Source organism: Triturus cristatus, chromosome 5_1, assembly GCF_964204655.1.
Source record: "Triturus cristatus chromosome 5_1, aTriCri1.1, whole genome shotgun sequence".
In the NCBI taxonomy this organism is placed as follows: Eukaryota; Metazoa; Chordata; class Amphibia; order Caudata; family Salamandridae; genus Triturus; species Triturus cristatus.
The window spans coordinates 859908708-860052886 of record NC_140587.1 but is presented as its reverse complement, the minus strand read 5'-3'; positions in this window follow the sequence as shown (position 1 = coordinate 860052886).

The following is a 144179-nucleotide window of genomic DNA, read 5'->3' as shown; positions in this document are numbered from 1 at the left end:
CTTCTGAGTAAGAGAAAAAGTCTGTAAAAATGGCAATTTTGGTCACATTGAGGCTTTCAAAAGTAGTTATTCAAAATGAGGCACAATCCAAATGACATTTTGAATCTTTTTTTCTAAAGTCCAAAAAATCAATTTTCTGATGAAAAAAGATGACCCGTGACCTGTCGAACTTTCAAAAAATGATCAGAAATGGTAATTTTTTAATGTTTATTTTTTTTTAAGTAAATGACTATTGCATGTGAATTATCACTTTTGGAACTAAAATAGGTGTGTTTAGAGTCATTTTAATGCCTGAAAATGGTCGAAATAGAAGCTTCTGAGAAGGAGAAATAGTCTGTAAAAATGGCAATTTTGGTCACATTGAGGCTTTCAAAAGTAGTTATTCAAAATGAGGCACAATCCAAATGACATTTTGGATCTTTTTTCTACAGTCCAAAAAATCAGTTTTCTGTGAAAATACGATGACCCGTGACCTGTCGAACTTTCTCAAAATGGTCAGTAATGGTAATTTTTAAATCTTTTTTTTTTTAAAGTAAATGACTATTGCATGTGAAGTATCACTTTTGGAACTAAAATAAGTGTGTTTAGAGCCATTTTAATGCCTGCAAATGGTCGAAATAGAAGCTTCTGAGTAGGAGAAAAAGTCTGTAAAAAGTGCAATTTTGATCACATTGAGGCTTTAAAAAGTAGTTATTCAACATGAGGCACAATCCAAATGACATTTTGAATCTTTTTTTCTAAAGTACAAAAAATAAATTTTCTGATGAAAAACAATGACCCGTGACCTGTCGAACTTTCCAAAAATGATCAGTAATGGTAAAATTGTAATGTTTTTTTTTTCAAAAGTAAATGACTATTGCATGTGAATTATCACTTTTGGAACTAAAATAAGTGTGTTTAGAGTCATTTTAATGCCTGAAAATGGTCGAAATAGAAGCTTCTGAGTAGGAGAAAAAGTCTGTAAAAATGGCAATTTTGGTCACATTGAGGCTTTCAAAAGTAGTTATTCAACATGAGGCACAATCCAAATGACATTTTGAATCTTTTTTTCTATAGTCCAAAAAATCAATTTTCTGATGAAAAACTATGTCCCGTGACCTGTCGAACTTTCTCAAAATGGTCAGAAATGGTAATTTTGTAATCTTTTTTTTTTTTAAAGTAAATGACTATTGCATGTGAATTATCACTTTTGGAACTAAAATAAGTGTATTTAGAGTCATTTTAATGCCTGAAAATTGTCGAAATAGAAGCTAAGGAGAAAAAGTATGTAAAAATGGCAATTTTGGTCACATTGAGGCTTTCAAAAGTAGTTATTCAACATGAGGCACAATCCAAATGACATTTTGAATCTTTTTTTCTACAGTCCAAAAAATCAATTTTCTGATGAAAAACTATGTCCCATGATCTGTCGAACTTTCTCAAAATGGTCAGAAATGGTAATTTTTTAATCTTTTTTTTTTTTAAAGTAAATGACTATTGCATGTGAATTATCACTTTTGGAACTAAAATAAGTGTGTTTAGAGTCATTTTAATGCCTGAAAATGGTCGAAATAGAAGTTTCTGAGTAGGAGAAAAAGTCTGCAAAAATGGCAATTTTGGTCACATTGAGGCTTTCAAAAGTAGTTATTCAACATGAGGCACAATCCAAATGACATTTTGAATCTTTTTTTCTACAGTCCAAAAAATCAATTTTCTGATGAAAAACGATGTCCCGTGATCTGTTGAACTTTCTCAAAATGGTCAGAAATGGTAATTTTTTAATCTTTTTTTTTTTAAAGTAAATGACTATTGCATGTGAATTATCACTTTTGGAACTAAAATAAGTGTGTTTAGAGTCATTTTAATGCCTGAAAATTGTCGAAATTGAAGCTTAGGAGAAAAAGTATGTAAAAATGGCAATTTTGGTCACATTGAGGCTTTCAAAAGTAGTTATTCAACATGAGGCACAATCCAAATTACATTTTGATTTTTTTTTTCTACAGTCCAAACAATCAATTTTCTGATGAAAAACGATGACCCGTGACCTGTCGAACTTTCTCAAAATGGTCAGAAATTTAAATGTTTTAATATTTATATTTTTTTAAGTAAATGACTATTGCATGTGAATTATCACTTTTGGAACTAAAATAGGTGTGTTTAGAGTCATTTTAATGCCTGAAAATGGTCGAAATAGAAGCTTCTGAGAAGGAGAAATAGTCTGTAAAAATGGCAATTTTGGTCACATTGAGACTTTCAAAAGTAGTTATTCAAAATGAGGCACAATCCAAATGACATTTTGAATCTTTTTTCTACAGTCCAAAAAATCAATTTTCTGTGAAAATATGATGACCCGTGACCTGTCGAACTTTCTCAAAATGGTCAGAAATGGTAATTTGTAAATCTTTTTTGTTTTTTAAGTAAATGACTATTGCATGTGAAGTATCACTTTTGGAACTAAAATAAGTGTGTTTAGAGTCATTTTAATGCCTGAAAATGGTCGAAATAGAAGCTTCTGAGTAGGAGAAAAAGTCTGTAAAAATTGCAATTTTGGTCACATTGAGGCTTTAAAAAGTAGTTATTCAACATGAGGCACAATCCAAATGACATTTTGAATCTTTTTTTCTAAAGTCCAAAAAATAAATTTTCTGATGAAAAACAAAGACCCGTTACCTGTCGAACTTTCAAAAAATGATCAGTAATGGTAATATTGTAATGTTTTTTTTTCGAAAGTAAATGACTATTGCATGTGAATTATCACTTTTGGAACTAAAATAAGTGTGTTTAGAGTCGTTTTAATGCCTGAAAATGGTTGAAATAGAAGTTTCTGAGTAGGAGAAAAAGTCTGTAAAAATGGCAATTTTGGTCACATTGAGGCTTTCAAAAGTAGTTATTCAACATGAGGCACAATCCAAATGACATTTTGAATCTTTTTTTCTAAAGTCCAAAAAATCAATTTTCTGATGAAAAAAGATGACCCGTGACCTGTCGAACTTTCTCAAAATGGTCAGAAATGGTAATTTTGTAATCTTTTTTTTTTTTTAAAGTAAATGACTATTGCATGTGAATTATCACTTTTGGAACTAAAATAAGTGTATTTAGAGTCATTTTAATGCCTGAAAATTGTCGAAATAGAAGCTTAGGAGAAAAAGTATGTAAAAATGGCAATTTTGGTCACATTGAGGCTTTCAAAAGTAGTTATTCAACATGAGGCACAATCCAAATGACATTTTGAATCTTTTTTTCTACAGTCCAAAAAATCAATTTTCTGATGAAAAACTATGTCCCGTGATCTGTCAAACTTTCTCAAAATGGTCAGAAATGGTAATTTTTTAATCTTTTTTTTTTTTAAAGTAAATGACTATTGCATGTGAATTATCACTTTTGGAACTAAAATAAGTGTGTTTAGAGTCATTTTAATGCCTGAAAATGGTCGAAATAGAAGCTTCTGAGTAGGAGAAAAAGTCTGCAAAAATGGCAATTTTGGTCACATTGAGGCTTTCAAAAGTAGTTATTCAACATGAGGCACAATCCAAATGACGTTTTGAATCTTTTTTTCTACAGTCCAAAAAATCAATTTTCTGATGAAAAACTATGTCCCGTGATCTGTCGAACTTTCTCAAAATGGTCAGAAATGGTAATTTTTAAATCTTTTTTTTTAAAGTAAATGACTATTGCATGTGAATTATCACTTTTGGATAAAATAAGTGTGTTTAGAGTCATTTTAATGCCTGAAATTGGTCGAAATAGAAGCTTCTGAGTAAGAGAAAAAGTCTGTAAAAATGGCAATTTTGGTCACATTGAGGCTTTAAAAAGTAGTTATTCAACATGAGGCACAATCCAAATTACATTTTGATTTTTTTTTTCTACAGTCCAAAAAATCAATTTTCTGATGAAAAACGATGACCCGTGACCTGTCGAACTTTCTCAAAATGGTCAGAAATTTAAATGTTTTAATATTTATATTTTTTTAAGTAAATGACTATTGCATGTGAATTATCACTTTTGGAACTAAAATAGGTGTGTTTAGAGTCATTTTAATGCCTGAAAATCGTCAAAATAGAAGCTTCTGAGAAGGAGAATTAGTCTGTAAAAATGGCAATTTTGGTCACATTGAGGCTTTCAAAAGTAGTTATTCAAAATGAGGCACAATCCAAATGACATTTTGAATCTTTTTTCTACAGTCCAAAAAATCAATTTTCTGTGAAAATACGATGACCCGTGACCTGTCGAACTTTCTCAAAATGGTCAGAAATGGTAATTTTTAAATCTTTTTTTTTAAAGTAAATGACTATTGCATGTGAAGTATCACTTTTGGAACTAAAATAAGTGTGTTTAGAGTCATTTTAATGCCTGAAAATGGTCGAAATAGAAGCTTCTGAGTAGGAGAAAAAGTCTGTAAAAATTGCAATTTTGGTCACATTGAGGCTTTAAAAAGTAGTTATTCAACATGAGGCACAATCCAAATGACATTTTGAATCTTTTTTTCTAAAGTACAAAAAATAAATTTTCTGATAAAAAACAATGACCCGTGACCTGTCAAACTTTCAAAAAATGATCAGTAATGGTAAAATTGTAATGTTTTTTTTTTCAAAAGTAAATGACTATTGCATGTGAATTATTACTTTTGGAACTAAAATAAGTGTGTTTAGAGCCATTTTAATGACTGAAAATGGTCGAAATGGAAGCTTCTGAGTAGGAGAAAAAGTCTGTAAAAATGGCAATTTTGGTCACATTGAGGCTTTCAAAAGTAGTTATTCAACATGAGGCACAATCCAAATGACATTTTGAATCTTTTTTTCTATAGTCCAAAAAATCAATTTTCTGATGAAAAACTATGTCCCGTGACCTGTCGAACTTTCTCAAAATGGTCAGAAATGGTAATTTTGTAATCTTTTTTTTTTTAAAGTAAATGACTATTGCATGTGAATTATCACTTTTGGAACTAAAATAAGTGTATTTAGAGTCATTTTAATGCCTGAAAATTGTCGAAATAGAAGCTTAGGAGAAAAAGTCTGCAAAAATGGCAATTTTGGTCACATTGAGGCTTTCAAAAGTAGTTATTCAACATGAGGCACAATCCAAATGACATTTTGAATCTTTTTTTCTACAGTCCAAAAAATCAATTTTCCGATGAAAAACTATGTCCCGTGATCTGTCGAACTTTCTCAAAATGGTCAGAAATGGTAATTTCTTAATATTTTTTTTTTTTAAAGTAAATGACTATTGCATGTGAATTATCACTTTTGGAACTAAAATAAGTGTGTTTAGAGTCATTTTAATGCCTGAAATTGGTCGAAATAGAAGCTTCTGAGTAAGAGAAAAAGTCTGTAAAAATGGCAATTTTGGTCACATTGAGGCTTTAAAAAGTAGTTATTCAACATGAGGCACAATCCAAATTACATTTTGATTTTTTTTTTCTACAGTCCAAAAAATCAATTTTCTGATGAAAAACGATGACCCGTGACCTGTCGAACTTTCTCAAAATGGTCAGAAATTTAAATGTTTTAATATTTATATTTTTTTAAGTAAATGACTATTGCATGTGAATTATCACTTTCGGAACTAAAATAGGTGTGTTTAGAGTCATTTTAATGCCTGAAAATGGTCGAAATAGAAGCTTCTGAGAAGGAGAAATAGTCTGTAAAAATGGCAATTTTGGTCACATTGAGGCTTTCAAAAGTAGTTATTCAAAATGAGGCACAATCCAAATGACATTTTGAATCTTTTTTCTACAGTCCAAAAAATCAATTTTCTGTGAAAATACGATGACCCGTGACCTGTCGAACTTTCTCAAAATGGTCAGAAATGGTAATTTTTAAATGTTTTTTTTTTTTAAAGTAAATGACTATTGCATGTGAAGTATCACTTTTGGAACTGAAATAAGTGTGTTTAGAGTCATTTTAATGCCTGAAAATGGTCGAAATAGAAGCTTCTGAGTAGGAGAAAAAGTCTGTAAAAATTGCAATTTTGGTCACATTGAGGCTTTAAAAAGTAGTTATTCAACATGAGGCACAATCCAAATGACATTTTGAATCTTTTTTTCTAAAGTCCAAAAAATAAATTTTCTGATGAAAAACAAAGACCCGTGACCTGTCGAACTTTCAAAAAATGATCAGTAATGGTAATATTGTAATGTTTTTTTTTCGAAAGTAAATGACTATTGCATGTGAATTATCACTTTTGGAACTAAAATAAGTGTGTTTAGAGTCATTTTAATGCCTGAAAATGGTCGAAATAGAAGCTTCTGAGTAGGAGAAAAAGTCTGCAAAAATGGCAATTTTGATCACATTGAGGCTTTCAAAAGTAGTTATTCAACATGAGGCACAATCCAAATGACATTTTGAATCTTTTTTTTTTTACAGTCCAAAAAATCAATTTTCTGATGAAAAACTATGTCCCGTGATCTGTCGAACTTTCTCAAAATGGTCAGAAATGGTAATTTTTTAATCTTTTTTTTTTTAAGTAAATGACTATTGCATGTGAATTATCACTTTTGGAACTAAAATAAGTGTGTTTAGAGTCATTTTAATGCCTGAAATTGGTCGAAATAGAAGCTTCTGAGTAAGAGAAAAAGTCTGTAAAAATGGCAATTTTGGTCACATTGAGGCTTTAAAAAGTAGTTATTCAACATGAGGCACAATCCAAATGACATTTTGAATCTTTTTTCTACAGTCCAAAAAATCAATTTTCTGTGAAAATACGATGACCCGTGACCTTTAGAACTTTCTCAAAATGGTCTGAAATGGTAATTTTTAAATCTTTTTTTTTTTAAAGTAAAGGACTATTGCATGTGAAGTATCACTTTTGGAACTAAAATAAGTGTGTTTAGAGTCATTTTAATGCCTGAAAATGGTCGAAATAGAAGCTTCTGAGTAGGAGAAAAAGTCTGTAAAAATTGCAATTTTGGTCACATTGAGGCTTTAAAAAGTAGTTATTCAACATGAGGCAAAATCCAAATGACATTTTGAATCTTTTTTTCTATAGTCCAAAAAATCAATTTTCTGATGAAAAACTATGTCCCGTGACCTGTCGAACTTTCTCAAAATGGTCAGAAATGGTAATTTTGTAATCTTTTTATTTTTTTTTAAGTAAATGACTATTGCATGTGAATTATCACTTTTGGAACTAAAATAAGTGTATTTAGAGTAATTTTAATGCCTGAAAATTGTCGAAATAGAAGCTTAGGAGAAAAAGTCTGCAAAAATGGCAATTTTGGTCACATTGAGGCTTTCAAAAGTAGTTATTCAACATGAGGCACAATCCAAATGACATTTTGAATCTTTTTTTCTACAGTCCAAAAAATCAATTTTCTGATGAAAAACTATGTCCCGTGATCTGTCGAACTTTCTCAAAATGGTCAGAAATGGTAATTTTTTAATCTTTTTTTTTTAAAGTAAATGACTATTGCATGTGAATTATCACTTTTGGAACTAAAATAAGTGTGTTTAGAGTCATTTTAATGCCTGAAATTGGTCGAAATAGAAGCTTCTGAGTAAGAGAAAAAGTCTGTAAAAATGGCAATTTTGGTCACATTGAGGCTTTAAAAAGTAGTTATTCAACATGAGGCACAATCCAAATTACATTTTGATTTTTTTTTTCTACAGTCCAAAAAATCAATTTTCTGATGAAAAACGATGACCCGTGACCTGTCGAACTTTCTCAAAATGGTCAGAAATTTAAATGTTTTAATATTTATATTTTTTTAAGTAAATGACTATTGCATGTGAATTATCACTTTTGGAACTAAAATAGGTGTGTTTAGAGTCATTTTAATGCCTGAAAATGGTCGAAATAGAAGCTTCTGAGAAGGAGAAATAGTCTGTAAAAATTGCAATTTTGGTCACATTGAGGCTTTCAAAAGTAGTTATTCAAAATGAGGCACAATCCAAATGACATTTTGAATCTTTTTTCTACAGTCCAAAAAATCAATTTTCTGTGAAAATACGATGACCCGTGACCTGTCGAACTTTCTCAAAATGGTCAGAAATGGTAATTTTTAAATCTTTTTTTTTTTAAAGTAAATGACTATTGCATGTGAAGTATCACTTTTGGAACTAAAATAAGTGTGTTTAGAGTCATTTTAATGCCTGAAAATGTTCGAAATAGAAGCTTCTGAGTAGGAGAAAAAGTCTGTAAAAATGGCAATTTTGGTCACATTGAGGCTTGAAAATGTAGTTATTCAACATGAGGCCCAATCCAAATGACATTTTAATCAATTTTTCTACAGTCCAAAAAATCAATTTTCTGATGAAAAACGATGACCCGTGACCTGTTGAACTTTCTGCAGATGGTCAGAAATGGTAATTTTTTAATGTTTAATTTTTTTACTGTAAATGTCTGTTGCATGTGAATTATCCCTTGTGGAACTAAAATAAGTGTGTTTAGAGTCATTTTAATGCCTGAAACTGGTCCAAATAGAAGCTTCTGAGTAAGAGAAAAAGTCTGTAAAAATGGCAATTTTGGTCACATTGAGGCTTTCAAAAGTAGTTATTCAACATGAGGCACAATCCAAATGACATTTTGAATCTTTTTTTCTAAAGTCCAAAAAATCAATTTTCTGATGAAAAAAGATGACCCGTGACCTGTCGAACTTTCAAAAAATGATCAGAAATGGTAATTTTTTAATGTTTATATTTTTTTAAGTAAATGACTATTGCATGTGAATTATCACTTTTCGAACTAAAATAGGTGTGTTTAGAGTCATTTTAATGCCTGAAAATGGTCGAAATAGAAGCTTCTGAGAAGGAGAAATAGTCTGTAAAAATGGCAATTTTGGTCACATTGAGGCTTTCAAAAGTAGTTATTCAAAATGAGGCACAATCCAAATGACATTTTGAATCTTTTTTCTACAGTCCAAAAAATCAATTTTCTGTGAAAATACGATGACCCGTGACCTGTCGAACTTTCTCAAAATGGTCAGAAATGGTAATTTTTAAATCTTTTTTTTAAAGTAAATGACTATTGCATGTGAATTATCACTTTTGGAACTAAAATAAGTGTATTTAGAGTCATTTTAATGCCTGAAAATTGTCGAAATAGAAGCTTAGGAGAAAAAGTCTGTAAAAATGGCAATTTTGGTCACATTGAGGCTTTCAAAAGTAGTTATTCAACATGAGGCACAATCCAAATGACATTTTGAATCTTTTTTTCTACAGTCCAAAAAATCAATTTTCTGATGAAAAACTATGTCCCGTGATCTGTCAAACTTTCTCAAAATGGTCAGAAAAGGTAATTTTTTAATCTTTTTTTTTTTTAAAGTAAATGACTATTGCATGTGAATTATCACTTTTGGAACTAAAATAAGTGTGTTTAGAGTCATTTTAATGCCTGAAAATGGTCGAAATAGAAGCTTCTGAGTAGGAGAAAAAGTCTACAAAAATGGCAATTTTGGTCACATTGAGGCTTTCAAAAGTAGTTATTCAACATGAGGCACAATCCAAATGACATTTTGAATCTTTTTTTCTACAGTCCAAAAAATCAATTTTCTGATGAAAAACTATGTCCCGTGATCTGTCGAACTTTCTCAAAATGGTCAGAAATGGTAATTTTTTAATCTTTTTTTTTTAAAGTAAATGACTATTGCATGTGAATTATCACTTTTGGAACTAAAATAAGTGTGTTTAGAGTCATTTTAATGCCTGAAATTGGTCGAAATAGAAGCTTCTGAGTAAGAGAAAAAGTCTGTAAAAATGGCAATTTTGGTCACATTGAGGCTTTAAAAAGTAGTTATTCAACATGAGGCACAATCCAAATTACATTTTGATTTTTTTTTTCTACAGTCCAAAAAATCAATTTTCTGATGAAAAACGATGACCCGTGACCTGTCGAACTTTCTCAAAATGGTCAGAAATTTAAATGTTTTAATATTTATATTTTTTTAAGTAAATGAATATTGCATGTGAATTATCACTTTTGGAACTAAAATAGGTGTGTTTAGAGTCATTTTAATGCCTGAAAATGGTCGAAATAGAAGCTTCTGAGAAGGAGAAATAGTCTGTAAAAATGGCAATTTTAGTCACATTGAAGCTTTCAAAAGTAGTTATTCAAAATGAGGCACAATCCAAATGACATTTTGAATCTTTTTTCTACAGTCCAAAAAATCAATTTTCTGTGAAAATACGATGACCCGTGACCTGTCGAACTTTCTCAAAATGGTCAGAAATGGTAATTTTTAAATCTTTTTTTTTTTAAAGTAAATGACTATTGCATGTGAAGTATCACTTTTGGAACTAAAATAAGTGTGTTTAGAGTCATTTTAATGCCTGAAAATGGTCGAAATAGAAGCTTCTGAGTAGGAGAAAAAGTCTGTAAAAATTGCAATTTTGGTCACATTGAGGCTTTAAAAAGTAGTTATTCAACATGAGGCACAATCCAAATGACATTTTGAATCTTTTTTTCTAAAGTCCAAAAAATAAATTTTCTGATGAAAAACAAAGACCCGTGACGTGTCGAACTTTCAAAAAATGATCAGTAATGGTAATATTGTAATGTTTTTTTTCGAAAGTAAATGACTATTGCATGTGAATTATCACTTTTGGAACTAAAATAAGTGTGTTTAGAGTCGTTTTAATGCCTGAAAATGGTTGAAATAGAAGTTTCTGAGTAGGAGAAAAAGTCTGTAAAAATGGCAATTCTGGTCACAATGAGGCTTGAAAATGTAGTTATTCAACATGAGGCCCAATCCAAATGACATTTTGAATCAATTTTTCTACAGTCCAAAAAATCAATTTTCTGATGAAAAACGATGACCCGTGACCTGTTGAACTTTCTGCAGATGGTCAGAAATGGGAATTTTTTAATGTTTAATTTTTTTACTGTAAATGTCTGTTGCATGTGAATTATCCCTTGTGGAACTAAAATAAGTGTGTTTAGAGTCATTTTAATGCCTGAAATTGGTCCAAATAGAAGCTTCTGAGTATGAGAAAAAGTCTGTAAAAATGGCAATTTTGGTCACATTGAGGCTTTCAAAAGTAGTTATTCAACATGAGGCACAATCCAAATGACATTTTGAATCTTTTTTTCTAAAGTCCAAAAAATCAATTTTCTGATGAAAAAACATGACCCGTGACCTGTCGAACTTTCAAAAAATGATCAGAAATAGTAATTTTTTAATGTTTATATTTTTTTAAGTAAATGACTATTGCATGTGAATTATCACTTTTGGAACTAAAATAAATGTGTTTAGAGTAATTTTAATGCCTGAAAATGGTCGAAATAGAAGCTTCTCAGTAGGAGAAAAAGTATGTAAAAATGGCAATTTTGGTCACGTTGAGGCTTTCAAAAGTAGTTATTCAACATGAGGCACAATCCAAATGACATTTTGAATCTTTTTTCTACAGTCCAAAAAATAAATTTTCTGATGAAAAACGATGACCCGTGACCTGTCGAACTTTCAAAAAATGATCAGAAATGGTAATTTTTTAATGTTTATTGTTTTTTAAAGTAAATGACTATTGCATGTGAATTATCACTTTTGGAACTAAAATAAGTGTGTTTAGAGTCATTTTAATGCCTGAAAATGGTCGAAATAGAAGTTCTGAGTGGGAGAAAAAGTATGTAGAAATGGCAATTTTGGTCACATTGAGGCTTTCAAAAGTAGTTATTCAACATGAGGCAAAATCCAAATGACATTTTGAATCTTTTAATCTACAGTCCAAAAAATCAATTTTCTGATGAAAAACGATGACCCGTGACCTGTCGAACTTTCAAAAAATGATCAGAAATGGTAATTTTTTAATGTTTATTTTTTTTAAAGTAAATGACTATTGCATGTGAATGATCACTTTTGGAACTGAAATAAGTGTGTTTAGAGTCATTTTAATGCCTGAAATTGGTCGAAAAAAAAGCTTCTGAGTAAGAGAAAAAGTCTGTAAAAATGGCACTTTTGGTCACATTGAGGATTTTAAAAAGTAGTTATTCTACATGAGGCACAATCCAAATGACATTTTGAATCTTTTTTTCTACAGTCCAAAAAATCAATTTTCTGCTGAAAAACGATGACCCGTGACCTGTCGAACTTTCTCAAAATGGTCAGAAATTTAAATTTTTTAATATTTATATATTTTTTAAAGTAAATGACTATTGCATGTGAATTATCACTTTTGGAACTAAAATAAGTGTGTTTAGAGTCATTTTAATGCCTGAAAATGGTCGAAATAGAAGCTTCTGAGTAGGAGAAAAAGTCTGTAAAAATGGCAATTTTGGTCACATTGAGGCTTTAAAAAGTAGTTATTCAACATGAGGCACAATCCAAATGACATTTTGAATCTTTTTTTTCTACAGTCCAAAAAATCAATTTTCTGATGAAATACGATGACCCGTGATATGTTGAACTTTCTACAGATGGTCAGAAATGGTAATTTTTTTATCTTTTTTTTTTTTTTTTAAAGTAAATGACTATTGCATGTGAATTATCACTTTTGGAACTAAAATAAGTGTGTTTAGAGTCATTGTAATGCCTGAAAATGGTTGAAATAGAAGCTTCTGAGTAGGAGAAAAAGTCTGTAAAAATGGCAATTCTGGTCACAATGAGGTTTGAAAATGTAGGTATTCAACATGAGGCATAATCCAAATGACATTTTGAATCAATTTTTCTACAGTCCAAAAAATCAATTTTCTGATGAAAAACGATGACCCGTGATATGTTGAACTTTCTACAGATGGTCAGAAATGGTAATTTTTTAATGTTTAATTTTTTGACTGTAAATGACTATTGCATGTGAATTATCCCTTTTGGAACTAAAATAAGTGTGTTTAGAGTCATTTTAATGCCTGAAATTGGTCGAAATAGAAGCTTCTGAGTAAGAGAAAAAGTCTGTAAAAATGGCAATTTTGGTCACATTGAGGCTTTAAAAAGTAGTTGTTCAACATGAGGCACAATCCAAATTACATTTTGAATCTTTTTTTCTACAGTCTAAAAAAATCAATTTTCTGATGAAAAATGATGACCCGTGACCTGTCGAACTTTCTCAAAATGGTCAGAAATTTAAATTTTTTAATATTTATATTTTTTAAAGTAAATGACTATTGCATGTGAATTATCACTTTTGGAACTAAAATAAGTGTGTTTAGAGTCATTTTAATGCCTGAAAATGGTCGAAATAGAAGCTTCTGAGTAGGAGAAAAAGTCTGTAAAAATGGCAATTTTGGTCACATTGAGGCTTTAAAAAGTAGTTATTCAACATGAGGCCCAATCCCAATGACATTTTGAATCAATTTTTCTACAGTCCAAAAAATCAATTTTCTGATGAAAAACGATGAGCCGTGACCTGTTGAACTTTCTGCAGATGGTCAGAAATGGTAATTTTTTAATGTTTAATTTTTTGAATGTAAATGACTATTGCATGTGAATGATCCCTTTTGGAAATAAAATAAGTGTGTTTAGAGTCATTTTAATGCCTGAAAATCGTCGAAATAGAAGCTTCTGAGTAGGAGAAAAAGTCTGTAAAAATGGCAATTTTGGTCACATTGAGGCTTTAAAAAGTAGTTATTCAACATGAGGCACAATCCAAATGACATTTTGAATCTTTTTTTCTACAGTCCAAAAAATCAATTTTCTGATGAAATACGATGACCCGTGACCTGTCGAACTTTCTCAAAATGGTAAGAAATGGTAATTTTTTAATCTTTTTCTTTTTTTTAAAGTAAATGACTATTGCATGTGAATTATCACTTTTGGAACTAAAATAAGCGTGTTTAGAGTCATTTTAATGCCTGAAATGGTCTAAATAGAAGCATCTGAGTAGGAGAAAAGTCTGTAAAAATGGCAATTTTATTCACATTGAGGCTTTAAAAAGTAGTTATTCAACATGAGGCACAATCCAAATGACATTTTGAATCTTTTTTTCTACAGTCCAAAAAATTAATTTTCTTATGAAAAACGATGACCCGTGACCTATTCGAACTCTCAAAAACTGATCAGAAATGGTAATTTTTTAATGTTTATTGTTTTTTAAAGTAAATGACTATTGCATGTGAATTATCACTTTTGGAACTAAAATAAGTGTGTTTAGAGTAATTTTAATGCCTGAAAATGGTCGAAATAGAAGCTTCAGAGTGGGAGAAAAAGTATGTAAAAATGGCAATTTTGGTCACATTGAGGCTTTCAAAAGTAGTTATTCAACATGAGGCACAATCCAAATGACATTTTGAATCTTTTTTTCTAAAGTCCAAAAAATCAATTTTCTGATGAAATACGATGACCCGTGACCTGTCGAACTTTCTCAAAATGGTCAGAAATGGTAATTTTTTTATCTTTTATTTTTTTTAAAGTAAATGACTATTGCATGTGAATTATCACTTTTGGAACTAAAATAAGTGTGTTTAGAGTCATTTTAATGCCTGAAATTGGTCGAAATAGAAGCTCCTGAGTAAGAGAAAAAGTCTGTAAAAATAGCAATTTTGGTCACATTGAGGCTTTAAAAAGTAGTTATTCAACATGAGGCACAATCCAAATTACATTTTGAATCTTTTTTTCTACAGTCCAAAAAATCAATTTTCTGATGAAAAACGATGACCCGTGACCTGTCGAACTTTCTCAAAATGGTCAGAAATTTAAATTTTTTAACATTTATATTTTTTTTAAAGTAAATGACTATTGCATGTGAATTATCACTTTTGGAACTAAAATAAGTGTGTTTAGAGTCATTTTAATGCCTGAAATTGGTCGAAATAGAAGCTTCTGAGTAGGAGAAAAAGTCTGTAAAAATGGCAATTTTGGTCACATTGAGGCTTTAAAAAGTAGTTATTCAACATGAGGCACAATCCAAATGACATTTTGAATCTTTTTTTCTACAGTCCCAAAAATCAATTTTCTGATGAAAAACAATGACCCGTGACCTGTCAAACTTTCTCAAAATGGTCAGAAATTTAAATTTTTTAATATATATATTTTTTAAAGTAAATGACTATTGCATGTGAATTATCACTTTTGGAACTAAAATAAGTGTGTTTAAAGTCATTTTAATGCCTGAAAATGGTCGAAATAGAAGCTTCTGAGTAGGAGACAAATTATGTAAAAATGGCAATTTTGGTCACATTGAGGCTTTAAAAAGTAGTTATTCAACATGAGGCACAATCCAAATGACATTTTAAATCTTTTTTTCTACAGTCCAAAAAATCAATTTTCTAATGAAATACGATGACCCGTGACCTGTCGAACTTTCTCAAAATGGTAAGAAATGGTAATTTTTTAATCTTTTTCTTTTTTTTAAAGTAAATGACTAATGCAAGTGAATTATCACTTTTGAAACTAAAATAAGTGTGTTTAGAGTCATTTTAATACCTGAAAATGGTCGAAATAGAAGCTTCTGAGTCGGAGAAAAAGTCTGTAAAAATGGCAATTTTAGTCACATTGAGGCTTTAAAAAGTAGTTATTCAACATGAGGCACAATCCAAATGGCATTTTGAATCTTTTTTTCTACAGTCCAAAAAATTTATTTTCTGATGAAAAACACTGACTCGTGACCTGTCGAACTTTCAAAAAATGATCAGAAATGGTAATTTTTTAATGTTTATTTTTTTTAAAGTAAATGACTATTGCATGTGAATTATCACTTTTGGAACTAAAATAAGTGTGTTTAGAGTCATTGTAATGCCTGAAAATGGTTGAAATACTAGCTTCTGAGTAGGAGAAAAAGTCTGTAAAAATGCAAATTCTGGTCACAATGAGGCTTGAAAATGTAGTTATTCAACATGAGGCACAATCCAAATGACATTTTGTAATCAATTCTTCTACAGTCCCAAAAAATCAATTTTCTGATGAAAAACGATGACCCGTGACCTGTCGAACTTTCTCAAAATGGTCAGAAATTAAAAAAATGTAATATTTATATTTTTTAAAGTAAATGACAATTTCATGTGAATTATCACTTTTGGAACTGAAAGAAGTGTGTTTAGAGTCATTTTAATGCCTGAAAATGGTCGAAATAGAAGCTTCTGAGTAGGAGAAAAAGTCTGTAAAAATGGCAATTTTGGTCACATTGAGGCTTTCAAATGTAGTTATTCAACATGAGGCACAATTCAAATGACATTTTGATTCTTTTCTTCTATAGTCCAAAAAATCAATTTTCTGATAAAAAACGAGGACCCGTGACCTGTGAAACTTTCAAAAAATGATCAGAAATGGTAAGTTTTTTAATGTTTATTTTTTTTAAAGTAAATAACTATTGCTTGTGAATTATCTCTTTTGGAACTAAAATAAGTGTGTTTAGAGTCATTTTAATGCCTGAAAATGGTCAAAATAGAAGCTTCTGAGTAGGAGAAAAAGTCTGTAAAAATGGCAATTTTGGTCACATTGAGGCTTTAAAAAGTAGCTATTCAACATGAGGCACAATCCAAATGACATTTTGAATCTTTTTTTCTACAGTCCAAAAAAATCATTTTTCTGATGAAAAACGTTGACCCGTGACCTGTCGAACTTTCAAAAAATGATCAGAAATGGTTATTTTTTATTGTTTAGGTTTTTTTAAAGTAAATGACTATTGCATGTGAATTATCACTTTTGGAACTAAAATAAGTGTGTTTAGAGTAATTTTAATGCCTGAAAGTGGTCGAAATAGAAGCTTCTCAGTAAGAGAAAAAGTATGTAAAAATGGCAATTTTGTTCACATTGAGGCTTTCAAAATTAGTTATGCAACATGAGGCACAATCCAAATGACATTTTGAATCTTTTTTTCTACAGTCCAAAAAATCAATTTTCTGATGAAATACGATGACCTGTCGAACTTTCTCAATATGGTAAGAAATGGTAATTTTTTAATCTTTTTTTTTTAAAGTAAATGACTATTGCATGTGGATTATCCCTTTTGGAACTAAAATAAGTGTGTTTAGAGTCATTTTAATGCCTGAAAATGGTCGAAATAGAAGCTTCTGAGTAGGAGAAAAAGTCTGTAAAAATGGCAATTTTGGTCACATTGAGGCTTTAAAATGTAGTTATTCAACATGAGGCACAATCCAAATGACATTTTGAATCTTTTTTCCTACAGTCCAAAAAATCAATTTTCTGATGAAAAACGATGACCCGTGACCTGTCGAACTTTCTCAAAATGGTCAGAAATTTAAATTTTTTAATATTTATATTTTTTTAAAGTTAATGATTATTGCATGTGAATTATCACTTTTGGAACTAAAATAAGTGTGTTTAGAGTCATTTTAATGCCTGAAATTGGTCGAAATAGAAGCTTCTGAGTAGGAGAAAAAGTCTGTAAAAATGGCAATTTTGGTCTTGAGGCTTTAAAAAGTAGTTATTCAACATGAGGCACAATCCAAATGACATTTTGAATCTTTTTTCTACAGTCCAAAAAATCAATTTTCTGATGAAAAACGATGACCCGTGACCTGTCGAACTTTCAAAAAATGATCAGAAACGGTAATTTTTTTAATGTTTATTGTTTTTTAAAGTAAATGACTATTGCATGTGAATTATCACTTTTGGAACTAAAATAAGTGTGTTTAGAGTCATTTTAATGCCTGAAAATGGTCGAAATAGAAGCTTCTGAGTAGGAGAAAAAGTCTGTAAAAATGGCAATTTTGGTCACATTGAGGCTTTCAAAAGTAGTTATTCAACATGAGGCACAATCCAAATGACATTTTAAATCTTTTTTCTACAGTCCAAAAAATAAATTTTCTGATGAAAAACGATGACCCGTGATCTGTCGAACTTTCAAAAAATGATCAGAAATGGTAATTTTTTAATGTTTATTGTTTTTTAAAGTAAATGACTATTGCATGTGAATTATCACTTTTGGAACTAAAATAAGTGTGTTTAGAGTCATTTTAATGCCTGAAAATGGTCGAAATAGAAGTTCTGAGTGGGAGAAAAAGTATGTAGAAATGGCAATTTTGGTCACATTGAGGCTTTCAAAAGTAGTTATTCAACATGAGGCAAAATCCAAATGACATTTTGAATCTTTTAATCTACAGTCCAAAAAATCAATTTTCTGATGAAAAACGTTGACCCGTGACCTGTCGAACTTTCAAAAAATGATCAGAAATGGTAATTTTTTAATGTTTATTTTTTTTAAAGTAAATGACTATTGCATGTGAATTATCACTTTTGGAACTAAAATAAGTGTGTTTAGAGTCATTGTAATGCCTGAAAATTGTTGAAATAGAAGCTTCTGAGTAGGAGAAAAAGTCTGTAAAAACTGGCAATTCTGGTCACAATGAGGTTTGAAAATGTAGTTATTCAACATGAGGCATAATCCAAATGACATTTTGAATCAATTTTTCTACAGTCCAAAAAAACAATTTTCTGAAGAAAAACGATGACCCGTGATCTGTTGAACTTTCAGCAGATGGTCAGAAATGGTAATTTTTTAATGTTTAATTTTTTGACTGTAAATGACTATTGCATGTGAATTATCCCTTTTGGAACTAAAATAAGTGTGTTTAGAGTCATTTTAATGCCTGAAATTGGTCGAAATAGAAGCTTCTGAGTAAGAGAAAAAGTCTGTAAAAATGGCAATTTTGGTCACATTGAGGCTTTAAAAAGTAGTTGTTCAACATGAGGCACAATCCAAACTACATTTTGAATCTTTTTTTCTACAGTCTAAAAAAATCAATTTTCTGATGAAAAATGATGACCCGTGACCTGTCGAACTTTCTCAAAATGGTCAGAAATTTAAATTTTTTAATATTTATATTTTTTAAAGTAAATGACTATTGCATGTGAATTATCACTTTTGGAACTAAAATAAGTGTGTTTAGAGTCATTTTAATGCCTGAAAATGGTCGAAATAGAAGCTTCTGAGTAGGAGAAAAAGTCTGTAAAAATGGCAATTTTGGTCACATTGAGGCTTTAAAAAGTAGTTATTCAACATGAGGCCCAATCCAAATGACATTTTGAATCAATTTTTCTACAGTCCAAAAAATCAATTTTCTGATGAAAAACGATGACCCGTGACCTGTTGAACTTTCTGCAGATGGTCAGAAATGGTAATTTTTTAATGTTTAATTTTTTGAATGTAAATGACTATTGCATGTGAATTATCCCTTTTGGAAATAAAATAAGTGTGTTTAGAGTCATTTTAATGCCTGAAAATGGTCGAAATAGAAGCTTCTGAGTAGGAGAAAAAGTCTGTAAAAATGGCAATTTTGGTCACATTGAGGCTTTAAAAAGTAGTTATTCAACATGAGGCACAATCCAAATTACATTTTGAATCTTTTCTCCTACAGTCCAAAAAATCAATTTTCTGATGAAAAACGATGACCCGTGACCTGTCGAACTTTCTCAAAATGATCAGAAATGGTAATTTTTTAATGTTTAATTTTTTTAATGTAAATGACTATTGCATGTGAATTATCCCTTTTGGAAATAAAATAAGTGTGTTTAGAGTCATTTTAATGCCTGAAAATCGTCGAAATAGAAGCTTCTGAGTAGGAGAAAAGGTCTGTAAAAATGGCAATTTTGGTCACATTGAGGCTTTAAAAAGTAGTTATTCAACATGAGGCACAATCCAAATGACATTTTGAATCTTTTTTCTACAGTCCAAAAAATCAATTTTCTGATGAAAAACGATGACCCGTGACCTGTCGAACTTTCAAAAAATGATCAGAAACGGTAATTTTTTTAATGTTTATTGTTTTTTAAAGTAAATGACTATTGCATTTGAATTATCACTTTTAAGAACTAAAATAAGTGTGTTTAGAGTCATTTTAATGCCTGAAAATGGTCGAAATAGAAGTTCTGAGTGGGAGAAAAAGTATGTAGAAATGGCAATTTTGGTCACATTGAGGCTTTCAAAAGTAGTTATTCAACATGAGGCAAAATCCAAATGACATTTTGAATCTTTTAATCTACAGTCCAAAAAATCAATTTTCTGATGAAAAACGATGACCCGTGACCTGTCGAACTTTCAAAAAATGATCAGAAATGGTAATTTTTTTATGTTTATTTTTTTTAAAGTAAATGACTATTGCATGTGAATTATCACTTTTGGAACTGAAATAGGTGTGTTTAGAGTCATTTTAATGCCTGAAATTGGTCAAAAAAAAAGCTTCTGAGTAAGAGAAAAAGTCTGTAAAAATGGCACTTTTGGTACATTGAGGCTTTAAAAAGTAGTTATTCAACATGAGGCACAATCCAAATTACATGTTGAATATTTTTTTCTACAGTCCAAAAAATCAATTTTCTGATGAAAAACGATGACCCGTGACCTGTCGAACTTTCAAAAAATGATCAGAAATGGTAATTTTTTAATGTTTATTTTTTTTTAAAGTAAATGACTATTGCATGTGAATTATCACTTTTGGAACTAAAATAAGTGTGTTTAGAGTCATTGTAATGCCTGAAAATGGTTGAAATAGAAGCTTCTGAGTAGGAGAAAAAGTCTGTAAAAATGGCAATTCTGGTCACAATGAGGTTTGAAAATGTAGTTATTCAACATGAGGCATAATCCAAATGACATTTTGAATCAATTTTTCTACAGTCCAAAAAATCAATTTTCTGATGAAAAACGATGACCCGTGTCCTGTTGAACTTTCTGCAGATGGTCAGAAATGGTAATTTTTTAATGTTTAATTTTTTGAATGTAAATGACTATTGCATGTGAATTATCCCTTTTGGAAATAAAATAAGTGTGTTTAGAGACATTTTAATGCCTGAAAATCGTCGAAATAGAAGCTTCTGAGTAGGAGAAAAAGTCTGTAAAAATGGCAATTTTGGTCACATTGAGGCTTTAAAAAGTAGTTATTCAACATGAGGCACAATCCAAATGACATTTTGAATCTTTTTTTCTGCAGTCCAAAAAATTAATTTTCTGATGAAAAACGATGACCCGTGACCTGTCGAACTTTCTCAAAATGGTCAGAAATGGTAATTTTTTAATCTTTTTTTTTAAAGTAAATGACTATTGCATGTGAATTATCACTTTTGGATAAAATAAGTGTGTTTAGAGTCATTTTAATGCCTGAAATTGGTCGAAATAGAAGCTTCTGAGTAAGAGAAAAAGTCTGTAAAAATGGCAATTTTGGTCACATTGAGGCTTTAAAAAGTAGTTATTCAACATGAGGCACAATCCAAATTACATTTTGATTTTTTTTTTCTACAGTCCAAAAAATCAATTTTCTGATGAAAAACGATGACCCGTGACCTGTCGAACTTTCTCAAAATGGTCAGAAATTTAAATGTTTTAATATTTATATTTTTTTAAGTAAATGACTATTGCATGTGAATTATCACTTTTGGAACTAAAATAGGTGTGTTTAGAGTCATTTTAATGCCTGAAAATCGTCGAAATAGAAGCTTCTGAGAAGGAGAATTAGTCTGTAAAAATGGCAATTTTGGTCACATTGAGGCTTTCAAAAGTAGTTATTCAAAATGAGGCACAATCCAAATGACATTTTGAATCTTTTTTCTACAGTCCAAAAAATCAATTTTCTGTGAAAATACGATGACCCGTGACCTGTCGAACTTTCTCAAAATGGTCAGAAATGGTAATTTTTAAATCTTTTTTTTTAAAGTAAATGACTATTGCATGTGAAGTATCACTTTTGGAACTAAAATAAGTGTGTTTAGAGTCATTTTAATGCCTGAAAATGGTCGAAATAGAAGCTTCTGAGTAGGAGAAAAAGTCTGTAAAAATGGCAATTTTGGTCACCTTGAGGCTTTAAAAAGTAGTTATTCAACATGAGGCACAATCCAAATGACATTTTGAATCTTTTTTTCTATAGTCCAAAAAATCAATTTTCTGATGAAAAACTATGTCCCGTGACCTGTCGAACTTTCTCAAAATGGTCAGAAATGGTAATTTTGTAATCTTTTTTTTTTTTAAAGTAAATGACTATTGCATGTGAATTATCACTTTTGGAACTAAAATAAGTGTATTTAGAGTCATTTTAATGCCTGAAAATTGTCGAAATAGAAGCTAATGAGAAAAAGTCTGCAAAAATGGCAATTTTGGTCACATTGAGGCTTTCAAAAGTAGTTATTCAAAATGAGGCACAATCCAAATGACATTTTGAATCTTTTTTTCTACAGTCCAAAAAATCAATTTTCTGATGAAAAACTATGTCCCGTGATCTGTCGAACTTTATCAAAATGGTCAGAAATGGTAATTTCTTAATATTTTTTTTTTTTAAAGTAAATGACTATTGCATGTGAATTATCACTTTTGGAACTAAAATAAGAGTGTTTAGAGTCATTTTAATGCCTGAAATTGGTCGAAATAGAAGCTTCTGAGTAAGAGAAAAAGTCTGTAAAAATGGCAATTTTGGTCACATTGAGGCTTTAAAAAGTAGTTATTCAACATGAGGCACAATCCAAATTACATTTTGATTTTTTTTTTCTACAGTCCAAAAAATAAATTTTCTGATGAAAAACAAAGACCCGTGACCTGTCGAACTTTCAAAAAATGATCAGTAATGGTAATATTGTAATGTTTTTTTTTCGAAAGTAAATGACTATTGCATGTGAATTATCACTTTTGGAGCTAAAATAAGTGTGTTTAGAGTCATTTTAATGCCTGAAAATGGTCGAAATAGAAGCTTCTGAGTAGGAGAAAAAGTCTGCAAAAATGGCAATTTTGGTCACATTGAGGCTTTCAAAAGTAGTTATTCAACATGAGGCACAATCCAAATGACATTTTGAATCTTTTTTTTTTTACAGTCCAAAAAATCAATTTTCTGATGAAAAACTATGTCCCGTGATCTGTCGAACTTTCTCAAAATGGTCAGAAATGGTAATTTTTTAATCATTTTTTTTTAAAGTAAATGACTATTGCATGTGAATTATCACTTTTGGAACTAAAATAAGTGTGTTTAGAGTCATTTTAATGCCTGAAATTGGTCGAAATAGAAGCTTCTGAGTAAGAGAAAAAGTCTGTAAAAATGGCAATTTTGGTCACATTGATGCTTTAAAAAGTAGTTATTCAACATGAGGCACAATCCAAATGACATTTTGAATCTTTTTTCTACAGTCCAAAAAATCAATTTTCTGTGAAAATACGATGACCCATGACCTGTCGAACTTTCTCAAAATGGTCAGAAATGGTAATTTTTAAATCTTTTTTTTTTTAAAGTAAATGACTATTGCATGTGAAGTATCACTTTTGGAACTAAAATAAGTGTGTTTAGAGTCATTTTAATGCCTGAAAATGGTCAAAATAGAAGCTTCTGAGTAGGAGAAAAAGTCTGTAAAAATTGCAATTTTGGTCACATTGAGGCTTTAAAAAGTAGTTATTCAACATGAGGCACAATCCAAATGACATTTTGAATCTTTTTTTCTATAGTCCAAAAAATCAATTTTCTGATGAAAAACTATGTCCCGTGACCTGTCGAACTTTCTCAAAATGGTCAGAAATGGTAATTTTGTAATCTTTTTATTTTTTTTTAAGTAAATGACTATTGCATGTGAATTATCACTTTTGGAACTAAAATAAGTGTATTTAGAGTAATTTTAATGCCTGAAAATTGTCGAAATAGAAGCTTAGGAGAAAAAGTCTGCAAAAATGGCAATTTTGGTCACATTGAGGCTTTCAAAAGTAGTTATTCAACATGAGGCACAATCCAAATGACATTTTGAATCTTTTTTTCTACAGTCCAAAAAATCAATTTTCTGATGAAAAACTATGTCCCGTGATCTGTCGAACTTTCTCAAAATGGTCAGAAATGGTCATTTTTTAATCTTTTTTTTTTAAAGTAAATGACTATTGCATGTGAATTATCACTTTTGGAACTAAAATAAGTGTGTTTAGAGTCATTTTAATGCCTGAAATTGGTCGAAATAGAAGCTTCTGAGTAAGAGAAAAAGTCTGTAAAAATGGCAATTTTGGTCACATTGAGGCTTTAAAAAGTAGTTATTCAACATGAGGCACAATCCAAATTACATTTTGATTTTTTTTTTCTACAGTCCAAAAAATCAATTTTCTGATGAAAAACGATGACCCGTGACCTGTCGAACTTTCTCAAAATGGTCAGAAATTTAAATGTTTTAATATTTATATTTTTTTAAGTAAATGACTATTGCATGTGAATTATCACTTTTGGAACTAAAATAGGTGTGTTTAGAGTCATTTTAATGCCTGAAAATGGTCGAAATAGAAGCTTCTGAGAAGGAGAAATAGTCTATAAAAATGGCAATTTTGGTCACATTGAGGCTTTCAAAAGTAGTTATTCAAAATGAGGCACAATCCAAATGACATTTTGAATCTTTTTTCTACAGTCCAAAAAATCAATTTTCTGTGAAAATACGATGACCCGTGACCTGTCGAACTTTCTCAAAATGGTCAGAAATGGTAATTTTTAAATCTTTTTTTTAAAGTAAATGACTATTGCATGTGAAGTATCACTTTTGGAACTAAAATAAGTGTGTTTAGAGTCATTTTAATGCCTGAAAATGGTCGAAATAGAAGCTTCTGAGTAGGAGAAAAAGTCTGTAAAAATTGCAATTTTGGTCACATTGAGGCTTTAAAAAGTAGTTATTCAACATGAGGCACAATCCAAATGACATTTTGAATCTTTATTTCTAAAGTACAAAAAATAAATTTTCTGATGAAAAACAATGACCCGTGACCTGTCGAACTTTCAAAAAATGATCAGTAATGGTAAAATTGTAATGTTTTTTTTTTCAAAAGTAAATGACTATTGCATGTGAATTATCACTTTTGGAACTAAAATAAGTGTGTTTAGAGTCATTTTAATGCCTGAAAATGGTCGAAATAGAAGCTTCTGAGTAGGAGAAAAAGTCTGTAAAAATGGCAATTTTGGTCACATTGAGGCTTTCAAAAGTAGTTATTCAACATTAGGCACAATCCAAATGACATTTTGAATCTTTTTTTCTATAGTCCAAAAAATCAATTTTCTGATGAAAAACTATGTCCTGTGACCTGTCGAACTTTCTCAAAATGGTCAGAAAGGGTAATTTTGTAATCTTTTTTTTTTTTTAAAGTAAATGACTATTGCATGTGAATTATCACTTTTGGAACTAAAATAAGTGTATTTAGAGTCATTTTAATGCCTGAAAATTGTCGAAATAGCTTAGGAGAAAAAGTATGTAAAAATGGCAATTTTGGTCACATTGAGGCTTTCAAAAGTAGTTATTCAACATGAGGCACAATCCAAATGACATTTTGAATCTTTTTTTCTACAGTCCAAAAAATCAATTTTCTGATGAAAAACTATGTCCCGTGATCTGTCAAACTTTCTCAAAATGGTCAGAAATGGTAATTTTTTAATCTTTTTTTGTTTTTAAAGTAAATGACTATTGCATGTGAATTATCACTTTTGGAACTAAAATAAGTGTGTTTAGAGTCATTTTAATGCCTGAAAATGGTCGAAATAGAAGCTTCTGAGTAGGAGAAAAAGTCTGCAAAAATGGCAATTTTGGTCACATTGAGGCTTTCAAAAGTAGTTATTCAACATGAGGCACAACCCAAATGACATTTTGAATCTTTTTTTCTACAGTCCAAAAAATCAATTTTCTGATGAAAAACTATGTCCCGTGAACTGTCGAACTTTCTCAAAATGGTCAGAAATGGTAATTTTTTAATCTTTTTTTTTTTTAAAGTAAATGACTATTGCATGTGAATTATCACTTTTGGAACTAAAATAAGTGTGTTTAGAGTCATTTTAATGCCTGAAATTGGTCGAAATAGAAGCTTCTGAGTAAGAGAAAAAGTCTGTAAAAATGGCAATTTTGGTCACATTGAGTCTTTAAAAAGTAGTTATTCAACATGAGGCACAATCCAAATTACATTTTGATTTTTTTTTTCTACAGTCCAAAAAATCAATTTTCTGATGAAAAACGATGACCCGTGACCTGTCGAACTTTCTCAAAATGGTCAGAAATGGTAATTTTTAAATCTTTTTTTTTTTAAAGTAAATGACTATTGCATGTGAAGTATCACTTTTGGAACTAAATTAAGTGTGTTTAGAGTCATTTTAATGCCTGAAAATGGTCGAAATAGAAGCTTCTGTGTAGGAGAAAAAGTCTGTAAAAATTGCAATTTTGGTCACATTGAGGCTTTAAAAAGTAGTTATTCAACATGAGGCACAATCCAAATGACATTTTGAATCTTTTTTTCTAAAGTCCAAAAAATAAATTTTCTGATGAAAAACAAAGACCCGTGACCTGTCGAACTTTCAAAAAATGATCAGTAATGGTAATATTGTAATGTTTTTTTTTCGAAAGTAAATGACTATTGCATGTGAATTATCACTTTTGGAACTAAAATAAGTGTGTTTAGAGTCATTTTAATGCCTGAAATTGGTCCAAATAGAAGCTTCTGAGTAAGAGAAAAAGTCTGTAAAAATGGCAATTTTGGTCACATTGAGGCTTTCAAAAGTAGTTATTCAACATGAGGCACAATCCAAATGACATTTTGAATCTTTTTTTCTAAAGTCCAAAAAATCAATTTTCTGATGAAAAAAGATGACCCGTGACCTGTCGAACTTTCAAAAAATGATCAGAAATGGTAATTTTTTAATGTTTATATTTTTTTAAGTAAATGACTATTGCATGTGAATTATCACTTTTGGAACTAAAATAGGTGTGTTTAGAGTCATTTTAATGCCTGAAAATGGTCGAAATAGAAGCTTCTGAGAAGGAGAAATAGTCTGTAAAAATGGCAATTTTGGTCACATTGAGGCTTTCAAAAGTAGTTATTCAAAATGAGGCACAATCCAAATGACATTTTAAATCTTTTTTCTACAGTCCAAAAAATCAATTTTCTGTGAAAATACGATGACCCGTGACCTGTCGAACTTTCTCAAAATGGTCAGAAATGGTAATTTTTAAATCTTTTTTTTTTTTTTAAAGTAAATGACTATTGCATGTGAAGTATCACTTTTGGAACAAAAAATAAGTGTGTTTAGAGTCATTTTAATGCCTGAAAATGGTCGAAATAGAAGCTTCTGAGTAGCAGAAAAGTCTGTAAAAATGGCAATTTTGGTCACATTGAGGCTTTCAAAAGTAGTTATTCAACATGAGGCACAATCCAAATGACATTTTGAATCTTTTTTTCTATAGTCCAAAAAAATCAATTTTCTGATGAAAAACTATGTCCCGTGACCTGTCGAACTTTCTCAAAATGGTCAGAAAGGGTAATTTTGTAATATTTTTTTTTTTTTTTAAAGTAAATGACTATTGCATGTGAATTATCACTTTTGGAACTAAAATAAGTGTGTTCAGAGTCATTTTAATGCCTGAAAATGGTCGAAATAGAAGCTTCTGAGTAGGAGAAAAAGTCTGCAAAAATGGCAATTTTGGTCACATTGAGGCTTTCAAAAGTAGTTATTCAACATGAGGCACAATCCAAATGACATTTTGAATCTTTTTTTCTACAGTCCAAAAAATCAATTTTCTGATGAAAAACTATGTCCCGTGATCTGTCGAACTTTCTCAAAATGGTCAGAAATGGTAATTTTTTAATCTTTTTTTTTTAAAGTAAATGACTATTGCATGTGAATTATCACTTTTGGAACTAAAATAAGTGTGTTTAGAGTCATTTTAATGCCTGAAATTGGTCGAAATAGAAGCTTCTGAGTAAGAGAAAAAGTCTGTAAAAATGGCAATTTTGGTCACATTGAGGCTTTAAAAAGTAGTTATTCAACATGAGGCACAATCCAAATTACATTTTGATTTTTTTTTTCTACAGTCCAAAAAATCAATTTTCTGATGAAAAACGATGACCCGTGACCTGTCGAACTTTCTCAAAATGGTCAGAAATTTAAATGTTTTAATATTTATATTTTTTTAAGTAAATGAATATTGCATGTGAATTATCACTTTTGGAACTAAAATAGGTGTGTTTAGAGTCATTTTAATGCCTGAAAATGGTCGAAATAGAAGCTTCTGAGAAGGAGAAATAGTCTGTAAAAATGGCAATTTTAGTCACATTGAGGCTTTCAAAAGTAGTTATTCTAAATGAGGCACAATCCAAATGACATTTTGAATCTTTTTTCTACAGTCCAAAAAATCAATTTTCTGTGAAAATACGATGACCCGTGACCTGTCGAACTTTCTCAAAATGGTCAGAAATGGTAATTTTTAAATCTTTTTTTTTTTAAAGTAAATGACTATTGCATGTGAAGTATCACTTTTGGAACTAAAATAAGTGTGTTTAGAGTCATTTTAATGCCTGAAAATGGTCGAAATAGAAGCTTCTGAGTAGGAGAAAAAGTCTGTAAAAATTGCAATTTTGGTCACATTGAGGCTTTAAAAAGTAGTTATTCAACATGAGGCACAATCCAAATGACATTTTGAATCTTTTTTTCTAAAGTCCAAAAAATAAATTTTCTGATGAAAAACAAACACCCGTGACCTGTCGAACTTTCAAAAAATGATCAGTAATGGTAATATTGTAATGTTTTTTTTAGAAAGTAAATGACTATTGCATGTGAATTATCACTTTTGGAACTAAAATAAGTGTGTTTAGAGTCGTTTTAATGCCTGAAAATGGTTGAAATAGAAGTTTCTGAGTAGGAGAAAAAGTCTGTAAAAATGGCAATTCTGGTCACAATGAGGCTTGAAAATGTAGTTATTCAACATGAGGCCCAATCCAAATGACATTTTGAATCAATTTTTCTACAGTCCAAAAAATCAATTTTCTGATGAAAAACGATGACCCGTGACCTGTTGAACTTTCTGCAGATGGTCAGAAATGGTAATTTTTTAATGTTTAATTTTTTTACTGTAAATGTCTGTTGCATGTGAATTATCCCTTGTGGAACTAAAATAAGTGTGTTTAGAGTCATTTTAATGCCTGAAATTGGTCCAAATAGAAGCTTCTGAGTATGAGAAAAAGTCTGTAAAAATGGCAATTTTGGTCACATTGAGGCTTTCAAAAGTAGTTATTCAACATGAGGCACAATCCAAATGACATTTTGAATCTTTTTTTCTAAAGTCCAAAAAATCAATTTTCTGATGAAAAAACATGACCCGTGACCTGTCGAACTTTCAAAAAATGATCAGAAATAGTAATTTTTTAATGTTTATATTTTTTTAAGTAAATGACTATTGCATGTGAATTATCACTTTTGGAACTAAAATAAATGTGTTTAGAGTAATTTTAATGCCTGAAAATGGTCGAAATAGAAGCTTCTCAGTAGGAGAAAAAGTATGTAAAAATGGCAATTTTGGTCACATTGAGGCTTTCAAAAGTAGTTATTCAACATGAGGCACAATCCAAATGACATTTTGAATCTTTTTTTCTAAAGTCCAAAAAATAAATTTTCTGATGAAAAACGATGACCCGTGACCTGTCGAACTTTCAAAAAATGATCAGAAATGGTAATTTTTTAATGTTTATTGTTTTTTAAAGTAAATGACTATTGCATGTGAATTATCACTTTTGGAACTAAAATAAGTGTGTTTAGAGTCATTTTAATGCCTGAAAATGGTCGAAATAGAAGTTCTGAGTGGGAGAAAAAGTATGTAGAAATGGCAATTTTGGTCACATTGAGGCTTTCAAAAGTAGTTATTCAACATGAGGCAAAATCCAAATGACATTTTGAATCTTTTAATCTACAGTCCAAAAAATCAATTTTCTGATGAAAAACGATGACCCGTGACCTGTCGAACTTTCAAAAAATGATCAGAAATGGTAATTTTTTAATGTTTATTGCTTTTTAAAGTAAATGACTATTGCATGTGAATTATCACTTTTGGAACTAAAATAAGTGTGTTTAGAGTCATTTTAATGCCTGAAAATGGTCGAAATAGAAGTTCTGAGTGGGAGAAAAAGTATGTAGAAATGGCAATTTTGGTCACATTGAGGCTTTCAAAAGTAGTTATTCAACATGAGGCAAAATCCAAATGACATTTTGAATCTTTTAATCTACAGTCCAAAAAATCAATTTTCTGATGAAAAACGATGACCCGTGACCTGTCGAACTTTCAAAAAATGATCAGAAATGGTAATTTTTTAATGTTTATTGCTTTTTAAAGTAAATGACTATTGCATGTGAATTATCACTTTTGGAACTAAAATAAGTGTGTTTAGAGTCATTTTAATGCCTGAAAATGGTCGAAATAGAAGTTCTGAGTGGGAGAAAAAGTATGTAGAAATGGCAATTTTGGTCACATTGAGGCTTTCAAAAGTAGTTATTCAACATGAGGCAAAATCCAAATGACATTTTGAATCTTTTAATCTACAGTCCAAAAAATCAATTTTCTGATGAAAAACGATGACCCGTGACTTGTCGAACTTTCAAAAAATGATCAGAAATGGTAATTTTTTAATGTTTATTTTTTTTAAAGTAAATGACTATTGCATGTGAATGATCACTTTTGGAACTGAAATAAGTGTGTTTAGAGTCATTTTAATGCTTGAAATTGGTCGAAAAAAAAGCTTCTGAGTAAGAGAAAAAGTCTGTAAAAATGGCACTTTTGGTCACATTGAGGCTTTAAAAAGTAGTTATTCAACATGAGGCACAATCCAAATGACATTTTGAATCTTTTTTTCTACAGTCCAAAAAATCAATTTTCTGCTGAAAAACGATGACCCGTGACCTGTCGAACTTTCTCAAAATGGTCAGAAATTTAAATTTTTTAATATTTATATTTTTTTTAAAGTAAATGACTATTGCATGTGAATTATCACTTTTGGAACTAAAATAAGTGTGTTTAGAGTCATTTTAATGCCTGAAAATGGTCGAAATAGAAGCTTCTGAGTAGGAGAAAAAGTCTGTAAAAATGGCAATTTTGGTCACATTGAGGCTTTAAAAAGTAGTTATTCAACATGAGGCACAATCCAAATGACATTTTGAATCTTTTTTTTCTACAGTCCAAAAAATCAATTTTCTGATGAAATACGATGACCCGTGACCTGTCGAACTTTCTCAAAATGGTCGGAAATGGTAATTTTTTTTTTTTTTTTTTTTTTTTTTAAAGTAAATGACTATTGCATGTGAATTATCACTTTTGGAACTAAAATAAGTGTGTTTAGAGTCATTGTAATGCCTGAAAATGGTTGAAATAGAAGCTTCTGAGTAGGAGAAAAAGTCTGTAAAAATGGCAATTCTGGTCACAATGAGGTTTGAAAATGTAGTTATTCAACATGAGGCATAATCCAAATGACATTTTGAATCAATTTTTCTACAGTCCAAAAAATCAATTTTCTGATGAAAAACGATGACCCGTGATATGTTGAACTTTCTGCAGATGGTCAGAAATGGTAATTTTTTAATGTTTAATTTTTTGACTGTAAATGACTATTGCATGTGAATTATCCCTTTTGGAACTAAAATAAGTGTGTTTAGAGTCATTTTAATGCCTGAAATTGGTCGAAATAGAAGCTTCTGAGTAAGAGAAAAAGTCTGTAAAAATGGCAATTTTGGTCACATTGAGGCTTTAAAAAGTAGTTATTCAACATGAGGCACAATCCAAATTACATTTTGATTTTTTTTTCTACAGTCCAAAAAATCAATTTTCTGATGAAAAACGATGACCCGTGACCTGTCGAACTTTCTCAAAATGGTCAGAAATGGTAATTTTTAAATCTTTTTTTTTTTAAAGTAAATGACTATTGCATGTGAAGTATCACTTTTGGAACTAAAATAAGTGTGTTTAGAGTCATTTTAATGCCTGAAAATGGTCGAAATAGAAGCTTCTGAGTAGGAGAAAAAGTCTGTAAAAATTGCAATTTTGGTCACATTGAGGCTTTAAAAAGTAGTTATTCAACATGAGGCACAATCCAAATGACATTTTGAATCTTTTTTTCTAAAGTCCAAAAAATAAATTTTCTGATGAAAAACAAAGACCCGTGACCTGTCGAACTTTCAAAAAATGATCAGTAATGGTAATATTGTAATGTTTTTTTTTCGAAAGTAAATGACTATTGCATGTGAATTATCACTTTTGGAACTAAAATAAGTGTGTTTAGAGTCGTTTTAATGCCTGAAAATGGTTGAAATAGAAGTTTCTGAGTAGGAGAAAAAGTCTGTAAAAATGGCAATTCTGGTCACAATGAGGCTTGAAAATGTAGTTATTCAACATGAGGCCCAATCCAAATGACATTTTGAATCAATTTTTCTACAGTCCAAAAAATCAATTTTCTTATGAAAAACGATGACCCGTGACCTGTTGAACTTTCTGCAGATGGTCAGAAATGGTAATTTTTTAATGTTTAAGTTTTTTTACTGTAAATGTCTGTTGCATGTGAATTATCCCTTGTGGAACTAAAATAAGGGTGTTTAGAGTCATTTTAATGCCTGAAATTGGTCCAAATAGAAGCTTCTGAGTAAGAGAAAAAGTCTGTAAAAATGGCAATTTTGGTCACATTGAGGCTTTCAAAAGTAGTTATTCAACATGAGGCACAATCCAAATGACATTTTGAATCTTTTTTTCTAAAGTCCAAAAAATCAATTTTCTGATGAAAAAAGATGACCCGTGACCTGTCGAACTTTCAAAAAATGATCAGAAATGGTAATTTTTTAATGCTTATATTTTTTTAAGTAAATGACTATTGCATGTGAATTATCACTTTTGGAACTAAAATAGGTGTGTTTAGAGTCATTTTAATGCCTGAAAATGGTCGAAATAGAAGCTTCTGAGAAGGAGAAATAGTCTGTAAAAATGGCAATTTTGGTCACATTGAGGCTTTCAAAAGTAGTTATTCAAAATGAGGCACAATCCAAATGACATTTTAAATCTTTTTTCTACAGTCCAAAAAATCAATTTTCTGTGAAAATACGATGACCCGTGACCTGTCGAACTTTCTCAAAATGGTCAGAAATGGTAATTTTTTATCTTTTTTTTTTTTTTAAAGTAAATGACTATTGCATGTGAAGTATCACTTTTGGAACTAAAATAAGTGTGTTTAGAGTCATTTTAATGCCTGAAAATGGTCGAAATAGAAGCTTCTGAGTAGGAGAAAAGTCTGTAAAAATGGCAATTTTGGTCACATTGAGGTTTTCAAAAGTAGTTATTCAACATGAGGCACAATCCAAATGACATTTTGAATCTTTTTTTCTATAGTCCAAAAAAATCAATTTTCTGATGAAAAACTATGTCCCGTGACCTGTCGAACTTTCTCAAAATGGTCAGAAAGGGTAATTTTGTAATATATTTTTTTTTTTTTAAAGTAAATGACTATTGCATGTGAATTATTACTTTTGGAACTAAAATAAGTGTATTTAGAGTCATTTTAATGCCTGAAAATTGTCGAAATAGAAGCTTAGGAGAAAAAGTCTGTAAAAATGGCAATTTTGGTCACATTGAGGCTTTCAAAAGTAGTTATTCAACATGAGGCACAATCCAAATGACATTTTGAATCTTTTTTTCTACAGTCCAAAAAATCAATTTTCTGATGAAAAACTATGTCCCGTGATCTGTCAAACTTTCTCAAAATGGTCAGAAAAGGTAATTTTTTAATCTTTTTTTTTTTTTAAAGTAAATGACTATTGCATGTGAATTATCACTTTTGGAACTAAAATAAGTGTGTTTAGAGTCATTTTAATGCCTGAAAATGGTCGAAATAGAAGCTTCTGAGTAGAAGAAAAAGTCTGCAAAAATGGCAATTTTGGTCACATTGAGGCTTTCAAAAGTAGTTATTCAACATGAGGCACAATCCAAATGACATTTTGAATCTTTTTTTCTACAGTCCAAAAAATCAATTTTCTGATGAAAAACTATGTCCCGTGATCTGTCGAACTTTCTCAAAATGGTCAGAAATGGTAATTTTTTAATCTTTTTTTTTTAAAGTAAATGACTATTGCATGTGAATTATCACTTTTGGAACTAAAATAAGTGTGTTTAGAGTCATTTTAATGCCTGAAATTGGTCGAAATAGAAGCTTCTGAGTAAGAGAAAAAGTCTGTAAAAATGGCAATTTTGGTCACATTGAGGCTTTAAAAAGTAGTTATTCAACATGAGGCACAATCCAAATTACATTTTGATTTTTTTTTCTACAGTCCAAAAAATCAATTTTCTGATGAAAAACGATGACCCGTGACCTGTCGAACTTTCTCAAAATGGTCAGAAATTTAAATGTTTTAATACTTATATTTTTTTAAGTAAATGAATATTGCATGTGAATTATCACTTTTGGAACTAAAATAGGTGTGTTTAGAGTCATTTTAATGCCTGAAAATGGTCGAAATAGAAGCTTCTGAGAAGGAAAAATAGTCTGTAAAAATGGCAATTTTAGTCACATTGAGGCTTTCAAAAGTAGTTATTCAAAATGAGGCACAATCCAAATGACATTTTGAATCTTTTTTCTACAGTCCAAAAAATCAATTTTCTGTGAAAATACGATGACCCGTGACCTGTCGAACTTTCTCAAAATGGTCAGAAATGGTAATTTTTAAATCTTTTTTTTTTTAAAGTAAATGACTATTGCATGTGAAGTATCACTTTTGGAACTAAAATAAGTGTGTTTAGAGTCATTTTAATGCCTGAAAATGGTCGAAATAGAAGCTTCTGAGTAGGAGAAAAAGTCTGTAAAAATTGCAATTTTGGTCACATTGAGGCTTTAAAAAGTAGTTATTCAACATGAGGCACAATCCAAATGACATTTTGAATCTTTTTTTCTAAAGTCCAAAAAATAAATTTTCTGATGAAAAACAAACACCCGTGACCTGTCGAACTTTCAAAAAATGATCAGTAATGGTAATATTGTAATGTTTTTTTTCGAAAGTAAATGACTATTGCATGTGAATTATCACTTTTGGAACTAAAATAAGTGTGTTTAGAGTCGTTTTAATGCCTGAAAATGGTTGAAATAGAAGTTTCTGAGTAGGAGAAAAAGTCTGTAAAAATGGCAATTCTGGTCACAATGAGGCTTGAAAATGTAGTTATTCAACATGAGGCCCAATCCAAATGACATTTTGAATCAATTTTTCTACAGTCCAAAAAATCAATTTTCTGATGAAAAACGATGACCCGTGACCTGTTGAACTTTCTGCAGATGGTCAGAAATGGTAATTTTTTAATGTTTAATTTTTTTACTGTAAATGTCTGTTGCATGTGAATTATCCCTTGTGGAACTAAAATAAGTGTGTTTAGAGTCATTTTAATGCCTGAAATTGGTCCAAATAGAAGCTTCTGAGTATGAGAAAAAGTCTGTAAAAATGGCAATTTTGGTCACATTGAGGCTTTCAAAAGTAGTTATTCAACATGAGGCACAATCCAAATGACATTTTGAATCTTTTTTTCTAAAGTCCAAAAAATCAATTTTCTGATGAAAAAACATGACCCGTGACCTGTCGAACTTTCAAAAAATGATCAGAAATAGTAATTTTTTAATGTTTATATTTTTTTAAGTAAATGACTATTGCATGTGAATTATCACTTTTGGAACTAAAATAAATGTGTTTAGAGTAATTTTAATGCCTGAAAATGGTCGAAATAGAAGCTTCTCAGTAGGAGAAAAAGTATGTAAAAATGGCAATTTTGGTCACATTGAGGCTTTCAAAAGTAGTTATTCAACATGAGGCACAATCCAAATGACATTTTGAATCTTTTTTCTACAGTCCAAAAAATAAATTTTCTGATGAAAAACGATGACCCGTGACCTGTCGAACTTTCAAAAAATGATCAGAAATGGTAATTTTTTAATGTTTATTGTTTTTTAAAGTAAATGACTATTGCATGTGAATTATCACTTTTGGAACTAAAATAAGTGTGTTTAGAGTCATTTTAATGCCTGAAAATAGTCGAAATAGAAGTTCTGAGTGGGAGAAAAAGTATGTAGAAATGGCAATTTTGGTCACATTGAGGCTTTCAAAAGTAGTTATTCAACATGAGGCAAAATCCAAATGACATTTTGAATCTTTTAATCTACAGTCCAAAAAATCAATTTTCTGATGAAAAACGATGACCCGTGACCTGTCGATCTTTCAAAAAATGATCAGAAATGGTAATTTTTTAATGTTTATTTTTTTTAAAGTAAATGACTATTGCATGTGAATGATCACTTTTGGAACTGAAATAAGTGTGTTTAGAGTCATTTTAATGCCTGAAATTGGTCGAAAAAAAAGCTTCTGAGTAAGAGAAAAAGTCTGTAAAAATGGCACTTTTGGTCACATTGAGGCTTTAAAAAGTAGTTATTCAACATGAGGCACAATCCAAATGACATTTTGAATCTTTTTTTCTACAGTCCAAAAAATCAATTTTCTGCTGAAAAACGATGACCCGTGACCTGTCGAACTTTCTCAAAATGGTCAGAAATTTAAATTTTTTAATATTTATATTTTTTTTAAAGTAAATGACTATTGCATGTGAATTATCACTTTTGGAACTAAAATAAGTGTGTTTAGAGTCATTTTAATGCCTGAAAATGGTCGAAATAGAAGCTTCTGAGTAGGAGAAAAAGTCTGTAAAAATGGCAATTTTGGTCACATTGAGGCTTTAAAAAGTAGTTATTCAACATGAGGCACAATCCAAATGACATTTTGAATCTTTTTTTTCTACAGTCCAAAAAATCAATTTTCTGATGAAATACGATGACCCGTGACCTGTCGAACTTTCTCAAAATGGTCGGAAATGGTAATTTTTTTATCTTTTTTTTTTTTTTTTAAAGTAAATGACTATTGCATGTGAATTATCACTTTTGGAACTAAAATAAGTGTGTTTAGAGTCATTGTAATGCCTGAAAATGGTTGAAATAGAAGCTTCTGAGTAGGAGAAAAAGTCTGTAAAAATGGCAATTCTGGTCACAATGAGGTTTGAAAATGTAGTTATTCAACATGAGGCATAATCCAAATGACATTTTGAATCAATTTTTCTACAGTCCAAAAAATCAATTTTCTGATGAAAAACGATGACCCGTGATATGTTGAACTTTCTGCAGATGGTCAGAAATGGTAATTTTTTAATGTTTAATTTTTTGACTGTAAATGACTATTGCATGTGAATTATCCCTTTTGGAACTAAAATAAGTGTGTTTAGAGTCATTTTAATGCCTGAAATTGGTCGAAATAGAAGCTTCTGAGTAAGAGAAAAAGTCTGTAAAAATGGCAATTTTGGTCACATTGAGGCTTTAAAAAGTAGTTGTTCAACATGAGGCACAATCCAAATTACATTTTTGAATCTTTTTTTCTACAGTCTAAAAAAATCAATTTTCTGATGAAAAATGATGACCCGTGACCTGTCGAACTTTCTCAAAATGGTCAGAAATTTAAATTTTTTAATATTTATATTTTTTAAAGTAAATGACTATTGCATGTGAATTATCACTTTTGGAACTAAAATAAGTGTGTTTAGAGTCATTTTAATGCCTGAAAATGGTCGAAATAGAAGCTTCTGAGTAGGAGAAAAAGTCTGTAAAAATGGCAATTTTGGTCACATTGAGGCTTTAAAAAGTAGTTACTCTGTATGAGGCCCAATCCAAATGACATTTTGAATCAATTTTTCTACAGTCCAAAAAATCAATTTTCTGATGAAAAACGATGAGCCGTGACCTGTTGAACTTTCTGCAGATAGTCAGAAATGGTAATTTTTTAATGTTTATTGTTTTTTAAAGTAAATGACTATTGCATGTGAATTATCACTTTTGGAACTAAAATAAGTGTGTTTAGAGTCATTTTAATGCCTGAAAATGGTCGAAATAGAAGCTTCTGAGTGGGAGAAAAAGTATGTAAAAATGGCAATTTTGGTCACATTGAGGCTTTCAAAAGTAGTTATTCAACATGAGGCACAATCCAAATGACATTTTGAATCTTTTTTTCTACAGTCCAAAAAATCAATTTTCTGATGAAATACGATGACCCGTGACCTGTCGAACTTTCTCAAAATGGTCAGAAATGGTAATTTTTTTATCTTTTATTTTTTTTAAAGTAAATGACTATTGCATGTGAATTATCACTTTTGGAACTAAAATAAGTGTGTTTAGAGTCATTTTAATGCCTGAAATTGGTCGAAATAGAAGTTCATGAGTAAGAGAAAAAGTCTGTAAAAATGGCGATTTTGGTCACATTGAGGCTTTAAAAAGTAGTTATTCAACATGAGCCACAATCCAAATTACATTTTGAATCTTTTTTTCTACAGTCCAAAAAATCAATTTTCTGATGAAAAACGATGACCCGTGACCTGTCGAACTTTCTCAAAATGGTCAGAAATTTAAATTTTTTAATATTTATATTTTTTTTAAAGTAAATGACTATTGCATGTGAATTATCACTTTTGGAACTAAAATAAGTGTGTTTAGAGTCATTTCAATGCCTGAAATTGGTCGAAATAGAAGCTTCTGAGTAGGAGAAAAAGTCTGTAAAAATGGCAATTTTGGTCACATTGAGGCTTTAAAAAGTAGTTATTCAACATGAGGCACAATCCAAATTACATTTTGAATCTTTTTTTCTACAGTCCAAAAAATCAATTTTCTGATGAAATACGATGACCCGTGACCTGTCGAACTTTCTCAAAATGGTCAGAAATGGTAATTTTTTTATCTTTTATTTTTTTTAAAGTAAATGACTATTGCATGTGAATTATCCCTTTTGGAACTAAAATAAGTGTGTTTAGAGTCATTTTAAGGCCTGAAAATGGTCGAAATAGAAGCTTCTGAGTAGGAGAAAAAGTCTGTAAAAATGGCAATTTTGGTCACATTGAGGCTTTAAAATGTAGTTATTCAACATGAGGCACAATCCAAATGACATTTTGAATCTTTTTTCCTACAGTCCAAAAAATCAATTTTCTGATGAAAAACGATGACCCGTGACCTGTCGAACTTTCTCAAAATGGTCAGAAATTTAAATTTTTTAATATTTATATTTTTTTAAAGTAAATGATTATTGCATGTGAATTATCACTTTTGGAACTAAAATAAGTGTGTTTAGAGTCATTTTAATGCCTGAAATTGGTCGAAATAGAAGCTTCTGAGTAGGAGAAAAAGTCTGTAAAAATGGCAATTTTGGTCTTGAGGCTTTAAAAAGTAGTTATTCAACATGAGGCACAATCCAAATGACATTTTGAATCTTTTTTCTACAGTCCAAAAAATCAATTTTCTGATGAAAAACGATGACCCGTGACCTGTCGAACTTTCAAAAAATGATCAGAAACGGTAATTTTTTTAATGTTTATTGTTTTTTAAAGTAAATGACTATTGCATGTGAATTATCACTTTTGGAACTAAAATAAGTGTGTTTAGAGTCATTTTAATGCCTGAAATTGGTCGAAATAGAAGCTTCTGAGTAGGAGAAAAAGTCTGTAAAAATGGCAATTTTGGTCTTGAGGCTTTCAAAAGTAGTTATTCAACATGAGGCACAATCCAAATGACGTTTTGAATCTTTTTTTCTACAGTCCAAAAAATCAATTTTCTGATGAAAAACTATGTCCCGTGATCTGTCGAACTTTCTCAAAATGGTCAGAAATGGTAATTTTTTAATCTTTTTTTTTAAAGTAAATGACTATTGCATGTGAATTATCACTTTTGGATAAAATAAGTGTGTTTAGAGTCATTTTAATGCCTGAAATTGGTCGAAATAGAAGCTTCTGAGTAAGAGAAAAAGTCTGTAAAATGGCAATTTTGGTCACATTGAGGCTTTAAAAAGTAGTTATTCAACATGAGGCACAATCCAAATTACATTTTGATTTTTTTTTTCTACAGTCCAAAAAATCAATTTTCTGATGAAAAACGATGACCCGTGACCTGTCGAACTTTCTCAAAATGGTCAGAAATTTAAATGTTTTAATATTTATATTTTTTTAAGTAAATGACTATTGCATGTGAATTATCACTTTTGGAACTAAAATAGGTGTGTTTAGAGTCATTTTAATGCCTGAAAATCGTCGAAATAGAAGCTTCTGAGAAGGAGAATTAGTCTGTAAAAATGGCAATTTTGGTCACATTGAGGCTTTCAAAAGTAGTTATTCAAAATGAGGCACAATCCAAATGACATTTTGAATCTTTTTTCTACAGTCCAAAAAATCAATTTTCTGTGAAAATACGATGACCCGTGACCTGTCGAACTTTCTCAAAATGGTCAGAAATGGTAATTTTTAAATCTTTTTTTTTAAAGTAAATGACTATTGCATGTGAAGTATCACTTTTGGAACTAAAATAAGTGTGTTTAGAGTCATTTTAATGCCTGAAAATGGTCGAAATAGAAGCTTCTGAGTAGGAGAAAAAGTCTGTAAAAATTGCAATTTTGGTCACATTGAGGCTTTAAAAAGTAGTTATTCAACATGAGGCACAATCCAAATGACATTTTGAATCTTTTTTTCTAAAGTACAAAAAATAAATTTTCTGATAAAAAACAATGACCCGTGACCTGTCAAACTTTCCAAAAATGATCAGTAATGGTAAAATTGTAATGTTTTTTTTTTCAAAAGGAAATGACTATTGCATGTGAATTATTACTTTTGGAACTAAAATAAGTGTGTTTAGAGCCATTTTAATGACTGAAAATGGTCGAAATAGAAGCTTCTGAGTAGGAGAAAAAGTCTGTAAAAATGGCAATTTTGGTCACATTGAGGCTTTCAAAAGTAGTTATTCAACATGAGGCACAATCCAAATGACATTTTGAATCTTTTTTTCTATAGTCCAAAAAATCAATTTTCTGATGAAAAACTATGTCCCGTGACCTGTCGAACTTTCTCAAAATGGTCAGAAATGGTAATTTTGTAATCTTTTTTTTTTTTAAAGTAAATGACTATTGCATGTGAATTATCACTTTTGGAACTAAAATAAGTGTATTTAGAGTCATTTTAATGCCTGAAAATTGTCGAAATAGAAGCTTAGGAGAAAAAGTCTGCAAAAATGGCAATTTTGGTCACATTGAGGCTTTCAAAAGTAGTTATTCAAAATGAGGCACAATCCAAATGACATTTTGAATCTTTTTTTCTACAGTCCAAAAAATCAATTTTCTGATGAAAAACTATGTCCCGTGATCTGTCGAACTTTCTCAAAATGGTCAGAAATGGTAATTTCTTAATATTTTTTTTTTTAATGTAAATGACTATTGCATGTGAATTATCACTTTTGGAACTAAAATAAGTGTGTTTAGAGTCATTTTAATGCCTGAAATTGGTCGAAATAGAAGCTTCTGAGTAAGAGAAAAAGTCTGTAAAAATGGCAATTTTGGTCACATTGAGGCTTTAAAAAGTAGTTATTCAACATGAGGCACAATCCAAATTACATTTTGATTTTTTTTTTCAACTGTCCAAAAAGTAAATTTTCTGATGAAAAACAAAGACCCGTGACCTGTCGAACTTTCAAAAAATGATCAGTAATGGTAATATTGTAATGTTTTTTTTTCGAAAGTAAATGACTATTGCATGTGAATTATCACTTTTGGAACTAAAATAAGTGTGTTTAGAGTCATTTTAATGCCTGAAAATGGTCGAAATAGAAGCTTCTGAGTAGGAGAAAAAGTCTGCAAAAATGGCAATTTTGGTCACATTGAGGCTTTCAAAAGTAGTTATTCAACATGAGGCACAATCCAAATGACATTTTGAATCTTTTTTTTTTTACAGTCCAAAAAATCAATTTTCTGATGAAAAACTATGTCCCGTGATCTGTCGAACTTTCTCAAAATGGTCAGAAATGGTAATTTTTTAATCATTTTTTTTTAAAGTAAATGACTATTGCATGTGAATTATCACTTTTGGAACTAAAATAAGTGTGTTTAGAGTCATTTTAATGCCTGAAATTGGTCGAAATAGAAGCTTCTGAGTAAGAGAAAAAGTCTGTAAAAATGGCAATTTTGGTCACATTGATGCTTTAAAAAGTAGTTATTCAACATGAGGCACAATCCAAATGACATTTTGAATCTTTTTTCTACAGTCCAAAAAATCAATTTTCTGTGAAAATACGATGACCCGTGACCTGTCGAACTTTCTCAAAATGGTCAGAAATGGTAATTTTTAAATCTTTTTTTTTTTAAAGTAAATGACTATTGCATGTGAAGTATCACTTTTGGAACTAAAATAAGTGTGTTTAGAGTCATTTTAATGCCTGAAAATGGTCGAAATAGAAGCTTCTGAGTAGGAGAAAAAGTCTGTAAAAATTGCAATTTTGGTCACATTGAGGCTTTAAAAAGTAGTTATTCAACATGAGGCACAATCCAAATGACATTTTGAATCTTTTTTTCTAAAGTACAAAAAATAAATTTTCTGATGAAAAACAATGACCCGTGACCTGTCGAACTTTCAAAAAATGATCAGTAATGGTAAAATTGTAATGTTTTTTTTTTCAAAAGTAAATGACTATTGCATGTGAATTATCACTTTTGGAACTAAAATAAGTGTGTTTAGAGTCATTTTAATGCCTGAAAATGGTCGAAATAGAAGCTTCTGAGTAGGAGAAAAAGTCTGTAAAAATGGCAATTTTGGTCACATTGAGGCTTTCAAAAGTAGTTATTCAACATGAGGCACAATCCAAATGACATTTTGAATCTTTTTTTCTATAGTCCAAAAAATCAATTTTCTGATGAAAAACTATGTCCCGTGACCTGTCGAACTTTCTCAAAATGGTCAGAAAGGGTAATTTTGTAATCTTTTTTTTTTTTTAAAGTAAATGACTATTGCATGTGAATTATCACTTTTGGAACTAAAATAAGTGTATTTAGAGTCATTTTAATGCCTGAAAATTGTCGAAATAGAAGCTTAGGAGAAAAAGTATGTAAAAATGGCAATTTTGGTCACATTGAGGCTTTCAAAAGTAGTTATTCAACATGAGGCACAATCCAAATGACATTTTGAATCTTTTTTTCTACAGTCCAAAAAATCAATTTTCTGATGAAAAACTATGTCCCGTGATCTGTCAAACTTTCTCAAAATGGTCAGAAATGGTAATCTTTTAATCTTTTTTTGTTTTTAAAGTAAATGACTATTGCATGTGAATTATCACTTTTGGAACTAAAATAAGTGTGTTTAGAGTCATTTTAATGCCTGAAAATGGTCGAAATAGAAGCTTCTGAGTAGGAGAAAAAGTCTGCAAAAATGGCAATTTTGGTCACATTGAGGCTTTCAAAAGTAGTTATTCAACATGAGGCACAATCCAAATGACATTTTGAATCTTTTTTTCTACAGTCCAAAAAATCAATTTTCTGATGAAAAACTATGTCCCGTGATCTGTCGAACTTTCTCAAAATGGTCAGAAATGGTAATTTTTTAATCTTTTTTTTTTTTAAAGTAAATGACTATTGCATGTGAATTATCACTTTTGGAACTAAAATAAGAGTGTTTAGAGTCATTTTAATGCCTGAAATTGGTCGAAATAGAAGCTTCTGAGTAAGAGAAAAAGTCTGTAAAAATGGCAATTTTGGTCACATTGAGTCTTTAAAAAGTAGTTATTCAACATGAGGCACAATCCAAATTACATTTTGATTTTTTTTTTCTACAGTCCAAAAAATCAATTTTCTGATGAAAAACGATGACCCGTGACCTGTCGAACTTTCTCAAAATGGTCAGAAATGGTAATTTTTAAATCTTTTTTTTTTTAAAGTAAATGACTATTGCATGTGAAGTATCACTTTTGGAACTAAAATAAGTGTGTTTAGAGTCATTTTAATGCCTGAAAATGGTCGAAATAGAAGCTTCTGAGTAGGAGAAAAAGTCTGTAAAAATTGCAATTTTGGTCACATTGAGGCTTTAAAAAGTAGTTATTCAACATGAGGCACAATCCAAATGACATTTTGAATCTTTTTTTCTAAAGTACAAAAAATAAATTTTCTGATAAAAAACAATGACCCGTGACCTGTCAAACTTTCCAAAAATGATCAGTAATGGTAAAATTGTAATGTTTTTTTTTTCAAAAGGAAATGACTATTGCATGTGAATTATTACTTTTGGAACTAAAATAAGTGTGTTTAGAGCCATTTTAATGACTGAAAATGGTCGAAATAGAAGCTTCTGAGTAGGAGAAAAAGTCTGTAAAAATGGCAATTTTGGTCACATTGAGGCTTTCAAAAGTAGTTATTCAACATGAGGCACAATCCAAATGACATTTTGAATCTTTTTTTCTAAAGTCCAAAAAATAAATTTTCTGATGAAAAACAAAGACCCGTGACCTGTCGAACTTTCAAAAAATGATCAGTAATGGTAATATTGTAATGTTTTTTTTTCGAAAGTAAATGACTATTGCATGTGAATTATCACTTTTGGAACTAAAATAAGTGTGTTTAGAGTCGTTTTAATGCCTGAAAATGGTTGAAATAGAAGTTTCTGAGTAGGAGAAAAAGTCTGTAAAAATGGCAATTCTGGTCACAATGAGGCTTGAAAATGTAGTTATTCAACATGAGGCCCAATCCAAATGACATTTTGAATCAATTTTTCTACAGTCCAAAAAATCAATTTTCTGATGAAAAACTATGTCCCGTGATCTGTCAAACTTTCTCAAAATGGTCAGAAAAGGTAATTTTTTAATCTTTTTTTTTTTTTAAAGTAAATGACTATTGCATGTGAATTATCACTTTTGGAACTAAAATAAGTGTGTTTAGAGTCATTTTAATGCCTGAAAATGGTCGAAATAGAAGCTTCTGAGTAGGAGAAAAAGTCTGCAAAAATGGCAATTTTGGTCACATTGAGGCTTTCAAAAGTAGTTATTCAACATGAGGCACAATCCAAATGACATTTTGAATCTTTTTTTCTACAGTCCAAAAAATCAATTTTCTGATGAAAAACTATGTCCCGTGATCTGTCGAACTTTCTCAAAATGGTCAGAAATTTAAATGTTTTAATATTTATATTTTTTTAAGTAAATGAATATTGCATGTGAATTATCACTTTTGGAACTAAAATAGGTGTGTTTAGAGTCATTTTAATGCCTGAAAATGGTCGAAATAGAAGCTTCTGAGAAGGAGAAATAGTCTGTAAAAATGGCAATTTTAGTCACATTGAGGCTTTCAAAAGTAGTTATTCAAAATGAGGCACAATCCAAATGACATTTTGAATCTTTTTTCTACAGTCCAAAAAATCAATTTTCTGTGAAAATACGATGACCCGTGACCTGTCGAACTTTCTCAAAATGGTCAGAAATGGTAATTTTTAAATCTTTTTTTTTTAAAGTAAATGACTATTGCATGTGAAGTATCACTTTTGGAACTAAAATAAGTGTGTTTAGAGTCATTTTAATGCCTGAAAATGGTCGAAATAGAAGCTTCTGAGTAGGAGAAAAAGTCTGTAAAAATTGCAATTTTGGTCACATTGAGGCTTTAAAAAGTAGTTATTCAACATGAGGCACAATCCAAATGACATTTTGAATCTTTTTTTCTAAAGTCCAAAAAATAAATTTTCTGATGAAAAACAAACACCCGTGACCTGTCGAACTTTCAAAAAATGATCAGTAATGGTAATATTGTAATGTTTTTTATCGAAAGTAAATGACTATTGCATGTGAATTATCACTTTTGGAACTAAAATAAGTGTGTTTAGAGTCGTTTTAATGCCTGAAAATGGTTGAAATAGAAGTTTCTGAGTAGGAGAAAAAGTCTGTAAAAATGGCAATTCTGGTCACAATGAGGCTTGAAAATGTAGTTATTCAACATGAGGCCCAATCCAAATGACATTTTGAATCAATTTTTCTACAGTCCAAAAAATCAATTTTCTGATGAAAAACGATGAGCCGTGACCTGTTGAACTTTCTGCAGATGGTCAGAAATGGTAATTTTTTAATGTTTAATTTTTTGAATGTAAATGACTATTGCATGTGAATGATCCCTTTTGGAAATAAAATAAGTGTGTTTAGAGTCATTTTAATGCCTGAAAATCGTCGAAATAGAAGCTTCTGAGTAGGAGAAAAAGTCTGTAAAAATGGCAATTTTGGTCAAATTGAGGCTTTAAAAAGTAGTTATTCAACATGAGGCACAATCCAAATGACATTTTGAATCTTTTTTTCTACAGTCCAAAAAATCAATTTTCTGATGAAATACGATGACCCGTGACCTGTCGAACTTTCTCAAAATGGTAAGAAATGGTAATTTTTTAATCTTTTTCTTTTTTTTAAAGTAAATGACTATTGCATGTGAATTATCACTTTTGGAACTAAAATAAGTGTGTTTAGAGTCATTTTAATGCCTGAAATGGTCTAAATAGAAGCATCTGAGTAGGAGAAAAGTCTGTAAAAATGGCAATTTTATTCACATTGAGGCTTTAAAAAGTAGTTATTCAACATGAGGCACAATCCAAATGACATTTTGAATCTTTTTTTCTACAGTCCAAAAAATTAATTTTCTTATGAAAAACGATGACCCGTGACCTATTCGAACTCTCAAAAACTGATCAGAAATGGTAATTTTTTAATGTTTATTGTTTTTTAAAGTAAATGACTATTGCATGTGAATTATCACTTTTGGAACTAAAATAAGTGTGTTTAGAGTCATTTTAATGCCTGAAAATGGTCGAAATAGAAGCTTCTGAGTGGGAGAAAAAGTATGTAAAAATGGCAATTTTGGTCACATTGAGGCTTTCAAAAGTAGTTATTCAACATGAGGCACAATCCAAATGACATTTTGAATCTTTTTTTCTACAGTCCAAAAAATCAATTTTCTGATGAAATACGATGACCCGTGACCTGTCGAACTTTCTCAAAATGGTCAGAAATGGTAATTTTTTTATCTTTTATTTTTTTTAAAGTAAATGACTATTGCATGTGAATTATCACTTTTGGAACTAAAATAAGTGTGTTTAGAGTCATTTTAATGCCTGAAATTGGTCGAAATAGAAGTTCATGAGTAAGAGAAAAAGTCTGTAAAAATGGCGATTTTGGTCACATTGAGGCTTTAAAAAGTAGTTATTCAACATGAGCCACAATCCAAATTACATTTTGAATCTTTTTTCTACAGTCCAAAAAATCAATTTTCTGATGAAAAACGATGACCCGTGACCTGTCGAACTTTCTCAAAATGGTCAGAAATTTAAATTTTTTAATATTTATATTTTTTTTAAAGTAAATGACTATTGCATGTGAATTATCACTTTTGGAACTAAAATAAGTGTGTTTAGAGTCATTTCAATGCCTGAAATTGGTCGAAATAGAAGCTTCTGAGTAGGAGAAAAAGTCTGTAAAAATGGCAATTTTGGTCACATTGAGGCTTTAAAATGTAGTTATTCAACATGAGGCACAATCCAAATGACATTTTGAATCTTTTTTCCTACAGTCCAAAAAATCAATTTTCTGATGAAAAACGATGACCCGTGACCTGTCGAACTTTCTCAAAATGGTCAGAAATTTAAATTTTTTAATATTTATATTTTTTTAAAGTAAATGATTATTGCATGTGAATTATCACTTTTGGAACTAAAATAAGTGTGTTTAGAGTCATTTTAATGCCTGAAATTGGTCGAAATAGAAGCTTCTGAGTAGGAGAAAAAGTCTGTAAAAATGGCAATTTTGGTCACATTGAGGCTTTCAAAAGTAGTTATTCAACATGAGGCACAATCCAAATGACATTTTGAATCTTTTTTTCTATAGTCCAAAAAATCAATTTTCTGATGAAAAACTATGTCCCGTGACCTGTCGAACTTTCTCAAAATGGTCAGAAAGGGTAATTTTGTAATCTTTTTTTTTTTTTAAAGTAAATGACTATTGCATGTGAATTATCACTTTTGGAACTAAAATAAGTGTATTTAGAGTCATTTTAATGCCTGAAAATTGTCGAAATAGAAGCTTAGGAGAAAAAGTATGTAAAAATGGCAATTTTGGTCACATTGAGGCTTTCAAAAGTAGTTATTCAACATGAGGCACAATCCAAATGACATTTTGAATCTTTTTTTCTACAGTCCAAAAAATCAATTTTCTGATGAAAAACTATGTCCCGTGATCTGTCAAACTTTCTCAAAATGGTCAGAAATGGTAATCTTTTAATCTTTTTTTGTTTTTAAAGTAAATGACTATTGCATGTGAATTATCACTTTTGGAACTAAAATAAGTGTGTTTAGAGTCATTTTAATGCCTGAAAATGGTCGAAATAGAAGCTTCTGAGTAGGAGAAAAAGTCTGCAAAAATGGCAATTTTGGTCACATTGAGGCTTTCAAAAGTAGTTATTCAACATGAGGCACAATCCAAATGACATTTTGAATCTTTTTTTCTACAGTCCAAAAAATCAATTTTCTGATGAAAAACTATGTCCCGTGATCTGTCGAACTTTCTCAAAATGGTCAGAAATGGTAATTTTTTAATCTTTTTTTTTTTTAAAGTAAATGACTATTGCATGTGAATTATCACTTTTGGAACTAAAATAAGAGTGTTTAGAGTCATTTTAATGCCTGAAATTGGTCGAAATAGAAGCTTCTGAGTAAGAGAAAAAGTCTGTAAAAATGGCAATTTTGGTCACATTGAGTCTTTAAAAAGTAGTTATTCAACATGAGGCACAATCCAAATTACATTTTGATTTTTTTTTTCTACAGTCCAAAAAATCAATTTTCTGATGAAAAACGATGACCCGTGACCTGTCGAACTTTCTCAAAATGGTCAGAAATGGTAATTTTTAAATCTTTTTTTTTTTAAAGTAAATGACTATTGCATGTGAAGTATCACTTTTGGAACTAAAATAAGTGTGTTTAGAGTCATTTTAATGCCTGAAAATGGTCGAAATAGAAGCTTCTGAGTAGGAGAAAAAGTCTGTAAAAATTGCAATTTTGGTCACATTGAGGCTTTCAAAAGTAGTTATTCAACATGAGGCACAATCCAAATGACATTTTGAATCTTTTTTTCTAAAGTCCAAAAAATAAATTTTCTGATGAAAAACAAAGACCCGTGACCTGTCGAACTTTCAAAAAATGATCAGTAATGGTAATATTGTAATGTTTTTTTTTCGAAAGTAAATGACTATTGCATGTGAATTATCACTTTTGGAACTAAAATAAGTGTGTTTAGAGTCGTTTTAATGCCTGAAAATGGTTGAAATAGAAGTTTCTGAGTAGGAGAAAAAGTCTGTAAAAATGGCAATTCTGGTCACAATGAGGCTTGAAAATGTAGTTATTCAACATGAGGCCCAATCCAAATGACATTTTGAATCAATTTTTCTACAGTCCAAAAAATCAATTTTCTGATGAAAAACTATGTCCCGTGATCTGTCAAACTTTCTCAAAATGGTCAGAAAAGGTAATTTTTTAATCTTTTTTTTTTTTTAAAGTAAATGACTATTGCATGTGAATTATCACTTTTGGAACTAAAATAAGTGTGTTTAGAGTCATTTTAATGCCTGAAATTGGTCGAAATAGAAGCTTCTGAGTAAGAGAAAAAGTCTGTAAAAATGGCAATTTTGGTCACATTGAGGCTTTAAAAAGTAGTTATTCAACATGAGGCACAATCCAAATTACATTTTGATTTTTTTTTTCTACAGTCCAAAAAATCAATTTTCTGATGAAAAACGATGACCCGTGACCTGTCGAACTTTCTCAAAATGGTCAGAAATTTAAATGTTTTAATATTTATATTTTTTTAAGTAAATGAATATTGCATGTGAATAATCACTTTTGGAACTAAAATAGGTGTGTTTAGAGTCATTTTAATGCCTGAAAATGGTCGAAATAGAAGCTTCTGAGAAGGAGAAATAGTCTGTAAAAATGGCAATTTTAGTCACATTGAGGCTTTCAAAAGTAGTTATTCAAAATGAGGCACAATCCAAATGACATTTTGAATCTTTTTTCTACAGTCCAAAAAATCAATTTTCTGTGAAAATACGATGACCCGTGACCTGTCGAACTTTCTCAAAATGGTCAGAAATGGTAATTTTTAAATCTTTTTTTTTTTAAAGTAAATGACTATTGCATGTGAAGTATCACTTTTGGAACTAAAATAAGTGTGTTTAGAGTCATTTTAATGCCTGAAAATGGTCGAAATAGAAGCTTCTGAGTAGGAGAAAAAGTCTGTAAAAATTGCAATTTTGGTCACATTGAGGCTTTAAAAAGTAGTTATTCAACATGAGGCACAATCCAAATGACATTTTGAATCTTTTTTTCTAAAGTCCAAAAAATAAATTTTCTGATGAAAAACAAAGACCCGTGACCTGTCGAACTTTCATAAAATGATCAGTAATGGTAATATTGTAATGTTTTTTTTCGAAAGTAAATGACTATTGCATGTGAATTATCACTTTTGGAACTAAAATAAGTGTGTTTAGAGTCGTTATAATGCCTGAAAATGGTTGAAATAGAAGTTTCTGAGTAGGAGAAAAAGTCTGTAAAAATGGCAATTCTGGTCACAATGAGGCTTGAAAATGTAGTTATTCAACATGAGGCCCAATCCAAATGACATTTTGAATCAATTTTTCTACAGTCCAAAAAATCAATTTTCTGATGAAAAACGATGACCCGTGACCTGTTGAACTTTCTGCAGATGGTCAGAAATGGTAATTTTTTAATGTTTAATTTTTTTACTGTAAATGTCTGTTGCATGTGAATTATCCCTTGTGGAACTAAAATAAGTGTGTTTAGAGTCATTTTAATGCCTGAAATTGGTCCAAATAGAAGCTTCTGAGTATGAGAAAAAGTCTGTAAAAATGGCAATTTTGGTCACATTGAGGCTTTCAAAAGTAGTTATTCAACATGAGGCACAATCCAAATGACATTTTGAATCTTTTTTTCTAAAGTCCAAAAAATCAATTTTCTGATGAAAAAACATGACCCGTGACCTGTCGAACTTTCAAAAAATGATCAGAAATAGTAATTTTTTAATGTTTATATTTTTTTAAGTAAATGACTATTGCATGTGAATTATCACTTTTGGAACTAAAATAAATGTGTTTAGAGTAATTTTAATGCATGAAAATGGTCGAAATAGAAGCTTCTCAGTAGGAGAAAAAGTATGTAAAAATGGCAATTTTGGTCACATTGAGGCTTTCAAAAGTAGTTATTCAACATGAGGCACAATCCAAATGACATTTTGAATCTTTTTTCTACAGTCCAAAAAATAAATTTTCTGATGAAAAACGATGACCCGTGACCTGTCGAACTTTCAAAAAATGATCAGAAATGGTAATTTTTTAATGTTTATTGTTTTTTAAAGTAAATGACTATTGCATGTGAATTATCACTTTTGGAACTAAAATAAGTGTGTTTAGAGTCATTTTAATGCCTGAAATTGGTCGAAATAGAAGCTTCTGAGTAAGAGAAAAAGTCTGTAAAAATGGCAATTTTGGTCACATTGAGGCTTTAAAAAGTAGTTGTTCAACATGAGGCACAATCCAAATTACATTTTGAATCTTTTTTTCTACAGTCTAAAAAAATCAATTTTCTGATGAAAAATGATGACCCGTGACCTGTCGAACTTTCTCAAAATGGTCAGAAATTTAAATTTTTTAATATTTATATTTTTTAAAGTAAATGACTATTGCATGTGAATTATCACTTTTGGAACTAAAATAAGTGTGTTTAGAGTCATTTTAATGCCTGAAAATGGTCGAAATAGAAGCTTCTGAGTAGGAGAAAAAGTCTGTAAAAATGGCAATTTTGGTCACATTGAGGCTTTAAAAAGTAGTTATTCAACATGAGGCCCAATCCAAATGACATTTTGAATCAATTTTTCTACAGTCCAAAAAATCAATTTTCTGATGAAAAACGATGAGCCGTGACCTGTTGAACTTTCTGCAGATGGTCAGAAATGGTAATTTTTTAATGTTTAATTTTTTGAATGTAAATGACTATTGCATGTCAATGATCCCTTTTGGAAATAAAATAAGTGTGTTTAGAGTCATTTTAATGCCTGAAAATCGTCGAAATAGAAGCTTCTGAGTAGGAGAAAAAGTCTGTAAAAATGGCAATTTTGGTCACATTGAGGCTTTAAAAAGTAGTTATTCAACATGAGGCACAATCCAAATGACATTTTGAATCTTTTTTTCTACAGTCCAAAAAATCAATTTTCTGATGAAATACGATGACCCGTGACCTGTCGAACTTTCTCAAAATGGTAAGAAATGGTAATTTTTTAATTTTTTTCTTTTTTTTTAAAGTAAATGACTATTGCATGTGAATTATCACTTTTGGAACTAAAATAAGTGTGTTTAGAGTCATTTTAATGCCTGAAATGGTCTAAATAGAAGCATCTGAGTAGGAGAAAAGTCTGTAAAAATGGCAATTTTATTCACATTGAGGCTTTAAAAAGTAGTTATTCAACATGAGGCACAATCCAAATGACATTTTGAATCTTTTTTTCTACAGTCCAAAAAATTAATTTTCTTATGAAAAACGATGACCCGTGACCTATTCGAACTCTCAAAAACTGATCAGAAATGGTAATTTTTTAATGTTTATTGTTTTTTAAAGTAAATGACTATTGCATGTGAATTATCACTTTTGGAACTAAAATAAGTGTGTTTAGAGTCATTTTAATGCCTGAAAATGGTCGAAATAGAAGCTTCTGAGTGGGAGAAAAAGTATGTAAAAATGGCAATTTTGGTCACATTGAGGCTTTCAAAAGTAGTTATTCAACATGAGGCACAATCCAAATGACATTTTGAATCTTTTTTTCTACAGTCCAAAAAATCAATTTTCTGATGAAATACGATGACCCGTGACCTGTCGAACTTTCTCAAAATGGTCAGAAATGGTAATTTTTTTATCTTTTATTTTTTTTAAAGTAAATGACTATTGCATGTGAATTATCACTTTTGGAACTAAAATAAGTGTGTTTAGAGTCATTTTAATGCCTGAAATTGGTCGAAATAGAAGCTCCTGAGTAAGAGAAAAAGTCTGTAAAAATGGCGATTTTGGTCACATTGAGGCTTTAAAAAGTAGTTATTCAACATGAGCCACAATCCAAATTACATTTTGAATCTTTTTTTCTATAGTCTAAAAAATCAATTTTCTAATGAAAAACGATGACCCGTGACCTGTCGAACTTTCTCATAATAAAATAAGTGTGTTTAGAGTCGTTTTAATGAATTCAAAGGGGAGGGGATTAGGAATCTAGGGTTTTTTTATATTAAGGTCCAGCATACGTACCCCAGTAATTAAGTATAAGCAACAAAGTATGCAGTTCCTAACTAAAGAGGCAAAATAAGGACAAAATTCTAACTGTAATCAGGAATACCAGTGAACGACAGGAGAGTGATCTCCTTTTTTTGGAATAAAGCCCTCACACACCTGACAAGAAGGTGTCTTCCTTCATCATCGGGCCCTGCTCCTACTCGGGCCGGCGCTGCAATGCCCGATCAGGCGCCCGTGATGGGGCCTACTTATTGGAGATCTTTTTCCAAAAGCCGTTAGGTGAGATGTAAGTGAGGGTCTTGGTATAGGTGAATGGGTGAGTATGTGAAGTGATTTAAAATAGGGGAACAAATCCAATCAAAACTATTTTAATGTACATGGTTCTTCCCCTAGTTAAAAAATATGAAAAAATCGCGTATGTACACACAATGTTGTGTTTTTATACGCTAATTTCTGTGGTCAACATGTTTCATGCCTATTTTATCAAGTAGATGGCAATTCTTCAGGACCTAACCAGTAATCCTACCTACACACATTTTTTGGTGGTGGACACAAAACACAAGAAGTGAGGAGTGACCACCCTTACAGCACCCTAAAAAAAGTGTGAGGGTACCTCTGGTATAATCAAATTTAAATGTAACCCTTGTCTCTAATGATCCGGGCCAAGTCGGTACCGGTCGCCGCGGACACTGAATTCTAGTGCCGGTTTCCTTGGTGGAAGTCAACTGATATCCTATCCGAGCAGCGTCACCGGTCCGTGCGCGCTGTTCAGAGTCGTTTTAATGCCTGAAAATGGTTGAAATAGAGGCTTCTGAGTAGGAGAAAAAGTCTGTAAAAATGACAATTCTGGTCACAATGAGGCTTGAAAATGTAGTTATTCAACATGAAGCCCAATCCAAATGACATTTTGAATCAATATTTCTACAGTCCAAAAAATCAATTTTCTGATGAAAAACGATGACCCGTGACCTGTTGAACTTTCTGCAGATGGTCAGAAATGGTAATTTTTTAATGTTTAATTTTTTGACTGTAAATGACTATTTCATGTGAATTATCCCTTTTGGAACTAAAATAAGTGTGTTTAGAGTCGTTTTAATGCCTGAAAATGGTCGAAATAGAAGCTTCTGAGTAGGAGAAAAAGTCTGTAAAAATGGCAATTTTGGTCACATTGAGGCTTTAAAAAGTAGCTATTCAACATGAGGCACAATCCAAATGACATTTTGAATCTTTTTTTCTACAGTCCAAATAAATCAATTTTCTGATGAAAAACGATGACCCGTGACCTGTCGAACTTTCAAAAAATGATCAGAAATGGTAATTTTTTAATGTTTATATTTTTTTAAAGTAAATGACTCTTGCATGTGAATTATCACTTTTGGAACTAAAATAAGGGTGTTTAGAGTAATTTTAATGCCTGAAAATGGTCGAAATAGAAGCTTCAGAGTGGGAGAAAAAGTATGTAAAAATGGCAATTTTGGTCACATTGAGGCTTTCAAAAGTAGTTATTCAACATGAGGCACAATCCAAATGACATTTTGAATCTTTTTTTCTACAGTCCAAAAAATCAATTTTCTGATGAAATACGATGACCCGTGACCTGTCGAACTTTCTCAAAATGGTCAGAAATGGTAATTTTTTTATCTTTTATTTTTTTTAAAGTAAATGACTATTGCATGTGAATTATCACTTTTGGAACTAAAATAAGTGTGTTTAGAGTCATTTTAATGCCTGAAATTGGTCGAAATAGAAGCTCCTGAGTAAGAGAAAAAGTCTGTAAAAATAGCAATTTTGGTCACATTGAGGCTTTAAAAAGTAGTTATTCAACATGAGGCACAATCCAAATTACATTTTGAATCTTTTTTTCTACAGTCCAAAAAATCAATTTTCTGATGAAAAACGATGACCCGTGACCTGTCGAACTTTCTCAAAATGGTCAGAAATTAAAAAAATGTAATATTTATATTTTTTAAAGTAAATGACTATTTCATGTGAATTATCACTTTTGGAACTGAAAGAAGTGTGTTTAGAGTCATTTTAATGCCTGAAAATGGTCGAAATAGAAGCTTCTGAGTAGGAGAAAAAGTCTGTAAAAATGGCAATTTTGGTCACATTGAGGCTTTCAAATGTAGTTATTCAACATGAGGCACAATTCAAATGACATTTTGATTCTTTTCTTCTATAGTCCAAAAAATCAATTTTCTGATAAAAAACGAGGACCCGTGACCTGTGAAACTTTCAAAAAATGATCAGAAATGGTAAGTTTTTTAATGTTTATTTTTTTTAAAGTAAATAACTATTGCTTGTGAATTATCTCTTTTGGAACTAAAATAAGTGTGTTTAGAGTCATTTTAATGCCTGAAAATGGTCAAAATAGAAGCTTCCGAGTAGGAGAAAAAGTCTGTAAAAATGGCAATTTTGGTCACATTGAGGCTTTAAAAAGTAGCTATTCAACATGAGGCACAATCCAAATGACATTTTGAATCTTTTTTTCTACAGTCCAAAAAAATCATTTTTCTGATGAAAAACGATGACCCGTGACCTGTCGAACTTTCAAAAAATGATCAGAAATGGTTATTTTTTAATGTTTAGGTTTTTTTAAAGTAAATGACTATTGCATGTGAATTATCACTTTTGGAACTAAAATAAGTGTGTTTAGAGTAATTTTAATGCCTGAAAGTGGTCGAAATAGAAGCTTCTCAGTAGGAGAAAAAGTATGTAAAAATGGCAATTTTGTTCACATTGAGGCTTTCAAAATTAGTTATTCAACATGAGGCACAATCCAAATGACATTTTGAATCTTTTTTTCTACAGTCCAAAAAATCAATTTTCTGATGAAATACGATGACCTGTCGAACTTTCTCAATATGGTAAGAAATGGTAATTTTTTAATCTTTTTTTTTTAAAGTAAATGACTATTGCATGTGGATTATCACTTTTGGAACTAAAATAAGTGTGTTTAGAGTCATTTTAATGCCTGAAAATGGTCGAAATAGAAGCTTCTGAGTGGGAGAAAAAGTATGTAAAAATGGCAATTTTGGTCACATTGAGGCTTTCAAAAGTAGTTATTCAACATGAGGCCCAATCCAAATTTCATTTTGAATCTTTTTTTCTACAGTCCAAAAAATCAATTTTCTGATGAAATACGATGACCCGTGACCTGTCGAACTTTCTCAAAATGGTCAGAAATGGTAATTTTTTTATCTTTTATTTTTTTTAAAGTAAATGACTATTGCATGTGAATTATACCTTTTGGAACTAAAATAAGTGTGTTTAGAGTCATTTTAATGCCTGAAAATGGTCGAAATAGAAGCTTCTGAGTAGGAGAAAAAGTCTGTAAAAATGGCAATTTTGGTCACATTGAGGCTTTAAAATGTAGTTATTCAACATGAGGCACAATCCAAATGACATTTTGAATCTTTTTTCCTACAGTCCAAAAAATCAATTTTCTGATGAAAAACGATGACCCGTGACCTGTCGAACTTTCTCAAAATGGTCAGAAATTTAAATTTTTTAATATTTATATTTTTTTAAAGTAAATGATTATTGCATGTGAATTATCACTTTTGGAACTAAAATAAGTGTGTTTAGAGTCATTTTAATGCCTGAAATTGGTCGAAATAGAAGCTTCTGAGTAGGAGAAAAAGTCTGTAAAAATGGCAATTTTGGTCTTGAGGCTTTAAAAATTAGTTATTCAACATGAGGCACAATCCAAATGACATTTTGAATCTTTTTTCTACAGTCGAAAAAATCAATTTTCTGATGAAAAACGATGACCCGTGACCTGTCGAACTTTCAAAAAATGATCAGAAACGGTAATTTTTTTAATGTTTATTGTTTTTTAAAGTAAATGACTATTGCATGTGAATTATCACTTTTGGAACTAAAATAAGTGTGTTTAGAGTCATTTTAATGCCTGAAAATGGTCGAAATAGAAGCTTCTGAGTAGGAGAAAAAGTCTGTAAAAATGGCAATTTTGGTCACATTGAGGCTTTCAAAAGTAGTTATTCAACATGAGGCACAATCCAAATGACATTTTGAATCTTTTTTCTACAGTCCAAAAAATAAATTTTCTGATGAAAAACGATGACCCGTGATCTGTCGAACTTTCAAAAAATGATCAGAAATGGTAATTTTTTAATGTTTACTGTTTTTTAAAGTAAATGACTATTGCATGTGAATTATCACTTTTGGAACTAAAATAAGTGTGTTTAGAGTCATTTTAATGCCTGAAAATGGTCGAAATAGAAGTTCTGAGTGGGAGAAAAAGTATGTAGAAATGGCAATTTTGGTCACATTGAGGCTTTCAAAAGTAGTTATTCAACATGAGGCAAAATCCAAATGACATTTTGAATCTTTTAATCTACAGTCCAAAAAATCAATTTTCTGATGAAAAACGTTGACCCGTGACCTCTCGAACTTTCAAAAAATGATCAGAAATGGTAATTTTTTAATGTTTATTTTTTTTAAAGTAAATGACTATTGCATGTGAATTATCACTTTTGGAACTAAAATAAGTGTGTTTAGAGTCATTGTAATGCCTGAAAATTGTTGAAATAGAAGCTTCTGAGTAGGAGAAAACGTCTGTAAAAACTGGCAATTCTGGTCACAATGAGGTTTGAAAATGTAGTTATTTAACATGAGGCATAATCCAAATGACATTTTGAATCAATTTTTCTACAGTCCAAAAAATCAATTTTCTGAAGAAAAACGATGACCCGTGATCTGTTGAACTTTCAGCAGATGGTCAGAAATGGTAATTTTTTATTGTTTAATTTTTTACTGTAAATGACTATTGCATGTGAATTATCCCTTTTGGAACTAAAATAAGTGTGTTTAGAGTCATTTTAATGCCTGAAATTGGTCGAAATAGAAGCTTCTGAGTAAGAGAAAAAGTCTGTAAAAATGGCAATTTTGGTCACATTGAGGCTTTAAAAAGTAGTTGTTCAACATGAGGCACAATCCAAATTACATTTTGAATCTTTTTTTCTACAGTCTAAAAAAATCAATTTTCTGATGAAAAATGATGACCCGTGACCTGTCGAACTTTCTCAAAATGGTCAGAAATTTAAATTTTTTAATATTTATATTTTTTAAAGTAAATGACTATTGCATGTGAATTATCACTTTTGGAACTAAAATAAGTGTGTTTAGAGTCATTTTAATGCCTGAAAATGGTCGAAATAGAAGCTTCTGAGTAGGAGAAAAAGTCTGTAAAAATGGCAATTTTGGTCACATTGAGGCTTTAAAAAGTAGTTATTCAACATGAGGCCCAATCCAAATGACATTTTGAATCAATTTTTCTACAGTCCAAAAAATCAATTTTCTGATGAAAAACGATGACCCGTGACCTGTTGAACTTTCTGCAGATGGTCAGAAATGGTAATTTTTTAATGTTTAATTTTTTGAATGTAAATGACTATTGCATGTGAATTATCCCTTTTGGAAATAAAATAAGTGTGTTTAGAGTCATTTTAATGCCTGAAAATCGTCGAAATAGAAGCTTCTGAGTAGGAGAAAAAGTCTGTAAAAATGGCAATTTTGGTCACATTGAGGCTTTAAAAAGTAGTTATTCAACATGAGGCACAATCCAAATGACATTTTGAATCTTTTTTTCTACAGTCCAAAAAATCAATTTTCTGATGAAAAACGATGACCCGTGACCTGTCGAACTTTCTCAAAATGGTCAGAAATGGTAATTTTGTTATCTTTTATTTTTTTTAAAGAAAATGACTATTGCATGTGAATTATCCCTTTTGGAACTAAAATAAGTGTGTTTAGAGTCATTTTAATGCCTGAAAATGGTCGAAATAGAAGCTTCTGAGTAGGAGAAAAAGTCTGTAAAAATGGCAATTTTGGTCACATTGAGGCTTTAAAAAGTAGTTATTCAACATGAGGCACAATCCAAATTACATTTTGAATCTTTTTTCCTACAGTCCAAAAAATCAATTTTCTGATGAAAAACGATGACCCGTGACCTGTCGAACTTTCTCAAAATGGTCAGAAATTTAAATTTTTTAATATTTATATTTTTTTAAAGTAAATGACTATTGCATGTGAATTATCACTTTTGGAACTAAAATAAGGGTGTTTAGAGTCATTTTAATGCCTGAAATTGGTCGAAATAGAAGCTTCTGAGTAGGAGAAAAAGTCTGTAAAAATGGCAATTTTGGTCACATTGAGGCTTTAAAAAGTAGTTATTCAACATGAGGCACAATCCAAATGACATTTTGAATCTTTTTTCTACAGTCCAAAAAATCAATTTTCTGATGAAAAACGATGACCCGTGACCTGTCGAACTTTCAAAAAATGATCAGAAACGGTAATTTTTTTAATGTTTATTGTTTTTTAAAGTAAATGACTATTGCATTTGAATTATCACTTTTGGAACTAAAATAAGTGTGTTTAGAGTCATTTTAATGCCTGAAAATGGTCGAAATAGAAGCTTCAGAGTGGGAGAAAAAGTATGTAAAAATGGCAATTTTGGTCACATTGAGGCTTTCAAAAGTAGTTATTTAAAATGAGGCACAATCCAAATGACATATTGAATCTTTTTTTTCTACAGTCCAAAAAATCAATTTTCTGATGAAATACGATGACCCGTGACCTGTCGAACTTTCAAAAAATGATCAGAAATGGTAATTTTTTTATGTTTATTTTTTTTAAAGTAAATGACTATTGCATGTGAATTATCACTTTTGGAACTGAAATAGGTGTGTTTAGAGTCATTTTAATGCCTGAAATTGGTCAAAAAAAAAGCTTCTGAGTAAGAGAAAAAGTCTGTAAAAATGGCACTTTTGGTACATTGAGGCTTTAAAAAGTAGTTATTCAACATGAGGCACAATCCAAATTACATGTTGAATCTTTTTTTCTACAGTCCAAAAAATCAATTTTCTGATGAAAAACGATGACCCGTGACCTGTCGAACTTTCAAAAAATGATCAGAAATGGTAATTTTTTAATGTTTATTTTTTTTTTAAAGTAAATGACTATTGCATGTGAATTATCACTTTTGGAACTAAAATAAGTGTGTTTAGAGTCATTGTAATGCCTGAAAATGGTTGAAATAGAAGCTTCTGAGTAGGAGAAAAAGTCTGTAAAAATGGCAATTCTGGTCACAATGAGGTTTGAAAATGTAGTTATTCAACATGAGGCATAATCCAAATGACATTTTGAATCAATTTTTCTACAGTCCAAAAAATCAATTTTCTGATGAAAAACGATGACCCGTGATCTGTTGAACTTTCTGCAGATGGTCAGAAATGGTAATTTTTTAATGTTTAATTTTTTGACTGTAAATGACTATTGCATGTGAATTATCCCTTTTGGAACTAAAATAAGTGTGTTTAGAGTCATTTTAATGCCTGAAATTGGTCGAAATAGAAGCTTCTGAGTAGGAGAAAAAGTCTGTAAAAATGGCAATTTTGGTCACATTGAGGCTTTAAAAAGTAGTTATTCAACATGAGGCCCAATCCAAATGACATTTTGAATCAATTTTTCTACAGTCCAAAAAATCAATTTTCTGATGAAAAACGATGACCCGTGTCCTGTTGAACTTTCTGCAGATGGTCAGAAATGGTAATTTTTTAATGTTTAATTTTTTGAATGTAAATGACTATTGCATGTGAATTATCCCTTTTGGAAATAAAATAAGTGTGTTTAGAGTCATTTTAATGCCTGAAAATCGTCGAAATAGAAGCTTCTGAGTAGGAGAAAAAGTCTGTAAAAATGGCAATTTTGATCACATTGACGCTTTAAAAAGTAGTTATTCAACATGAGGCACAATCCCAATGACATTTTGAATCTTTTTTTCTGCAGTCCAAAAAATTAATTTTCTGATGAAAAACGATGACCCGTGACCTGTCGAACTTTCTCAATATGGTAAGAAATGGTAATTTTTTAATCTTTTTTTTTTAAAGTAAATGACTATTGCATGTGAATTATCCCTTTTGGAACTAAAATAAGTGTATTTAGAGTCATTTTAATGCCTGAAAATTGTCGAAATAGAAGCTTAGGAGAAAAAGTCTGTAAAAATGGCAATTTTGGTCACATTGAGGCTTTCAAAAGTAGTTATTCAACATGAGGCACAATCCAAATGACATTTTGAATCTTTTTTCCTACAGTCCAAAAAATCAATTTTCTGATGAAAAACGATGACCCCGTGACCTGTCGAACTTTCTCAAAATGGTCAGAAATTTAAATTTTTTAATATTTATATTTTTTTAAAGTAAATGATTATTGCATGTGAATTATCACTTTTGGAACTAAAGTAAGTGTGTTTAGAGTCATTTTAATGCCTGAAATTGGTCGAAATAGAAGCTTCTGAGTAGGAGAAAAAGTCTGTAAAAATGGCAATTTTGGTCTTGAGGCTTTAAAAAGTAGTTATTCAACATGAGGCACAATCCAAATGACATTTTGAATCTTTTTTCTACAGTCCAAAAAATCAATTTTCTGATGAAAAACGATGACCCGTGACCTGTCGAACTTTCAAAAAATGATCAGAAACGGTAATTTTTTTAATGTTTATTGTTTTTTAAAGTAAATGACTATTGCATGTGAATTATCACTTTTGGAACTAAAATAAGTGTGTTTAGAGTCATTTTAATGCCTGAAAATGGTCGAAATAGAAGCTTCTGAGTAGGAGAAAAAGTCTGTAAAAATGGCAATTTTGGTCACATTGAGGCTTTCAAAAGTAGTTATTCAACATGAGGCACAATCCAAATGACATTTTGAATCTTTTTTCTACAGTTCAAAAAATAAATTTTCTGATGAAAAACGATGACCCGTGATCTGTCGAACTTTCAAAAAATGATCAGAAATGGTAATTTTTTAATGTTTATTGTTTTTTAAAGTAAATGACTATTGCATGTGAATTATCACTTTTGGAACTAAAATAAGTGTGTTTAGAGTCATTTTAATGCCTGAAAATGGTCGAAATAGAAGTTCTGAGTGGGAGAAAAAGTATGTAGAAATGGCAATTTTGGTCACATTGAGGCTTTCAAAAGTAGTTATTCAACATGAGGCAAAATCCAAATGACATTTTGAATCTTTTAATCTACAGTCCAAAAAATCAATTTTCTGATGAAAAACGATGACCCGTGACCTGTCGAACTTTCAAAAAATGATCAGAAATGGTAATTTTTTAATGTTTATTTTTTTTAAAGTAAATGACTATTGCATGTGAATTATCACTTTTGGAACTGAAATAGGTGTGTTTAGAGTCATTTTAATGCCTGAAATTGGTCAAAAAAAAAGCTTCTGAGTAAGAGAAAAAGTCTGTAAAAATGGCACTTTTGGTACATTGAGGCTTTAAAAAGTAGTTATTCAACATGAGGCACAATCCAAATTACATGTTGAATCTTTTTTTCTACAGTCCAAAAAATCAATTTTCTGATGAAAAACGATGACCCGTGACCTGTCGAACTTTCAAAAAATGATCGGAAATGGTAATTTTTTAATGTTTATTTTTTTTAAAGTAAATGACTATTGCATGTGAATTATCACTTTTGGAACTAAAATAAGTGTGTTTAGAGTCATTGTAATGCCTGAAAATGGTTGAAATAGAAGCTTCTGAGTAGGAGAAAAAGTCTGTAAAAACTGGCAATTCTGGTCACAATGAGGTTTGAAAATGTAGTTATTCAACATGAGGCATAATCCAAATGACATTTTGAATCAATTTTTCTACAGTCCAAAAAATCAATTTTCTGAAGAAAAACGATGACCCGTGATCTGTTGAACTTTCAGCAGATGGTCAGAAATGGTAATTTTTTAATGTTTAATCTTTTGACTGTAAATGACTATTGCATGTGAATTATCCCTTTTGGAACTAAAATAAGTGTGTTTAGAGTCATTTTAATGCCTGAAATTGGTCGAAATAGAAGCTTCTGAGTAAGAGAAAAAGTCTGTAAAAATGGCAATTTTGGTCACATTGAGGCTTTAAAAAGTAGTTGTTCAACATGAGGCACAATCCAAATTACATTTTGAATCTTTTTTTCTACAGTCTAAAAAAATCAATTTTCTGATGAAAAATGATGACCCGTGACCTGTCGAACTTTCTCAAAATGGTAAGAAATGGTAATTTTTTTATCTTTTATTTTTTTTAAAGTAAATGACTATTGCATGTGAATTATCCCTTTTGGAACTAAAATAAGTGTGTTTAGAGTCATTTTAATGCCTGAAAATGGTCGAAATAGAAGCTTCTGAGTAGGAGAAAAAGTCTGTAAAAATGGCAATTTTGGTCACATTGAGGCTTTAAAAAGTAGTTATTCAACATGAGGCCCAATCCAAATGACATTTTGAATCAATTTTTCTACAGTCCAAAAAATCAATTTTCTGATGAAAAACGATGACCCGTGACCTGTTGAACTTTCTGCAGATGGTCAGAAATGGTAATTTTTTAATGTTTAATTTTTTGAATGTAAATGACTATTGCATGTGAATTATCCCTTTTGGAAATAAAATAAGTGTGTTTAGAGTCATTTTAATGCCTGAAAATCGTCGAAATAGAAGCTTCTGAGTAGGAGAAAAAGTCTGTAAAAATGGCAATTTTGGTCACATTGAGGCTTTAAAAAGTAGTTATTCAACATGAGGCACAATCCAAATGACATTTTGAATCTTTTTTTCTACAGTCCAAAAAATCAATTTTCTGATGAAAAACGATGACCCGTGACCTGTCGAACTTTCTCAAAATGGTCAGAAATGGTAATTTTGTTATCTTTTATTTTTTTTAAAGAAAATGACTATTGCATGTGAATTATCCCTTTTGGAACTAAAATAAGTGTGTTTAGAGTCATTTTAATGCCTGAAAATGGTCGAAATAGAAGCTTCTGAGTAGGAGAAAAAGTCTGTAAAAATGGCAATTTTGGTCACATTGAGGCTTTAAAAAGTAGTTATTCAACATGAGGCACAATCCAAATTACATTTTGAATCTTTTTTCCTACAGTCCAAAAAATCAATTTTCTGATGAAAAACGATGACCCGTGACCTGTCGAACTTTCTCAAAATGGTCAGAAATTTAAATTTTTTAATATTTATATTTTTTTTAAAGTAAATGATTATTGCATGTGAATTATCACTTTTGGAACTAAAATAAGTGTGTTTAGAGTCATTTTAATGCCTGAAATTGGTCGAAATAGAAGCTTCTGAGTAGGAGAAAAAGTCTGTAAAAATGGCAATTTCGGTCTTGAGGCTTTAAAAAGTAGTTATTCAACATGAGGCACAATCCAAATGACATTTTGAATCTTTTTTCTACAGTCCAAAAAATCAATTTTCTGATGAAAAACGATGACCCGTGACCTGTCGAACTTTCAAAAAATGATCAGAAATGGTAATTTTTTTATGTTTATTTTTTTTAAAGTAAATGACTATTGCATGTGAATTATCACTTTTGGAACTGAAATAGGTGTGTTTAGAGTCATTTTAATGCCTGAAATTGGTAAAAAAAAAAGCTTCTGAGTAAGAGAAAAAGTCTGTAAAAATGGCACTTTTGGTACATTGAGGCTTTAAAAAGTAGTTATTCAACATGAGGCACAATCCAAATTACATGTTGAATCTTTTTTTCTACAGTCCAAAAAATCAATTTTCTGATGAAAAACGATGACCCGTGACCTGTCGAACTTTCAAAAAATGATCAGAAATGGTAATTTTTCAATGTTTATTGTTTTTTAAAGTAAATGACTATTGCATGTGAATTATCACTTTTGGAACTAAAATAAGTGTGTTTAGAGTCATTTTAATGCCTGAAAATGGTCGAAATAGAAGTTCTGAGTGGGAGAAAAAGTATGTAGAAATGGCAATTTTGGTCACATTGAGGCTTTCAAAAGTAGTTATTCAACATGAGGCAAAATCCAAATGACATTTTGAATCTTTTAATCTACAGTCCAAAAAATCAATTTTCTGATGAAAAACGTTGACCCGTGACCTCTCGAACTTTCAAAAAATGATCAGAAATGGTAATTTTTTAATGTTTATTTTTTTTAAAGTAAATGACTATTGCATGTGAATTATCACTTTTGGAACTAAAATAAGTGTGTTTAGAGTCATTGTAATGCCTGAAAATTGTTAAAATAGAAGCTTCTGAGTAGGAGAAAAAGTCTGTAAAAACTGGCAATTCTGGTCACAATGAGGTTTGAAAATGTAGTTATTCAACATGAGGCATAATCCAAATGACATTTTGAATCAATTTTTCTACAGTCCAAAAAATCAATTTTCTGAAGAAAAACGATGACCCGTGATCTGTTGAACTTTCAGCAGATGGTCAGAAATGGTAATTTTTTAATGTTTAATTTTTTGACTGTAAATGACTATTGCATGTGAATTATCCCTTTTGGAACTAAAATAAGTGTGTTTAGAGTCATTTTAATGCCTGAAATTGGTCGAAATAGAAGCTTCTGAGTAAGAGAAAAAGTCTGTAAAAATGGCAATTTTGGTCACATTGAGGCTTTAAAAAGTAGTTGTTCAACATGAGGCACAATCCAAATTACATTTTGAATCATTTTTTCTACAGTCTAAAAAAATCAATTTTCTGATGAAAAATGATGACCCGTGACCTGTCGAACTTTCTCAAAATGGTCAGAAATTTAAATTTTTTAATATTTATATTTTTTAAAGTAAATGACTATTGCATGTGAATTATCACTTTTGGAACTAAAATAAGTGTGTTTAGAGTCATTTTAATGCCTGAAAATGGTCGAAATAGAAGCTTCTGAGTAGGAGAAAAAGTCTGTAAAAATGGCAATTTTGGTCACATTGAGGCTTTAAAAAGTAGTTATTCAACATGAGGCCCAATCCAAATGACATTTTGAATCAATTTTTCTACAGTCCAAAAAATCAATTTTCTGATGAAAAACGATGACCCGTGACCTGTTGAACTTTCTGCAGATGGTCAGAAATGGTAATTTTTTAATGTTTAATTTTTTGAATGTAAATGACTATTGCATGTGAATTATCCCTTTTGGAAATAAAATAAGTGTGTTTAGAGTCATTTTAATGCCTGAAAATCGTCGAAATAGAAGCTTCTGAGAAGGAGAAAAAGTCTGTAAAAATGGCAATTTTGGTCACATTGAGGCTTTAAAAAGTAGTTATTCAACATGAGGCACAATCCAAATGACATTTTGAATCTTTTTTTCTACAGTCCAAAAAATCAATTTTCTGATGAAAAACGATGACCCGTGACCTGTCGAACTTTCTCAAAATGGTCAGAAATGGTAATTTTGTTATCTTTTATTTTTTTTAAAGAAAATGACTATTGCATGTGAATTATCCCTTTTGGAACTAAAATAAGTGTGTTTAGAGTCATTTTAATGCCTGAAAATGGTCGAAATAGAAGCTTCTGAGAAGGAGAAAAAGTCTGTAAAAATGGCAATTTTGGTCACATTGAGGCTTTAAAAAGTAGTTATTCAACATGAGGCACAATCCAAATTACATTTTGAATCTTTTTTCCTACAGTCCAAAAAATCAATTTTCTGATGAAAAACGATGACCCGTGACCTGTCGAACTTTCTCAAAATGGTCAGAAATTTAAATTTTTTAATATTTATATTTTTTTAAAGTAAATGACTATTGCATGTGAATTATCACTTTTGGAACTAAAATAAGGGTGTTTAGAGTCATTTTAATGCCTGAAATTGGTCGAAAGAGAAGCTTCTGAGTAGGAGAAAAAGTCTGTAAAAATGGCAATTTTGGTCACATTGAGGCTTTAAAAAGTAGTTATTCAACATGAGGCACAATCCAAATGACATTTTGAATCTTTTTTCTACAGTCCAAAAAATCAATTTTCTGATGAAAAACGATGACCCGTGACCTGTCGAACTTTCAAAAAATGATCAGAAACGGTAATTTTTTTAATGTTTATTGTTTTTTAAAGTAAATGACTATTGCATTTGAATTATCACTTTTGGAACTAAAATAAGTGTGTTTAGAGTCATTTTAATGCCTGAAAATGGTCGAAATAGAAGCTTCAGAGTGGGAGAAAAAGTATGTAAAAATGGCAATTTTGGTCACATTGAGGCTTTCAAAAGTAGTTATTTAACATGAGGCACAATCCAAATGACATTTTGAATCTTTTTTTTTCTACAGTCCAAAAAATCAATTTTCTGATGAAATACGATGACCCGTGACCTGTCGAACTTTCTCAAAATGGTCAGAAATGGTAATTTTTTTATCTTTTTTTTTTTTTAAAGTAAATGACTATTGCATGTGAATTATCACTTTTGGAACTAAAATAAGTGTGTTTAGAGTCATTTTAATGCCTGAAAATGGTCGAAATAGAAGTTCTGAGTGGGAAAAAAAGTATGTAGAAATGGCAATTTTGGTCACATTGAGGCTTTCAAAAGTAGTTATTCAACATGAGGCAAAATCCAAATGACATTTTGAATCTTTTAATCTACAGTCCAAAAAATCAATTTTCTGATGAAAAACGATGACCCGTGACCTGTCGAACTTTCAAAAAATGATCAGAAATGGTAATTTTTTTATGTTTATTTTTTTTAAAGTAAATGACTATTGCATGTGAATTATCACTTTTGGAACTGAAATAGGTGTGTTTAGAGTCATTTTAATGCCTGAAATTGGTCAAAAAAAAAGCTTCTGAGTAAGAGAAAAAGTCTGTAAAAATGGCACTTTTGGTACATTGAGGCTTTAAAAAGTAGTTATTCAACATGAGGCACAATCCAAATTACATGTTGAATCTTTTTTTCTACAGTCCAAAAAATCAATTTTATGATGAAAAACGATGACCCGTGACCTGTCGAACTTTCAAAAAATGATCAGAAATGGTAATTTTTTAATGTTTATTTTTTTTTAAAGTAAATGACTATTGCATGTGAATTATCACTTTTGGAACTAAAATAAGTGTGTTTAGAGTCATTGTAATGCCTGAAAATGGTTGAAATAGAAGCTTCTGAGTAGGAGAAAAAGTCTGTAAAAATGGCAATTCTGGTCACAATGAGGTTTGAAAATGTAGTTATTCAACATGAGGCATAATCCAAATGACATTTTGAATCAATTTTTCTACAGTCCAAAAAATCAATTTTCTGATGAAAAACGATGACCCGTGATCTGTTGAACTTTCTGCAGATGGTCAGAAATGGTAATTTTTTAATGTTTAATTTTTTGACTGTAAATGACTATTGCATGTGAATTATCCCTTTTGGAACTAAAATAAGTGTGTTTAGAGTCATTTTAATGCCTGAAATTGGTCGAAATAGAAGCTTCTGAGTAGGAGAAAAAGTCTGTAAAAATGGCAATTTTGGTCACATTGAGGCTTTAAAAAGTAGTTATTCAACATGAGGCCCAATCCAAATGACATTTTGAATCAATTTTTCTACAGTCCAAAAAATCAATTTTCTGATAAAAACGATGACACGTGTCCTGTTGAACTTTCTGCAGATGGTCAGAAATGGTAATTTTTTAATGTTTAATTTTTTGAATGTAAATGACTATTGCATGTGAATTATCCCTTTTGGAAATAAAATAAGTGTGTTTAGAGTCATTTTAATGCCTGAAAATCGTCGAAATAGAAGCTTCTGAGTAGGAGAAAAAGTCTGTAAAAATGGCAATTTTGGTCACATTGAGGCTTTAAAAAGTAGTTATTCAACATGAGGCACAATCCAAATGACATTTTGAATCTTTTTTTCTGCAGTCCAAAAAATTAATTTTCTGATGAAAAACGATGACCCGTGACCTGTCGAACTTTCTCAATATGGTAAGAAATGGTAATTTTTTAATCTTTTTTTTTTTTAAAGTAAATGACTATTGCATGTGGATTATCACTTTTGGAACTAAAATAAGTGTGTTTAGAGTCATTTTAATGCCTGAAAATGGTCGAAATAGAAGCTTCTGAGTGGGAGAAAAAGTATGTAAAAATGGCAATTTTGGTCACATTGAGGCTTTCAAAAGTAGTTATTCAACATGAGGCACAATCCAAATTACATTTTGAATCTTTTTTTCTACAGTCCAAAAAATCAATTTTCTGATGAAATACGATGACCCGTGACCTGTCGAACTTTCTCAAAATGGTCAGAAATGGTAATTTTTTTATCTTTTATTTTTTTTAAAGTAAATGACTATTGCATGTGAATTATCCCTTTTGGAACTAAAATAAGTGTGTTTAGAGTCATTTTAATGCCTGAAAATGGTCGAAATAGAAGCTTCTGAGTAGGAGAAAAAGTCTGTAAAAATGGCAATTTTGGTCACATTGAGGCTTTAAAATGTAGTTATTCAACATGAGGCACAATCCAAATGACATTTTGAATCTTTTTTCCTACAGTCCAAAAAATCAATTTTCTGATGAAAAACGATGACCCGTGACCTGTCGAACTTTCTCAAAATGGTCAGAAATGTAAATTTTTTAATATTTATATTTTTTTAAAGTAAATGATTATTGCATGTGAATTATCACTTTTGGAACTAAAATAAGTGTGTTTAGAGTCATTTTAATGCCTGAGATTGGTCGAAATAGAAGCTTCTGAGTAGGAGAAAAAGTCTGTAAAAAGGGCAATTTTGGTCTTGAGGCTTTAAAAAGTAGTTATTCAACATGAGGCACAATCCAAATGACATTTTGAATCTTTTTTCTACAGTCCAAAAAATCAATTTTCTGATGAAAAACGATGACCCGTGACCTGTCGAACTTTCAAAAAATGATCGGAAATGGTAATTTTTTAATGTTTATTTTTTTTAAAGTAAATGACTATTGCATGTGAATTATCACTTTTGGAACTAAAATAAGTGTGTTTAGAGTCATTGTAATGCCTGAAAATGGTTGAAATAGAAGCTTCTGAGTAGGAGAAAAAGTCTGTAAAAACTGGCAATTCTGGTCACAATGAGGTTTGAAAATGTAGTTATTCAACATGAGGCATAATCCAAATGACATTTTGAATCAATTTTTCTACAGTCCAAAAAATCAATTTTCTGAAGAAAAACGATGACCCGTGATCTGTTGAACTTTCAGCAGATGGTCAGAAATGGTAATTTTTTAATGTTTAATTTTTTGACTGTAAATGACTATTGCATGTGAATTATCCCTTTTGGAACTAAAATAAGTGTGTTTAGAGTCATTTTAATGCCTGAAATTGGTCGAAATAGAAGCTTCTGAGTAAGCGAAAAAGTCTGTAAAAATGGCAATTTTGGTCACATTGAGGCTTTAAAAAGTAGTTGTTCAACATGAGGCACAATCCAAATTACATTTTGAATCTTTTTTTCTACAGTCTAAAAAAATCAATTTTCTGATGAAAAATGATGACCCGTGACCTGTCGAACTTTCTCAAAATGGTAAGAAATGGTAATTTATTTATCTTTTATTTTTTTTAATGTAAATGACTATTGCATGTGAATTATCCCTTTTGGAACTAAAATAAGTGTGTTTAGAGTCATTTTAATGCCTGAAAATGGTCGAAATAGAAGCTTCTGAGTAGGAGAAAAAGTCTGTAAAAATGGCAATTTTGGTCACATTGAGGCTTTAAAAAGTAGTTATTCAACATGAGGCCCAATCCAAATGACATTTTGAATCAATTTTTCTACAGTCCAAAAAATCAATTTTCTGATGAAAAACGATGACCCGTGACCTGTTGAACTTTCTGCAGATGGTCAGAAATGGTAATTTTTTAATGTTTAATTTTTTGAATGTAAATGACTATTGCATGTGAATTATCCCTTTTGGAAATAAAATAAGTGTGTTTAGAGTCATTTTAATGCCTGAAAATCGTCGAAATAGAAGCTTCTGAGTAGGAGAAAAAGTCTGTAAAAATGGCAATTTTGGTCACATTGAGGCTTTAAAAAGTAGTTATTCAACATGAGGCACAATCCAAATGACATTTTGAATCTTTTTTTCTACAGTCCAAAAAATCAATTTTCTGATGAAAAACGATGACCCGTGACCTGTCGAACTTTCTCAAAATGGTCAGAAATGGTAATTTTGTTATCTTTTATTTTTTTTAAAGAAAATGACTATTGCATGTGAATTATCCCTTTTGGAACTAAAATAAGTGTGTTTAGAGTCATTTTAATGCCTGAAAATGGTCGAAATAGAAGCTTCTGAGTAGGAGAAAAAGTCTGTAAAAATGGCAATTTTGGTCACATTGAGGCTTTAAAAAGTAGTTATTCAACATGAGGCACAATCCAAATTACATTTTGAATCTTTTTTCCTACAGTCCAAAAAATCAATTTTCTGATGAAAAACGATGACCCGTGACCTGTCGAACTTTCTCAAAATGGTCAGAAATTTAAATTTTTTAATATTTATATTTTTTTTAAAGTAAATGATTATTGCATGTGAATTATCACTTTTGGAACTAAAATAAGTGTGTTTAGAGTCATTTTAATGCCTGAAATTGGTCGAAATAGAAGCTTCTGAGTAGGAGAAAAAGTCTGTAAAAATGGCAATTTCGGTCTTGAGGCTTTAAAAAGTAGTTATTCAACATGAGGCACAATCCAAATGACATTTTGAATCTTTTTTCTACAGTCCAAAAAATCAATTTTCTGATGAAAAACGATGACCCGTGACCTGTCGAACTTTCAAAAAATGATCAGAAATGGTAATTTTTTTATGTTTATTTTTTTTAAAGTAAATGACTATTGCATGTGAATTATCACTTTTGGAACTGAAATAGGTGTGTTTAGAGTCATTTTAATGCCTGAAATTGGTCAAAAAAAAAGCTTCTGAGTAAGAGAAAAAGTCTGTAAAAATGGCACTTTTGGTACATTGAGGCTTTAAAAAGTAGTTATTCAACATGAGGCACAATCCAAATTACATGTTGAATCTTTTTTTCTACAGTCCAAAAAATCAATTTTCTGATGAAAAACGATGACCCGTGACCTGTCGAACTTTCAAAAAATGATCAGAAATGGTAATTTTTCAATGTTTATTGTTTTTTAAAGTAAATGACTATTGCATGTGAATTATCACTTTTGGAACTAAAATAAGTGTGTTTAGAGTCATTTTAATGCCTGAAAATGGTCGAAATAGAAGTTCTGAGTGGGAGAAAAAGTATGTAGAAATGGCAATTTTGGTCACATTGAGGCTTTCAAAAGTAGTTATTCAACATGAGGCAAAATCCAAATGACATTTTGAATCTTTTAATCTACAGTCCAAAAAATCAATTTTCTGATGAAAAACGTTGACCCGTGACCTCTCGAACTTTCAAAAAATGATCAGAAATGGTAATTTTTTAATGTTTATTTTTTTTAAAGTAAATGACTATTGCATGTGAATTATCACTTTTGGAACTAAAATAAGTGTGTTTAGAGTCATTGTAATGCCTGAAAATTGTTAAAATAGAAGCTTCTGAGTAGGAGAAAAAGTCTGTAAAAACTGGCAATTCTGGTCACAATGAGGTTTGAAAATGTAGTTATTCAACATGAGGCATAATCCAAATGACATTTTGAATCAATTTTTCTACAGTCCAAAAAATCAATTTTCTGAAGAAAAACGATGACCCGTGATCTGTTGAACTTTCAGCAGATGGTCAGAAATGGTAATTTTTTAATGTTTAATTTTTTGACTGTAAATGACTATTGCATGTGAATTATCCCTTTTGGAACTAAAATAAGTGTGTTTAGAGTCATTTTAATGCCTGAAATTGGTCAAAATAGAAGCTTCTGAGTAAGAGAAAAAGTCTGTAAAAATGGCAATTTTGGTCACATTGAGGCTTTAAAAAGTAGTTATTCAACATGAGGCACAATCCAAATGATATTTTGAATCTCTTTTTCTACAGTCCAAAAAATCAATTTTCTGATGAAAAATGATGACCCGTGACCTGTCGAACTTTCTCAAAATGGTCAGAAATTTAAATTTTTTAATATTTATATTTTTTAAAGTAAATGACTATTGCATGTGAATTATCACTTTTGGAACTAAAATAAGTGTGTTTAGAGTCATTTTAATGCCTGAAAATGGTCGAAATAGAAGCTTCTGAGTAGGAGAAAAAGTCTGTAAAAATGGCAATTTTGGTCACATTGAGGCTTTAAAAAGTAGTTATTCAACATGAGGCCCAATCCAAATGACATTTTGAATCAATTTTTCTACAGTCCAAAAAATCAATTTTCTGATGAAAAACGATGACCCGTGACCTGTTGAACTTTCTGCAGATGGTCAGAAATGGTAATTTTTTAATGTTTAATTTTTTGAATGTAAATGACTATTGCATGTGAATTATCCCTTTTGGAAATAAAATAAGTGTGTTTAGAGTCATTTTAATGCCTGAAAATCGTCGAAATAGAAGCTTCTGAGTAGGAGAAAAAGTCTGTAAAAATGGCAATTTTGGTCACATTGAGGCTTTAAAAAGTAGTTATTCAACATGAGGCACAATCCAAATGACATTTTGAATCTTTTTTTCTACAGTCCAAAAAATCAATTTTCTGATGAAAAACGATGACCCGTGACCTGTCGAACTTTCTCAAAATGGTCAGAAATGGTAATTTTGTTATCTTTTATTTTTTTTAAAGAAAATGACTATTGCATGTGAATTATCCCTTTTGGAACTAAAATAAGTGTGTTTAGAGTCATTTTAATGCCTGAAAATGGTCAAAATAGAACCTTCTGAGTAGGAGAAAAAGTCTGTAAAAATGGCAATTTTGGTCACATTGAGGCTTTAAAAAGTAGTTATTCAACATGAGGCACAATCCAAATTACATTTTGAATCTTTTTTCCTACAGTCAAAAAAATCAATTTTCTGATGAAAAACGATGACCCGTGACCTGTCGAACTTTCTCAAAATGGTCAGAAATTTAAATTTTTTAATATTTATATTTTTTTAAAGTAAATGACTATTGCATGTGAATTATCACTTTTGGAACTAAAATAAGGGTGTTTAGAGTCATTTTAATGCCTGAAATTGGTCGAAATAGAAGCTTCTGAGTAGGAGAAAAAGTCTGTAAAAATGGCAATTTTGGTCACATTGAGGCTTTAAAAAGTAGTTATTCAACATGAGGCACAATCCAAATGACATTTTGAATCTTTTTTCTACAGTCCAAAAAATCAATTTTCTGATGAAAAACGATGACCCGTGACCTGTCGAACTTTCAAAAAATGATCAGAAACGGTAATTTTTTTAATGTTTATTGTTTTTTAAAGTAAATGACTATTGCATTTGAATTATCACTTTTGGAACTAAAATAAGTGTGTTTAGAGTCATTTTAATGCCTGAAAATGGTCGAAATAGAAGCTTCAGAGTGGGAGAAAAAGTATGTAAAAATGGCAATTTTGGTCACATTGAGGCTTTCAAAAGTAGTTATTTAACATGAGGCACAATCCAAATGACATTTTGAATCTTTTTTTTCTACAGTCCAAAAAATCAATTTTCTGATGAAATACGATGACCCGTGACCTGTCGAACTTTCTCAAAATGGTCAGAAATGGTAATTTTTTTATCTTTTTTTTTTTTTAAAGTAAATGACTATTGCATGTGAATTATCACTTTTGGAACTAAAATAAGTGTGTTTAGAGTCATTTTAATGCCTGAAAATGGTAGAAATAGAAGTTCTGAGTGGGAGAAAAAGTATGTAGAAATGGCAATTTTGGTCACATTGAGGCTTTCAAAAGTAGTTATTCAACATGAGGCAAAATCCAAATGACATTTTGAATCTTTTAATCTACAGTCCAAAAAATCAATTTTCTGATGAAAAACGATGACCCGTGACCTGTCGAACTTTCAAAAAATGATCAGAAATGGTAATTTTTTTATGTTTATTTTTTTAAAGTAAATGACTATTGCATGTGAATTATCACTTTTGGAACTGAAATAGGTGTGTTTAGAGTCATTTTAATGCCTGAAATTGGTCAAAAAAAAAGCTTCTGAGTAAGAGAAAAAGTCTGTAAAAATGGCACTTTTGGCACATTGAGGCTTTAAAAAGTAGTTATTCAACATGAGGCACAATCCAAATTACATGTTGAATCTTTTTTTCTACAGTCCAAAAAATCAATTTTCTGATGAAAAACGATGACCCGTGACCTGTCGAACTTTCAAAAAATGATCAGAAATGGTAATTTTTTAATGTTTATTTTTTTTTAAAGTAAATGACTATTGCATGTGAATTATCACTTTTGGAACTAAAATAAGTGTGTTTAGAGTCATTGTAATGCCTTAAAATGGTTGAAATAGAAGCTTCTGAGTAGGAGAAAAAGTCTGTAAAAATGGCAATTCTGGTCACAATGAGGTTTGAAAATGTAGTTATTCAACATGAGGCATAATCCAAATGACATTTTGAATCAATTTTTCTACAGTCCAAAAAATCAATTTTCTGATGAAAAACGTTGAACTTTCTGCAGATGGTCAGAAATGGTAATTTTTTAATGTTTAATTTTTTGATCTGTTGAACTTTCTGCAGATGGTCAGAAATGGTAATTTTTTAATGTTTAATTTTTTGACTGTAAATGACTATTGCATGTGAATTATCCCTTTTGGAACTAAAATAAGTGTGTTTAGAGTCATTTTAATGCCTGAAATTGGTCGAAATAGAAGCTTCTGAGTAGGAGAAAAAGTCTGTAAAAATGGCAATTTTGGTCACATTGAGGCTTTAAAAAGTAGTTATTCAACATGAGGCCCAATCCAAATGACATTTTGAATCAATTTTTCTACAGTCCAAAAAATCAATTTTCTGATAAAAACGATGACCCGTGTCCTGTTGAACTTTCTGCAGATGGTCAGAAATGGTAATTTTTTAATGTTTAATTTTTTGAATGTAAATGACTATTGCATGTGAATTATCCCTTTTGGAAATAAAATAAGTGTGTTTAGAGTCATTTTAATGCCTGAAAATCGTCGAAATAGAAGCTTCTGAGTAGGAGAAAAAGTCTGTAAAAATGGCAATTTTGGTCACATTGAGGCTTTAAAAAGTAGTTATTCAACATGAGGCACAATCCAAATGACATTTTGAATCTTTTTTTCTGCAGTCCAAAAAATTAATTTTCTGATGAAAAACGATGACCCGTGACCTGTCGAACTTTCTCAATATGGTAAGAAATGGTAATTTTTTAATCTTTTTTTTTTTAAAGTAAATGACTATTGCATGTGGATTATCACTTTTGGAACTAAAATAAGTGTGTTTAGAGTCATTTTAATGCCTGAAAATGGTCGAAATAGAAGCTTCTGAGTGGGAGAAAAAGTATGTAAAAATGGCAATTTTGGTCACATTGAGGCTTTCAAAAGTAGTTATTCAACATGAGGCACAATCCAAATTACATTTTGAATCTTTTTTTCTACAGTCCAAAAAATCAATTTTCTGATGAAATACGATGACCCGTGACCTGTCGAACTTTCTCAAAATGGTCAGAAATGGTAATTTTTTTATCTTTTATTTTTTTTAAAGTAAATGACTATTGCATGTGAATTATCTCTTTTGGAACTAAAATAAGTGTGTTTAGAGTCATTTTAATGCCTGAAAATGGTCGAAATAGAAGTTTCTGAGTAGGAGAAAAAGTCTGTAAAAATGGCAATTTTGGTCACATTGAGGCTTTAAAATGTAGTTATTCAACATGAGGCACAATCCAAATGACATTTTGAATCTTTTTTCCTACAGTCCAAAAAATCAATTTTCTGATGAAAAACGATGACCAGTGACCTGTCGAACTTTCTCAAAATGGTCAGAAATTTAAATTTTTTAATATTTATATTTTTTTAAAGTAAATGATTATTGCATGTGAATTATCACTTTTGGAACTAAAATAAGTGTGTTTAGAGTCATTTCAATGCCTGAGATTGGTCGAAATAGAAGCTTCTGAGTAGGAGAAAAAGTCTGTAAAAATGGCAATTTTGGTCTTGAGGCTTTAAAAAGTAGTTATTCAACATGAGGCACAATCCAAATGACATTTTGAATCTTTTTTCTACAGTCCAAAAAATCAATTTTCTGATGAAATACGATGACCTGTCGAACTTTCTCAATATGGTAAGAAATGGTAATTTTTTAATCTTTTTTTTTTCAAAGTAAATGACTATTGCATGTGAATTATCACTTTTGGAACTAAAATAAGTGTGTTTAGATCATTTTATTGCCTGAAAATGGTCGAAATAGAAGCTTCTGAGTAGGAGAAAAAGTCTGTAAAAATGGCAATTTTGGTCACATTGAGGCTTTAAAAAGTAGTTATTCAACATGAGGCACAATCCAAATGACATTTTAAATCTTTTTTTCTACAGTCCAAAAAATCAATTTTCTGATGAAAAACGATGACCCGTGACCTGTCGAACTTTCAAAAAATGATCAGAAATGGTAAGTTTTTTAATGTTTATTGTTTTTTAAAGTAAATGACTATTGCATGTGAATTATCACTTTTGGAACTAAAATAAGTGTGTTTAGAGTCATTTTAATGCCTGAAAATGGTCGAAATAGAAGCTTCTGAGTGGGAGAAAAAGTATGTAAAAATGGCAATTTTGGTCACATTGAGGCTTTCAAAAGTAGTTATTCAACATGAGGCACAATCAAAATGACATTTTGAATCTTTTTTCTACAGTCCAAAAAATAAATTTTCTGATGAAAAACGATGACCCGTGATCTGTCGAACTTTCAAAAAATGATCAGAAATTGTAATTTTTTAATGTTTATTGTTTTTTAAAGTAAATGACTATTGCATGTGAATTATCACTTTTGGAACTAAAATAAGTGTGTTTAGAGTCATTTTAATGCCTGAAAATGGTCGAAATAGAAGTTCTGAGTGGGAGAAAAAGTATGTAGAAATGGCAATTTTGGTCACATTGAGGCTTTCAAAAGTAGTTATTCAACATGAGGCAAAATCCAAATGACATTTTGAATCTTTTAATCTACAGTCCAAAAAATCAATTTTCTGATGAAAAACGATGACCCGTGACCTGTCGAACTTTCAAAAAATGATCAGAAATGGTAATTTTTTAATGTTTATTTTTTTTAAAGTAAATGACTATTGCATGTGAATTATCACTTTTGGAACTGAAATAGGTGTGTTTAGAGTCATTTTAATGCCTGAAATTGGTCAAAAAAAAAAAGCTTCTGAGTAAGAGAAAAAGTCTGTAAAAATGGCACTTTTGGTACATTGAGGCTTTAAAAAGTAGTTATTCAACATGAGGCACAATCCAAATTACATGTTGAATCTTTTTTTCTACAGTCCAAAAAATCAATTTTCTGATGAAAAACGATGACCCGTGACCTGTCGAACTTTCAAAAAATGATCAGAAATGGTAATTTTTTAATGTTTATTTTTTTTAAAGTAAATGACTATTGCATGTGAATTATCACTTTTGGAACTAAAATAAGTGTGTTTAGAGTCATTGTAATGCCTGAAAATGGTTGAAATAGAAGCTTCTGAGTAGGAGAAAAAGTCTGTAAAAACTGGCAATTCTGGTCACAATGAGGTTTGAAAATGTAGTTATTCAACATGAGGCATAATCCAAATGACATTTTTAATCAATTTTTCTACAGTCCAAAAAATCAATTTTCTGAAGAAAAACGATGACCCGTGATCTGTTGAACTTTCAGCAGATGGTCAGAAATGGTAATTTTTTAATGTTTAATTTTTTGACTGTAAATGACTATTGCATGTGAATTATCCCTTTTGGAACTAAAATAAGTGTGTTTAGAGTCATTTTAATGCCTGAAATTGGTCGAAATAGAAGCTTCTGAGTAAGAGAAAAAGTCTGTAAAAATGGCAATTTTGGTCACATTGAGGCTTTAAAAAGTAGTTGTTCAACATGAGGCACAATCCAAATTACATTTTGAATCTTTTTTTCTACAGTCTAAAAAAATCAATTTTCTGATGAAAAATGATGACCCGTGACCTGTCGAACTTTCTCAAAATGGTAAGAAATGGTAATTTATTTATCTTTTATTTTTTTTAAAGTAAATGACTATTGCATGTGAATTATCCCTTTTGGAACTAAAATAAGTGTGTTTAGAGTCATTTTAATGCCTGAAAATGGTCGAAATAGAAGCTTCTGAGTAGGAGAAAAAGTCTGTAAAAATGGCAATTTTGGTCACATTGAGGCTTTAAAAAGTAGTTATTCAACATGAGGCCCAATCCAAATGACATTTTGAATCAATTTTTCTACAGTCCAAAAAATCAATTTTCTGATGAAAAACGATGACCCGTGACCTGTTGAACTTTCTGCAGATAGTCAGAAATGGTAATTTTTTAATGTTTAATTTTTTGAATGTAAATGACTATTGCATGTGAATTATCCCTTTTGGAAATAAAATAAGTGTGTTTAGAGTCATTTTAATGCCTGAAAATCGTCGAAATAGAAGCTTCTGAGTAGGAGAAAAAGTCTGTAAAAATGGCAATTTTGGTCACATTGAGGCTTTAAAAAGTAGTTATTCAACATGAGGCACAATCCAAATGACATTTTGAATCTTTTTTCTACAGTCCAAAAAATCAATTTTCTGATGAAAAACGATGACCCGTGACCTGTCGAACTTTCTCAAAATGGTCAGAAATGGTAATTTTGTTATCTTTTATTTTTTTTAAAGAAAATGACTATTGCATGTGAATTATCCCTTTTGGAACTAAAATAAGTGTGTTTAGAGTCATTTTAATGCCTGAAAATGGTCGAAATAGAAGCTTCTGAGTAGGAGAAAGAGTCTGTAAAAATGGCAATTTTGGTCACATTGAGGCTTTAAAAAGTAGTTATTCAACATGAGGCACAATCCAAATTACATTTTGAATCTTTTTTCCTACAGTCCAAAAAATCAATTTTCTGATGAAAAACGATGACCCGTGACCTGTCGAACTTTCAAAAAATGATCAGAAACGGTAATTTTTTTAATGTTTATTGTTTTTTAAAGTAAATGACTATTGCATTTGAATTATCACTTTTGGAACTAAAATAAGTGTGTTTAGAGTCATTTTAATGCCTGAAAATGGTCGAAATAGAAGCTTCAGAGTGGGAGAAAAAGTCTGTAAAAATGGCAATTTTGGTCCCATTGAGGCTTTCAAAAGTAGTTATTTAACATGAGGCACAATCCAAATGACATTTTGAATCTTTTTTTTCTACAGTACAAAAAATCAGAAATACGATGACCCGTGACCTGTCGAACTTTCTCAAAATGGTCAGAAATGGTAATTTTTTTATCTTTTTTTTTTTTTAAAGTAAATGACTATTGCATGTGAATTATCACTTTTGGAACTAAAATAAGTGTGTTTAGAGTAATTTTAATGCCTGAAAATGGTCGAAATAGAAGTTCTGAGTGGGAGAAAAAGTATGTAGAAATGGCAATTTTGGTCACATTGAGGCTTTCAAAAGTAGTTATTCAACATGAGGCAAAATCCAAATGACATTTTGAATCTTTTAATCTACAGTCCAAAAAATCAATTTTCTGATGAAAAACGATGACCTGACCTGTCGAACTTTCAAAAAATGATCAGAAACGGTAATTTTTTTAATATTTGTATTTTTTAAAGTAAATGACTATTGCATGTGAATTATCACTTTTGGAACTAAAATAAGTGTGTTTAGAGTCATTGTAATGCCTGAAATTGGTCGAAAAAAAAGCTTCTGAGTAAGAGAAAAAGTCTGTAAAAATGGCACTTTTGGTCACATTGAGGCTTTAAAAAGTAGTTATTCAACATGAGGCACAATCCAAATTACATGTTGAATCGTTTTTTCTACAGTCCAAAAAATCAATTTTCTGATGAAAAACGATGACCCGTGACCTGTCGAACTTTCTCAAAATGGTGAGAAATTAAAAATTTTTAATATTTATATTTTTTAAAGTAAATGACTATTGCATGTGAATTATCACTTTTGGAACTAAAATAAGTGTGTTTAGAGTCATTTAAATGCCTTAAAATGGTCGAAATAGAAGCTTCTGAGTAAGAGAAAAAGTCTCTAAAAATGGCAATTTTGGTCACATTGAGGCTTTAAAAAGTAGTTATTCAACATGAGGCACAATCCAAATGACATTTTGAATCTTTTTTTCTACAGTCCAAAAAATCAATTTTCTGATGAAATACGATGACCCGTGACCTGTCGAACTTTCTCAAAATGGTAGGAAATGGTAATTTTTTAATCTTTTTCTTTTTTTTAAAGTAAATGACTATTGCAAGTGAATTATCACTTTTGGAACTAAAATAAGTGTGTTTAGAGTCATTTTAATGCCTGAAATGGTCAAAATAGAAGCTTCTGAGTGGGAGAAAAAGTATGTAAAAATGGCAATTTTGGTCACATTGAGGCTTTCAAAAGTAGTTATTCAACATGAGGCACAATCCAAATGACATTTTGAATCTTTTTTTCTACAGTCCAAAAAATCAATTTTCTGATGAAATACGATGACCCGTGACCTGTCGAACTTTCTCAAAATGGTCAGAAATGGTAATTTTTTTATCTTTTATTTGTTTTAAAGCAAATGACTATTGCATGTGAATTATCCCTTTTGGAACTAAAATAAGTGTGTTTAGAGTCATTTTAATGGCTGAAAATGGTCGAAATAGAAGATTCTGAGTAGGAGAAAAAGTCTGTAAAAATGACAATTCTGGTCACAATGAGGCTTGAAAATGTAGTTATTCAACATGAAGCCCAATCCAAATGACATTTTGAATCAATATTTCTACAGTCCAAAAAATCAATTTTCTGATGAAAAAATATGACCCGTGACCTGTCGAACTTTCAAAAAATGATCAGAAATGGTAATTTTTTTATGTTTAGGTTTTTTTAAAGTAAATGACTATTGCATGTGAATTATCCCTTTTGGAACTAAAATAAGTGTGTTTAGAGTCATTTTAATGCCTGAAAATGGTCGAAATAGAAGCTTCTGAGTAGGAGAAAAAGTCTGTAAAAATGGCAATTTTGGTCACATTGAGGCTTTAAAAAGTAGCTATTCAACATGAGGCACAATCCAAATGACATTTTGAATCTTTTTTTCTACAGTCCAAAAAAATCAATTTTCTGATGAAAAAATATGACCCGTGACCTGTCGAACTTTCAAAAAATGATCAGAAATGGTAATTTTTTTATGTTTAGGTTTTTTTAAAGTAAATGACTATTGCATGTGAATTATCACTTTTGGAACTAAAATAAGTGTGTTTAGAGTAATTTTAATGCCTGAAAATGGTCGAAATAGAAGCTTCTCAGTAGGAGAAAAAGTAAGTAAAAATGGCAATTTTGGTCACATTGAGGCTTTCAAAATTAGTTATTCAACATGAGGCACAATCCAAATGACATTTTGAATCTTTTTTTCTACAGTCCAAAAAATCAATTTTCTGATGAAATACGATGACCTGTCGAACTTTCTCAATATGGTAAGAAATGGTAATTTTTTAATCTTTTTTTTTTTTAAAGTAAATGACTATTGCATGTGAATTATCACTTTTGGAACTAAAATAAGTGTGTTTAGATCATTTTAATGCCTGAAAATGGTCGAAATAGAAGCTTCTGAGTAGGAGAAAAAGTCTGTAAAAATGGCAATTTTGGTCACATTGAGGCTTTAAAAAGTAGTTATTCAACATGAGGCACAATCCAAATGACATTTTGAATCTTTTTTTCTACAGTCCAAAAAATCAATTTTCTGATGAAATACGATGACCCGTGACCTGTCGAACTTTCTCAAAATGGTCAGAAATGGTAATTTTTTTATCTTTTATTTGTTTTAAAGCAAATGACTATTGCATGTGAATTATCCCTTTTGGAACTAAAATAAGTGTGTTTAGAGTCATTTTAATGGCTGAAAATGGTCGAAATAGAAGATTCTGAGTAGGAGAAAAAGTCTGTAAAAATGACAATTCTGGTCACAATGAGGCTTGAAAATGTAGTTATTCAACATGAAGCCCAATCCAAATGACATTTTGAATCAATATTTCTACAGTCCAAAAAATCAATTTTCTGATGAAAAAATATGACCCGTGACCTGTCGAACTTTCAAAAAATGATCAGAAATGGTAATTTTTTTATGTTTAGGTTTTTTTAAAGTAAATGACTATTGCATGTGAATTATCCCTTTTGGAACTAAAATAAGTGTGTTTAGAGTCATTTTAATGCCTGAAAATGGTCGAAATAGAAGCTTCTGAGTAGGAGAAAAAGTCTGTAAAAATGGCAATTTTGGTCACATTGAGGCTTTAAAAAGTAGCTATTCAACATGAGGCACAATCCAAATGACATTTTGAATCTTTTTTTCTACAGTCCAAAAAAATCAATTTTCTGATGAAAAAATATGACCCGTGACCTGTCGAACTTTCAAAAAATGATCAGAAATGGTAATTTTTTTATGTTTAGGTTTTTTTAAAGTAAATGACTATTGCATGTGAATTATCACTTTTGGAACTAAAATAAGTGTGTTTAGAGTAATTTTAATGCCTGAAAATGGTCGAAATAGAAGCTTCTCAGTAGGAGAAAAAGTAAGTAAAAATGGCAATTTTGGTCACATTGAGGCTTTCAAAATTAGTTATTCAACATGAGGCACAATCCAAATGACATTTTGAATCTTTTTTTCTACAGTCCAAAAAATCAATTTTCTGATGAAATACGATGACCTGTCGAACTTTCTCAATATGGTAAGAAATGGTAATTTTTTAATCTTTTTTTTTTTTAAAGTAAATGACTATTGCATGTGAATTATCACTTTTGGAACTAAAATAAGTGTGTTTAGATCATTTTAATGCCTGAAAATGGTCGAAATAGAAGCTTCTGAGTAGGAGAAAAAGTCTGTAAAAATGGCAATTTTGGTCACATTGAGGCTTTAAAAAGTAGTTATTCAACATGAGGCACAATCCAAATGACATTTTGAATCTTTTTTTCTACAGTCCAAAAAATCAATTTTCTGATGAAAAACGATGACCCGTGACCTGTCGAACTTTCAAATAAATGATCAGAAATGGTAATTTTTTAATGTTTATTATTTTTTAAAGTAAATGACTATTGCATGTGAATTATCACTTTTGGAACTAAAATAAGTGTGTTTAGAGTCATTTTAATGCCTGAAAATGGTCGAAATAGAAGCTTCTGAGTGGGAGAAAAAGTATGTAAAAATGGCAATTTTGGTCATATTGAGGCTTTCAAAAGTAGTTATTCAACATGAGGCACAATCCAAATGACATTTTGAATCTTTTTTTCTACAGTCCAAAAAATCAATTTTCTGATGAAATACGATGACCCGTGACCTGTCGAACTTTCTCAAAATGGTCAGAAATGGTAATTTTTTTATCTTTTATTTTTTTTAAAGTAAATGACTATTGCATGTGAATTATCCCTTTTGGAACTAAAATAAGTGTGTTTAGAGTCATTTTAATGGCTGAAAATGGTCGAAATAGAAGCTTCTGAGTAGGAGAAAAAGTCTGTAAAAATGGCAATTTTGGTCACATTGAGGCTTTAAAAAGTAGTTATTCAACATGAGGCACAATCCAAATTACATTTTTAATCTTTTTTTCTACAGTCCAAAAAAACAATTTTCTGATGAAAAACGATGACCCGTGACCTGTCGAACTTTCAAAAAATGATCAGAAATGGTAATTTTTTAATGTTTATTGTTTTTTAAAGTAAATGACTATTGCATGTGAATTATCACTTTTGGAACTAAAATAAGTGTGTTTAGAGTCATTTTAATGCCTGAAAATGGTCGAAATAGAAGCTTCTGAGAGGGAGAAAAAGTATGTAAAAATGGCAATTTTGGTCATATTGAGGCTTTCAAAAGTAGTTATTCAACATGAGGCACAATCCAAATGACATTTTGAATCTTTTTTTCTACAGTCCAAAAAATCAATTTTCTGATTAAATACGATGACCCGTGACCTGTCGAACTTTCTCAAAATGGTAAGAAATGGTAATTTTTTTATCTTTTATTTTTTTTAAAGTAAATGACTATTGCATGTGAATTATCCCTTTTGGAACTAAAATAAGTGTGTTTAGAGTCATTTTAATGCCTGAAAATGGTCGAAATAGAAGCTTCTGAGTAGGAGAAAAAGTCTGTAAAAAGGGCAATTTTGGTCACATTGAGGCTTTAAAAAGTAGCTATTCAACATGAGGCACAATCCAAATGACATTTTGAATCTTTTTTTCTACAGTCCAAAAAAATCAATTTTCTGATGAAAAACGATGACCCGTGACCTGTCGAACTTTCAAAAAATGATCAGAAATGGTAATTTTTTTATGTTTAGGTTTTTTTAAAGTAAATGACTATTGCATGTGAATTATCACTTTTGGAACTAAAATAGGTGTGTTTAGAGTAATTTTAATGCCTGAAAATGGTTGAAATAGAAGCTTCTCAGTAGGAGAAAAAGTAAGTAAAAATGGCAATTTTGGTCACATTGAGGCTTTCAAAATTAGTTATTCAACATGAGGCACAATCCAAATGACATTTTGAATCTTTTTTTCTACAGTCCAAAAAATCAATTTTCTGATGAAATACGATGACCTGTCGAACTTTCTCAATATGGTAAGAAATGGTAATTTTTTAATCTTTTTTTTTTTTAAAGTAAATGACTATTGCATGTGAATTATCACTTTTGGAACTAAAATAAGTGTGTTTAGATCATTTTAATGCCTGAAAATGGTCGAAATAGAAGCTTCTGAGTAGGAGAAAAAGTCTGTAAAAATGGCAATTTTGGTCACATTGAGGCTTTAAAAAGTAGTTATTCAACATGAGACACAATCCAAATGACATTTTGAATCTTTTTTCTACAGTCCAAAAAATCAATTTTCTGATGAAAAACGATGACCCGTGACCTGTCGAACTTTCAAAAAATGATCAGAAATGGTAATTTTTTAATGTTTATTATTTTTTAAAGTAAATGACTATTGCATGTGAATTATCACTTTTGGAACTAAAATAAGTGTGTTTAGAGTCATTTTAATGCCTGAAAATGGTTGAAATAGAAGCTTCTGAGTGGGAGAAAAAGTATGTAAAAATGGCAATTTTGGTCATATTGAGGCTTTCAAAAGTAGTTATTCAACATGAGGCACAATCCAAATGACATTTTGAATCTTTTTTTCTACAGTCCAAAAAATCAATTTTCTGATGAAATACGATGACCCGTGACCTGTCGAACTTTCTCAAAATGGTCAGAAATGGTAATTTTTTTATCTTTTATTTTTTTTAAAGTAAATGACTATTGCATGTGAATTATCCCTTTTGGAACTAAAATAAGTGTGTTTAGAGTCATTTTAATGGCTGAAAATGGTCGAAATAGAAGCTTCTGAGTAGGAGAAAAAGTCTGTAAAAATGGCAATTTTGGTCACATCGAGGCTTTAAAAAGTAGTTATTCAACATGAGGCACAATCCAAATTACATTTTTAATCTTTTTTTCTACAGTCCAAAAAATAAATTTTCTGATGAAAAACGATGACCCGTGACCTGTCGAACTTTCAAAAAATGATCAGAAATGGTAATTTTTTAATGTTTATTGTTTTTTAAAGTAAATGACTATTGCATGTGAATTATCACTTTTGGAACTAAAATAAGTGTGTTTAGAGTCATTTTAATGCCTGAAAATGGTCGAAATAGAAGCTTCTGAGTGGGAGAAAAAGTATGTAAAAATGGCAATTTTGGTCACATTGAGGCTTTCAAAAGTAGTTATTCAACATGAGGCACAATCCAAATGACATTTTGAATCTTTTTTTCTACAGTCCAAAAAATCAATTTTCTGATGAAATACGATGACCCGTGACCTGTCGAACTTTCTCAAAATGGTCAGAAATGGTAATTTTTTTATCTTTTATTTTTTTTAAAGTAAATGACTATTGCATGTGAATTATCCCTTTTGGAACTAAAATAAGTGTGTTTAGAGTCATTTTAATGGCTGAAAATGGTCGAAATATAAGCTTCTGAGTGGGAGAAAAAGTCTGTAAAAATGGCAATTTTGGTCACATTGAGGCTTTAAAAAGTAGTTATTCAACATGAGGCACAATCCAAATTACATTTTGAATCTTTTTTTCTACAGTCCAAAAAATCAATTTTCTGATGAAAAACGATGACCCGTGACCTGTCGAACTTTCTCAAAATGATCAGAAATGGTAATTTTTTAATGTTTAATTTTTTTAATGTAAATGACTATTGCATGTGAATTATCCCTTTTGGAAATAAAATAAGTGTGTTTAGAGTCATTTTAATGCCTGAAAATCGTCGAAATAGAAGCTTCTGAGTAGGAGAAAAGGTCTGTAAAAATGGCAATTTTGGTCACATTGAGGCTTTAAAAAGTAGTTATTCAACATGAGGCACAATCCAAATGACATTTTGAATCTTTTTTTCTACAGTCCAAAAAATCAATTTTCTGATGAAATACGATGACCCGTGACCTGTCGAACTTTCTCAAAATGGTAAGAAATGGTAATTTTTTAATCTTTTTCTTTTTTTTAAAGTAAATGACTATTGCATGTGAATTATCACTTTTGGAACTAAAATAAGTGTGTTTAGAGTCATTTTAATGCCTGAAATGGTCGAAATAGAAGCTTCTGAGTAGGAGAAAAGTCTGTAATAATGGCAATTTTGGTCACATTGAGGCTTTAAAAAGTAGTTATTCAACATGAGGCACAATCCAAATGACATTTTGAATCTTTTTTTCTACAGTCCAAAAAATTAATTTTCCGATGAAAAACGATGACCCGTGACTTATTCGAACTTTCAAAAACTGATCGGAAATGGTAATTTTTTAATGTTTATTGTTTTTTAAAGTAAATGACTATTGCATGTGAATTATCACTTTTGGAACTAAAATAAGTGTGTTTAGAGTCATTTTAATGCCTGAAAATGGTCGAAATAGAAGCTTCTGAGTGGGAGAGAAAGTATGTAAAAATGGCAATTTTGGTCACATTGAGGCTTTCAAAAGTAGTTATTCAACATGAGGCACAATCCAAATGACATTTTGAATCTTTTTTTCTACAGTCCAAAAAATCAATTTTCTGATGAAATACGATGACCCGTGACCTGTCGAACTTTCTCAAAATGGTCAGAAATGGTAATTTTGTTATCTTTTATTTTTTTTAAAGTAAATGACTATTGCATGTGAATTATCACTTTTGGAACTAAAATAAGTGTGTTTAGAGTCATTTTAATGCCTGAAATTGGTCGAAATAGAAGCTTCTGAGTAAGAGAAAAAGTCTGTAAAAATGGCAATTTTGGTCACAATGAGGCTTGAAAATGTAGTTATTCAACATGAAGCCCAATCCAAATGACATTTTGAATCAATATTTCTACAGTCCAAAAAATCAATTTTCTGATGAAAAACGATGACCCGTGACCTGTTGAACTTTCTGCAGATGGTCAGAAATGGTAATTTTTTAATGTTTAATTTTTTGACTGTAAATGACTATTGCATGTGAATTATCCCTTTTGGAACTAAAATAAGTGTGTTTAGAGTCATTTTAATGCCTGAAAATGGTCGAAATAGAAGCTTCTGAGTAGGAGAAAAAGTCTGTAAAAATGGCAATTTTGGTCACATTGAGGCTTTAAAAAGTAGCTATTCAACATGAGGCACAATCCAAATGACATTTTGAATCTTTTTTTCTACAGTCCAAAAAAATCAATTTTCTGATGAAAAACGATGACCCGTGACCTGTCGAACTTTCAAAAAATGATCAGAAATGGTAATTTTTTAATGTTTAGGTTTTTTTAAAGTAAATGACTATTGCATGTGAATTATCACTTTTGGAACTAAAATAAGTGTGTTTAGAGTAATTTTAATGCTTGAAAATGGTCGAAATAGAAGCTTCTCAGTAGGAGAAAAAGTAAGTAAAAATGGCAATTTTAGTCACATTGAGGCTTTCAAAATTAGTTATTCAACATGAGGCACAATCCAAATGACATTTTGAATCTTTTTTTCTACTGTCCAAAAAATCAATTTTCTGATGAAATACGATGACCTGTCGAACTTTCTCAATATGGTAAGAAATGGTAATTTTGTAATCTTTTTTTTTTAAAGTAAATGACTATTGCATGTGAATTATCACTTTTGGAACTAAAATAAGTGTGTTTAGATCATTTTAATGCCTGAAAATGGTCGAAATAGAAGCTTCTGAGTAGGAGAAAAAGTCTTTAAAAATGGCAATTTTGGTCACATTGAGGCTTTAAAAAGTAGTTATTCAACATGAGGCACAATCCAAATGACATTTTGAATCTTTTTTTCTACAGTCCAAAAAATCAATTTTCTGATGAAAAACGATGACCCGTGACCTGTCGAACTTTCAAAAAATGATCAGAAATGGTAATTTTTTAATGTTTATTGTTTTTTAAAGTAAATGACTATTGCATGTGAATTATCACTTTTGGAACTAAAAAAAGTGTGTTTAGAGTCATTTTAATGCCTGAAAATGGTCGAAATAGAAGCTTCTGAGTGGGAGAAAAAGTATGTAAAAATGGCAATTTTGGTCATATTGAGGCTTTAAAAAGTAGTTATTCAACATGAGGCACAATCCAAATTACATTTTGAATCTTTTTTTCTACAGTCCAAAAAATCAATTTTCTGATGAAAAACGATGACCCGTGACCTGTCGAACTTTCTCAAAATGATCAGAAATGGTAATTTTTTAATGTTTAATTTTTTTAATGTAAATGACTATTGCATGTGAATTATCCCTTTTGGAAATAAAATAAGTGTGTTTAGAGTCATTTTAATGCCTGAAAATCGTCGAAATAGAAGCTTCTGAGTAGGAGAAAAAGTCTGTAAAAATGGCAATTTTGGTCACATTGAGGCTTTAAAAAGTAGTTATTCAACATGAGGCACAATCCAAATGACATTTTGAATCTTTTTTTCTACAGTCCAAAAAATCAATTTTCTGATGAAATACGATGACCCGTGACCTGTCGAACTTTCTCAAAATGGTAAGAAATGGTAATTTTTTAATCTTTTTCTTTTTTTTAAAGTAAATGACTATTGCATGTGAATCACTTTTGGAACTAAAATAAGTGTGTTTAGAGTCATTTTAATGCCTGAAATGGTCGAAATAGAAGCTTCTGAGTAGGAGAAAAGTCTGTAAAAATGGCAATTTTGGTCACATTGAGGCTTTAAAAAGTAGTTATTCAACATGAGGCACAATCCAAATGACATTTTGAATCTTTTTTTCTACAGTCCAAAAAATTATTTTTCCGATGAAAAACGATGACCCATGACCTATTCGAACTTTCAAAAACTGATCAGAAATGGTAATTTTTTAATGTTTATTGTTTTTTAAAGTAAATGACTATTGCATGTGAATTATCACTTTTGGAACTAAAATAAGTGTTTTTAGAGTCATTTTAATGCCTGAAAATGGTCGAAATAGAAGCTTCTGAGTGGGAGAAAAAGTATGTAAAAATGGCAATTTTGGTCACATTGAGGCTTTAAAAAGTAGTTATTCAACATGAGGCACAATCCAAATGACATTTTGAATCTTTTTTTCTACAGTCCAAAAAATCAATTTTCTGATGAAATACGATGACCCGTGACCTGTCGAACTTTCTCAAAATGGTAAGAAATGGTAATTTTTAAATCTTTTTCTTTTTTTTAAAGTAAATGACTATTGCATGTGAATTATCACTTTTGGAACTAAAATAAGTGTGTTTAGACTCATTTTAATGCCTGAAATGGTCGAAATAGAAGCTTCTGAGTAGGAGAAAAGTCTGTAAAAATGGCAATTTTGGTCACATTGAGGCTTTAAAAAGTAGTTATTCAACATGAGGCACAATCCAAATGACATTTTGAATCTTTTTTTCTACAGTCCAAAAAATTAATTTTCCGATGAAAAACGATGACCCGTGACCTATTCGAACTTTCAAAAACTGATCAGAAATGGTAATTTTTTAATGTTTATTGTTTTTTAAAGTAAATGACTATTGCATGTGAATTATCACTTTTGGAACTAAAATAAGTGTTTTTAGAGTCATTTTAATGCCTGAAAATGGTCGAAATAGAAGCTTCTGAGTGGGAGTGAAAGTATGTAAAAATGGCAATTTTGGTCACATTGAGGCTTTCAAAAGTAGTTATTCAACATGAGGCACAATCCAAATGACATTTTGAATCTTTTTTTCTACAGTCCAAAAAATCCATTTTCTGATGAAATACGATGACCCGTGACCTGTCGAGCTTTCTCAAAATGGTCAGAAATGGTAATTTTTTTATCTTTTATTTTTTTTAAAGTAAATGACTATTGCATGTGAATTATCACTTTTGGAACTAAAATAAGTGTGTTTAGAGTCATTTTAATGCCTGAAATTGGTCGAAATAGAAGCTCCTGAGTAAGAGAAAAAGTCTGTAAAAATGGCAATTTTGGTCACATTGAGGCTTTAAAAAGTAGTTATTCAACATGAGGCACAATCCAAATGACATTTTGAATCTTTTTTTCTACAGTCCAAAAAATCAATTTTCTGATGAAATACGATGACCCGTGACCTGTCGAACTTTCTCAAAATGGTAAGAAATGGTAATTTTTTAATATTTTTCTTTTTTTTAAAGTAAATGACTATTGCATGTGAATTATCACTTTTGGAACTAAAATAAGTGTGTTTAGAGTCATTTTAATGCCTGAAATGGTCGAAATAGAAGCTTCTGAGTAGGAGAAAAGTCTGTAAAAATGGCAATTTTGGTCACATTGAGGCTTTAAAAAGTAGTTATTCAACATGAGACACAATCCAAATGACATTTTGAATCTTTTTTTCTACAGTCCAAAAAATCAATTTTCTGATGAAAAACGATGACCCGTGACCTGTCGAACTTTCTCAAAATGGTCAGAAATGGTAATTTTTTTATCTTTTATTTTTTTTAAAGTAAATGACTATTGCATGTGAATTATCCCTTTTGGAACTAAAATAAGTGTGTTTAGAGTCATTTTAATGGCTGAAAATGGTCGAAATAGAAGCTTCTGAGTAGGAGAAAAAGTCTGTAAAAATGGCAATTTTGGTCACATTGAGGCTTTAAAAAGTAGTTATTCAACATGAGGCACAATCCAAATTACATTTTGAATCTTTTTTTCTACAGTCCAAAAAATCAATTTTCTGATGAAAAACGATGACCCGTGACCTGTCGAACTTTCAAAAAATGATCAGAAATGGTAATTTTTTAATGTTTATTGTTTTTTAAAGTAAATGACTATTGCATGTGAATTATCACTTTTGGAACTAAAATAGGTGTGTTTAGAGTCATTTTAATGCCTGAAAATGGTCGAAATAGAAGCTTCTGAGTTGGAGAAAAAGTCTGTAAATTGCAAATTCTGGTCACAATGAGGCTTGAAAATGTAGTTATTCAACATGAGGCACAATCCAAATGACATTTTGAATCAATTCTTCTACAGTCCCAAAAAATCAATTTTCTGATGAAAAACGATGACCCGTGACCTGTTGAACTTTCTGCAGATGGTCAGAAATGGTAATTTTTTAATGTTTAATTTTTTGACTGTAAATGACTATTGCATGTGAATTATCCCTTTTGGAACTAAAATAAGTGTGTTTAGAGTCATTTTAATGCCTGAAATTGGTTGAAATAGAGGCTTCTGAGTAGGAGAAAAAGTCTGTAAAAATGACAATTCTGGTCACAATGAGGCTTGAAAATGTAGTTATTCAACATGAAGCCCAATCCAAATGACATTTTGAATCAATATTTCTACAGTCCAAAAAATCAATTTTCTGATGAAAAACGATGACCCGTGACCTGTTGAACTTTCTGCAGATGGTCAGAAATGGTAATTTTTTAATGTTTAATTTTTTGACTGTAAATGACTATTGCATGTGAATTATCACTTTTGGAACTAAAATAAGTGTGTTTAGAGTAATTTTAATTCCTGAAAATGGTCGAAATAGAAGCTTCTCAGTAGGAGAAAAAGTATGTAAAAATGGCAATTTTGGTCACATTGAGGCTTTCAAAATTAGTTATTCAACATGAGGCACAATCCAAATGACATTTTGAATCTTTTTTTCTACAGTCCAAAAAATCAATTTTCTGATGAAAAACGATGACCAGTGACCTGTCGAACTTTCTCAAAATGGTCAGAAATTAAAAAAATGTAATATTTATATTTTTTAAAGTAAATGACTATTTCATGTGAATTATCACTTTTGGAACTGAAAGAAGTGTGTTTAGAGTCATTTTAATGCCTGAAAATGGTTGAAATAGAGGCTTCTGAGTAGGAGAAAAAGTCTGTAAAAATGACAATTCTGGTCACAATGAGGCTTGAAAATGTACTTATTCAACATGAAGCCCAATCCAAATGACATTTTGAATCAATATTTCTACAGTCCAAAAAATCAATTTTCTGATGAAAAACGATGACCCGTGACCTGTTGAACTTTCTGCAGATGGTCAGAAATGGCAATTTTTTTATGTTTAATTTTTTGACTGTAAATGACTATTGCATGTGAATTATCACTTTTGGAACTAAAATAAGTGTGTTTAGAGTCATTTTAATGCCTGAAAATGGTCGAAATAGAAGCTTCTGAGTGGGAGAAAAAGTATGTAAAAATGGCAATTTTGGTCACATTGAGGCTTTCAAAAGTAGTTATTCAACATGAGGCACAATCCAAATGACATTTTGAATCTTTTTTTCTACAGTCCAAAAAATCAATTTTCTGATGAAATTCGATGACCCGTGACCTGTCGAACTTTCTCAAAATGGTCAGAAATGGTAATTTTTTAATGTTTAATTTTTTGAATGTAAATGACTATTGCATGTGAATTATCCCTTTTGGAAATAAAATAAGTGTGTTTAGAGTCATTTTAATGCCTGAAAATCGTCGAAATAGAAGCTTCTGAGTAGGAGAAAAAGTCTGTAAAAATGGCAATTTTAGTCACATTGAGGCTTTAAAAAGTAGTTATTCAACATGAGGCACAATCCAAATGACATTTTGAATCTTTTTTTCTACAGTCCAAAAAATCAATTTTCTGATGAAATATGATGACCCGTGACCTGTCGAACTTTCTCAAAATGGTAAGAAATGCTAATTTTTTAATCTTTTTCTTTTTTTTAAAGTAAATGACTATTGCATGTGAATTATCACTTTTGGAACTAAAATAAGTGTGTTTAGAGTCATTTTAATGCCTGAAATGGTCGAAATAGAAGCTTCTGAGTAGGAGAAAAGTCTGTAAAAATGGCAATTTTGGTCACATTGAGGCTTTAAAAAGTAGTTATTCAACATGAGGCACAATCCAAATGACATTTTGAATCTTTTTTTCTACAGTCCAAAAAATTAATTTTCTGATGAAAAACGATGACCCGTGACCTATTCGAACTTTCAAAAACTGATCAGAAATGGTAATTTTTTAATGTTTATTGTTTTTAAAGTAAATGACTATTGCATGTGAATTATCACTTTTGGAACTAAAATAAGTGTGTTTAGAGTCATTTTAATGCCTGAAAATGGTCGAAATAGAAGCTTCTGAGTGGGAGAAAAAGTATGTAAAAATGGCAATTTTGGTCACATTGAGGCTTTCAAAAGTAGTTATTCAACATGAGGCACAATCCAAATGACATTTTGAATCTTTTTTTCTACAGTCCAAAAAATCAATTTTCTGATGAAATACGATGACCAGTGACCTGTCGAACTTTCTCAAAATGGTCAGAAATGGTAATTTTTTTATCTTTTATTTTTTTTAAAGTAAATGACTATTGCATGTGATTTATCCCTTTTGGAACTAAAATAAGTGTGTTTAGAGTCATTTTAATGGCTGAAAATGATCGAAATAGAAGCTTCTGAGTAGGAGAAAAAGTCTGTAAAAATGACAATTCTGGTCACAATGAGGCTTGAAAATGTAGTTATTCAACATGAAGCCCTATCCACATGACATTTTGAATCAATATTTCTACAGTCCAAAAAATCAATTTTCTGATGAAAAACGATGACCCGTGACCTGTTGAACTTTCTGCAGATGGTCAGAAATGGTAATTTTTTAATGTTTAATTTTTTGACTGTAAATGACTATTGCATGTGAATTATCCCTTTTGGAACTAAAATAAGTGTGTTTAGAGTCATTTTAATGCCTGAAAATGGTCGAAATAGAAGCTTCTCAGTAGGAGAAAAAGTCTGTAAAAATGGCAATTTTGGTCACATTGAGGCTTTCAAAATTAGTTATTCAACATGAGGCACAATCCAAATGACATTTTTAATCTTTTTTTCTACAGTCCAAAAAATCAATTTTCTGATGAAATACGATGACCTGTCGAACTTTCTCAATATGGTAAGAAATGGTAATTTTTTAATCTTTTTTTTTTTTCAAAGTAAATGACTATTGCATGTGAATTATCACTTTTGGAACTAAAATAAGTGTGTTTAGATCATTTTATTGCCTGAAAATGGTCGAAATAGAAGCTTCTGAGTAGGAGAAAAAGTCTGTAAAAATGGCAATTTTGGTCACATTGAGGCTTTAAAAAGTAGTTATTCAACATGAGGCACAATCCAAATGACATTTTCAATCTTTTTTTCTACAGTCCAAAAAATCAATTTTCTGATGAAAAACGATGACCCGTGACCTGTCGAACTTTCAAAAAATGATCAGAAATGGTAAGTTTTTTAATGTTTATTGTTTTTTAAAGTAAATGACTATTGCATGTGAATTATCACTTTTGGAACTAAAATAAGTGTGTTTAGAGTCATTTTAATGCCTGAAAATGGTCGAAATAGAAGCTTCTGAGTGGGAGAAAAAGTATGTAAAAATGGCAATTTTGGTCACATTGAGGCTTTCAAAAGTAGTTATTCAACATGAGGCACAATCCAAATGACATTTTGAATCTTTTTTCTACAGTCCAAAAAATAAATTTTCTGATGAAAAACGATGACCCGTGATCTGTCGAACTTTCTCAAAATGGTCAGAAATGGTAATTTTTTTATCTTTTTTTTTTTTTAAAGTAAATGACTATTGCATGTGAATTATCCCTTTTGGAACTAAAATAAGTGTGTTTAGAGTCATTTTAATGGCTGAAAATGGTCGAAATAGAAGCTTCTGAGTAGGAGAAAAAGTCTGTAAAAATGGCAATTTTGGTCACATTGAGGCTTTAAAAAGTAGTTATTCAACATGAGGCACAATCCAAATGACATTTTCAATCTTTTTTTTACAGTCCAAAAAATCAATTTTCTGATGAAAAACGATGACCCGTGACCTGTCGAACTTTCAAAAAATGATCAGAAATGGTAAGTTTTTTAATGTTTATTGTTTTTTAAAGTAAATGACTATTGCATGTGAATTATCACTTTTGGAACTAAAATAAGTGTGTTTAGAGTCATTTTAATGCCTGAAAATGGTCGAAATAGAAGCTTCTGAGTGGGAGAAAAAGTATGTAAAAATGGCAATTTTGGTCACATTGAGGCTTTCAAAAGTAGTTATTCAACATGAGGCACAATCCAAATGACATTTTGAATCTTTTTTCTACAGTCCAAAAAATAAATTTTCTGATGAAAAACGATGACCCGTGATCTGTCGAACTTTCTCAAAATGGTCAGAAATGGTAATTTTTTTATCTTTTTTTTTTTTTAAAGTAAATGACTATTGCATGTGAATTATCCCTTTTGGAACTAAAATAAGTGTGTTTAGAGTCATTTTAATGGCTGAAAATGGTCGAAATAGAAGCTTCTGAGTAGGAGAAAAAGTTGTAAAAATGGCAATTTTGGTCACATTGAGGCTTTAAAAAGTAGTTATTCAACATGAGGCACAATCCAAATTACATTTTGAATCTTTTTTTCTACAGTCCAAAAAATCAATTTTCTGATGAAAAACGATGACCCGTGACCTGTCGAACTTTCAAAAAATGATCAGAAATGGTAATTTTTTAATGTTTATTGTTTTTTAAAGTAAATGACTATTGCATGTGAATTATCACTTTTGGAACTAAAATAAGTGTGTTTAGAGTCATTTTAATGCCTGAAAATGGTCGAAATAGAAGCTTCTGAGTGGGAGAAAAAGTATGTAAAAATGGCAATTTTGGTCACATTGAGGCTTTCAAAAGTAGTTATTCAACATGAGGCACAATCCAAATGACATTTTGAATCTTTTTTTCTACAGTCCAAAAAATCAATTTTCTGATGAAATACGATGACCCGTGACCTGTCGAACTTTCTCAAAATGGTCAGAAATGGTAATTTTTTAATGTTTAATTTTTTGAATGTAAATGACTATTGCATGTGAATTATCCCTTTTGGAAATAAAATAAGTGTGTTTAGAGTCATTTTAATGCCTGAACATCGTCAAAATAGAAGCTTCTGAGTAGGTGAAAAAGTTGTAAAAATGGCAATTTTGGTCACATTGAGGCTTTAAAAAGTAGTTATTCAACATGAGGCACAATCCAAATTACATTTTGAATCTTTTTTTCTACAGTCCAAAAAATCAATTTTCTGATGAAAAACGATGACCCATGACCTGTCGAACTTTCAAAAAATGATCAGAAATGGTAATTTTTTAATGTTTATTGTTTTTTAAAGTAAATGACTATTGCATGTGAATTATCACTTTTGGAACTAAAATAAGTGTTTTTAGAGTCATTTTAATGCCTGAAAATGGTCGAAATAGAAGCTTCTGAGTGGGAGAAAAAGTATGTAAAAATGGCAATTTTGGTCACATTGAGGCTTTCAAAAGTAGTTATTCAACATGAGGCACAATCCAAATGACATTTTGAATCTTTTTTTCTACAGTCCAAAAAATCAATTTTCTGATGAAATACGATGACCAGTGACCTGTCGAACTTTCTCAAAATGGTCAGAAATGGTAATTTTTTTATCTTTTATTTTTTTTAAAGTAAATGACTATTGCATGTGATTTATCCCTTTTGGAACTAAAATAAGTGTGTTTAGAGTCATTTTAATGGCTGAAAATGATCGAAATAGAAGCTTCTGAGTAGGAGAAAAAGTCTGTAAAAATGACAATTCTGGTCACAATGAGGCTTGAAAATGTAGTTATTCAACATGAAGCCCTATCCACATGACATTTTGAATCAATATTTCTACAGTCCAAAAAATCAATTTTCTGATGAAAAACGATGACCCGTGACCTGTTGAACTTTCTGCAGATGGTCAGAAATGGTAATTTTTTAATGTTTAATTTTTTGACTGTAAATGACTATTGCATGTGAATTATCCCTTTTGGAACTAAAATAAGTGTGTTTAGAGTCATTTTAATGCCTGAAAATGGTCGAAATAGAAGCTTCTCAGTAGGAGAAAAAGTCTGTAAAAATGGCAATTTTGGTCACATTGAGGCTTTCAAAATTAGTTATTCAACATGAGGCACAATCCAAATGACATTTTTAATCTTTTTTTCTACAGTCCAAAAAATCAATTTTCTGATGAAATACGATGACCTGTCGAACTTTCTCAATATGGTAAGAAATGGTAATTTTTTAATCTTTTTTTTTTTCAAAGTAAATGACTATTGCATGTGAATTATCACTTTTGGAACTAAAATAAGTGTGTTTAGATCATTTTATTGCCTGAAAATGGTCGAAATAGAAGCTTCTGAGTAGGAGAAAAAGTCTGTAAAAATGGCAATTTTGGTCACATTGAGGCTTTAAAAAGTAGTTATTCAACATGAGGCACAATCCAAATGACATTTTAAATCTTTTTTTCTACAGTCCAAAAAATCAATTTTCTGATGAAAAACGATGACCCGTGACCTGTCGAACTTTCAAAAAATGATCAGAAATGGTAAGTTTTTTAATGTTTATTGTTTTTTAAAGTAAATGACTATTGCATGTGAATTATCACTTTTGGAACTAAAATAAGTGTGTTTAGAGTCATTTTAATGCCTGAAAATGGTCGAAATAGAAGCTTCTGAGTGGGAGAAAAAGTATGTAAAAATGGCAATTTTGGTCACATTGAGGCTTTCAAAAGTAGTTATTCAACATGAGGCACAATCCAAATGACATTTTGAATCTTTTTTCTACAGTCCAAAAAATAAATTTTCTGATGAAAAACGATGACCCGTGATCTGTCGAACTTTCTCAAAATGGTCAGAAATTGTAATTTTTTTATCTTTTTTTTTTTTTAAAGTAAATGACTATTGCATGTGAATTATCCCTTTTGGAACTAAAATAAGTGTGTTTAGAGTCATTTTAATGGCTGAAAATGGTCGAAATAGAAGCTTCTGAGTAGGAGAAAAAGTTGTAAAAATGGCAATTTTGGTCACATTGAGGCTTTAAAAAGTAGTTATTCAACATGAGGCACAATCCAAATTACATTTTGAATCTTTTTTTCTACAGTCCAAAAAATCAATTTTCTGATGAAAAACGATGACCCGTGACCTGTCGAACTTTCAAAAAATGATCAGAAATGGTAATTTTTTAATGTTTATTGTTTTTTAAAGTAAATGACTATTGCATGTGAATTATCACTTTTGGAACTAAAATAAGTGTGTTTAGAGTCATTTTAATGCCTGAAAATGGTCGAAATAGAAGCTTCTGAGTGGGAGAAAAAGTATGTAAAAATGGCAATTTTGGTCACATTGAGGCTTTCAAAAGTAGTTATTCAACATGAGGCACAATCCAAATGACATTTTGAATCTTTTTTTCTACAGTCCAAAAAATCAATTTTCTGATGAAATACGATGACCCGTGACCTGTCGAACTTTCTCAAAATGGTCAGAAATGGTAATTTTTTAATGTTTAATGTTTTTAATGTAAATGACTATTGCATGTGAATTATCCCTTTTGGAAATAAAATAAGTGTGTTTAGAGTCATTTTAATGCCTGAACATCGTCAAAATAGAAGCTTCTGAGTAGGTGAAAAAGTTGTAAAAATGGCAATTTTGGTCACATTGAGGCTTTAAAAAGTAGTTATTCAACATGAGGCACAATCCAAATTACATTTTGAATCTTTTTTTCTACAGTCCAAAAAATCAATTTTCTGATGAAAAACGATGACCCATGACCTGTCGAACTTTCAAAAAATGATCAGAAATGGTAATTTTTTAATGTTTATTGTTTTTTAAAGTAAATGACTATTGCATGTGAATTATCACTTTTGGAACTAAAAGAAGTGTTTTTAGAGTCATTTTAATGCCTGAAAATGGTCGAAATAGAAGCTTCTGAGTGGGAGAAAAAGTATGTAAAAATGGCAATTTTGGTCACATTGAGGCTTTAAAAAGTAGTTATTCAACATGAGGCACAATCCAAATGACATTTTGAATCTTTTTTTCTACAGTCCAAAAAATCAATTTTCTGATGAAAAACGATGACCCGTGACCTGTCGAACTTTCAAAAAATGATCAGAAATGGTAATTTTTTAATGTTTATTGTTTTTTAAAGTAAATGACTATTGCATGTGAATTATCACTTTTGGAACTAAAATAGGTGTGTTTAGAGTCATTTTAATGCCTGAAAATGGTCGAAATAGAAGCTTCTGAGTTGGAGAAAAAGTCTGTAAATTGCAAATTCTGGTCACAATGAGGCTTGAAAATGTAGTTATTCAACATGAGGCACAATCCAAATGACATTTTGAATCAATTCTTCTACAGTCCCAAAAAATCAATTTTCTGATGAAAAACGATGACCCGTGACCTGTTGAACTTTCTGCAGATGGTCAGAAATGGTAATTTTTTAATGTTTAATTTTTTGACTGTAAATGACTATTGCATGTGAATTATCCCTTTTGGAACTAAAATAAGTGTGTTTAGAGTCATTTTAATGCCTGAAATTGGTTGAAATAGAGGCTTCTGAGTAGGAGAAAAAGTCTGTAAAAATGACAATTCTGGTCACAATGAGGCTTGAAAATGTAGTTATTCAACATGAAGCCCAATCCAAATGACATTTTGAATCTTTTTTTCTACAGTCCAAAAAATCAATTTTCTGATGAAAAACGATGACCAGTGACCTGTCGAACTTTCTCAAAATGGTCAGAAATTAAAAAAATGTAATATTTATATTTTTTAAAGTAAATGACTATTTCATGTGAATTATCACTTTTGGAACTGAAAGAAGTGTGTTTAGAGTCATTTTAATGCCTGAAAATGGTTGAAATAGAGGCTTCTGAGTAGGAGAAAAAGTCTGTAAAAATGACAATTCTGGTCACAATGAGGCTTGAAAATGTACTTATTCAACATGAAGCCCAATCCAAATGACATTTTGAATCAATATTTCTACAGTCCAAAAAATCAATTTTCTGATGAAAAACGATGACCCGTGACCTGTTGAACTTTCTGCAGATGGTCAGAAATGGCAATTTTTTTATGTTTAATTTTTTGACTGTAAATGACTATTGCATGTGAATTATCACTTTTGGAACTAAAATAAGTGTGTTTAGAGTCATTTTAATGCCTGAAAATGGTCGAAATAGAAGCTTCTGAGTGGGAGAAAAAGTATGTAAAAATGGCAATTTTGGTCACATTGAGGCTTTCAAAAGTAGTTATTCAACATGAGGCACAATCCAAATGACATTTTGAATCTTTTTTTCTACAGTCCAAAAAATTAATTTTCTGATGAAAAACGATGACCCGTGACCTATTCGAACTTTCAAAAACTGATCAGAAATGGTAATTTTTTAATGTTTATTGTTTTTAAAGTAAATGACTATTGCATGTGAATTATCACTTTTGGAACTAAAATAAGTGTGTTTAGAGTCATTTTAATGCCTGAAAATGGTCGAAATAGAAGCTTCTGAGTGGGAGAAAAAGTATGTAAAAATGGCAATTTTGGTCACATTGAGGCTTTCAAAAGTAGTTATTCAACATGAGGCACAATCCAAATGACATTTTGAATCTTTTTTTCTACAGTCCAAAAAATCAATTTTCTGATGAAATACGATGACCAGTGACCTGTCGAACTTTCTCAAAATGGTCAGAAATGGTAATTTTTTTATCTTTTATTTTTTTTAAAGTAAATGACTATTGCATGTGATTTATCCCTTTTGGAACTAAAATAAGTGTGTTTAGAGTCATTTTAATGGCTGAAAATGATCGAAATAGAAGCTTCTGAGTAGGAGAAAAAGTCTGTAAAAATGACAATTCTGGTCACAATGAGGCTTGAAAATGTAGTTATTCAACATGAAGCCCTATCCACATGACATTTTGAATCAATATTTCTACAGTCCAAAAAATCAATTTTCTGATGAAAAACGATGACCCGTGACCTGTTGAACTTTCTGCAGATGGTCAGAAATGGTAATTTTTTAATGTTTAATTTTTTGACTGTAAATGACTATTGCATGTGAATTATCCCTTTTGGAACTAAAATAAGTGTGTTTAGAGTCATTTTAATGCCTGAAAATGGTCGAAATAGAAGCTTCTCAGTAGGAGAAAAAGTCTGTAAAAATGGCAATTTTGGTCACATTGAGGCTTTCAAAATTAGTTATTCAACATGAGGCACAATCCAAATGACATTTTTAATCTTTTTTTCTACAGTCCAAAAAATCAATTTTCTGATGAAATACGATGACCTGTCGAACTTTCTCAATATGGTAAGAAATGGTAATTTTTTAATCTTTTTTTTTTTTCAAAGTAAATGACTATTGCATGTGAATTATCACTTTTGGAACTAAAATAAGTGTGTTTAGATCATTTTATTGCCTGAAAATGGTCGAAATAGAAGCTTCTGAGTAGGAGAAAAAGTCTGTAAAAATGGCAATTTTGGTCACATTGAGGCTTTAAAAAGTAGTTATTCAACATGAGGCACAATCCAAATGACATTTTCAATCTTTTTTTCTACAGTCCAAAAAATCAATTTTCTGATGAAAAACGATGACCCGTGACCTGTCGAACTTTCAAAAAATGATCAGAAATGGTAAGTTTTTTAATGTTTATTGTTTTTTAAAGTAAATGACTATTGCATGTGAATTATCACTTTTGGAACTAAAATAAGTGTGTTTAGAGTCATTTTAATGCCTGAAAATGGTCGAAATAGAAGCTTCTGAGTGGGAGAAAAAGTATGTAAAAATGGCAATTTTGGTCACATTGAGGCTTTCAAAAGTAGTTATTCAACATGAGGCACAATCCAAATGACATTTTGAATCTTTTTTCTACAGTCCAAAAAATAAATTTTCTGATGAAAAACGATGACCCGTGATCTGTCGAACTTTCTCAAAATGGTCAGAAATGGTAATTTTTTTATCTTTTTTTTTTTTAAAGTAAATGACTATTGCATGTGAATTATCCCTTTTGGAACTAAAATAAGTGTGTTTAGAGTCATTTTAATGGCTGAAAATGGTCGAAATAGAAGCTTCTGAGTAGGAGAAAAAGTCTGTAAAAATGGCAATTTTGGTCACATTGAGGCTTTAAAAAGTAGTTATTCAACATGAGGCACAATCCAAATGACATTTTCAATCTTTTTTTTACAGTCCAAAAAATCAATTTTCTGATGAAAAACGATGACCCGTGACCTGTCGAACTTTCAAAAAATGATCAGAAATGGTAAGTTTTTTAATGTTTATTGTTTTTTAAAGTAAATGACTATTGCATGTGAATTATCACTTTTGGAACTAAAATAAGTGTGTTTAGAGTCATTTTAATGCCTGAAAATGGTCGAAATAGAAGCTTCTGAGTGGGAGAAAAAGTATGTAAAAATGGCAATTTTGGTCACATTGAGGCTTTCAAAAGTAGTTATTCAACATGAGGCACAATCCAAATGACATTTTGAATCTTTTTTCTACAGTCCAAAAAATAAATTTTCTGATGAAAAACGATGACCCGTGATCTGTCGAACTTTCTCAAAATGGTCAGAAATGGTAATTTTTTTATCTTTTTTTTTTTTTAAAGTAAATGACTATTGCATGTGAATTATCCCTTTTGGAACTAAAATAAGTGTGTTTAGAGTCATTTTAATGGCTGAAAATGGTCGAAATAGAAGCTTCTGAGTAGGAGAAAAAGTTGTAAAAATGGCAATTTTGGTCACATTGAGGCTTTAAAAAGTAGTTATTCAACATGAGGCACAATCCAAATTACATTTTGAATCTTTTTTTCTACAGTCCAAAAAATCAATTTTCTGATGAAAAACGATGACCCGTGACCTGTCGAACTTTCAAAAAATGATCAGAAATGGTAATTTTTTAATGTTTATTGTTTTTTAAAGTAAATGACTATTGCATGTGAATTATCACTTTTGGAACTAAAATAAGTGTGTTTAGAGTCATTTTAATGCCTGAAAATGGTCGAAATAGAAGCTTCTGAGTGGGAGAAAAAGTATGTAAAAATGGCAATTTTGGTCACATTGAGGCTTTCAAAAGTAGTTATTCAACATGAGGCACAATCCAAATGACATTTTGAATCTTTTTTTCTACAGTCCAAAAAATCAATTTTCTGATGAAATACGATGACCCGTGACCTGTCGAACTTTCTCAAAATGGTCAGAAATGGTAATTTTTTAATGTTTAATTTTTTGAATGTAAATGACTATTGCATGTGAATTATCCCTTTTGGAAATAAAATAAGTGTGTATAGAGTCATTTTAATGCCTGAACATCGTCAAAATAGAAGCTTCTGAGTAGGTGAAAAAGTTGTAAAAATGGCAATTTTGGTCACATTGAGGCTTTAAAAAGTAGTTATTCAACATGAGGCACAATCCAAATTACATTTTGAATCTTTTTTTCTACAGTCCAAAAAATCAATTTTCTGATGAAAAACGATGACCCATGACCTGTCGAACTTTCAAAAAATGATCAGAAATGGTAATTTTTTAATGTTTATTGTTTTTTAAAGTAAATGACTATTGCATGTGAATTATCACTTTTGGAACTAAAATAAGTGTTTTTAGAGTCATTTTAATGCCTGAAAATGGTCGAAATAGAAGCTTCTGAGTGGGAGAAAAAGTATGTAAAAATGGCAATTTTGGTCACATTGAGGCTTTCAAAAGTAGTTATTCAACATGAGGCACAATCCAAATGACATTTTGAATCTTTTTTTCTACAGTCCAAAAAATCAATTTTCTGATGAAATACGATGACCAGTGACCTGTCGAACTTTCTCAAAATGGTCAGAAATGGTAATTTTTTTATCTTTTATTTTTTTTAAAGTAAATGACTATTGCATGTGATTTATCCCTTTTGGAACTAAAATAAGTGTGTTTAGAGTCATTTTAATGGCTGAAAATGATCGAAATAGAAGCTTCTGAGTAGGAGAAAAAGTCTGTAAAAATGACAATTCTGGTCACAATGAGGCTTGAAAATGTAGTTATTCAACATGAAGCCCTATCCACATGACATTTTGAATCAATATTTCTACAGTCCAAAAAATCAATTTTCTGATGAAAAACGATGACCCGTGACCTGTTGAACTTTCTGCAGATGGTCAGAAATGGTAATTTTTTAATGTTTAATTTTTTGACTGTAAATGACTATTGCATGTGAATTATCCCTTTTGGAACTAAAATAAGTGTGTTTAGAGTCATTTTAATGCCTGAAAATGGTCGAAATAGAAGCTTCTCAGTAGGAGAAAAAGTCTGTAAAAATGGCAATTTTGGTCACATTGAGGCTTTCAAAATTAGTTATTCAACATGAGGCACAATCCAAATGACATTTTTAATCTTTTTTTCTACAGTCCAAAAAATCAATTTTCTGATGAAATACGATGACCTGTCGAACTTTCTCAATATGGTAAGAAATGGTAATTTTTTAATCTTTTTTTTTTTCAAAGTAAATGACTATTGCATGTGAATTATCACTTTTGGAACTAAAATAAGTGTGTTTAGATCATTTTATTGCCTGAAAATGGTCGAAATAGAAGCTTCTGAGTAGGAGAAAAAGTCTGTAAAAATGGCAATTTTGGTCACATTGAGGCTTTAAAAAGTAGTTATTCAACATGAGGCACAATCCAAATGACATTTTAAATCTTTTTTTCTACAGTCCAAAAAATCAATTTTCTGATGAAAAACGATGACCCGTGACCTGTCGAACTTTCAAAAAATGATCAGAAATGGTAAGTTTTTTAATGTTTATTGTTTTTTAAAGTAAATGACTATTGCATGTGAATTATCACTTTTGGAACTAAAATAAGTGTGTTTAGAGTCATTTTAATGCCTGAAAATGGTCGAAATAGAAGCTTCTGAGTGGGAGAAAAAGTATGTAAAAATGGCAATTTTGGTCACATTGAGGCTTTCAAAAGTAGTTATTCAACATGAGGCACAATCCAAATGACATTTTGAATCTTTTTTCTACAGTCCAAAAAATAAATTTTCTGATGAAAAACGATGACCCGTGATCTGTCGAACTTTCTCAAAATGGTCAGAAATTGTAATTTTTTTATCTTTTTTTTTTTTAAAGTAAATGACTATTGCATGTGAATTATCCCTTTTGGAACTAAAATAAGTGTGTTTAGAGTCATTTTAATGGCTGAAAATGGTCGAAATAGAAGCTTCTGAGTAGGAGAAAAAGTTGTAAAAATGGCAATTTTGGTCACATTGAGGCTTTAAAAAGTAGTTATTCAACATGAGGCACAATCCAAATTACATTTTGAATCTTTTTTTCTACAGTCCAAAAAATCAATTTTCTGATGAAAAACGATGACCCGTGACCTGTCGAACTTTCAAAAAATGATCAGAAATGGTAATTTTTTAATGTTTATTGTTTTTTAAAGTAAATGACTATTGCATGTGAATTATCACTTTTGGAACTAAAATAAGTGTGTTTAGAGTCATTTTAATGCCTGAAAATGGTCGAAATAGAAGCTTCTGAGTGGGAGAAAAAGTATGTAAAAATGGCAATTTTGGTCACATTGAGGCTTTCAAAAGTAGTTATTCAACATGAGGCACAATCCAAATGACATTTTGAATCTTTTTTTCTACAGTCCAAAAAATCAATTTTCTGATGAAATACGATGACCCGTGACCTGTCGAACTTTCTCAAAATGGTCAGAAATGGTAATTTTTTAATGTTTAATGTTTTTAATGTAAATGACTATTGCATGTGAATTATCCCTTTTGGAAATAAAATAAGTGTGTTTAGAGTCATTTTAATGCCTGAACATCGTCAAAATAGAAGCTTCTGAGTAGGTGAAAAAGTTGTAAAAATGGCAATTTTGGTCACATTGAGGCTTTAAAAAGTAGTTATTCAACATGAGGCACAATCCAAATTACATTTTGAATCTTTTTTTCTACAGTCCAAAAAATCAATTTTCTGATGAAAAACGATGACCCATGACCTGTCGAACTTTCAAAAAATGATCAGAAATGGTAATTTTTTAATGTTTATTGTTTTTTAAAGTAAATGACTATTGCATGTGAATTATCACTTTTGGAACTAAAAGAAGTGTTTTTAGAGTCATTTTAATGCCTGAAAATGGTCGAAATAGAAGCTTCTGAGTGGGAGAAAAAGTATGTAAAAATGGCAATTTTGGTCACATTGAGGCTTTAAAAAGTAGTTATTCAACATGAGGCACAATCCAAATGACATTTTGAATCTTTTTTTCTACAGTCCAAAAAATCAATTTTCTGATGAAAAACGATGACCCGTGACCTGTCGAACTTTCAAAAAATGATCAGAAATGGTAATTTTTTAATGTTTATTGTTTTTTAAAGTAAATGACTATTGCATGTGAATTATCACTTTTGGAACTAAAATAGGTGTGTTTAGAGTCATTTTAATGCCTGAAAATGGTCGAAATAGAAGCTTCTGAGTTGGAGAAAAAGTCTGTAAATTGCAAATTCTGGTCACAATGAGGCTTGAAAATGTAGTTATTCAACATGAGGCACAATCCAAATGACATTTTGAATCAATTCTTCTACAGTCCCAAAAAATCAATTTTCTGATGAAAAACGATGACCCGTGACCTGTTGAACTTTCTGCAGATGGTCAGAAATGGTAATTTTTTAATGTTTAATTTTTTGACTGTAAATGACTATTGCATGTGAATTATCCCTTTTGGAACTAAAATAAGTGTGTTTAGAGTCATTTTAATGCCTGAAATTGGTTGAAATAGAGGCTTCTGAGTAGGAGAAAAAGTCTGTAAAAATGACAATTCTGGTCACAATGAGGCTTGAAAATGTAGTTATTCAACATGAAGCCCAATCCAAATGACATTTTGAATCAATATTTCTACAGTCCAAAAAATCAATTTTCTGATGAAAAACGATGACCCGTGACCTGTTGAACTTTCTGCAGATGGTCAGAAATGGTAATTTTTTAATGTTTAATTTTTTGACTGTAAATGACTATTGCATGTGAATTATCACTTTTGGAACTAAAATAAGTGTGTTTAGAGTAATTTTAATTCCTGAAAATGGTCGAAATAGAAGCTTCTCAGTAGGAGAAAAAGTATGTAAAAATGGCAATTTTGGTCACATTGAGGCTTTCAAAATTAGTTATTCAACATGAGGCACAATCCAAATGACATTTTGAATCTTTTTTTCTACAGTCCAAAAAATCAATTTTCTGATGAAAAACGATGACCAGTGACCTGTCGAACTTTCTCAAAATGGTCAGAAATTAAAAAAATGTAATATTTATATTTTTTAAAGTAAATGACTATTTCATGTGAATTATCACTTTTGGAACTGAAAGAAGTGTGTTTAGAGTCATTTTAATGCCTGAAAATGGTTGAAATAGAGGCTTCTGAGTAGGAGAAAAAGTCTGTAAAAATGACAATTCTGGTCACAATGAGGCTTGAAAATGTACTTATTCAACATGAAGCCCAATCCAAATGACATTTTGAATCAATATTTCTACAGTCCAAAAAATCAATTTTCTGATGAAAAACGATGACCCGTGACCTGTTGAACTTTCTGCAGATGGTCAGAAATGGCAATTTTTTTATGTTTAAGTTTTTTGACTGTAAATGACTATTGCATGTGAATTATCACTTTTGGAACTAAAATAAGTGTGTTTAGAGTCATTTTAATGCCTGAAAATGGTCGAAATAGAAGCTTCTGAGTGGGAGAAAAAGTATGTAAAAATGGCAATTTTGGTCACATTGAGGCTTTCAAAAGTAGTTATTCAACATGAGGCACAATCCAAATGACATTTTGAATCTTTTTTTCTACAGTCCAAAAAATCAATTTTCTGATGAAATACGATGACCCGTGACCTGTCGAACTTTCTCAAAATGGTCAGAAATGGTAATTTTTTAATGTTTAATTTTTTGAATGTAAATGACTATTGCATGTGAATTATCCCTTTTGGAAATAAAATAAGTGTGTTTAGAGTCATTTTAATGCCTGAAAATCGTCGAAATAGAAGCTTCTGAGTAGGAGAAAAAGTCTGTAAAAATGGCAATTTTAGTCACATTGAGGCTTTAAAAAGTAGTTATTCAACATGAGGCACAATCCAAATGACATTTTGAATCTTTTTTTCTACAGTCCAAAAAATCAATTTTCTGATGAAATATGATGACCCGTGACCTGTCGAACTTTCTCAAAATGGTAAGAAATGCTAATTTTTTAATCTTTTTCTTTTTTTTAAAGTAAATGACTATTGCATGTGAATTATCACTTTTGGAACTAAAATAAGTGTGTTTAGAGTCATTTTAATGCCTGAAATGGTCGAAATAGAAGCTTCTGAGTAGGAGAAAAGTCTGTAAAAATGGCAATTTTGGTCACATTGAGGCTTTAAAAAGTAGTTATTCAACATGAGGCACAATCCAAATGACATTTTGAATCTTTTTTTCTACAGTCCAAAAAATTAATTTTCTGATGAAAAACGATGACCCGTGACCTATTCGAACTTTCAAAAACTGATCAGAAATGGTAATTTTTTAATGTTTATTGTTTTTAAAGTAAATGACTATTGCATGTGAATTATCACTTTTGGAACTAAAATAAGTGTGTTTAGAGTCATTTTAATGCCTGAAAATGGTCGAAATAGAAGCTTCTGAGTGGGAGAAAAAGTATGTAAAAATGGCAATTTTGGTCACATTGAGGCTTTCAAAAGTAGTTATTCAACATGAGGCACAATCCAAATGACATTTTGAATCTTTTTTTCTACAGTCCAAAAAATCAATTTTCTGATGAAATACGATGACCAGTGACCTGTCGAACTTTCTCAAAATGGTCAGAAATGGTAATTTTTTTATCTTTTATTTTTTTTAAAGTAAATGACTATTGCATGTGATTTATCCCTTTTGGAACTAAAATAAGTGTGTTTAGAGTCATTTTAATGGCTGAAAATGATCGAAATAGAAGCTTCTGAGTAGGAGAAAAAGTCTGTAAAAATGACAATTCTGGTCACAATGAGGCTTGAAAATGTAGTTATTCAACATGAAGCCCTATCCACATGACATTTTGAATCAATATTTCTACAGTCCAAAAAATCAATTTTCTGATGAAAAACGATGACCCGTGACCTGTTGAACTTTCTGCAGATGGTCAGAAATGGTAATTTTTTAATGTTTAATTTTTTGACTGTAAATGACTATTGCATGTGAATTATCCCTTTTGGAACTAAAATAAGTGTGTTTAGAGTCATTTTAATGCCTGAAAATGGTCGAAATAGAAGCTTCTCAGTAGGAGAAAAAGTCTGTAAAAATGGCAATTTTGGTCACATTGAGGCTTTCAAAATTAGTTATTCAACATGAGGCACAATCCAAATGACATTTTTAATCTTTTTTTCTACAGTCCAAAAAATCAATTTTCTGATGAAATACGATGACCTGTCGAACTTTCTCAATATGGTAAGAAATGGTAATTTTTTAATCTTTTTTTTTTTCAAAGTAAATGACTATTGCATGTGAATTATCACTTTTGGAACTAAAATAAGTGTGTTTAGATCATTTTATTGCCTGAAAATGGTCGAAATAGAAGCTTCTGAGTAGGAGAAAAAGTCTGTAAAAATGGCAATTTTGGTCACATTGAGGCTTTAAAAAGTAGTTATTCAACATGAGGCACAATCCAAATGACATTTTAAATCTTTTTTTCTACAGTCCAAAAAATCAATTTTCTGATGAAAAACGATGACCCGTGACCTGTCGAACTTTCAAAAAATGATCAGAAATGGTAAGTTTTTTAATGTTTATTGTTTTTTAAAGTAAATGACTATTGCATGTGAATTATCACTTTTGGAACTAAAATAAGTGTGTTTAGAGTCATTTTAATGCCTGAAAATGGTCGAAATAGAAGCTTCTGAGTGGGAGAAAAAGTATGTAAAAATGGCAATTTTGGTCACATTGAGGCTTTCAAAAGTAGTTATTCAACATGAGGCACAATCCAAATGACATTTTGAATCTTTTTTCTACAGTCCAAAAAATAAATTTTCTGATGAAAAACGATGACCCGTGATCTGTCGAACTTTCTCAAAATGGTCAGAAATTGTAATTTTTTTATCTTTTTTTTTTTTTAAAGTAAATGACTATTGCATGTGAATTATCCCTTTTGGAACTAAAATAAGTGTGTTTAGAGTCATTTTAATGGCTGAAAATGGTCGAAATAGAAGCTTCTGAGTAGGAGAAAAAGTTGTAAAAATGGCAATTTTGGTCACATTGAGGCTTTAAAAAGTAGTTATTCAACATGAGGCACAATCCAAATTACATTTTGAATCTTTTTTTCTACAGTCCAAAAAATTAATTTTCTGATGAAAAACGATGACCCGTGACCTGTCGAACTTTCAAAAAATGATCAGAAATGGTAATTTTTTAATGTTTATTGTTTTTTAAAGTAAATGACTATTGCATGTGAATTATCACTTTTGGAACTAAAATAAGTGTGTTTAGAGTCATTTTAATGCCTGAAAATGGTCGAAATAGAAGCTTCTGAGTGGGAGAAAAAGTATGTAAAAATGGCAATTTTGGTCACATTGAGGCTTTCAAAAGTAGTTATTCAACATGAGGCACAATCCAAATGACATTTTGAATCTTTTTTTCTACAGTCCAAAAAATCAATTTTCTGATGAAATACGATGACCCGTGACCTGTCGAACTTTCTCAAAATGGTCAGAAATGGTAATTTTTTAATGTTTAATGTTTTTAATGTAAATGACTATTGCATGTGAATTATCCCTTTTGGAAATAAAATAAGTGTGTTTAGAGTCATTTTAATGCCTGAACATCGTCAAAATAGAAGCTTCTGAGTAGGTGAAAAAGTTGTAAAAATGGCAATTTTGGTCACATTGAGGCTTTAAAAAGTAGTTATTCAACATGAGGCACAATCCAAATTACATTTTGAATCTTTTTTTCTACAGTCCAAAAAATCAATTTTCTGATGAAAAACGATGACCCATGACCTGTCGAACTTTCAAAAAATGATCAGAAATGGTAATTTTTTAATGTTTATTGTTTTTTAAAGTAAATGACTATTGCATGTGAATTATCACTTTTGGAACTAAAAGAAGTGTTTTTAGAGTCATTTTAATGCCTGAAAATGGTCGAAATAGAAGCTTCTGAGTGGGAGAAAAAGTATGTAAAAATGGCAATTTTGGTCACATTGAGGCTTTAAAAAGTAGTTATTCAACATGAGGCACAATCCAAATGACATTTTGAATCTTTTTTTCTACAGTCCAAAAAATCAATTTTCTGATGAAAAACGATGACCCGTGACCTGTCGAACTTTCAAAAAATGATCAGAAATGGTAATTTTTTAATGTTTATTGTTTTTTAAAGTAAATGACTATTGCATGTGAATTATCACTTTTGGAACTAAAATAGGTGTGTTTAGAGTCATTTTAATGCCTGAAAATGGTCGAAATAGAAGCTTCTGAGTTGGAGAAAAAGTCTGTAAATTGCAAATTCTGGTCACAATGAGGCTTGAAAATGTAGTTATTCAACATGAGGCACAATCCAAATGACATTTTGAATCAATTCTTCTACAGTCCCAAAAAATCAATTTTCTGATGAAAAACGATGACCCGTGACCTGTTGAACTTTCTGCAGATGGTCAGAAATGGTAATTTTTTAATGTTTAATTTTTTGACTGTAAATGACTATTGCATGTGAATTATCCCTTTTGGAACTAAAATAAGTGTGTTTAGAGTCATTTTAATGCCTGAAATTGGTTGAAATAGAGGCTTCTGAGTAGGAGAAAAAGTCTGTAAAAATGACAATTCTGGTCACAATGAGGCTTGAAAATGTAGTTATTCAACATGAAGCCCAATCCAAATGACATTTTGAATCAATATTTCTACAGTCCAAAAAATCAATTTTCTGATGAAAAACGATGACCCGTGACCTGTTGAACTTTCTGCAGATGGTCAGAAATGGTAATTTTTTAATGTTTAATTTTTTGACTGTAAATGACTATTGCATGTGAATTATCACTTTTGGAACTAAAATAAGTGTGTTTAGAGTAATTTTAATTCCTGAAAATGGTCGAAATAGAAGCTTCTCAGTAGGAGAAAAAGTATGTAAAAATGGCAATTTTGGTCACATTGAGGCTTTCAAAATTAGTTATTCAACATGAGGCACAATCCAAATGACATTTTGAATCTTTTTTTCTACAGTCCAAAAAATCAATTTTCTGATGAAAAACGATGACCAGTGACCTGTCGAACTTTCTCAAAATGGTCAGAAATTAAAAAAATGTAATATTTATATTTTTTAAAGTAAATGACTATTTCATGTGAATTATCACTTTTGGAACTGAAAGAAGTGTGTTTAGAGTCATTTTAATGCCTGAAAATGGTTGAAATAGAGGCTTCTGAGTAGGAGAAAAAGTCTGTAAAAATGACAATTCTGGTCACAATGAGGCTTGAAAATGTACTTATTCAACATGAAGCCCAATCCAAATGACATTTTGAATCAATATTTCTACAGTCCAAAAAATCAATTTTCTGATGAAAAACGATGACCCGTGACCTGTTGAACTTTCTGCAGATGGTCAGAAATGGCAATTTTTTTATGTTTAATTTTTTGACTGTAAATGACTATTGCATGTGAATTATCACTTTTGGAACTAAAATAAGTGTGTTTAGAGTCATTTTAATGCCTGAAAATGGTCGAAATAGAAGCTTCTGAGTGGGAGAAAAAGTATGTAAAAATGGCAATTTTGGTCACATTGAGGCTTTCAAAAGTAGTTATTCAACATGAGGCACAATCCAAATGACATTTTGAATCTTTTTTTCTACAGTCCAAAAAATCAATTTTCTGATGAAATACGATGACCCGTGACCTGTCGAACTTTCTCAAAATGGTCAGAAATGGTAATTTTTTAATGTTTAATTTTTTGAATGTAAATGACTATTGCATGTGAATTATCCCTTTTGGAAATAAAATAAGTGTGTTTAGAGTCATTTTAATGCCTGAAAATCGTCGAAATAGAAGCTTCTGAGTAGGAGAAAAAGTCTGTAAAAATGGCAATTTTAGTCACATTGAGGCTTTAAAAAGTAGTTATTCAACATGAGGCACAATCCAAATGACATTTTGAATCTTTTTTTCTACAGTCCAAAAAATCAATTTTCTGATGAAATATGATGACCCGTGACCTGTCGAACTTTCTCAAAATGGTAAGAAATGCTAATTTTTTAATCTTTTTCTTTTTTTTAAAGTAAATGACTATTGCATGTGAATTATCACTTTTGGAACTAAAATAAGTGTGTTTAGAGTCATTTTAATGCCTGAAATGGTCGAAATAGAAGCTTCTGAGTAGGAGAAAAGTCTGTAAAAATGGCAATTTTGGTCACATTGAGGCTTTAAAAAGTAGTTATTCAACATGAGGCACAATCCAAATGACATTTTGAATCTTTTTTTCTACAGTCCAAAAAATTAATTTTCTGATGAAAAACGATGACCCGTGACCTATTCGAACTTTCAAAAACTGATCAGAAATGGTAATTTTTTAATGTTTATTGTTTTTAAAGTAAATGACTATTGCATGTGAATTATCACTTTTGGAACTAAAATAAGTGTGTTTAGAGTCATTTTAATGCCTGAAAATGGTCGAAATAGAAGCTTCTGAGTGGGAGAAAAAGTATGTAAAAATGGCAATTTTGGTCACATTGAGGCTTTCAAAAGTAGTTATTCAACATGAGGCACAATCCAAATGACATTTTGAATCTTTTTTTCTACAGTCCAAAAAATCAATTTTCTGATGAAATACGATGACCAGTGACCTGTCGAACTTTCTCAAAATGGTCAGAAATGGTAATTTTTTTATCTTTTATTTTTTTTAAAGTAAATGACTATTGCATGTGATTTATCCCTTTTGGAACTAAAATAAGTGTGTTTAGAGTCATTTTAATGGCTGAAAATGATCGAAATAGAAGCTTCTGAGTAGGAGAAAAAGTCTGTAAAAATGACAATTCTGGTCACAATGAGGCTTGAAAATGTAGTTATTCAACATGAAGCCCTATCCACATGACATTTTGAATCAATATTTCTACAGTCCAAAAAATCAATTTTCTGATGAAAAACGATGACCCGTGACCTGTTGAACTTTCTGCAGATGGTCAGAAATGGTAATTTTTTAATGTTTAATTTTTTGACTGTAAATGACTATTGCATGTGAATTATCCCTTTTGGAACTAAAATAAGTGTGTTTAGAGTCATTTTAATGCCTGAAAATGGTCGAAATAGAAGCTTCTCAGTAGGAGAAAAAGTCTGTAAAAATGGCAATTTTGGTCACATTGAGGCTTTCAAAATTAGTTATTCAACATGAGGCACAATCCAAATGACATTTTTAATCTTTTTTTCTACAGTCCAAAAAATCAATTTTCTGATGAAATACGATGACCTGTCGAACTTTCTCAATATGGTAAGAAATGGTAATTTTTTAATCTTTTTTTTTTTTCAAAGTAAATGACTATTGCATGTGAATTATCACTTTTGGAACTAAAATAAGTGTGTTTAGATCATTTTATTGCCTGAAAATGGTCGAAATAGAAGCTTCTGAGTAGGAGAAAAAGTCTGTAAAAATGGCAATTTTGGTCACATTGAGGCTTTAAAAAGTAGTTATTCAACATGAGGCACAATCCAAATGACATTTTCAATCTTTTTTTCTACAGTCCAAAAAATCAATTTTCTGATGAAAAACGATGACCCGTGACCTGTCGAACTTTCAAAAAATGATCAGAAATGGTAAGTTTTTTAATGTTTATTGTTTTTTAAAGTAAATGACTATTGCATGTGAATTATCACTTTTGGAACTAAAATAAGTGTGTTTAGAGTCATTTTAATGCCTGAAAATGGTCGAAATAGAAGCTTCTGAGTGGGAGAAAAAGTATGTAAAAATGGCAATTTTGGTCACATTGAGGCTTTCAAAAGTAGTTATTCAACATGAGGCACAATCCAAATGACATTTTGAATCTTTTTTCTACAGTCCAAAAAATAAATTTTCTGATGAAAAACGATGACCCGTGATCTGTCGAACTTTCTCAAAATGGTCAGAAATTGTAATTTTTTTATCTTTTTTTTTTTTTAAAGTAAATGACTATTGCATGTGAATTATCCCTTTTGGAACTAAAATAAGTGTGTTTAGAGTCATTTTAATGGCTGAAAATGGTCGAAATAGAAGCTTCTGAGTAGGAGAAAAAGTTGTAAAAATGGCAATTTTGGTCACATTGAGGCTTTAAAAAGTAGTTATTCAACATGAGGCACAATCCAAATTACATTTTGAATCTTTTTTTCTACAGTCCAAAAAATTAATTTTCTGATGAAAAACGATGACCCGTGACCTGTCGAACTTTCAAAAAATGATCAGAAATGGTAATTTTTTAATGTTTATTGTTTTTTAAAGTAAATGACTATTGCATGTGAATTATCACTTTTGGAACTAAAATAAGTGTGTTTAGAGTCATTTTAATGCCTGAAAATGGTCGAAATAGAAGCTTCTGAGTGGGAGAAAAAGTATGTAAAAATGGCAATTTTGGTCACATTGAGGCTTTCAAAAGTAGTTATTCAACATGAGGCACAATCCAAATGACATTTTGAATCTTTTTTTCTACAGTCCAAAAAATCAATTTTCTGATGAAATACGATGACCCGTGACCTGTCGAACTTTCTCAAAATGGTCAGAAATGGTAATTTTTTAATGTTTAATGTTTTTAATGTAAATGACTATTGCATGTGAATTATCCCTTTTGGAAATAAAATAAGTGTGTTTAGAGTCATTTTAATGCCTGAACATCGTCAAAATAGAAGCTTCTGAGTAGGTGAAAAAGTTGTAAAAATGGCAATTTTGGTCACATTGAGGCTTTAAAAAGTAGTTATTCAACATGAGGCACAATCCAAATTACATTTTGAATCTTTTTTTCTACAGTCCAAAAAATCAATTTTCTGATGAAAAACGATGACCCATGACCTGTCGAACTTTCAAAAAATGATCAGAAATGGTAATTTTTTAATGTTTATTGTTTTTTAAAGTAAATGACTATTGCATGTGAATTATCACTTTTGGAACTAAAAGAAGTGTTTTTAGAGTCATTTTAATGCCTGAAAATGGTCGAAATAGAAGCTTCTGAGTGGGAGAAAAAGTATGTAAAAATGGCAATTTTGGTCACATTGAGGCTTTAAAAAGTAGTTATTCAACATGAGGCACAATCCAAATGACATTTTGAATCTTTTTTTCTACAGTCCAAAAAATCAATTTTCTGATGAAAAACGATGACCCGTGACCTGTCGAACTTTCAAAAAATGATCAGAAATGGTAATTTTTTAATGTTTATTGTTTTTTAAAGTAAATGACTATTGCATGTGAATTATCACTTTTGGAACTAAAATAGGTGTGTTTAGAGTCATTTTAATGCCTGAAAATGGTCGAAATAGAAGCTTCTGAGTTGGAGAAAAAGTCTGTAAATTGCAAATTCTGGTCACAATGAGGCTTGAAAATGTAGTTATTCAACATGAGGCACAATCCAAATGACATTTTGAATCAATTCTTCTACAGTCCCAAAAAATCAATTTTCTGATGAAAAACGATGACCCGTGACCTGTTGAACTTTCTGCAGATGGTCAGAAATGGTAATTTTTTAATGTTTAATTTTTTGACTGTAAATGACTATTGCATGTGAATTATCCCTTTTGGAACTAAAATAAGTGTGTTTAGAGTCATTTTAATGCCTGAAATTGGTTGAAATAGAGGCTTCTGAGTAGGAGAAAAAGTCTGTAAAAATGACAATTCTGGTCACAATGAGGCTTGAAAATGTAGTTATTCAACATGAAGCCCAATCCAAATGACATTTTGAATCAATATTTCTACAGTCCAAAAAATCAATTTTCTGATGAAAAACGATGACCCGTGACCTGTTGAACTTTCTGCAGATGGTCAGAAATGGTAATTTTTTAATGTTTAATTTTTTGACTGTAAATGACTATTGCATGTGAATTATCACTTTTGGAACTAAAATAAGTGTGTTTAGAGTAATTTTAATTCCTGAAAATGGTCGAAATAGAAGCTTCTCAGTAGGAGAAAAAGTATGTAAAAATGGCAATTTTGGTCACATTGAGGCTTTCAAAATTAGTTATTCAACATGAGGCACAATCCAAATGACATTTTGAATCTTTTTTTCTACAGTCCAAAAAATCAATTTTCTGATGAAAAACGATGACCAGTGACCTGTCGAACTTTCTCAAAATGGTCAGAAATTAAAAAAATGTAATATTTATATTTTTTAAAGTAAATGACTATTTCATGTGAATTATCACTTTTGGAACTGAAAGAAGTGTGTTTAGAGTCATTTTAATGCCTGAAAATGGTTGAAATAGAGGCTTCTGAGTAGGAGAAAAAGTCTGTAAAAATGACAATTCTGGTCACAATGAGGCTTGAAAATGTACTTATTCAACATGAAGCCCAATCCAAATGACATTTTGAATCAATATTTCTACAGTCCAAAAAATCAATTTTCTGATGAAAAACGATGACCCGTGACCTGTTGAACTTTCTGCAGATGGTCAGAAATGGCAATTTTTTTATGTTTAATTTTTTGACTGTAAATGACTATTGCATGTGAATTATCACTTTTGGAACTAAAATAAGTGTGTTTAGAGTCATTTTAATGCCTGAAAATGGTCGAAATAGAAGCTTCTGAGTGGGAGAAAAAGTATGTAAAAATGGCAATTTTGGTCACATTGAGGCTTTCAAAAGTAGTTATTCAACATGAGGCACAATCCAAATGACATTTTGAATCTTTTTTTCTACAGTCCAAAAAATCAATTTTCTGATGAAATACGATGACCCGTGACCTGTCGAACTTTCTCAAAATGGTCAGAAATGGTAATTTTTTAATGTTTAATTTTTTGAATGTAAATGACTATTGCATGTGAATTATCCCTTTTGGAAATAAAATAAGTGTGTTTAGAGTCATTTTAATGCCTGAAAATCGTCGAAATAGAAGCTTCTGAGTAGGAGAAAAAGTCTGTAAAAATGGCAATTTTAGTCACATTGAGGCTTTAAAAAGTAGTTATTCAACATGAGGCACAATCCAAATGACATTTTGAATCTTTTTTTCTACAGTCCAAAAAATCAATTTTCTGATGAAATATGATGACCCGTGACCTGTCGAACTTTCTCAAAATGGTAAGAAATGCTAATTTTTTAATCTTTTTCTTTTTTTTAAAGTAAATGACTATTGCATGTGAATTATCACTTTTGGAACTAAAATAAGTGTGTTTAGAGTCATTTTAATGCCTGAAATGGTCGAAATAGAAGCTTCTGAGTAGGAGAAAAGTCTGTAAAAATGGCAATTTTGGTCACATTGAGGCTTTAAAAAGTAGTTATTCAACATGAGGCACAATCCAAATGACATTTTGAATCTTTTTTTCTACAGTCCAAAAAATTAATTTTCTGATGAAAAACGATGACCCGTGACCTATTCGAACTTTCAAAAACTGATCAGAAATGGTAATTTTTTAATGTTTATTGTTTTTAAAGTAAATGACTATTGCATGTGAATTATCACTTTTGGAACTAAAATAAGTGTGTTTAGAGTCATTTTAATGCCTGAAAATGGTCGAAATAGAAGCTTCTGAGTGGGAGAAAAAGTATGTAAAAATGGCAATTTTGGTCACATTGAGGCTTTCAAAAGTAGTTATTCAACATGAGGCACAATCCAAATGACATTTTGAATCTTTTTTTCTACAGTCCAAAAAATCAATTTTCTGATGAAATACGATGACCAGTGACCTGTCGAACTTTCTCAAAATGGTCAGAAATGGTAATTTTTTTATCTTTTATTTTTTTTAAAGTAAATGACTATTGCATGTGATTTATCCCTTTTGGAACTAAAATAAGTGTGTTTAGAGTCATTTTAATGGCTGAAAATGATCGAAATAGAAGCTTCTGAGTAGGAGAAAAAGTCTGTAAAAATGACAATTCTGGTCACAATGAGGCTTGAAAATGTAGTTATTCAACATGAAGCCCTATCCACATGACATTTTGAATCAATATTTCTACAGTCCAAAAAATCAATTTTCTGATGAAAAACGATGACCCGTGACCTGTTGAACTTTCTGCAGATGGTCAGAAATGGTAATTTTTTAATGTTTAATTTTTTGACTGTAAATGACTATTGCATGTGAATTATCCCTTTTGGAACTAAAATAAGTGTGTTTAGAGTCATTTTAATGCCTGAAAATGGTCGAAATAGAAGCTTCTCAGTAGGAGAAAAAGTCTGTAAAAATGGCAATTTTGGTCACATTGAGGCTTTCAAAATTAGTTATTCAACATGAGGCACAATCCAAATGACATTTTTAATCTTTTTTTCTACAGTCCAAAAAATCAATTTTCTGATGAAATACGATGACCTGTCGAACTTTCTCAATATGGTAAGAAATGGTAATTTTTTAATCTTTTTTTTTTTTCAAAGTAAATGACTATTGCATGTGAATTATCACTTTTGGAACTAAAATAAGTGTGTTTAGATCATTTTATTGCCTGAAAATGGTCGAAATAGAAGCTTCTGAGTAGGAGAAAAAGTCTGTAAAAATGGCAATTTTGGTCACATTGAGGCTTTAAAAAGTAGTTATTCAACATGAGGCACAATCCAAATGACATTTTCAATCTTTTTTTCTACAGTCCAAAAAATCAATTTTCTGATGAAAAACGATGACCCGTGACCTGTCGAACTTTCAAAAAATGATCAGAAATGGTAAGTTTTTTAATGTTTATTGTTTTTTAAAGTAAATGACTATTGCATGTGAATTATCACTTTTGGAACTAAAATAAGTGTGTTTAGAGTCATTTTAATGCCTGAAAATGGTCGAAATAGAAGCTTCTGAGTGGGAGAAAAAGTATGTAAAAATGGCAATTTTGGTCACATTGAGGCTTTCAAAAGTAGTTATTCAACATGAGGCACAATCCAAATGACATTTTGAATCTTTTTTCTACAGTCCAAAAAATAAATTTTCTGATGAAAAACGATGACCCGTGATCTGTCGAACTTTCTCAAAATGGTCAGAAATGGTAATTTTTTAATCTTTTTTTTTTTTTAAAGTAAATGACTATTGCATGTGAATTATCCCTTTTGGAACTAAAATAAGTGTGTTTAGAGTCATTTTAATGGCTGAAAATGGTCGAAATAGAAGCTTCTGAGTAGGAGAAAAAGTCTGTAAAAATGGCAATTTTGGTCACATTGAGGCTTTAAAAAGTAGTTATTCAACATGAGGCACAATCCAAATGACATTTTCAATCTTTTTTTTACAGTCCAAAAAATCAATTTTCTGATGAAAAACGATGACCCGTGACCTGTCGAACTTTCAAAAAATGATCAGAAATGGTAAGTTTTTTAATGTTTATTGTTTTTTAAAGTAAATGACTATTGCATGTGAATTATCACTTTTGGAACTAAAATAAGTGTGTTTAGAGTCATTTTAATGCCTGAAAATGGTCGAAATAGAAGCTTCTGAGTGGGAGAAAAAGTATGTAAAAATGGCAATTTTGGTCACATTGAGGCTTTCAAAAGTAGTTATTCAACATGAGGCACAATCCAAATGACATTTTGAATCTTTTTTCTACAGTCCAAAAAATAAATTTTCTGATGAAAAACGATGACCCGTGATCTGTCGAACTTTCTCAAAATGGTCAGAAATGGTAATTTTTTTATCTTTTTTTTTTTTTAAAGTAAATGACTATTGCATGTGAATTATCCCTTTTGGAACTAAAATAAGTGTGTTTAGAGTCATTTTAATGGCTGAAAATGGTCGAAATAGAAGCTTCTGAGTAGGAGAAAAAGTTGTAAAAATGGCAATTTTGGTCACATTGAGGCTTTAAAAAGTAGTTATTCAACATGAGGCACAATCCAAATTACATTTTGAATCTTTTTTTCTACAGTCCAAAAAATCAATTTTCTGATGAAAAACGATGACCCGTGACCTGTCGAACTTTCAAAAAATGATCAGAAATGGTAATTTTTTAATGTTTATTGTTTTTTAAAGTAAATGACTATTGCATGTGAATTATCACTTTTGGAACTAAAATAAGTGTGTTTAGAGTCATTTTAATGCCTGAAAATGGTCGAAATAGAAGCTTCTGAGTGGGAGAAAAAGTATGTAAAAATGGCAATTTTGGTCACATTGAGGCTTTCAAAAGTAGTTATTCAACATGAGGCACAATCCAAATGACATTTTGAATCTTTTTTTCTACAGTCCAAAAAATCAATTTTCTGATGAAATACGATGACCCGTGACCTGTCGAACTTTCTCAAAATGGTCAGAAATGGTAATTTTTTAATGTTTAATTTTTTGAATGTAAATGACTATTGCATGTGAATTATCCCTTTTGGAAATAAAATAAGTGTGTTTAGAGTCATTTTAATGCCTGAACATCGTCAAAATAGAAGCTTCTGAGTAGGTGAAAAAGTTGTAAAAATGGCAATTTTGGTCACATTGAGGCTTTAAAAAGTAGTTATTCAACATGAGGCACAATCCAAATTACATTTTGAATCTTTTTTTCTACAGTCCAAAAAATCAATTTTCTGATGAAAAACGATGACCCATGACCTGTCGAACTTTCAAAAAATGATCAGAAATGGTAATTTTTTAATGTTTATTGTTTTTTAAAGTAAATGACTATTGCATGTGAATTATCACTTTTGGAACTAAAATAAGTGTTTTTAGAGTCATTTTAATGCCTGAAAATGGTCGAAATAGAAGCTTCTGAGTGGGAGAAAAAGTATGTAAAAATGGCAATTTTGGTCACATTGAGGCTTTCAAAAGTAGTTATTCAACATGAGGCACAATCCAAATGACATTTTGAATCTTTTTTTCTACAGTCCAAAAAATCAATTTTCTGATGAAATACGATGACCAGTGACCTGTCGAACTTTCTCAAAATGGTCAGAAATGGTAATTTTTTTATCTTTTATTTTTTTTAAAGTAAATGACTATTGCATGTGATTTATCCCTTTTGGAACTAAAATAAGTGTGTTTAGAGTCATTTTAATGGCTGAAAATGATCGAAATAGAAGCTTCTGAGTAGGAGAAAAAGTCTGTAAAAATGACAATTCTGGTCACAATGAGGCTTGAAAATGTAGTTATTCAACATGAAGCCCTATCCACATGACATTTTGAATCAATATTTCTACAGTCCAAAAAATCAATTTTCTGATGAAAAACGATGACCCGTGACCTGTTGAACTTTCTGCAGATGGTCAGAAATGGTAATTTTTTAATGTTTAATTTTTTGACTGTAAATGACTATTGCATGTGAATTATCCCTTTTGGAACTAAAATAAGTGTGTTTAGAGTCATTTTAATGCCTGAAAATGGTCGAAATAGAAGCTTCTCAGTAGGAGAAAAAGTCTGTAAAAATGGCAATTTTGGTCACATTGAGGCTTTCAAAATTAGTTATTCAACATGAGACACAATCCAAATGACATTTTTAATCTTTTTTTCTACAGTCCAAAAAATCAATTTTCTGATGAAATACGATGACCTGTCGAACTTTCTCAATATGGTAAGAAATGGTAATTTTTTAATCTTTTTTTTTTTCAAAGTAAATGACTATTGCATGTGAATTGTCACTTTTGGAACTAAAATAAGTGTGTTTAGATCATTTTATTGCCTGAAAATGGTCGAAATAGAAGCTTCTGAGTAGGAGAAAAAGTCTGTAAAAATGGCAATTTTGGTCACATTGAGGCTTTAAAAAGTAGTTATTCAACATGAGGCACAATCCAAATGACATTTTAAATCTTTTTTTCTACAGTCCAAAAAATCAATTTTCTGATGAAAAACGATGACCCGTGACCTGTCGAACTTTCAAAAAATGATCAGAAATGGTAAGTTTTTTAATGTTTATTGTTTTTTAAAGTAAATGACTATTGCATGTGAATTATCACTTTTGGAACTAAAATAAGTGTGTTTAGAGTCATTTTAATGCCTGAAAATGGTCGAAATAGAAGCTTCTGAGTGGGAGAAAAAGTATGTAAAAATGGCAATTTTGGTCACATTGAGGCTTTCAAAAGTAGTTATTCAACATGAGGCACAATCCAAATGACATTTTGAATCTTTTTTCTACAGTCCAAAAAATAAATTTTCTGATGAAAAACGATGACCCGTGATCTGTCGAACTTTCTCAAAATGGTCAGAAATTGTAATTTTTTTATCTTTTTTTTTTTTTAAAGTAAATGACTATTGCATGTGAATTATCCCTTTTGGAACTAAAATAAGTGTGTTTAGAGTCATTTTAAAGGCTGAAAATGGTCGAAATAGAAGCTTCTGAGTAGGAGAAAAAGTTGTAAAAATGGCAATTTTGGTCACATTGAGGCTTTAAAAAGTAGTTATTCAACATGAGGCACAATCCAAATTACATTTTGAATCTTTTTTTCTACAGTCCAAAAAATCAATTTTCTGATGAAAAACGATGACCCGTGACCTGTCGAACTTTCAAAAAATGATCAGAAATGGTAATTTTTTAATGTTTATTGTTTTTTAAAGTAAATGACTATTGCATGTGAATTATCACTTTTGGAACTAAAATAAGTGTGTTTAGAGTCATTTTAATGCCTGAAAATGGTCGAAATAGAAGCTTCTGAGTGGGAGAAAAAGTATGTAAAAATGGCAATTTTGGTCACATTGAGGCTTTCAAAAGTAGTTATTCAACATGAGGCACAATCCAAATGACATTTTGAATCTTTTTTTCTACAGTCCAAAAAATCAATTTTCTGATGAAATACGATGACCCGTGACCTGTCGAACTTTCTCAAAATGGTCAGAAATGGTAATTTTTTAATGTTTAATGTTTTTAATGTAAATGACTATTGCATGTGAATTATCCCTTTTGGAAATAAAATAAGTGTGTTTAGAGTCATTTTAATGCCTGAACATCGTCAAAATAGAAGCTTCTGAGTAGGTGAAAAAGTTGTAAAAATGGCAATTTTGGTCACATTGAGGCTTTAAAAAGTAGTTATTCAACATGAGGCACAATCCAAATTACATTTTGAATCTTTTTTTCTACAGTCCAAAAAATCAATTTTCTGATGAAAAACGATGACCCATGACCTGTCGAACTTTCAAAAAATGATCAGAAATGGTAATTTTTTAATGTTTATTGTTTTTTAAAGTAAATGACTATTGCATGTGAATTATCACTTTTGGAACTAAAAGAAGTGTTTTTAGAGTCATTTTAATGCCTGAAAATGGTCGAAATAGAAGCTTCTGAGTGGGAGAAAAAGTATGTGAAAATGGCAATTTTGGTCACATTGAGGCTTTAAAAAGTAGTTATTCAACATGAGGCACAATCCAAATGACATTTTGAATCTTTTTTTCTACAGTCCAAAAAATCAATTTTCTGATGAAATACGATGACCCGTGACCTGTCGAACTTTCTCAAAATGGTAAGAAATGGTAATTTTTTAATCTTTTTCTTTTTTTTAAAGTAAATGACTATTGCATGTGAATTATCACTTTTGGAACTAAAATAAGTGTGTTTAGAGTCATTTTAATGCCTGAAATGGTCGAAATAGAAGCTTCTGAGTAGGAGAAAAGTCTGTAAAAATGGCAATTTTGGTCACATTGAGGCTTTAAAAAGTAGTTATTCAACATGAGGCACAATCCAAATTACATTTTGAATATTTTTTTCTACAGTCCAAAAAATTAATTTTCCGATGAAAAACGATGACCCGTGACCTGTCGAACTTTCAAAAAATGATCAGAAATGGTAATTTTTTAATGTTTATTGTTTTTTTAAAGTAAATGACTATTGCATGTGAATTATCACTTTTGGAACTAAAATAAGTGTTTTTAGAGTCATTTTAATGCCTGAAAATGGTCGAAATAGAAGCTTCTGAGTGGGAGTGAAAGTATGTAAAAATGGCAATTTTGGTCACATTGAGGCTTTCAAAAGTAGTTATTCAACATGAGGCACAATCCAAATGACATTTTGAATCTTTTTTTCTACAGTCCAAAAAATCCATTTTCTGATGAAATACGATGACCCGTGACCTGTCGAACTTTCTCAAAATGGTCAGAAATGGTAATTTTTTTATCTTTTATTTTTTTTAAAGTAAATGACTATTGCATGTGAATTATCACTTTTGGAACTAAAATAAGTGTGTTTAGAGTCATTTTAATGCCTGAAATTGGTCGAAATAGAAGCTCCTGAGTAGGAGAAAAGTCTGTAAAAATGGCAATTTTGGTCACATTGAGGCTTTAAAAAGTAGTTATTCAACATGAGACACAATCCAAATGACATTTTGAATCTTTTTTTCTACAGTCCAAAAAATTAATTTTCCGATGAAAAACGATGACCCGTGACCTATTCGAACTTTCAAAAACTGATCAGAAATGGTAATTTTTTAATGTTTATTGTTTTTTAAAGTAAATGACTATTGCATGTGAATTATCACTTTTGGAACTAAAATAAGTGTTTTTAGAGTCATTTTAATGCCTGAAAATGGTCGAAATAGAAGCTTCTGAGTGGGAGAGAAAGTATGTAAAAATGGCAATTTTGGTCACATTGAGGCTTTCAAAAGTAGTTATTCAACATGAGGCACAATCCAAATGACATTTTGAATCTTTTTTTCTACAGTCCAAAAAATCAATTTTCTGATGAAATACGATGACCCGTGACCTGTCGAACTTTCTCAAAATGGTCAGAAATGGTAATTTTTGTATCTTTTATTTTTTTTAAAGTAAATGATTATTGCATGTGAATTATCACTTTTGGAACTAAAATAGGTGTGTTTAGAGTCATTTTAATGCCTGAAATTGGTCGAAATAGAAGCTCCTGAGTAAGAGAAAAAGTCTGTAAAAATGGCAATTTTGGTCACATTGAGGCTTTAAAAAGTAGTTATTCAACATGAGGCACAATCCAAATTACATTTTGAATCTTTTTTTCTACAGTCAAAAAAATCAATTTTCTGATGAAAAACGATGACCCGTGACCTGTCGAACTTTCTCAAAATGGTCAGAAATTTAAATTGTTTAATATTTATATTTTTTTTAAAGTAAATGACTATTGCATGTGAATTATCACTTTTGGAACTAAAATAAGTGTGTTTAGAGTCATTTTAATGCCTGAAAATGGTCGAAATAGAAGCTTCTGAGTAGGAGACAAATTATGTAAAAATGTCAATTTTGGTCAAATTGAGGCTTTAAAAAGTAGTTATTCAACATGAGGCACAATCCAAATGACATTTTAAATCTTTTTTTCTACAGTCCAAAAAATCAATTTTCTGATGAAATACGATGACCCGTGACCTGTCGAACTTTCTCAAAATGGTAAGAAATGGTAATTTTTTAATGTTTAATTTTTTGACTGTAAATGACTATTGCATGTGAATTATCACTTTTGGAACTAAAATAAGTGTGTTTAGAGTAATTTTAATGCCTGAAAATGGTCGAAATAGAAGCTTCTCAGTAGGAGAAAAAGTATGTAAAAATGGCAATTTTGGTCACATTGAGGCTTTCAAAATTAGTTATTCAACATGAGGCACAATCCAAATGACATTTTGAATCTTTTTTTCTACAGTCCAAAAAATCAATTTTCTGATGAAATACCTGTCGAACTTTCTCAATATGGTAAGAAATGGTAATTTTTAAATCTTTTTGTTTTTTTAAAGTAAATGACTATTGCATGTGAATTATCACTTTTGGAACTAAAATAAGTGTGTTTAGAGTCATTTTAATGCCTGAAAATGGTCGAAATAGAAGCTTCTGAGTGGGAGAAAAAGTATATAAAAATGGCAATTTTGGTCATATTGAGGCTTTCAAAAGTAGTTATTCAACATGAGGCACAATCCAAATGACATTTTGAATCTTTTTTTCTACAGTCCAAAAAATCAATTTTCTGATGAAATACGATGACCCGTGACCTGTCGAACTTTCTCAAAATGGTCAGAAATGGTAATTTTTTTATCTTTTATTTTTTTTAAAGTAAATGACTATTGCATGTGAATTATCACTTTTGGAACTAAAATAAGTGTGTTTAGAGTAATTTTAATTCCTGAAAATGGTCGAAATAGAAGCTTCTCAGTAGGAGAAAAAGTATGTAAAAATGGCAATTTTGGTCACATTGAGGCTTTCAAAATTAGTTATTCAACATGAGGCACAATCCAAATGACATTTTGAATCTTTTTTTCTACAGTCCAAAAAATCAATTTTCTGATGAAATACGATGACCCGTGACCTGTCGAACTTTCTCAAAATGGTCAGAAATGGTAATTTTTTTATCTTTTATTTTTTTTAAAGTAAATGACTATTGCATGTGAATTATCACTTTTGGAACTAAAATAAGTGGGTTTAGAGTCATTTTAATGCCTGAAATTGGTCGAAATAGAAGCTCCTGAGTAAGAGAAAAAGTCTGTAAAAATGGCAATTTTGGTCACATTGAGGCTTTAAAAAGTAGTTATTCAACATGAGGCACAATCCAAATTACATTTTGAATCTTTTTTTCTACAGTCCAAAAAATCAATTTTCTGATGAAAAACGATGACCCGTGACCTGTCGAACTTTCTCAAAATGGTCAGAAATTTAAATTGTTTAATATTTATATTTTTATTTAAGTAAATGACTATTGCATGTGAATTATCACTTTTGGAACTAAAATAAGTGTGTTTAGAGTCATTTTAATGCCTGAAAATGGTCGAAATAGAAGCTTCTGAGTAGGAGACAAATTATGTAAAAATGTCAATTTTGGTCACATTGAGGCTTTAAAAAGTAGTTATTCAACATGAGGCACAATCCAAATGACATTTTAAATCTTTTTTTCTACAGTCCAAAAAATCAATTTTCTGATGAAATACGATGACCCGTGACCTGTCGAACTTTCTCAAAATGGTAAGAAATGGTAATTTTTTAATGTTTCATTTTTTGACTGTAAATGACTATTGCATGTGAATTATCACTTTTGGAACTAAAATAAGTGTGTTTAGAGTAATTTTAATGCCTGAAAATGGTCGAAATAGAAGCTTCTCAGTAGGAGAAAAAGTATGTAAAAATGGCAATTTTGGTCACATTGAGGCTTTCAAAATTAGTTATTCAACATGAGGCACAATCCAAATGACATTTTGAATCTTTTTTTCTACAGTCCAAAAAATCAATTTTCTGATGAAATACGATGACCTGTCGAACTTTCTCAATATGGTAAGAAATGGTAATTTTTAAATCTTTTTGTTTTTTTAAAGTAAATGACTATTGCATGTGAATTATCACTTTTGGAACTAAAATAAGTGTGTTTAGAGTCATTTTAATGCCTGAAAATGGTCGAAATAGAAGCTTCTGAGTGGGAGAAAAAGTATATAAAAATGGCAATTTTGGTCATATTGAGGCTTTCAAAAGTAGTTATTCAACATGAGGCACAATCCAAATGACATTTTGAATCTTTTTTTCTACAGTCCAAAAAATCAATTTTCTGATGAAATACGATGACCCGTGACCTGTCGAACTTTCTCAAAATGGTCAGAAATGGTAATTTTTTTATCTTTTATTTTTTTTAAAGTAAATGACTATTGCATGTGAATTATCCCTTTTGGAACTAAAATAAGTGTGTTTAGAGTCATTTTAATGGCTGAAAATGGTCGAAATAGAAGCTTCTGAGTAGGAGAAAAAGTCTGTAAAAATGGCAATTTTGGTCACATTTGAGGCTTTAAAAAGTAGTTATTCAACATGAGGCACAATCCAAATTACATTTTGAATCTTTTTTTCTACAGTCCAAAAAATCAATTTTCTGATGAAAAACGATGACCCGTGACCTGTCGAACTTTCAAAAAATGATCAGAAATGGTAATTTTTTAATGTTTATTGTTTTTTAAAGTAAATGACTATTGCATGTGAATTATCACTTTTGGAACTAAAATAGGTGTGTTTAGAGTCATTTTAATGCCTGAAAATGGTCGAAATAGAAGCTTCTGAGTGGGAGAAAAAGTATGTAAAAATGGCAATTTTGGTCACATTGAGGCTTTCAAAAGTAGTTATTCAACATGAGGCACAATCCAAATGACATTTTGAATCTTTTTTTCTACAGTCCAAAAAATCAATTTTCTGATGAAATACGATGACCCGTGACCTGTCGAACTTTCTCAAAATGGTCAGAAATGGTAATTTTTTTATCTTTTATTTTTTTTAAAGTAAATGACTATTGCATGTCAATTATCCCTTTTGGAACTAAAATAAGTGTGTTTAGAGTCATTTTAATGGCTGAAAATGGTCGAAATATAAGCTTCTGAGTGGGAGAAAAAGTCTGTAAAAATGGCAATTTTGGTCACATTGAGGCTTTAAAAAGTAGTTATTCAACATGAGGCACAATCCAAATTACATTTTGAATCTTTTTTTCTACAGTCCAAAAAATATATTTTCTGATGAAAAACGATGACCCGTGACCTGTCGAACTTTCAAAAAATGATCAGAAATGGTAATTTTTTTTAATTGTTTTTTAAAGTAAATGACTATTGCATGTGAATTATCACTTTTGGAACTAAAATAAGTGTGTTTAGAGTCATTGTAATGCCTGAAAATGGTTGAAATAGAAGCTTCTGAGTTGGAGAAAAAGTCTGTAAATTGCAAATTCTGGTCACAATGAGGCTTGAAAATGTAGTTATTCAACATGAGGCACAATCCAAATGACATTTTGAATCAATTCTTCTACAGTCCCAAAAAATCAATTTTCTGATGAAAAACGATGACCCGTGACCTGTTGAACTTTCTGCAGATGGTCAGAAATGGTAATTTTTTAATGTTTAATTTTTTGACTGTAAATGACTATTGCATATGAATTATCCCTTTTGGAACTAAAATAAGTGTGTTTAGAGTCATTTTATTGCCTGAAATTGGTTGAAATAGAGGCTTCTGAGTAGGAGAAAAAGTCTGTAAAAATGACAATTCTGGTCACAATGAGGCTTGAAAATGTAGTTATTCAACATGAAGCCCAATCCAAATGACATTTTGAATCAATATTTCTACAGTCCAAAAAATCAATTTTCTGATGAAAAACGATGACCCGTGACCTGTTGAACTTTCTGCAGATGGTCAGAAATGGTAATTTTTTAATGTTTAATTTTTTGACTGTAAATGACTATTGCATGTGAATTATCACTTTTGGAACTAAAATAAGTGTGTTTAGAGTAATTTTAATTCCTGAAAATGGTCGAAATAGAAGCTTCTCAGTAGGAGAAAAAGTATGTAAAAATGGCAATTTTGGTCACATTGAGGCTTTCAAAATTAGTTATTCAACATGAGGCACAATCCAAATGACATTTTGAATCTTTTTTTCTACAGTCCAAAAAATCAATTTTCTGATGAAAAACGATGACCCGTGACCTGTCGAACTTTCTCAAAATGGTCAGAAATTAAAAAAATGTAATATTTATATTTTTTAAAGTAAATGACTATTTCATGTGAATTATCACTTTTGGAACTGAAAGAAGTGTGTTTAGAGTCATTTTAATGCCTGAAAATGGTTGAAATAGAGGCTTCTGAGTAGGAGAAAAAGTCTGTAAAAATGACAATTCTGGTCACAATGAGGCTTGAAAATGTACTTATTCAACATGAAGCCCAATCCAAATGACATTTTGAATCAATATTTCTACAGTCCAAAAAATCAATTTTCTGATGAAAAACGATGACCCGTGACCTGTTGAACTTTCTGCAGATGGTCAGAAATGGTAATTTTTTAATGTTTAATTTTTTGACAGTAAATGACTATTGCATGTGAATTATCACTTTTGGAACTAAAATAAGTGTGTTTAGAGTCATTTTAATGCCTGAAAATGGTCGAAATAGAAGCTTCTGATTGGGAGAAAAAGTATGTAAAAATGGCAATTTTGGTCACATTGAGGCTTTCAAAAGTAGTTTTCAACATGAGGCACAATCCAAATGACATTTTGAATCTTTTTTTCTACAGTCCAAAAAATCAATTTTCTGATGAAATACGATGACCCGTGACCTGTCGAACTTTCTCAAAATGGTCAGAAATGGTAATTTTTTAATGTTTAATTTTTTGAATGTAAATGACTATTGCATGTGAATTATCCCTTTTGGAAATAAAATAAGTGTGTTTAGAGTCATTTTAATGCCTGAAAATCGTCGAAATAGAAGCTTCTGAGTAGGAGAAAAAGTCTGTAAAAATGGCAATTTTGGTCACATTGAGGCTTTAAAAAGTAGTTATTCAACATGAGGCACAATCCAAATGACATTTTGAATCTTTTTTTCTACAGTCCAAAAAATCAATTTTCTGATGAAATATGATGACCCGTGACCTGTCGAACTTTCTCAAAATGGTAAGAAATGCTAATTTTTTAATCTTTTTCTTTTTTTTAAAGTAAATGACTATTGCATGTGAATTATCACTTTTGGAACTAAAATAAGTGTGTTTAGAGTCATTTTAATGCCTGAAATGGTCGAAATAGAAGCTTCTGAGTAGGAGAAAAGTCTGTAAAAATGGCAATTTTGGTCACATTGAGGCTTTAAAAAGTAGTTATTCAACATGAGGCACAATCCAAATGACATTTTGAATCTTTTTTTCTACAGTCCAAAAAATTAATTTTCTGATGAAAAACGATGACCCGTGACCTATTCGAACTTTCAAAAACTGATCAGAAATGGTAATTTTTTAATGTTTATTGTTTTTAAAGTAAATGACTATTGCATGTGAATTATCACTTTTGGAACTAAAATAAGTGTGTTTAGAGTCATTTTAATGCCTGAAAATGGTCGAAATAGAAGCTTCTGAGTGGGAGAAAAAGTATGTAAAAATGGCAATTTTGGTCACATTGAGGCTTTCAAAAGTAGTTATTCAACATGAGGCACAATCCAAATGACATTTTGAATCTTTTTTTCTACAGTCCAAAAAATCAATTTTCTGATGAAATACGATGACCAGTGACCTGTCGAACTTTCTCAAAATGGTCAGAAATGGTAATTTTTTTATCTTTTATTTTTTTTAAAGTAAATGACTATTGCATGTGATTTATCCCTTTTGGAACTAAAATAAGTGTGTTTAGAGTCATTTTAATGGCTGAAAATGATCGAAATAGAAGCTTCTGAGTAGGAGAAAAAGTCTGTAAAAATGACAATTCTGGTCACAATGAGGCTTGAAAATGTAGTTATTCAACATGAAGCCCTATCCACATGACATTTTGAATCAATATTTCTACAGTCCAAAAAATCAATTTTCTGATGAAAAACGATGACCCGTGACCTGTTGAACTTTCTGCAGATGGTCAGAAATGGTAATTTTTTAATGTTTAATTTTTTGACTGTAAATGACTATTGCATGTGAATTATCCCTTTTGGAACTAAAATAAGTGTGTTTAGAGTCATTTTAATGCCTGAAAATGGTCGAAATAGAAGCTTCTCAGTAGGAGAAAAAGTCTGTAAAAATGGCAATTTTGGTCACATTGAGGCTTTCAAAATTAGTTATTCAACATGAGGCACAATCCAAATGACATTTTGAATCTTTTTTTCTACAGTCCAAAAAATCAATTTTCTGATGAAATACGATGACCCGTGACCTGTCGAACTTTCTCAAAATGGTCAGAAATGGTAATTTTTTTATCTTTTATTTTTTTTAAAGTAAATGACTATTGCATGTCAATTATCCCTTTTGGAACTAAAATAAGTGTGTTTAGAGTCATTTTAATGGCTGAAAATGGTCGAAATATAAGCTTCTGAGTGGGAGAAAAAGTCTGTAAAAATGGCAATTTTGGTCACATTGAGGCTTTAAAAAGTAGTTATTCAACATGAGGCACAATCCAAATTACATTTTGAATCTTTTTTTCTACAGTCCAAAAAATATATTTTCTGATGAAAAACGATGACCCGTGACCTGTCGAACTTTCAAAAAATGATCAGAAATGGTAATTTTTTTTAATTGTTTTTTAAAGTAAATGACTATTGCATGTGAATTATCACTTTTGGAACTAAAATAAGTGTGTTTAGAGTCATTGTAATGCCTGAAAATGGTTGAAATAGAAGCTTCTGAGTTGGAGAAAAAGTCTGTAAATTGCAAATTCTGGTCACAATGAGGCTTGAAAATGTAGTTATTCAACATGAGGCACAATCCAAATGACATTTTGAATCAATTCTTCTACAGTCCCAAAAAATCAATTTTCTGATGAAAAACGATGACCCGTGACCTGTTGAACTTTCTGCAGATGGTCAGAAATGGTAATTTTTTAATGTTTAATTTTTTGACTGTAAATGACTATTGCATATGAATTATCCCTTTTGGAACTAAAATAAGTGTGTTTAGAGTCATTTTATTGCCTGAAATTGGTTGAAATAGAGGCTTCTGAGTAGGAGAAAAAGTCTGTAAAAATGACAATTCTGGTCACAATGAGGCTTGAAAATGTAGTTATTCAACATGAAGCCCAATCCAAATGACATTTTGAATCAATATTTCTACAGTCCAAAAAATCAATTTTCTGATGAAAAACGATGACCCGTGACCTGTTGAACTTTCTGCAGATGGTCAGAAATGGTAATTTTTTAATGTTTAATTTTTTGACTGTAAATGACTATTGCATGTGAATTATCACTTTTGGAACTAAAATAAGTGTGTTTAGAGTAATTTTAATTCCTGAAAATGGTCGAAATAGAAGCTTCTCAGTAGGAGAAAAAGTATGTAAAAATGGCAATTTTGGTCACATTGAGGCTTTCAAAATTAGTTATTCAACATGAGGCACAATCCAAATGACATTTTGAATCTTTTTTTCTACAGTCCAAAAAATCAATTTTCTGATGAAAAACGATGACCCGTGACCTGTCGAACTTTCTCAAAATGGTCAGAAATTAAAAAAATGTAATATTTATATTTTTTAAAGTAAATGACTATTTCATGTGAATTATCACTTTTGGAACTGAAAGAAGTGTGTTTAGAGTCATTTTAATGCCTGAAAATGGTTGAAATAGAGGCTTCTGAGTAGGAGAAAAAGTCTGTAAAAATGACAATTCTGGTCACAATGAGGCTTGAAAATGTACTTATTCAACATGAAGCCCAATCCAAATGACATTTTGAATCAATATTTCTACAGTCCAAAAAATCAATTTTCTGATGAAAAACGATGACCCGTGACCTGTTGAACTTTCTGCAGATGGTCAGAAATGGTAATTTTTTAATGTTTAATTTTTTGACAGTAAATGACTATTGCATGTGAATTATCACTTTTGGAACTAAAATAAGTGTGTTTAGAGTCATTTTAATGCCTGAAAATGGTCGAAATAGAAGCTTCTGATTGGGAGAAAAAGTATGTAAAAATGGCAATTTTGGTCACATTGAGGCTTTCAAAAGTAGTTTTCAACATGAGGCACAATCCAAATGACATTTTGAATCTTTTTTTCTACAGTCCAAAAAATCAATTTTCTGATGAAATACGATGACCCGTGACCTGTCGAACTTTCTCAAAATGGTCAGAAATGGTAATTTTTTAATGTTTAATTTTTTGAATGTAAATGACTATTGCATGTGAATTATCCCTTTTGGAAATAAAATAAGTGTGTTTAGAGTCATTTTAATGCCTGAAAATCGTCGAAATAGAAGCTTCTGAGTAGGAGAAAAAGTCTGTAAAAATGGCAATTTTGGTCACATTGAGGCTTTAAAAAGTAGTTATTCAACATGAGGCACAATCCAAATGACATTTTGAATCTTTTTTTCTACAGTCCAAAAAATCAATTTTCTGATGAAATATGATGACCCGTGACCTGTCGAACTTTCTCAAAATGGTAAGAAATGCTAATTTTTTAATCTTTTTCTTTTTTTTAAAGTAAATGACTATTGCATGTGAATTATCACTTTTGGAACTAAAATAAGTGTGTTTAGAGTCATTTTAATGCCTGAAATGGTCGAAATAGAAGCTTCTGAGTAGGAGAAAAGTCTGTAAAAATGGCAATTTTGGTCACATTGAGGCTTTAAAAAGTAGTTATTCAACATGAGGCACAATCCAAATGACATTTTGAATCTTTTTTTCTACAGTCCAAAAAATTAATTTTCTGATGAAAAACGATGACCCGTGACCTATTCGAACTTTCAAAAACTGATCAGAAATGGTAATTTTTTAATGTTTATTGTTTTTAAAGTAAATGACTATTGCATGTGAATTATCACTTTTGGAACTAAAATAAGTGTGTTTAGAGTCATTTTAATGCCTGAAAATGGTCGAAATAGAAGCTTCTGAGTGGGAGAAAAAGTATGTAAAAATGGCAATTTTGGTCACATTGAGGCTTTCAAAAGTAGTTATTCAACATGAGGCACAATCCAAATGACATTTTGAATCTTTTTTTCTACAGTCCAAAAAATCAATTTTCTGATGAAATACGATGACCAGTGACCTGTCGAACTTTCTCAAAATGGTCAGAAATGGTAATTTTTTTATCTTTTATTTTTTTTAAAGTAAATGACTATTGCATGTGATTTATCCCTTTTGGAACTAAAATAAGTGTGTTTAGAGTCATTTTAATGGCTGAAAATGATCGAAATAGAAGCTTCTGAGTAGGAGAAAAAGTCTGTAAAAATGACAATTCTGGTCACAATGAGGCTTGAAAATGTAGTTATTCAACATGAAGCCCTATCCACATGACATTTTGAATCAATATTTCTACAGTCCAAAAAATCAATTTTCTGATGAAAAACGATGACCCGTGACCTGTTGAACTTTCTGCAGATGGTCAGAAATGGTAATTTTTTAATGTTTAATTTTTTGACTGTAAATGACTATTGCATGTGAATTATCCCTTTTGGAACTAAAATAAGTGTGTTTAGAGTCATTTTAATGCCTGAAAATGGTCGAAATAGAAGCTTCTCAGTAGGAGAAAAAGTCTGTAAAAATGGCAATTTTGGTCACATTGAGGCTTTCAAAATTAGTTATTCAACATGAGGCACAATCCAAATGACATTTTTAATCTTTTTTTCTACAGTCCAAAAAATCAATTTTCTGATGAAATACGATGACCTGTCGAACTTTCTCAATATGGTAAGAAATGGTAATTTTTTAATCTTTTTTTTTTTTCAAAGTAAATGACTATTGCATGTGAATTATCACTTTTGGAACTAAAATAAGTGTGTTTAGATCATTTTATTGCCTGAAAATGGTCGAAATAGAAGCTTCTGAGTAGGAGAAAAAGTCTGTAAAAATGGCAATTTTGGTCACATTGAGGCTTTAAAAAGTAGTTATTCAACATGAGGCACAATCCAAATGACATTTTAAATCTTTTTTTCTACAGTCCAAAAAATCAATTTTCTGATGAAAAACGATGACCCGTGACCTGTCGAACTTTCAAAAAATGATCAGAAATGGTAAGTTTTTTAATGTTTATTGTTTTTTAAAGTAAATGACTATTGCATGTGAATTATCACTTTTGGAACTAAAATAAGTGTGTTTAGAGTCATTTTAATGCCTGAAAATGGTCGAAATAGAAGTTCTGAGTGGGAGAAAAAGTATGTAGAAATGGCAATTTTGGTCACATTGAGGCTTTCAAAAGTAGTTATTCAACATGAGGCACAATCCAAATGACATTTTGAATCTTTTTTCTACAGTCCAAAAAATAAATTTTCTGATGAAAAACGATGACCCGTGATCTGTCGAACTTTCTCAAAATGGTCAGAAATGGTAATTTTTTTATCTTTTTTTTTTTTAAAGTAAATGACTATTGCATGTGAATTATCCCTTTTGGAACTAAAATAAGTGTGTTTAGAGTCATTTTAATGGCTGAAAATGGTCGAAATAGAAGCTTCTGAGTAGGAGAAAAAGTTGTAAAAATGGCAATTTTGGTCACATTGAGGCTTTAAAAAGTAGTTATTCAACATGAGGCACAATCCAAATTACATTTTGAATCTTTTTTTCTACAGTCCAAAAAATCAATTTTCTGATGAAAAACGATGACCCGTGACCTGTCGAACTTTCAAAAAATGATCAGAAATGGTAATTTTTTAATGTTTATTGTTTTTTAAAGTAAATGACTATTGCATGTGAATTATCACTTTTGGAACTAAAATAAGTGTGTTTAGAGTCATTTTAATGCCTGAAAATGGTCGAAATAGAAGCTTCTGAGTGGGAGAGAAAGTATGTAAAAATGGCAATTTTGGTCACATTGAGGCTTTCAAAAGTAGTTATTCAACATGAGGCACAATCCAAATGACATTTTGAATCTTTTTTTCTACAGTCCAAAAAATCAATTTTCTGATGAAATACGATGACCCGTGACCTGTCGAACTTTCTCAAAATGGTCAGAAATGGTAATTTTTTTATCTTTTATTTTTTTTAAAGTAAATGACTATTGCATGTGAATTATCACTTTTGGAACTAAAATAAGTGTGTTTAGAGTCATTTTAATGCCTGAAATTGGTCGAAATAGAAGCTTCTGAGTAAGAGAAAAAGTCTGTAAAAATGGCAATTTTGGTCACAATGAGGCTTGAAAATGTAGTTATTCAACATGAAGCCCAATCCAAATGACATTTTGAATCAATATTTCTACAGTCCAAAAAATCAATTTTCTGATGAAAAACGATGACCCGTGACCTGTTGAACTTTCTGCAGATGGTCAGAAATGGTAATTTTTTAATGTTTAATTTTTTGACTGTAAATGACTATTGCATGTGAATTATCCCTTTTGGAACTAAAATAAGTGTGTTTAGAGTCATTTTAATGCCTGAAAATGGTCGAAATAGAAGCTTCTGAGTAGGAGAAAAAGTCTGTAAAAATGGCAATTTTGGTCACATTGAGGCTTTAAAAAGTAGCTATTCAACATGAGGCACAATCCAAATGACATTTTGAATCTTTTTTTCTACAGTCCAAAAAAATCAATTTTCTGATGAAAAACGATGACCCGTGACCTGTCGAACTTTCAAAAAATGATCAGAAATGGTAATTTTTTAATGTTTAGGTTTTTTTAAAGTAAATGACTATTGCATGTGAATTATCACTTTTGGAACTAAAATAAGTGTGTTTAGAGTAATTTTAATGCTTGAAAATGGTCGAAATAGAAGCTTCTCAGTAGGAGAAAAAGTAAGTAAAAATGGCAATTTTAGTCACATTGAGGCTTTCAAAATTAGTTATTCAACATGAGGCACAATCCAAATGACATTTTGAATCTTTTTTTCTACTGTCCAAAAAATCAATTTTCTGATGAAATACGATGACCTGTCGAACTTTCTCAATATGGTAAGAAATGGTAATTTTGTAATCTTTTTTTTTTAAAGTAAATGACTATTGCATGTGAATTATCACTTTTGGAACTAAAATAAGTGTGTTTAGATCATTTTAATGCCTGAAAATGGTCGAAATAGAAGCTTCTGAGTAGGAGAAAAAGTCTTTAAAAATGGCAATTTTGGTCACATTGAGGCTTTAAAAAGTAGTTATTCAACATGAGGCACAATCCAAATGACATTTTGAATCTTTTTTTCTACAGTCCAAAAAATCAATTTTCTGATGAAAAACGATGACCCGTGACCTGTCGAACTTTCAAAAAATGATCAGAAATGGTAATTTTTTAATGTTTATTGTTTTTTAAAGTAAATGACTATTGCATGTGAATTATCACTTTTGGAACTAAAAAAAGTGTGTTTAGAGTCATTTTAATGCCTGAAAATGGTCGAAATAGAAGCTTCTGAGTGGGAGAAAAAGTATGTAAAAATGGCAATTTTGGTCATATTGAGGCTTTAAAAAGTAGTTATTCAACATGAGGCACAATCCAAATTACATTTTGAATCTTTTTTTCTACAGTCCAAAAAATCAATTTTCTGATGAAAAACGATGACCCGTGACCTGTCGAACTTTCTCAAAATGTTCAGAAATGGTAATTTTTTAATGTTTAATTTTTTGAATGTAAATGACTATTGCATGTGAATTATCCCTTTTGGAAATAAAATAAGTGTGTTTAGAGTCATTTTAATGCCTGAAAATCGTCGAAATAGAAGCTTCTGAGTAGGAGAAAAAGTCTGTAAAAATGGCAATTTTGGTCACATTGAGGCTTTAAAAAGTAGTTATTCAACATGAGGCACAATCCAAATGACATTTTGAATCTTTTTTTCTACAGTCCAAAAAATCAATTTTCTGATGAAATACGATGACCCGTGACCTGTCGAACTTTCTCAAAATGGTAAGAAATGGTAATTTTTTAATCTTTTTCTTTTTTTTAAAGTAAATGACTATTGCATGTGAATCACTTTTGGAACTAAAATAAGTGTGTTTAGAGTCATTTTAATGCCTGAAATGGTCGAAATAGAAGCTTCTGAGTAGGAGAAAAGTCTGTAAAAATGGCAATTTTGGTCACATTGAGGCTTTAAAAAGTAGTTATTCAACATGAGGCACAATCCAAATGACATTTTGAATCTTTTTTTCTACAGTCCAAAAAATTATTTTTCCGATGAAAAACGATGACCCATGACCTATTCGAACTTTCAAAAACTGATCAGAAATGGTAATTTTTTAATGTTTATTGTTTTTTAAAGTAAATGACTATTGCATGTGAATTATCACTTTTGGAACTAAAATAAGTGTTTTTAGAGTCATTTTAATGCCTGAAAATGGTCGAAATAGAAGCTTCTGAGTGGGAGAAAAAGTATGTAAAAATGGCAATTTTGGTCACATTGAGGCTTTAAAAAGTAGTTATTCAACATGAGGCACAATCCAAATGACATTTTGAATCTTTTTTTCTACAGTCCAAAAAATCAATTTTCTGATGAAATACGATGACCCGTGACCTGTCGAACTTTCTCAAAATGGTAAGAAATGGTAATTTTTAAATCTTTTTCTTTTTTTTAAAGTAAATGACTATTGCATGTGAATTATCACTTTTGGAACTAAAATAAGTGTGTTTAGACTCATTTTAATGCCTGAAATGGTCGAAATAGAAGCTTCTGAGTAGGAGAAAAGTCTGTAAAAATGGCAATTTTGGTCACATTGAGGCTTTAAAAAGAAGTTATTCAACATGAGGCACAATCCAAATGACATTTTGAATCTTTTTTTCTACAGTCCAAAAAATTAATTTTCCGATGAAAAACGATGACCCGTGACCTATTCGAACTTTCAAAAACTGATCAGAAATGGTAATTTTTTAATGTTTATTGTTTTTTAAAGTAAATGACTATTGCATGTGAATTATCACTTTTGGAACTAAAATAAGTGTTTTTAGAGTCATTTTAATGCCTGAAAATGGTCGAAATAGAAGCTTCTGAGTGGGAGTGAAAGTATGTAAAAATGGCAATTTTGGTCACATTGAGGCTTTCAAAAGTAGTTATTCAACATGAGGCACAATCCAAATGACATTTTGAATCTTTTTTTCTACAGTCCAAAAAATCCATTTTCTGATGAAATACGATGACCCGTGACCTGTCGAACTTTCTCAAAATGGTCAGAAATGGTAATTTTTTTATCTTTTATTTTTTTTAAAGTAAATGACTATTGCATGTGAATTATCACTTTTGGAACTAAAATAAGTGTGTTTAGAGTCATTTTAATGCCTGAAATTGGTCGAAATAGAAGCTCCTGAGTAAGAGAAAAAGTCTGTAAAAATGGCAATTTTGGTCACATTGAGGCTTTAAAAAGTAGTTATTCAACATGAGGCACAATCCAAATGACATTTTGAATCTTTTTTTCTACAGTCCAAAAAATCAATTTTCTGATGAAATACGATGACCCGTGACCTGTCGAACTTTCTCAAAATGGTAAGAAATGGTAATTTTTTAATATTTTTCTTTTTTTTAAAGTAAATGACTATTGCATGTGAATTATCACTTTTGGAACTAAAATAAGTGTGTTTAGAGTCATTTTAATGCCTGAAATGGTCGAAATAGAAGCTTCTGAGTAGGAGAAAAGTCTGTAAAAATGGCAATTTTGGTCACATTGAGGCTTTAAAAAGTAGTTATTCAACATGAGACACAATCGAAATGACATTTTGAATCTTTTTTTCTACAGTCCAAAAAATCAATTTTCTGATGAAAAACGATGACCCGTGACCTGTCGAACTTTCTCAAAATGGTCAGAAATGGTAATTTTTTTATCTTTTATTTTTTTTAAAGTAAATGACTATTGCATGTGAATTATCCCTTTTGGAACTAAAATAAGTGTGTTTAGAGTCATTTTAATGGCTGAAAATGGTCGAAATAGAAGCTTCTGAGTAGGAGAAAAAGTCTGTAAAAATGGCAATTTTGGTCACATTGAGGCTTTAAAAAGTAGTTATTCAACATGAGGCACAATCCAAATTACATTTTGAATCTTTTTTTCTACAGTCCAAAAAATCAATTTTCTGATGAAAAACGATGACCCGTGACCTGTCGAACTTTCAAAAAATGATCAGAAATGGTAATTTTTTAATGTTTATTGTTTTTTAAAGTAAATGACTATTGCATGTGAATTATCACTTTTGGAACTAAAATAGGTGTGTTTAGAGTCATTTTAATGCCTGAAAATGGTCGAAATAGAAGCTTCTGAGTTGGAGAAAAAGTCTGTAAATTGCAAATTCTGGTCACAATGAGGCTTGAAAATGTAGTTATTCAACATGAGGCACAATCCAAATGACATTTTGAATCAATTCTTCTACAGTCCCAAAAAATCAATTTTCTGATGAAAAACGATGACCCGTGACCTGTTGAACTTTCTGCAGATGGTCAGAAATGGTAATTTTTTAATGTTTAATTTTTTGACTGTAAATGACTATTGCATGTGAATTATCCCTTTTGGAACTAAAATAAGTGTGTTTAGAGTCATTTTAATGCCTGAAATTGGTTGAAATAGAGGCTTCTGAGTAGGAGAAAAAGTCTGTAAAAATGACAATTCTGGTCACAATGAGGCTTGAAAATGTAGTTATTCAACATGAAGCCCAATCCAAATGACATTTTGAATCAATATTTCTACAGTCCAAAAAATCAATTTTCTGATGAAAAACGATGACCCGTGACCTGTTGAACTTTCTGCAGATGGTCAGAAATGGTAATTTTTTAATGTTTAATTTTTTGACTGTAAATGACTATTGCATGTGAATTATCACTTTTGGAACTAAAATAAGTGTGTTTAGAGTAATTTTAATTCCTGAAAATGGTCGAAATAGAAGCTTCTCAGTAGGAGAAAAAGTATGTAAAAATGGCAATTTTGGTCACATTGAGGCTTTCAAAATTAGTTATTCAACATGAGGCACAATCCAAATGACATTTTGAATCTTTTTTTCTACAGTCCAAAAAATCAATTTTCTGATGAAAAACGATGACCAGTGACCTGTCGAACTTTCTCAAAATGGTCAGAAATTAAAAAATGTAATATTTATATTTTTTAAAGTAAATGACTATTTCATGTGAATTATCACTTTTGGAACTGAAAGAAGTGTGTTTAGAGTCATTTTAATGCCTGAAAATGGTTGAAATAGAGGCTTCTGAGTAGGAGAAAAAGTCTGTAAAAATGACAATTCTGGTCACAATGAGGCTTGAAAATGTACTTATTCAACATGAAGCCCAATCCAAATGACATTTTGAATCAATATTTCTACAGTCCAAAAAATCAATTTTCTGATGAAAAACGATGACCCGTGACCTGTTGAACTTTCTGCAGATGGTCAGAAATGGCAATTTTTTAATGTTTAATTTTTTGACTGTAAATGACTATTGCATGTGAATTATCACTTTTGGAACTAAAATAAGTGTGTTTAGAGTCATTTTAATGCCTGAAAATGGTCGAAATAGAAGCTTCTGAGTGGGAGAAAAAGTATGTAAAAATGGCAATTTTGGTCACATTGAGGCTTTCAAAAGTAGTTATTCAACATGAGGCACAATCCAAATGACATTTTGAATCTTTTTTTCTACAGTCCAAAAAATCAATTTTCTGATGAAATACGATGACCCGTGACCTGTCGAACTTTCTCAAAATGGTCAGAAATGGTAATTTTTTATTGTTTAATTTTTTGAATGTAAATGACTATTGCATGTGAATTATCCCTTTTGGAAATAAAATAAGTGTGTTTAGAGTCATTTTAATGCCTGAAAATCGTCGAAATAGAAGCTTCTGAGTAGGAGAAAAAGTCTGTAAAAATGGCAATTTTAGTCACATTGAGGCTTTAAAAAGTAGTTATTCAACATGAGGCACAATCCAAATGACATTTTGAATCTTTTTTTCTACAGTCCAAAAAATCAATTTTCTGATGAAATATGATGACCCGTGACCTGTCGAACTTTCTCAAAATGGTAAGAAATGCTAATTTTTTAATCTTTTTCTTTTTTTTAAAGTAAATGACTATTGCATGTGAATTATCACTTTTGGAACTAAAATAAGTGTGTTTAGAGTCATTTTAATGCCTGAAATGGTCGAAATAGAAGCTTCTGAGTAGGAGAAAAGTCTGTAAAAATGGCAATTTTGGTCACATTGAGGCTTTAAAAAGTAGTTATTCAACATGAGGCACAATCCAAATGACATTTTGAATCTTTTTTTCTACAGTCCAAAAAATTAATTTTCTGATGAAAAACGATGACCCGTGACCTATTCGAACTTTCAAAAACTGATCAGAAATGGTAATTTTTTAATG